This window comes from Puma concolor, chromosome C1 (genome assembly GCF_028749965.1).
Source record: "Puma concolor isolate L17-30 chromosome C1, mPumCon1.1.hap2, whole genome shotgun sequence".
In the NCBI taxonomy this organism is placed as follows: domain Eukaryota; kingdom Metazoa; phylum Chordata; class Mammalia; order Carnivora; family Felidae; genus Puma; species Puma concolor.
This window is the reverse complement of record NC_141674.1, coordinates 33527477-33670041: the sequence shown is the minus strand read 5'-3', so window position 1 is coordinate 33670041 and position 142565 is coordinate 33527477. Positions and strand designations below refer to the sequence as shown.

Genomic DNA, 142565 nt, shown 5'->3' with positions numbered 1-142565 from the left:
TTCCTCTGAAGTCAGAGACACTCACCAAGGGAGGGAGCTGCAGAGGGTGCCCATTCCAGGCCCAGCACCTCTGAGCTATCTGCCACAGCCCCTGCCAGCTTATATACCTATTTCTGGGGAGTGAGTATAAGGTTTTCATCCTATTTTTGAAGAGGTCTCTTACCATCCCCTGAAAGGTAGGAAACCCTGGCTTATTCCTCTTAACCAACATTTCTTCTTAGCTCTGCACTGGGCTCACTGACTTCATCCCTTCCCTACATTCCCAGACACCTGCCCTCTGGTGACACCGTGGGTCAGGATCCATTTTCCTCCAAAGAGAAGAAGACTTTGGCTACCTTTCTCACAGCGTTTGCTCGGTGCCTACAAAGGTCTACACAGACAAAACTCCATCCACTTGGGATCTCACACTCAGAAGTGCCAGGTGGCTTAAATGGGCAGTGTTTGCACCTGGAAAAGATGGACACACCTTGAGTAGCCACTGGGAATAGTTTCAAGAAGCCAGAAGGAAGCCCCTGTGCCCTGAGTTCCCACTATCCACCAGGCTTGGTACAGTTCTTTCCTCTCTGTAATGTCGTTGTTATTGGCCCCATTTTGCAAGTCAGAAGTCATGGGAAAGTCAGAAGTCATTAAGTCAGAGAGAAGGGAGTGGACCAAGGCCACCCAACTACAGAGTGGTGAGGTTGGACCTAACCCAGATCTCCTGCTTCCTACCTCGATAGTATACCGCCTTCTCTGGAATCATCCATATGTAGACAAAGATGGAACTCTGCAGTGATTCACCTCCCACTTTGATTCAAATAGAACCAAGTCTTTAATGACCTTCTTTGGATGTATTTGCCAAATTTATTTTTCTGGTGTCAGGAAAAATTGTGAGAAAGGCATTGACGTGGCATAAAAGATGACTAGGTGCCCTGTCTAGAGTTCTCTTCCAGGCCAACTTCACATCTTATTACCCTTAAGATATTTTACAACTCTCTACATTGGGTGAAATTGATAATAATGCAAATTCTTCTTTTCCACAGAAATCAAATGAATTGGAAGCTGTGCAACACAATTGATCATTGCCCCATGGATAGACCAGTTTTGTAAATATTTTTTAATACAACAGCATTCTTATAACCTGTAAATGTGAGTTTCTTTTAATTATCCTTTGGACCAGTTGTACCATATTACTTGTTCTCTCGTTAATGAATGAGTTAACTGACACATGCTCATTGTATATTTGTAAGTGACTGGGAAATTCGTTGTTTCGGGTGATGTTGGCTCTTAACCAAATTTGCTACTCATCGCCTACGGTGTGACAAGGTTCAAAAGATAGTACTTTGTATTACCCAGAACTAGCTTTTTAAGATCTCTTTCAGAGTCCACAAAGGGACATTCTTTTCCTCTTTGTTCTTTTCTTTATTTTTATTACTATTTCCTGTCTTAATATTTATTCTTGTGTGTGTCATAGGAAGGGCCACGAACACAAATCTACCTGTGCCCCTTAGTAGAAAGGCATGTATGCTAGCCAAGGCCACACGGGAGACATTTATTGACACTGTCACCTCCTCTGTTTACTCTCGCTCCAAGGACAGACTGTATCCCAGCAGGATGGGAAGAAGCAGGAGGTTCAGACTCCTTCTTGGACACTTGGGCTCTGATAACAGGAAGAGGCTGTTGAAGGCTCTGGTGCCGATAACCTCCTACACCAGTGAGAGCCAGACAGTCCAAGAGCTGGGGCGAGAAGGCAACTCTGACCATGCTGAGGGTCTACCAACATCTGAAAAATGATGCTGTTGGTCTCTCTTGCTCCCCTGCAGGGACCGACCTGAGCTGAGCCCTGGAGCAGGAAGGAAGTCATCCTGAAAGCCAAAGTTCAGGACAGCTCCCCCGAGATGTGGTGTCTAAGCCTCTTTGATCTCATACCATTATTGGTTAAAAACCATTTAAGCGTGCTGTTTCCAATGTGTGTGCATTTTATTTCTAAATACTGCATTTGTTTACCTCTATGTGAAATAGTAATAAAGGTTTTGTTATAAAATGCATTTAGAGTGGAGAATTGTCTTACACCCTCTCTCTGGATACGGCATTCCCTCAGAGTGAGCTGTTTTCACGCTTAAGAAGGAGTGGAGCACATGGGGAGCTTACAGCTTGGCATGACCACCGATGATTTCGGAAAAGCTGAGTCTCCTCTGCACCTAAGCTCTTCTGGCAGTGAAATTCAGGATTATGGTACCTGTCGCTGTCACGCCTCCCTTACAGTTTTAACATAAACACTAGTTTATATGAAAAATGCAAGGTACTATAATTATCTGCCATGGGGTGTCATTTCCAGGAGACTGAAGTGCTGGTGATTTGCTTTTGTTTTTTGTTTTTTGTTTTTTTTTAACAGCAGACAAAGGCTTTCTGCCAGAATGAAAGCTCAGGTCTAAACAAGGAATACCCCCCAGAGGGTCACACCTGGACGGTATAAACTCACCAGAGCAAAACCACAGTAAATTATGACAATCAGGCCTTCCAAGGGCCCATCACACTGAGGGGGAGGGAATCTTGGAGGGGACAAAGCGATGTAATCAGTGCCCCAACATAGATGCTGTGAACTTCTCTTCTTTGCCTCCAGCAATATCTAAAACTTTGTGGTGATATTATTTGCTAAAAGTGATAATGCTAACTACCACTGTTTACTGAGCTTTCAGAATTCTAAGTACATTACATGCATTATCTCATTTAGTGTTTGAAATAATGCTAGGGACAAAGCATTATTATCCTACTTTATATATATGGGGAGCCTGAGACTCAGACACATTAAATCAGTGGACCAAAGTCACCTGGCTGCTAAGTGGCAGAGCCAAGTTTCAGACCCAAGTACTCTGGCGCCAAGACCACCTTCACCACCACACTCCAGCATGCCATGCTGCCTTCCTCAAGGAATGCCTCCATTTTTGGCGAGACAACGAAGAATGCCTTTCTGTCAGTCTCTCTTCAGACTCCCTTAGAGAGAGGCTATCAGCAGCTGTGGAAAGACCCTGGGACCAAGGAAGGCCATCGGCAGCCCCAAGCTATGCCCAAGATGAAGGGAGCCGACGCTGGTACAGTGACCTTCACGGTGGCTTCAGAACTTGCAGGTGGAGAGCTTCTAAACTGGCCCACTCTCGGGGCCACTGTTTCATTGACTTCTCAAACTAAGGCTCTCAATGGAGATAGGCTCTGCTTGGGCTCCCTGTGGTGGGCTGCTTGGTTAGAGAAGGCAGAAGCTGCTGCATTTGTTAGGAGCCTTGGAGTCAGTCTGAGGTTCGAATCCCAGACCCGCCACTGTTTGCTGTGCCCTTCTTAGCAAGCAGCTTTATCTCTTAGAGTCTGTGTTTTCTTGTCAGTAAGATAACGCCCACCTCATGATGGCTTTATGGTTCATTCAGTTATTCATTCAACAAATTTTAGAATGAGCCATAGGAAATTGCTGATATTTACCACCCCCCCTTTGTTTTTAGCTCACAAAGACAGCAATTTCTTATGGCTCAACTCTAGTATTTCTTGAGTGCTGTATTAGTCAGGGGTCTCCAGAGAAACAGAACCAATAGGTTTTATAAATATATAGAGACAGAAAAAGCAAGACAGATTTTAAGGAATTGGCAAATTCACCTCATTTTAAGGAGCTGGCAAATCTGAAATCTACAGGGCAGGCTGGAAGTTCAGGTAAGTACCTGGAAATTCAGGTAAGAATTGATGTTGCAATCTAGAGTCTAAATTTAGCAGGCCAGCAGGCAAGAAACTCAGGCAGGGTTTCTATGTAGCAGTCTTGAGAAGAATTTCTTCTTCAGGAAACTTCAGTTTTTGCTCTTAAGGCCTTCAACAGATTGGATGAGGCCCACCTACACATTATGAAAGGTAATCTGCTTCACTTAGAGTTAACTAATTATAAATATGACTCATATCTACAACTACCTTCACAGAAACATCTAGGCTAGTGTTTGACTAAACAACTGGGTACCCTGACCTAGACAGTTGACATGAAGTTAACATTGCAAATGTCTAAATCATACCAGCTACTATTCTAGGTGCTTGAGGTACCTGAGTGAATAACATTGACAAAGGTGCCTGACGTAGTGGAGCTTACAATCTAGTCAAGAGAGTCAATAACCAGCATAAAGCAGGAGACAAAAAGCAGTGTGGAGAGAAAAAGTAGGCTAAGGGGTCATGATAGATGAGCAGGCTAGGGGATGCCTGCCCGGCTCAGTCGGTAAAGCATGCAATTCTTGATCGCGAGTTCAAGCCCCATGCTGGGTGTAGAGCTTACTTTAAAAAAAGAAAGAAAGACAAAAAAAAAAAAAAAAAAGGTGAGCAGGCTGGGAGGCACGTCCTGCAGAGAGTGTTCAAGATGGGCTTCCCTGAGAGCATAGGATGTGAGCCACCCTGTAAAGGAATGAAGGGTTGGCCATGCCAGAGCATTCTGGGTGATGAGAACAGCTGATGTGGAGAGAAGAGTGTGCCTGGTATGTTCTGGACTGAAAGGAGGCCAGAGTAGCTGGAGTGGAGCAAGTGAGTGGGAGAATGACAGGAGAGGAGTCCAGAGAGGCCCTATGGGGTCTTATAGTCCATTGTCAAGCGAGAAAACAAGGGTTAAATCAGCGACACATGCCTGTCAAGTGTCCTACATGGAGTCTGGCAGGAGGTAAGAGCCATCATCCATCTTGGTGACCTAGGCACTTGAGTGCAAGCCAGCGGGCTCTAGTTAGTGCTCTTTCCTCCCCACCTCTTAGATTCTGTGTCCTAGACTTCAGTTTTGCCTACTTCGCTCCTGAGCAGGGACATGGGGAGCCGGTGGACCACCATGATAGCCTGGAGTTCAATGGCCTCTTCCACATACGCGAGAGAGCCAAGACCTACCATGCGAGGGAGTCAGGCTGAGGGGTGCTGACCTGAGACATAAGGACCACTGCCCCCACTGGCATCCCAGCCTGACCTGCCTGCCCTGACCAGCCCTCAGCCCTGGCCAGCTGTGTCCCAGGCTTTGTTCCCAAGTCTCCAAGTCCCCTCTTCCTGCCAAACAAAGCCCCCAGCCCCCGCCTGCCGCCCAACAGGCACCTGGGGCCTCCGGGCCTGGGAATCAAAGCCTGTTTTGCAAAGGAGGCCCTATGTTTGGAGAAACACCCATCCCCTGCTGCCCAACCCTTCAAAGGGCCCGCATTGTTCTGTGCTGAGAAGGCGCCTCCTGACGCGAGGGCCCAGCCAGGGCTGACGCGGGTGGACCTCTGATCTCAGGCCAGGCCCCCCACACCATGCAGGGGGGAGACACAGGGGCCAAGCCAGGAGCGGTCTGTCCTCATGGCACTGTGCCCCTTTCCCGTCCTCTACCCACCTGCGCCCCCATCCCTGTGTCCTCCCTGAGACCTGAACCCGGAGTCCCAGGCCCTTGCACCTTCCCAGACAGTAAGGTGAACTTAGGGGGCTTCGGGACAAGAATCTGACGGTAGACACCATAGGAGTGCATCAGTGTCAGAGAGACCATTGGAAAGACGCCCTCGTCTCACAGATCGCAAGACCAAGCCCAAAGAGGAGATGGAACTGGACCCAGAGCCCTGCTCAAGCTGGAGGAAATTGGACTTCGCTCCACACCTTGGCAATGATAGGTCCAGACCAAAACACAGACTTTCTGATCCCACGTCCAGTGCCCTTTTTTAAAAAAATAAATAGTTCATATATTCATTTCCCCCTCCCCCAGTGTGGGGTTTTATTGCAGCTTAACTTTGGGCAGAGGTAGACTTTATTTTAGATAAATCCTCAAACAGAGAGTGGAGGCCACAGACCGGAGGTGGGGCCCAGGGGGTTGCTGATGGCTCCCTGGCGCTCAGAGGTGCTCCCCCTGCTCCTGTTTTCCTTCTCACACGGCCCAGCCGGGGCACGGGCCTCTTAGCCTCATCCTGTAGTACTGAGGTCTCTGAAGGCACAGAGAGGTACATCACAGTCATAGGGGAAGCCAGGAAGAAGCCCAACCCAGAATCGTATTTCAGGTGCTGCTTCCAGACCCCGTCTCCCCCCAAATACACTCACAAAGTGGTAGCATCCCAGGTCCCTTTGCCACAGAGTGCCCAGCACCAACACTGACTCTGCAGTCCAGGATACCGATTAAGATCAAGGGCTCTGCAATCAGACAGACTTGGGGTCCAGTCCCGGCACCTTCACTGCAGGACTTTAAGCAAAAAGTATTTGCCCATTTTGAGCCTACTTCCTCTTCTGTCACCCAGGAATGACAACAGCCACCAACCTCAGAGGTGATCGTGAAGATGGACTCAGGGATCCAACAGCACCTGCTGTATTTGTGAGAGTCCCCACCACGAAAGGAGGCCAGGAAACCCTGGGTGGGCCAGGCTGAAGAAAGGTATGAAAAGTCCTTCCTACGTGGTAAGTATTGTCGTGATAATTATTATGACTCCGACTTTCACTATTTGGAGGAGAGGGGAAAGGAGGGGTCAGGGTAAGGTGCGGCACTGTCTCTTTGTGCGAGCTGCTTCCTGAAGCTAATGGCAACAACTCCTTCCTGCCAGGGCCGATGGGAGAAGGAAGGGGCAGGCAGGGAAGGAGGGGGTTGCAGACACAGACTTCTGATCTCCAGCCTGGGATTCTTGCATTTCACCTACTTGGCCCCCTGGGCACCAAGTGTGATCTTTTGACGGTCAGGATATTGCTGTCCTGGTCATTTTCCTCCAGCATCTAATGACCATAGACGGAGGTCACCTCCAGCCCCAGATTCCTGGAAAATTCCACAGGGCTGTTTGGGGAGGTAGTATGACAAAGTAGAAACTGTGGTGACACCGTGAGCCAGCCATTTAACTTCTGAGACTCGCTTGAGAGACAGGCAGCCACCGCGTGAAGGGTTCCGATCCCAGCCCTACTATTTGCTGATTTCTGAGTTTGGGCAAAATCGCTCAACATCTGTGGGTCTCAATTTTTCTTTCACTAAGTAAGGGTAACGATATCCACACAAAAGTATGATTTAGGATATTCTATGTCCCATATTTGCTAGGTCTTAAATGGAGTAAGGTGACACTACCCAAAATTATGCCTATTGTAGAATGTGGTGTATTACAGAAACTTAACAAATTCTAGTTCCCTTTGGAGCCAGTGTTTAGATTCTCTTAAAGTTTTGTCAGTGGGCAAGTCACTTCAGCTCTTTGCTATGTGATTCCTCACTTATAAATTGGGGCTAAACATATCTTCCTTACAATATTAATAATACTAGCTGCCATTTATTGACTGCTAACCATGCACTTTTCATATAGTAAGTCATATCATCTTCTCAATGACTCCATGAGGGGAGCTTTTCTTATCCCCATTTTGCAGATGGGGAAATTAAGGAGTGGCAGAGCTGGGCATTCAGCCACAGGCATCAGACATCAGAGCCCTGCTTTTCTCCACCACATACACCGCCCACCCCTCAGCCCCTACAGGTTGGATCGATAGAGCTTACATATTAGCAACATATAATCCACGAGTGGTTAGTGCCCTTCCAGCCTTGTTAAGAACAGATCAAATACTGGGGACAGAGTTGCAGACACAAGTCTCGAGAGGGACTTTTTAATGTTTGTCTTTCAAATTACAAAAGATAGGTTTATGGAACATTCGTTCAATGGAATTATAAATACGTATAAATAATATAGTAGTAAATCTATTGTATAGCTTAATAGTAAAATCTAAAATAGCGAAGAGTAAAATCTAAAAATGTCTTAGAGGGGCGCCTGGATGGCTCAGTTGGTTAAGCATCCAAATTCAGCTCGGGTCATGATCTCACGGTTCATGAGTCTGAGCTCCGCATTGGGCTCTATGCTGACAGCTCAGAGCCTAGAGCCTGCTTCGGATTCTGTGTCTCCCTCTCTCTCTGCCCCTCCCCTGCTCATGCTTTGTTTCTGTCTCTCTCTCAAAAGCAAACGTTAAAAAAAAGAATGAAAAGGTCTTAGAAAATTTTTCAATGACATGGAGAGACATCCACAGTATTATTAAATGAAAAGAAAAATAAAACCAGTTCCCAAAACATATACCTTGACTGATATTTAGGGGGATGCCTAGAAGGATCTAATGGCAAATTGTTAACACTAGTGGTTATGGCTGGACAGGAGGATTGCATGGGATTGTTATGTTTTTTAAACAATTTCTATGCCTAATGTGCGGCTTGAACTCACAACCCCAAGATCAAGAGTCTCATGCTCTACTGAATGAGCCACCCAGGCGCCCCTTATTTTTTCTTTTCTTTTTTTATTTTTTTTTATAAATTTTTTTTTAACGTTTATTTATTTTTGAGACAGAGAGAGACAGAGCATGAACGGGGGAGGGGCAGAGAGAGAGGGAAACACAGAATCGGAAGCGGGCTCCAGGCTCTGAGCCATCAGCCCAGAGCCCGATGCGGGGCTCGAACTCACGGACCGTGAGATCGTGACCTGGGCTGAAGTCGGACGCCTAACCGACTGAGCCACCCAGGCACCCCCTTATTTTTTCTTTTTGATCAACTGTATTTTCTAATTATTTTTTCCAGAATGAAAATGTATTATTTTGTAATTAAAATATATTCATAAATGCAGGATGAATAGTGACTTAGGTCCACCAGTCAAAAAAAAAAACAACAACAACAACCTGGGTTTCATTCCATACTGTTCATTTATTCACTCAATAGTCAAGTGTTTATATGTGCAGGTGTTAGGCACCACTCTAAGTTCTGTTCAACAGCAAGTTCAGCAGGTCCAGAACAATATTACTATGAAGAAGACATCTGGAAGGGGGGGGGGGTGTCAGCACACCTGGGGACTGGCCCTGTGCAGCCCTGTGTACCTGAACTTTTTTCTCCACAGCGATGTGGCTGTGGGTCTACTCAAGAGAATCAGCCTTTCCTTCTGAATGACTCACTGAGAGGGAGACACAGGAGCTCACACTATACATGAAAGGGCAGAGAGCAAACTTCTTTTGGGGATCTGTCACCATGCTGGGGACTTTCATGCAACCCTTTCACTGAGTCTTTCCAACTGCCTTGCATCTCCATTTTTGCAGATGAGAACATGGGGGCTCAGAGAGGGAAAACCACTTGTCCAAGGTGACCCAGTGAGTCAGGAAGTCAGCTGGGATTTGAACCCAGCTCCTTCCAACAGAGACGATGTCTCCCTTCCACTGTAGGACCCACTGCCTTCCTCCATATCCTCTATTAGCATCAATGTTCTGTAGCACCATGTGCTGAGCACCCTGCTAAGGGATTTGTCTCAGGTATTGATGATCTCATTTACTCTCCACCTGAGGTGGGGACGAAAGGTAGGTGTCTCACTGATAAGGAGTCCGAGGCTCAGAGAGGTTGCCACCTACCCCAGATCACACAGCTCTGCAACGAGCAAGACTGAGATTTGCACTCTGTCCTACTGGGTTCAGAGCTCTGTTCCCTAATGCGTGCACCACCCTGCCTCTCCTATCCTAGGCAAGGAAATACTCATACTGAACATTAACAAGTGTCAGCTTTTCTTTCCCTTTTGTTTGCTTTTTACAACATTCACTGTCCTCTTGTGGGGAGTCTGTGTAACCTGGAAGGATAGAGAAGACAGAAGAGCGCAGGAAAAGGGAAGACAGAGGAGGAATTTGTGACAATTCATCAAGCTGTAAGAGCCAACACCTCATTCTTCTACAAGAATAAAAATTCAGTTTCTGGAAAAGTAGCATGACATGGTGAAGAAAGAGACTGAAGATTTGAAACCAGGTTCTTGGAGGTACAGTTAAAGGAACTGGAAATACTTAACCCAGATAGAACTAGTTTTGTTCATTCAACTAACAAATATGTATAAGGCTCCTCCTCTGGGGCAAGTGTTGTGCAAGGTGCTGGGGACACAGAAATAAACAGGACAGACATGGCCTCTGTCCCCATGGGACCTACAGTAGGTGGGATGGTCACAGTCCCTGCCTGCAAATATCTGAAGGGGTGGTGGGGAAGAGAGAATGGCCTTGTTCTGGGTGGGTCCAGAAGACAGAGCTGGGATTGTTGTATGGAAGCTGTGGTGGGCAGATTTCCTCCCCAACAACGGAAGACCTTGCCAACAGGCACAGATCTTCCAAGATGGACGGCTGCCTCAGGGAAGCAGTGAGCTCCCCATTATGAGGGGAAAGAGGTGAGCACTTTGAGAGGATATGGAAAAGGGGCTATATCTGTCAGCTTCGGCTGCCAAAACAAAACACCACAGACTGGGTGGCCTTATTTATCACAGTTCTGGAAGCTGGGAAGTCCAAGATGAAGATGGCAGCCAATGTGGTTTCTGGTGAGATCTCTCTTCCTGGCTTGCAGACAGTTGCCTTTTTCCTGTGTTCTCACATGGCCTTTCCTTGGTGCCTGCTCATGGGGAGGGGGAGAGAGAGAGAGAGAGAGAGACCCATCTGGTGTCTCTTCTTGTCAGGGCACTATCCCCATCATGAAGGCCCTGCCCTTGTGACCTCATCTAAACCTAATGACGGCACAAATACCCCATCTCCAAATACCATCACATTGTGAGGTTAGGGCTTCAACATATGAATTTGAGGGGGACAAACATTCAGTCCATAACAGGTTTTTCAGCATGAACAGGGCAGCTGAACTAGGTTCACCATGGAAAGCCCTTCTATATCTGATTCTGTACTTCTGGAGAAGCTGAGGCCCATGCAAACCCCTTGCAAAGGGTCAAATATGACACAGATAACTGAAGTTGACCAGGGTGAGTTGTGGCTCACCCATGGCTCCCCTTTGCTCTGGGACTAGAAGTACAAAGAAGAGCCAAACCACTATTTGCTTATACACCCTGGGAAAGTCCCCTGCCCTCTTAGAGTCTTCTTCATCTGGAAAAGAGGGTGTGGTGGTCCCACCTACTCAGAAAATTATTGCGAAATGGGGATGAGTGGGGGAAATGTGTGTTAAAGCTCAGCGCAGAGCCTGACATATGATAAGCACTCAGTGGATGGGAGCTGTCATTTCTGCTGACTAATAATAATTATAACAAGTGCCCGCTGTGGGGTTTCCACCCAGTCAGGGAACATTCAGGAACACAGCTGAGGTGATTAAGGTGTGGCATCTCTCCACCTCACAGGATGTTTAATTCTCACAGGGTCCCCTCTTGGGGTAAGAGTTAGGGAAGGCTTCCTTGTGGAAGGGACATTCTGAGTTGAAACATGAAGGAAGCTTGAAGAAGTCTAGAGGGAAGGGGCAAGGTTGTTGTAAACTAAAGGTTGAGAAAAAAAGAGGCTGTTGGGCTAACTGGAGAAAGAAAACAGTTCATGTGACCCCACAAATATATTCACCCACTTCATCATTCACCACCTCCCACAGCCCCACCTTGGATCCTGCCAACAACATAATGGCTCCAGCTCAAAAATCACAACTTGAACATCCAACTGACTACAGCCTCCACTCTTTCACCACATGTACCACCTTAGTCGCCTCCAACTGTCCATCACACTGGCTTCTCCAGCCACTGACCCTCTATCTTCTTCTAGTCCATCAACCCTCTTCTTTCTCTCATGTCTTTCCCCCCACCCCCACCCCCAGGCAACCCCTCTCTACTCTCTGTTTCTATGAGTTTAACAGGTTTTTGTTTTGTTTTGTTTTTAGATCCCACATATAATGTGGTATTGTCTGTATTTGTCTTTCTCTGACTTGCTTCATTAGCATAATGCCCTCGCAGTTCGTCCATGTTGTCACAAATGGCAGGATTTCCTTCTTTTTCACTATTGAATAATATTGCATTGTATACATACCAAATCTTTATCCATTCATCAATAGATGGACACTTAGGTTGTTTCCATATCTTGGCTATTGTGAATAATGCTGCAATGAACCCAGGAGTGTGCATACCTTTTTAAGATCCTGCTTTCATTTCCTTTGGCTATATACCCAGAGTGGGATTGCTGAGTCATGTGATAGTCCTATTTTTAATTTTTTGAGGAACATCCATACTGTTTTCCATAGTGGTTACACCAATCTACATTTCCCACCAACAATGATACATGTTCCCTTTTCTCCACATCCTCACTAACACTTGCTATATCTTGTCTTTTGGATGATGGCCATTCTACCAGGTGTGGGTCATGTCTTCCTTTACTGCAGCTCAGAGTGAAGGTCCAACTCTTCAATGGTAGTCTTGCCAATGCCATGAATTCCCTTGCCACCCCCCCCTTGTTTTTTTTTTTTTTTTTTTTTTTTTTTTTTTTGATAGACTGATTGGGCAAACCTCTCCCCATTTGCTTCCTGTGGCTTGCTGTGCCTGGCAGCCAAACACTGCTAAGAGCTACATGCCATGGGGCAGAGGACTTTCCCACGACTCTGGAACCCTCACCTCAACAGGGCCTTGGACACTGACCAGCAATCATCCACCCTCCAATGGCCTTGTCACACCTTCACCACAGTCCTCAAGCCAGCTTCTTCTGCCTTCATTCTCAGTGGTGATTCTATCTTCTACTTAACAGAGAAAGAAAACCCCATCCCTTATGTTCTACCCACCCCCCCCCCCCCACACACACACCTCTATACCCATCTTTTTCTTTTTTTCTTCTATTTCAACATGGAAGCTGATTTTCTCATCAAAGGTCAATTTTTCCTCCTAGGTTTTGATGCCCTCCCTTCACTCTTTCCCAGAAGCCTTGTATTTCTCATTATCCCTCCTTTCTCTTGGATTTTTGACCTCTACTGCAAGGCCTGTGAGGTCTGACTTCCCCTCTCCTCTCCAGCCCCACTGTACCTCATGCTCCCTCCATCCCTGGGCTCTTACCACACTGGCTTCTTTTGAGTCCCTTTAACTTCCTAGGATACCCCCATCACAGGACTTTGCACATGTTGTTTCTTCATCTGGAATGTTCTTCCCACTCATGCTGCAGACTTGGCTCAAGTACCACTTCCTCAGGGAAGCCCTCCTTGACTTCCCAATGTTGGTCAAATTATCTTGTTACATCTTTACTTAGCAGTCTATAGCTCTCTTTGTAGTGCCATGGTTGTGACTTGATTATCTGTACGTTTATCTGTTTCCCTTATAATATCGTTTCCCTCGATGAATTCCTAGGCAAGAGAATGGGTCTTTGCCCACCATTGTATTCCCAATGCCTGACCTAGTGGACTCAGTCTCCAGCATTACTAATAATAGTAGGTGTTCAATTAACAAGCATGTAGTGAGCATCTACAGGGTGCCACGTTCTTCTGTACATTTGGTCGCATTTAATCCTCACGACGAACTGGCAAGTAGGTATTTTGCTCTTTATAGATGAGATCATCATGGCTCAGAGACGCTAAGAAACTTACCCATGGTACACGCTGGAGATGACCGAGCTTGAGCAAAAACCTGTCCATCTGACTCCAAGCCAGAATTTTTATCAGTTTCCCCAGCTGCCAGGAAGGGGAAGGATACATTCTCATACCCACTCCCATACTCTAGGGCCCACGCATACTAGGTGCTCCATAGCATTATCTCAGTTCATCCTCAGAATCAGCCTGTGAAGTGGGTGTTCTATCCTTTTCCAAGTGTGGTAATTGAGATACAGAAAGGTTTTGTGAACAGCCCCAAATTACTCAGCAAAACAGCAGAACTGAGCTTCAACCCAGGGTATCAGGGCTATTTTCACTGCACCAGGCACGACAGAACAGGTAAATGAAAACATAGCCAGGGTGGAGGATCTTTAAACTCCCTTAAAGGACTGAACTAGCTTCTGGGCCTTTTCTTTGGCCCACACTTGACAACCTGAGTCATCTTGGCTTTGAGGAATACTCGTGCCTAGATCTGCTCTGTTGACCCAAGACCCTGGATCAGACAGACAGTTTCCAGCCAAGGGGGAGGCAAGAGTAGGAATCATGCCACATCCTTGGCTCCAACTCAAGGATCCATTGTCAAGATGGGAGGTGGCAATAAACTGTCTGGTCTTAGGGTGGCTTCCCGAAGACAGCTCCTGTTAGCCATCACCCTCCTTCCAGGGCACTGGGTAGAAGCACAGGGTTAGGTGCTAGAGGCCCACAGGCCTGGGGCAGAATCTGCAAGTTTCCAGCTGGAACAGAACCAAAGAGCCCTTGAGCACTGGAACTGCTTGTGCCTGATCCTCGTTGTCTGACCTTCTGGTAGCCAGAAGAGACATATCACCTGTAGCAGCCTATGCTAAAGGTAGGGTTCCTAGGAAGGCTTCCTTTGGCTGACAGAGTGACAAAACCACCATCTAAGTGGTGGGATGGACATTCTGCCCACCTGGGCCTCCCTATGGAGGACCCACTAGTGCCACAATGGTCTTCTTCGCTCATGCCTTTCTTCAAGAAATAACTGAATAGAGCAACGTTTCTCGAATTATCGACAACACATCTCAGAGCCATTTTTTCATATTTTGCACTTGGATGTCAAAGCAATGTCAAATTGCTGCAAAATGTTTCTAAATGCTTACTCAGAATTTTAGTATTTAACTCACTGTGGACTGGTAACAAGAGTGGCTGGTCTCTGTCCAAGAGCCTTCTGTGGCAGCAGGATCGGAGGACTGACTGGATCGGGTAGACAAATATTCCAGCTTCCTTGTCCTTCTGTGGGACACTTTCTACAGTGTGTTCCACATAGTTTATCCGAGGGTCCCCTGTGGGACTGAGCCCCAGTTACCTGAGAGGCAACTTGCTCATCTTTTATTGACTTTTCTCCCTTCTCTGTCTCTTCTCCACTCCTTCACTACGCTTTCTGAGGACACCCTGTGAAATCTAGCACCTGCACCTAAATCTTGGATTCAGTGTCTGCTTTGCAGGGTACCCAAATTAGGACACTTTCAAAGTTCAGTCCCATCGTCTCATTTCATGCACCCTTGACTAGAGCCAACTTAAACTCTAAACTAGATGCCCTGTGCATTGGCCTTCCATGCCTTTGTTCTTGCTGTGCCTGTTACCTAGAAGCCCTGCTGGCTTTTGCATTCGTCATCTCCTATCTGTTTTTCAAGAACCAGCTCAGGTTCCATTTGTTTCATGATAAGAACAAAGAGTGGTGTTGGCTCAAGGCTTTGAACTCCCAGAGCAGTCGATCAGTTATGGTATGATCTTTGTCTCCCAGGTTCCTTGACCAAGTGGAGTCGACTGACAATCTCCCTGCCCACACCCCTCCTGTCCCCCCTGCCGCCCCACTGATGTTTGATCACTTACTCCCATGGCCACAACTAGACCTATCATGTCTCAGAACTGCGCGGGCTCAGGGATCTTAAAAGCCAGAGTCCCCAGGGGGGGCCACAGACGAGGCTCTTGCTCTGTTGCTCCAGGGGCTTATGCTCTCTGAGGTCACCAAGACCTCCCATCTCCTCCTCCTTCCGCCTGACTTACTCTCCTAGCCCCAGTCTTTCCCCCAAACTCACCGGCCGCTTGGCCACTTCCAGCCCTGCAATTGCAATACCCAGCCCTGGGCCACTCGGCCCATCGGCCTCGTGGGATCTCTCTCTACCAGCAGCCTGGGAAGTGCAAAGCAGTTAAAGGCACCCACAGGAGTTACCAGGGCTGGAATCCTGGCTCCACTACATACTCATTGTGTAACCTTGGGCAATTACCTAAGTTTTGGGTCTACAGGCTCCTCACGCATAAAAGAGAAAAATAATGAAACATGCCGCTCAGGTGGATGGTTCAATTTTCAAATGCCAAAGACATGAAAAACCCTCAATAAAAACAAAACAAAACAAAACCCAAACCTGCTTTTGTTGACATTGCTTGTATATGTCCACTTCATTGGGTTGGTGGTAGGAATTAAATGAAACAATGCATGTAAACCGTGCATTACATGAAATAATGCATGTAAAACTTAGAACCGTGCCAGGCACAGGGTAGGCACTCCATAAATGTTGGCTGCTGGTATTATTACTGAACTAGTCTCTTGGACAGCAGTAATAAATCACAGCAAACTTGTGGCTTAAATTAATAGAAATGCATCATCTCACAGTTCTAGAGGCCCAGAAGTCTGAAATAAAAATATCAGCGGGTTGGATTCTTCTGGGCCTCTCTCCTTGCTTCAGGGGGATCCTGGAATCCTCAGTGTTTCTTGGCTGTGGCTGCATTACTATGGCCCCTGCCTCTGCGTCTCAGAGCCATCATCCTCTCTTTGCGTCAGTCTCAGATCCCCCTGGCTTTCTCTTGTAAACACACCTGCCACCCTCCCTAAATCGAGGCTGATCTCATCTTGAGATTCTTAACTTAATTACATCTGCAAAGACCCTTTCTCCAAATATGTTCACCTTCAAAGGTTCCAGGGGTTAGGATTTGGACATATCCTGTGGGGGCTAGCACTTAACCCAAAAGCGATCATGACAAGAATTTCAGTGGATAGGCGGGAACAGAGGCCTGACTGCAAAGAATGAAGAGACAAAGAGGGAAAACAAAGAGAGAGAGAAAGAAGATTAAAAAAAAAAAAAGGACAAAAGGGAGATGAAAAAAGGTAGATAATTACTGGAGAGGCTTGGTTAGGAAGGAATGCAAAAGGACAGGGAGCTGGAGAAGTAGTAGGGAGAAGAGGAATTTTTGTTCCCCTTTGAAATTATGGTAGAAACTTGGGTCTCTTGGGGGAAAAGATGATAGAGAAGAAGACCTTCAAGAGGCAGGAGAGTGAAGGGAGGAGCCGTGGGGCAAAGAGCAGGCCCCAGGGCAGAGTCACCCTCAATAAATCAGGGCCGAATGGCTGACAGCAACTCTTGGGATGGGCCAGCTGCCGACTCACAGCAGGCTATGAAGCAAGTCAGAACAGAGATGTGGTCGGAGAAGAAAAGGGTGAGCCAAGCAGCCACCAAAGACAAGAGAAAACATTACCAACTAGCCTCGGAATAGCCTGAGACTTAAAAAGCCTGAGTCAGAGATTATACATTGGACAGTTTGTAAAGCACTGTCTCTGGTCTCTCATCTGAAGCTCCAAATACTGCCCGAGGGCAAGCAGAATGACGATGCCCCTCAGGTGGGGGAGGGGAGGCCTTGGGGTTACCAAAGAACACACGGAAGCCCCAGGCAAGGAGGCAGGGAGCCCAGGGAGGTGCTGGGGGATCCTCTACCTGGGTGCAGGCAGAGACACCACAAGGCCCCACGTAGAAGCGTGCACTCTTGTACTATTCCTCACATTCCCTTTTTCACTCTCCTCCCTGGGCTTCTTTGAGATGGGTCATCCCGGGGTTTCTGCCTCTTGGATCCTCTCCAGACCCTTTCCAGAGCACCTTTTCTTCCTCCGACCCTCACACGAATCAAAACCAGATTTACCTTATCCTGCAACAGGCTCCGGCCAGGTCTCCCTACCTCTCGGCTTCTCCAGTCCCTCATCCAAACCGCTACACCATGATCTTCCTCAACCACCTAGATGATTTTCTTGTTCACCTGTTGCTCACCTGTTTAAAGTTCTCTGCTGACCTCCCACCTCTGTTGGGTAAAGCACAAACCAGCTTTCCGATCTGGGTTAATTTCCTCGCAGTTTTTTTTCCCATGCAGTTAGTAGAATCTCCCTCTGCGAGGTTGCTGGGAAGGTTGAATGGAAGACTGAGTGAAGTCCTTAGCACACGGTAGAGCACCCAGCCCAGCACTACACGTGGCAGCTATTATGCATATTTATATACACATCGTATAAAATTGGAGTCATGCTGTTTTATAACTTCCCCTTTTCACTTACCAGCATATCTTGAGGTTTCCTCATCTCTTTAATATTCTTCAAGAGTGTGATATTTAATTTCCCCACAGCCTTCCTTCTACGAATGCTGCACAGTCTATCTACCCAGGTCCCTGTCATTGAAAATTTAGAAGACTTCCAATTTACCCCAATTACAAATAAGGCTGGGATAAATCAGCTTTGATTTTAGGGCACATCCTGGAAGCAGAATTGCTAACTCAAAGGATTACTCTTCTAAAAGTTTTCATACGTACTGTCAAATTATCCTGCAGAATACTACAATTTACCTCCTCGGCAGAGAAAAAGGCCCTGGCTTCCCCCACATCGTACCAGCATCTGGTGTTTTCATTATTTTTATCTTGACCAATTCTATAGATAAGAAAAGCCGGAATCTCCTTTTCATTTGTACTTTGGGATTTCTGACATTTTCATAAGGTTTTTGTATTTCCTCGGTGAATTACGTTAATCATCCTTTGCCCCTGGTGTCCACAGGTCAGTTCCTCTCATTGTTACGGGTTTAGCAGGACTTGAAAGGGCCGCTGCGGATGGAAGCCCTTGGGCAGCTTCCTCCCCGCCCTTCTGAGCCTCTTCCTCCCACATTCCCACCCTCCCGAGCCTTCCTCTGCTCCCCAGGGAACCTTTGTCATTCAAAGTAGCCCTTGCTTCCCAGGGCCTTTTCCCAGGAAAGCCCACTCGCACCGCCCTCTCCACCTTTTGCTGGCCTTCCCTCTGGGAGCCCCACATTCTTGCAGCTCCCACCTCACCCCTCTCCACACCCTGCACATTCACCCCTGAAATTCCTCAAGGAGGCCCAAAGCCACAGAGGACCCAGACTGACCTAGCCCTGGAGCAAGAATCCCAGCCCTGCCCTGTTCTGGCCTGAGAGGGGGGAGGATTGAGGGGAGGTGGGGAGCAGTTCAGAGGAACAGTTGTCCCCAGAGGACGGCCTGGGAGAGCAAGGCCACAGTGTGAGGTGGGAGAAAGAGCTTATTTTTGATGTCTTTTTGATGTTTGATGTCTTTCTAGCACAGAGCTCACACCCCAGGTCAGTCACTCCAAGGCTGTCACCTCACTATCTGGCAGGGTCATAAAAAGGGGGAAATGCAACATTATGCGTAAACAGCTGGCACGGAAGTCAGGTGCACAGATCACCACAAGGCCCCACGGATCAGGCATGGCTTCCCCAGGAGCGATCCCCAGGACCCAGTGTGCACCTGTGGCTGAAGAGAGAGTGTATCAGGCAGAAGGAACAGCTTGAGCAAAGGCTAGGGGGTCCTGGCTGAGTTCACGTAAATGAAGCACCCAAGGCGTCCCTAGGGTCGGTGGTGCCGGGACTGACAGGGAAGCTCCCACATCGGCTCGAGCTGTGGCCCCCGCCCGGCTTTCCTTTAGGCCCCTCTCTGCCTTCGCCCATTCACTCCCGCTCCGAGGACAGACGGCAGTGTGGCGGTGGGGCCGGTGCCGGGCACTGCGGGCCCGCCCTGCATGTTGAGGGGAAGCAAGCCTCGACCCGAGTGATCAGAGCCGGAGGGCGCCCCGAGGACAGTGACTAAAACCGGGAGTCAGAGGCGGCTTCCCAGAAGCAGCCTTCGAACTGGGCCTTGGGGTGCAAGGTGGTCAGGTGGCGGGGGCGGGGAAGGCGGGCCCTGCACTTGGCGGGGGGGGGGGGGGGGGGGGGGGAGGGGTCGCCCGAACCCCGACCGGGAAGCTCGGCGGGGCGCGCTCGGGAAGGGGCAGGACTAAGGGGGCGAGGGCCGCCTCCGTCAGCCCCCGACCGGGCAGCTCCCGCGCCCCCCGCCCCCGCCCTGCCCGCGGCCCGCGCACGTAGCGCTCGTCTACTGGCGCGCCCAGGCAGGTGACCCTGCGCCCTGTCGTCGGGCGGGGCGGCGCCTGCCCGCTACCTGCCCGGCCGCCAGCGCCTCCGGGGCCCCGCGGACCGAAAGGGGGCGGGGCAGTCTCTTGCACCCGAGGCAGGCGGCGGGGTCGGGGTGCTACGGGCAGCCTGTCTGGACCCAGACAAAGAGAGGGGCTGCCCCGGGGCCCGCAGAAACGAGGCCGGCGGCCGGGCGGGGGTCGGGCAGGTGGTGAAATATACAGTCCCGGGATTTGCAGGAAAGGCGCGGGCAGGGCTCCCCTGTACTCACGCGTGCCCAAACCACACCCCCACCCCGCGTGTGAGGACGAGGACTCCGCCTCGGGCCTCTAAGTGGAATTCGATGTACAAGGACATCCGGGTACACAAGTCTGCGCTCCGGAATGTCTTATCTAGGAGCCAACCTAGATGGACCGGTCTCCAAGGGGCCCTTTATGACAGATTGTCCAGTCCTGTCCGCATCAAAGGGAGGGGGAGAGGTGGCGCCGATGGAGGTCAGTGGGGAGACCAACGCCTTCTCAAGCCAGCCGCAGCACCACCACTGCGGGCACTCGTGCCTACAGGCTACCCTCGTGCTTGCTCACAGTCCCGCAAACACACGGGTACCCACGTATGCGCGTGCACGTGTGTGTAGTCCCACAGACCCTTGTCCACACCTGATCTCACACATGCACGCGTCGGTTCGTGCCCCTCACCAGCCACTCAAGAGATACCCGACTAGTCGAGAAGGGTTAGAGAATGAACTCCAGAACGATCCTTTGCATTATCTCTTCAATTCACCCTCCTCGCACTCGCCTCCACTCCTCCACCACTTTGTCCTCGGCGCAGGGCAATCCAGGGGCAGATAGGGAGAAAGAATGGGGCCTGGCTCACAGGAGATCAAAAGCACTGAGAGGGAATGTTTTCTGGACCGGGAGCGGCTGCCCTCCCCCACCACACCCACCGGCCAAGCCTCTGAGAAGGGACCTCCCATCCCCCATCTAAACAGCTACATGCAAAGCCTGGGGACCACCCAGGATAGATTTGTAGGCAGCGGGAGAACTGGGAACTGAAAGGCTGGGCCCCTACCGTTTGTGGGGAGGCGCAGTGGTTGCCTCTGCTTTATCAGTACAGTGGCGAACAGGGCCGAGTTCTGTGATCTGCCCCCTCCAGTTCTGCCCTTCTGCTTTGGACCTGATCTGCAGATTTAGGGAGTGGAGCCCTTATGCTCACAAATACCTCCCCCTTGCAACCTGGCCTAGAGTCCCCATGCCTTGGAGAGGGAGCTCTGGGAGCAGCAGAGAGAAGCTTCAGAGAGGTCAACTAGCCTGGTTCAATCTCCCCTAGGTCAACCAGAGAGGCAGGAGACCAGGCCCGTGCCCTCCCCCCTCCAGGCACTGAGCAACAAGTTACACAAATGCAGACTTGAAACTGTAGCCCAGGGGCACAGGCCTGGGGATTGGTGTCCAAAGAGGGAGGGCAGGCTCCCCAAACAGATATATAGGTGGCTCTCAGTACCATGCGGTGACCGAAAGAAAGGAATAATGAGTAGGTGAATAAGTGGATGAATAAATGAATGTCCGAGGCCATAAATTTCTTTGGGTTGAAAACCCTCAGCAGGCCTAGGCTGAGACTTTTTGTGGATTGTCACCGCTCTGACCCTGGAATGTGTCATCGCCCCAGCAGGCTACAGCTCCCCAAGGGCCTGGAAACACTTTGATTCAGTCCCTCTGCTCCTGGGTCCAAGGCCTGACATCCACAAGGTGGCCAAGCTGTGCTTTCTGAAAATCTAGAGCTGCGTGTTGATTGTCCATCTCCCCAGACTGAGAACTTTTCACATGCATCTTCAGTGTCTGGGTCAGATTCCTTTCTGTCCCCGTCCCAGTGTCACCTATAGTGTAGGGCAAACTGTGCCAAAAGACAAGGACCCGAAATGGAGGCAGGCCTGACCACTTCCCAGCTGTGTGGCTTAGCAGCCATTTCTCTCTCGGAGCTTTTAGTTTCCTTAACTGTAAAATGGAGACAACAATGCCTTCATTGCTTTACTGAATGTGGGGTCTCTCGCAGCTCTACTCTGCCCTCTGAGCCCCTCCCCCTCAGCAACCTCCTCAGCACCAGGGCCCTGTGCACACTATATACCTTCTTACCCTCCCCTCCCTTTATATCTGCCTTTCTACCTGCACTAATATTCTCCAAGGCCAGGAATTGGGTCTCCCCTCCCTCTGCATGCCCTCTATTGTTCAGCATTGCCCAACACATGGGCAAGCACATGGCAATGGAAGTAAATGTTCACTGAATGGTAGTGATGAGCGACAGCATTCTGTTCACCGGACGGCTTTGGTCCTGATGACAGTATTTTAAGTCACAGAGGTTCAGGACTTGAACATATCTTATAAATGAACTGAATCCCTCATTTGGAAGATGAAGAAATTGAGGTCCAGAATGTGAAAGAGACTGCCAGAGATCACCCATGGAGTGGGTGCTTTGTCATGCTTGGACCTCAACTAAAGTCTCTGCACTCCCAGGGGAGGAGGGCTTTCTCCCTGGCCCCTCCCCAGGTTGTTCTCATCTAGACCCCACCCCCACAGGGCTCAAGCAAGCCAAGACACAGGGAAGCCCAGCCCACGGACCCTTGTCTTCCTCCTTCAGTGATCACCTTCCTCAAGACACCTGAGAGCTATGAGCTTATTGGTTTCTTGAAGGCTGAAGATGCTACACTAAGGAACCTGTGAACTCTTGAGTTTGTACTTCAGGTAAAAGCAGAGTGTTAGAAATAAGTCCATCGACCCAATCAAAGGAGGGACCCCAATCAAAAGAGGGACGTGGAGACTCGGAGCACAGTAAAGCAAGGCCTTAATCAACCTTCTTGTAAGAGCAGATGTCTGACGAACAGGCACACTTGAGGCAGTTACAGCAGACAATTTTTTTTTTTTTCTTTTTCAACGTTTTTATTTATTTTTGGGACAGAGAGAGACAGAGCATGAATGGGGGAGGGGCAGAGAGAGAGGGAGACACAGAATCGGAAACAGGCTCCAGGCTCCGAGCCATCAGCCCAGAGCCTGACGCGGGGCTTGAACTCACGGACCGCGAGATCGTGACCTGGCTGAAGTCGGACGCTTAACCGACTGCGCCACCCAGGCGGCCCAGACAATTTATCTCCGAGTATGCAAGTCCCTCCCCTGGTTCCTCATTGGCTAAGTACTACAGAGGTTACAGCCTAGCGCCCCACCCCCAACATCGCCTATGCCCATATAAGGCAAAAAGTAGTCTGATTGGAAGAAATGTATATTCCCTGATGTGATGCAGAGACTTTCAGTCCCTCCTCCCTTTGTTCTTTGGCACACACTCCTTACAAAGCCCTCGAAAATAAGCCCGGGAAACGGAGAGTGGAAGAAGAACCAGGAAGTGAAGTGTATAAGGGTTTGGGACTCCACTGTGGAGGGGCGGGGGGTGTTATACATATTTCCAGTAGGTTGTAAACCTAGTGTTAACTAGACAGCACAGCTTTTATTTGGTGTTTCTGAAAATGAATCATCTCCCTTACTATTCACAAGAGGCAGTGATGCTGTGAGTGCAGGCAGAGCTGAAGCCTTAACTGTGGAGTTCCAGCCGAGCCCAGGGCAATGGAATCAGCGTGGCTTGGCTTGGAATCTCGGCTCTGACACTCATTAGCTGGGTGAGTGACTCGGACAAGTTACTTCATCTGTGAGCCTCAGTTTCCTCATCTGTCCAATAGAATACTAATTCCCTGTTAAGATGATTCAATAAAAACATAAACATAAGGGTCTATTCTTGTCTGACTGTTTGTATCCCTTCCTACAAATTCATACGTTGAAGCTTAACCCCCTGTATGGCTATATTTAGGGATGGGGCCTTGAAGGAATTCATTAAGGTTGAATGAGGTCATGAGGGGTCTATCCTGATCGGACAGAATTAGCGTCCTTATAAGAAAAGACACCAGAGAGATTGAGCTCACCCTCTCTCTCTCTCCCTCTCCTTCCCTTACCCCTATGTACGTGTGGAAGAAAGGCTTTGTGGGGACACAGCAAGAAGGCGGCTGTCTACAAGCCAAGAACAGGGCTCTCCCCAGAGACCAACTACACTGGCACCCTAATCTCAGACTCCCAGCCTCCAGGACTGTGAGAAAATAAATGTCTGTTGTTTAAGTTACCCAGTCTGTGGTATTTTATCACGGCAGCCCAAGCTAATGTAGTGTCTAATAAGTAGGAGGGCCATAACTATTCTCTCTCTTGGCTACCTCCAGTTTCCCCTCAACTCCCAGGAGGAATAAGGAAGGCTGCCACTCCATCCCCCGGCTCAGAGGCCATTGGAAGGAGGATAATGAGGTCTGTGGTGAGCTGAAAAAGGTGCCCCAAATGATATCCACATCAAATCCTTGGAACTTATGAGTGTTACCTTATTTATATGGCAAAAGACATGATTAAGCTAAGGATTTTGAGAAGAAGAGCTCCTCCTGAATTGTCCAGGGGGCCCTAAAAGTCATCACAAGTGTCCTTATAAGAAAGAGTCAGAGGGACACAGAGAGGTGAAGACCTGCATTCACGGAAAGGAGAAGGAGATGTGAAGATGGGGGCAGAGCCTGAAGTGATGTGTCCACAAGCCCAGGAACATCTGCAGCCACCAGAAGCTGGAAAGGCAAGGAACAGAGTCTCTGGGGGCAGGGGAGCCCTGCTAATGACTTGCTTTCAGATTTCTGGCCTCCGGAGCCATGAACGAATGCGTTTCTACTGTTTCAAGCTCCCCAGTTTGTGGTAATTATACGACCAGCAGGAAACCAACACAGGTCTATTGGTTCTAGCTCCAACTCAGCCAGCCCCCTGCCTCTGTACTTCTCATCTCCTAGCCAAACCTGGACCTAGACCCCCAGGCACTCACTCACTAAGATCTAGAGCCTGATCCTGGGTAGGGTGGGACACCTAATACCCACAACATAAGCTGAGTCCTAACTGCCACCTGCTCCTTGGCCCTGCCTGCCTCCATTAGACTGTAGTACCAGTTTCTTGCCCCATCAGACCCCAGAGGGAGTGGGAGGAGGTGGGCATGTCTGAAGGAGTCAAGTACTGGTTAGTGGGGGAGAGGGGATCTTGGGAAAATCAGGAGGCCTATACTTTCATTTTGCCTCTATATAAATTTGGGCAAGTTCGCTTTAGCTCTCCGGGCCACAGTTCTCTCACCTGTCAGATTCATGGATTGGAGTGCATGCTTTTTCTGGGACTTTTTAGTTCTGATTGTGAATGAGCAAGGAAAGGGGTGGGAGGGTTTGGGAGAGAGGATGAAGATAATGCATGTTAAGCATAAGAATGTTCAGGGGTGCCTGGGTGGCTCAGTTAGTTGGGCATCTGACTTCAGCTCGGGTCATGACCTCCCGGTTTGTGAGTTCAAGCCCCGCATCAGGTGCTGTGCTGACAGAGCACAGCCTGCTTCAGATCCTCTGTCCCCCTTTCTCTGCCCCTCCCCACCCCCACACACATACACACTCTTTCTCTCAAAAAGAAATAAACGTTTAAAAAAGCATTTAAAAAAAGAATGTTCAATCCTATAAATGGGATTTGCATTTCTTTCACGGATTGGGTGACAAGCAGTGTTAAGGTCACTCGAGGTTTAGGAGGAGGTAGGGCCTAGGGTTGGAGGTCTGTATGAGAGGTTTCATTGCATCACAGGACCCACCACGTCACACTCCTTTCAAGGGATCACTCTGTTCCCAGTCCTAACGCCCAAATGGATACACTTGCACCATGGAATTTTGACCCCTTGGACAGAAACAACTGGAAGGAAGAAGGGGACCTGACTAGAGGGCTGCCAGGCAACCAATGACATGGAGGGAAAAGTTGAGACAGGCCAAACCAGATCGTCACACTTGGGAACTTGAAGTGAGGAACACTGGGAAACATAGTAGGAAAATGGAGGCAAAGGAATTATGGTAGGGAGAAGTCCAGAGATCTGAACCTGTTTAAGCCAGTGGCTAAAAAAGGAAAGGAAAGGAAAGGAGTTAATAGCAGGCAGAATGAAGTGAAGCAAAGTTGGATAATAATTGAGTTGTGGAGTTAGTATTGAGATGTGAATGTAAAAGTCCATTTCCTATTTTTGCTGCTGGTGGTCCTCAAGGTCCCCAGTGTCAGAGGGTGAGATCAGAGACTCGAAATTAGTAAGAACTTGGTTTATTAAAAGTGTACTGCTGGAAAGAGAGAGCAGCATGCTCACCAACCGGGAATTGAGGATTATCACATCAGTTTATGAACACATCAAAATTATAGACTTCTAAGCTACTAACACTGAGTATAGCAAGGTCACAGGATACAAAGCCAATGTTCTCAATTCAATCAAATTTCTATATACTAGCAATAAGCCACTGGAAACTGAAAGTTTTAAAATGTCTTTTATGGGTGCCTGGGTGGCTCAGTAGGTTAAGTGTCCAACTCTTGGTTTCAGCTCAGGTCACGATCTCACAGTTTCTTGAGTTTGAGCCCTGCGTCAGGCACTGTGGTGACAGCATGGATCCTGCTTGGGATTCTCTCTCTCCCTCTCTCTGCTCCTCCCCAACTCACACTGTCTCTGTCTCTCTCAAAATAAATAATTAAACTTAAAAAATTAAAATAAAACATCTTTTAAAATTGCATCAAGGGGTGCCTGGGTGGTTCAGTCGGTAGAGTGACTCTTGATCTCGAGGTTGCGAAATCACGCCCCACACTGGGTATAGAGACACTTAAAAATAAAATCTTAGGGGCTCCTGGGCGGCTCAGTTGATTAAGCACCTAACTTTGGCTCAGGTCATGTCTCACAGTTTGTGAGTTTGAGCCCTGCTGTCAGTGCAGAGCCTGTTTTGTATCCTCTGTCTTTCTCTTTCTGCCCCTCCCCTGCTTGTGCTCTGTCTGTCTCTCTCTCTGTGTCTCTCAAAAATAAATAAATATTTAAAAAACTAAAATAAAGAAATAAACAAAATCTTAAAAATACATAAAACTAAAAAATAAAATTGCATCAAAAAATCAAATAGCGATACATTTAACAGAATAAATGCAAGATGTATGTATTAGTTATCTACTGCTGTGTAACAAATTATCCCAAACTTAGTAGCTTAAAACAGGAAACATTTGCTACTGCAGTTTCCATGGATCAGGAATTCAAGAGCAGTTTACCTGCATGGCTCTGGCTCAGTGTCTCTTGTAGGTTGCAACCCAGATGTTGGCCAGAGCTGTGGTCATCTGAAGGCTTGATGTGGCTGTTAGCAGGAAACCTCTGTTGCTTATCACATGGAACTCTCCATAGGGCTGCTTACAACATACCAGCTGGCTTCTCCCAGTGTGAATGATCTAAGAGAGAAAGGGCAATCCAATTGGAAAGCCACAGTGTTTTTTTATGACCTAGTCTCCAGAGCCCCACACTGTCACTTCTGCCTTATTGTATCATTTGAACAAGTCAAGCCATCACATCTAGCCCTTACTCAAGGGGAGAATTAGTCTCCAATTTTGAAACGGAGGTATATCAAATAATTTCTGAACATATTTTCAATTTTAATTTTTTATTTTTTTAAGTTTATTTATTTATTTTGAAAGAGAGTGCGCAAGAGTACAGGAGAGGGTCAGAGAGAGAGGAAGAGAGAATCCCAAGTAGGCTTCGCACTGTCAATGCAGAGCCCAATGCAGGGCTCAAACCGATGAACCGTGAGATCATGACCTGAGCTGAAGTCAAGAGTCGGACACTTAACTGACTGAGCCCCCCAGGTGCCCCTGAGCATATTTTTAAAACCACTGCAACCAGTACATTGAAAACAACAAAACGCTGTGAATAAAACTTGGCAAAGATAAAGTATGTTTGTAGATGAGAATACCTGTATTGTATTGTATAGATCTTAGACTGATCTATAGATTCAATACAATCTCAATCAAAACACCAGCAAGATGTTTTTGTAGAAATTAACAAGTTGATTCCAAAGTTACAAAAATGTGAAGGTCTTAAGACAACCAAAACAATTTTGTAAAGTAAGAACAAAGTTTCAGTATTATACTACCTGACTTCAAGACTTAATATAAAGCTACAGTAATCAAGACAGTGCAGTATTGATGTAAGGATAGACATAAAAATCAGTGGAATAAACAGAGAGTCCAGAAATAGACCTACAGTTAACGTAGTCAATCAATTTTTTATAAAGGGGCCAAGATAATTCAATGGGGGAAGGATAGATGGCCTTTTCAACAAATGGGGCTAAAACAATTAAGTATCTGCATGCAACAAAATGAATCTCAACCATCACATCAAATGCAAGAATCAACTCAAAATATGTCATAGAAATTGTAAGAATTTATGCTATACAGCTTCTAGAAGAGAATGTAGAAGAAAATAATTTTTTTTGTTGGTTTAGGTCAGTGTTTCTTAACCTGGGAAAGCCTCCCCTCCCCCCACCCCCGAAACATTTGGCAATGTCTGAAGACATTTTTGGTTGTCACAACTGGAGGGGTGATGCTACTAAGTTAGTGGGTAAAGGGCAGGAAAGCTACTAAATATTCTGTGATACACAGACAGCCACCCCCTACAAAGAATTATCTGACCCAGAATAACAATTGTACTGGAATTAAGAAACCCTGAGCTAAGCAAAAGTTTCTTAGATAGGACACAAAAATCAGAAACCATAAAAGAAAATGAAAAACTTCTGCTCTTTAAAAGACATCATTAAAAAGGCAAAGGCAAGGCACAAATGGGTGAAAGCATTTGCAAAACACGTATCAGATAAGGGACTTTTAGCCGGAATACATAAAGAGTTCTGACACTCAAAGTAGGAAGGCAACCAACTATTTTAATGGAAAAAAGATTTGATTAGATACTTCACCAAAGAAGACACATAAACAGCCAAAACGCACACAACGAGATACTCGTATCTTGACATCATTAGTCATCAGAGAAACCCAAACTTAAATCACAATGAAATGCCACTCCATATCCACTAGAATGACTAAAAATTAAAAAATAAAATAGAAAAATTGACCACACCAATGTTAACGAGGATGTGGACAACTATAACTCCCCTATAATGCTGGTGGGAATGAAAAATGGTCCAACTTTGGAAAACAGTCTGGCAGTTCCTTGTAAAATAAATATGCACTTACATTAGACCCATGCCATCCCATTCCTACATGTTTGCCCAAGAGATATTTACCGAGAGATATTTATTGAGGGACATATAAGTGAATGTCCATGGCAACTCTGTTCACCATAGCCAAAAGCTGAAGAGAACCCAAATGCCAATTAGCTGGTAAATGGGTTAACCGTCTGTCATATATCCACAGAATGGAATTTACTCAGCATACTACTGCTATTGTGATATATACACAATAATATGGATGAATCTCAAAATCATTATGCTGGCTGATGGAAGCCAGACACAAGAGAATGCATATTAGATGATTCCGTTTATAAGAAATCCTGGAAATTCGCAATTATGATGACAGAAAGCAGATCAGTAGTTGCCAGAGGCTGAGAGGAGTGGGAAGGGATTGACTTCAAAGGGTACAGGGAACTTTTAGGGTGATAGAAATGCTTTCTATCTCAATACATATATCGAGGTATAGATATATGTGTATCTATATATATGGGGGCTATGCAACTATACATTTGTCAATCATATTTTACACTAGAAACTGGAGAATTTTATTGCATGTAATTTGTGTCTAAATAAAACCTATTTTTGGGGCGCCTGGGTGGCGCAGTCGGTTAAGCGTCCGACTTCAGCCAGGTCACTATCTCGCGGTCCGTGAGTTCGAGCCCCGCGTCAGGCTCTGGGCTGATGGCTCGGAGCCTGGAGCCTGTTTCCGATTCTGTGTCTCCCTCTCTCTCTGCCCCTCCCCCATTCATGCTCTGTCTCTCTCTGTCCCCAAAAAAAAAATAAATAAAAAACGTTGAAAAAAAAATTAAAAAAACAAAAAACCTATTTTTTAAAAATACAGGCTTCTTTTTAGACACAAAGCCACCTCCAAGATTGGCCTTGTGGTCAGCAGTGTAGGAGGGGCCTCAGAGCACCAAGGTAGGACAAATGAAATCTTAGAAGTTTAGCCAAAGGGGAAAGGCACTGAGCACTTTCATGAGCAAAATTTTTTAATTTGAAAGGAGTTCTAATATTATACATTTGAAAGGATTTACTATTTTTGTCCAGTATCATATATAGGAGTTACAGTATTTGTCCGGTGGAGATTGCTACTAGAGATCTATAAAGGGGGCGCCTGGGTGGCTCAGGTGGTTAAGCATCTGACTTCGGCTCAGGTCATGATCTCATGGTTCATGAGTTTGAGTCCCGCTTTGGGTGAGCTTGAGCCCCAGGTGAGCCCCACTTCTCTCCCTCTCTCTCTTTCTGTCCCTTGCTCACTTGCGCCCTCTCTCTTTCAAAAAAAAAAAAAATCTATAAAGGGATCACTGTCCAGAGAACAAATCATTTCAGGATCTCTGTTAGTGAGTGGAGATGATTGATATTTAGACCCTGACATGAAGTTCCGCTGATTAGACAGAGGCTGCATCCCTCATCTTTAGGGACCTACCTCCATCTGGACCTCCTGAGGCCCAGCACTGTAGGATCTTTGTAAGAATATTCATTGGGGGCACCTGAGTGTTTCAGTCGGTTAAGCATCCAACTTCAGCTCAGGTCATGATCTTGCAGTTTGTGGGTCCGATCCCCACATCGGATTCTGCACTGCTGGTGTGGAGCCTGCTTGGGATTCTCTCTCTCTTTCTCCCTTTCTCTCTGCCCAATCCCCACTTGCACACACTCTCTCTCTCAAAATAAATAAATTAACTTAAAAATTAAAAAAGAATATTCCTGGGATTTCGCTTAGCGCACCATACATACTCTCATACTAATGCCCCTTCATCCTTTGTTTCTTGCCATTAAAAGCTCTTCGCTAGAAAAGGATCAGAGTTGTAGTTTATGACTAAGGATTGGGTTAAGATTATATTTAGGGTTCTGGTCATGGAAAACCTAACTCCTATTGCTCCTACAAGTGTATCTAACACATAGGGAGAGATTAGTATATGTTGTTTAAACCAGAATGAAAACTGGTTTAAACAGAAGGAATCTGTTAGTTGGCTTCCGGTGGCTCAAACATCAGCGAGAATGGGGAAGGGGGTGCTCTCTATCTCTCTGCCCTGACCTCTGTCTGCAGTGCCATTCGAAAACTTCCCACCACCCACCACCAGTCTGCCAAGAGCCTCCTTGTGCCTCCCTGCAGTGTTCCATAAAAGGAGGGTCTCCTGGTAGCACCCATGGAGAAGAGAGGCCGCTTCTCCTTCTCAGGAGTAACAGAAGAAATCTTGCTTTTCACTGGCTCTGATGTGCTTTAGGGCCAAACCTGGACAATGGCTGTGGATATATGGACTGGCTAAAACCAATCAGAACCTGTTCTTGGTGCTGGGGAGTGAGCAACTTCCTGCAAAGAGGGAGAATGGGTGTTTGAACTGTCACAAGGATGTCTAGATTAGAGCTCCCAAAAGGCTCCAGCTTAGACTGAGCAGGAAAAAGGTTGAGTTGTGTTTTTTTAGACCCAGATAAGGAGGAACAAGCATAACACTTTGTGTCTTGCATTCCACTTTTCAGGACTTTCCCTGAGAACCCAAAATTACCTACCTAAAAACTGTTTTTCTTGGTGTTCTTTGCTCAGAGGAGTATAAGACCACATGTAAATATGCAGAGTTGGGGGAGGGGGAACAAATGTTTATGCACATATTGAATTACGGTAGTAAAAACACTGTCTTCATATGGATAAAAATATGGAAAAACTAAATATTATGAGATGTGCTAGGATACTTAATGATATACAAGAGATGGAAAACAATTTAAATGTTTCAACGCTGTTCTCCACAAATATCACAATGTTTGCATAATCATAAGAACAAATCAAACAGAGTTTGGATTAGGTTAGGAGCAAACGCTGGGGCTGGGATTCAGTGAGATGACATTTCCTTGGAGAAGTGATTTAACCTCTCTGAGCTTCAGTTTCCTCAGATGTAAAACAGAGATCATAGTAACAGCGCCACCTCACAAGGCTGTTGTGAGGCTTAAGCGAAAACTCCATTCATATATTTTTTAAGTGTTTATTTATTTATTTTGAGAGAGATAGTGTGAGTGGGGGAGGGGTAAAAAGAGAGGGAGACAGAGAATCCCAAGCAGACTGCGTACCATTAGTGCAGAGCCTGACATGGGGTTCGATCCCACAAACCATGAAATCATGACCTGAGCTGAAATCAAGAGCCATACGCTTAAACGACTGAGCCACCCAGGCGCCCCAAACTGCATATATTTAGTGGAAGTATTTAGGACACGGAGTTTGGTGCACAGCAACCTTTCGCTGTGCCCTGGTGGTTGGGAGGAAGACACGGTGACGGATGCTGTGTTAGGACCAGCCTGGCTATGACCGCGCATAACTAGCATCAGAGTTTTCAAACAGCTTTATTGAGGTATAACCGACGTACAAGAAACAGCACATGCTTAAATGATACAATCTGACAAGTTTTGACACATGTATACGCACTTGAAACTCTCGCCACCACCAAGATAATGCACATTATCTATCACCTCCGAAAGGTCTTCATCCCCTTGGTCATCCTCCTTGTCATCCCTCTGCCACCCTCCATCCCAGATAACCATGGGTCTGCTTTCTGTCAACGCAGATTAGTTTGCATTTCCGAGAATTTCATAAAAATGGAATCACATGCATTATGTATGCTCTCTCTCTTTTCTGGCTTCTTTCATTCAACTGGCTTTGACATTTGTCCATGTTGCTGCATGCATTACTAGCTCACGCTTTTTCGTTGCTGAGTAGTGCCCCATTGTATAATTTGTTTCTTTAGTCACCTGTCAGTGAGTATGTAGATCGTTTCCAGTCTTCGGCTATTACAAATAGAGCTGTTATGGCCTTTTACCTACAAGTCTTTGGGTGAACATACTCTCTCCTCCATGTTGGGTAAATACTTACCAGTGGGACTGCTGGATTGTAACGTAAGTGTATATATCTTTACAAGAAACTTCCTGGCGGTCAATGTGGCATTCCAACTGCACGCTTTGCGGGTGGAGCCATGCCCGAGTCCATCCTCACCAGAGCTTGGAGCCAGGGGCAGGTCAGACCCCATGCAGACTTCGGTTCCCCAGGATGGGGGCAGATGGTCATTGGACTCAAGATGAGTCTGAGGGGAGCCTCATCTGAAGACGGACGAAGCATGAGCAAGAAAGTAGCCCCAGGTGCCTCCGCAGCCCATCTTCACAGGTAGCCATAGAAGGGAAGTGGTTCATGACATAAAGGAACTGGAGGCAGGAGTCCTCTGCTCTTTGCCTTGTAGCCTCTTCCTTCAGGACCAGGGCTCTGACACCCTGCCTGGCTCCTGGGAACTCTTTTCCGGGGCTGGACTTTGCCCTGATTTCTGCATGCAGGCTAGAGTCCTGCTGTGGACCTCCCAAGTCTCTAGACCCAGACCCAGCTGCATCTGCTGACCTTGAGCCTACCCCAGCCCAAAGGCCAAGAGTTCCTAGAGCTCCTGCCTGCCTCAGCCTGTCTTTGACCTCAAGCCCTGAAAACACCCAGTCGCCCTGATGGGGCCAGCTCTGCAGCCTGTCTGCCCCACGCTGACCTCGGTTCTTATGCCCAGAGGTGCTCACACCTGCTGAGCCACCCACCTGTCCTGCCCTAGTTAGGTCTTGGCTTCTCCCACCTGGACTATGTCTCGTCCTCTCCTGGCTGCTCTGCCTGGCCTTTCCTGCTCCAGCCCATTCCCCCCAAACCAGCTGCCACACGTTGTCATTCTAAGACACAAATCTGACCATGTCCCTCCCCAGCTCACAATCCTCCAATGGCTCCCCATTGCCTATGGTGGAAAGTTCTAGTTCCTTAGCCCAGCATTCAAGGCCCTCCATGGACCACCCCTCTGACCTCTCCAGGCTCCACTCCCTCTGTCCCTTGAGCCTTCCTTGTGCTCTAGCCATTGCAAACCATCTTTCACTGCCTTGATGCTCGCTGTTCCCACCGTATGCTACACTCTCTTTAAGTTCCTGTTCCTTCACCAAGAATCAGCCTTCCTTTGGTTCCTCCCTGGGTTTTTGGCACCCTGAACAAAACTCCATGTGGCAATAGTCACATTGTATTACCGTTGTCCCATTGTTGTTTGTTTACCCACTCAGCTGGCAATTCCACGAGAGGCTCTCATCTGCCTACAGCTTCATCCTGTGTCTGGCACGTGGCACCTATATGTTGAATGAATGAGGGAAGAAATGAATGAATGGCAGAGTGAGTGAGTGGGACAGTGACATCGTAGCACCCACACTGGTGACAGCTTGGGTGGGGTTGGAGCAGGCAAGGGATTGTGATGAACCAGAAGGACTGAATAAAGGCACGAAGACGCAAGGAGATGGCTCTGGCGGGGGGCAAGGAAGTTGTTGCAACAAGGTTCTCCCCCGATCTCTCTGCGTGGGTCCATCCTGTACCCAGGCTGCGTGCTCTGAAATCCTCAGAATCCCTGTCATTTCCTCGTGTTTGTTATTTCTGCTACCCCTGTGAGGAAATGCTCCTTGACCCTGCCCTTGAGAAGAGTTGCTCAGGACTTACCGAAGGCTGTTGGCTTCTTTGTGGGCTGGGGGGGTGAGGTGGAGGCTGCACAGCTCACCCCTCCCCTGGGCACCAGGAACTGCCTGGCAGAGGCACCATGGGGAGAGTCTGAGAGCTGGGCAGGCAAGGCCTGAGCCATCTGGGAGAGGAGGTGGGGCCTGTGGGAGAGAAGAATCAGGAAGCCACTGAGTCTGCAGGCTGGGCCACTGGGCGCTGCTGCTGTCTCTGTCTGAGCCCCCCGGGTGGGTTTCCTGTCCCAGTTCTCTTGTACTTAGCCACATTCCTGATGACGAAGCACACCATGCTCCGCCAGCTAAGGGAGCCGGGGCTGATGGAAAGTTCTGTAGGGGGAACGCAGAGTGTCTGCTTTATTCACCACTGTACCTCCAGGACCCAAACCTTGCCTGGCACATGTGAGGGAGCTCAAGAACTGTGTCTGGTGAACGGACAGATGGATGAATGGACAGAGGGAAGGAAAGTTGTCCTGCTTGGAGCCAGGGAGTAGCATCTCCGGGGTCTATCCCTGGTGGCAAATGTGGCCATCAGAATGTGGGACTCTCTTGGAGAGGGGGAGGGGGTGAGGAGTCTAAGTCAGGGATTGTTTGTATTACCTCCCCACCTTCTCAAGATCTCTGCTCAGATCTTAGAGGTCTGGGATTGGTATTTCAGTGAGGCCTATCCCTGCTTAGAGATAGCCTCCTCCGCAGAGCAGGGGGTTCTCATACCTGGTTGGGCACCAGAATTTCCTAGGGAGCCTTAACCACAGTGATTCCTAGGTCCTACCTGACACCTACTACTCAGCACATTGCTGGGTGGAACCACCAAAATCTGTGTTTTTCTAAAGTATTCTGGGTGATTCTGCCACATGGACGACAGGCATAGGAACTAATGAAACGGCTCTGTGGTTCCCAGACACGCTCAGGCTCTCTCACCGCTGAGCCCTTCCTCAAATTCATCTCTCTACCTGCCCCCTCCTCTACCTGGGGAACTTCTGTACATCCTTTCACGCCCAGAAAGCGCCACTTCCCCAGTAAGCCTTCCACACCCTTCTCCTACCCAGCCAGGCAGAACTTTTATCTCCTTCCTGTGAATTTCACAACACCTGTCACTCTGCTCGGTAATTATCTAATAAAGGCTGCGCCAGTTTGCACCAGCAGCCTTGGTAAATCCTTCCAAACATCCTTGGAGGTAAATGATGATCATGATGATGATGACAGTGGAAGCAAAGACTGATTAGGGGAAAAGCCTGCTTGAAGCCATTAAATCCTCACAACAGCCAGGTGAGGGGGGTACTATTACTAGCAGGCCCATCATACAGATGAGGAAACTGAGACCCAGAGAGGCAAACGCCCTTGCCCTGGGTCACCCTGGAAGTGGCAGAGCCGGGATCTACCCCAGGCACTGCTCCAGATCGTGCCAGATTGCACAGTCTTACCCACCACACTTCAGCCCTTTTACAAATAAGGACTGAGGCTCAGGGAAATATTGCCCCCAAACTCACCACTTTATATATATATATATATATATATATATATATATAATAATTTTTTTCCAAACTCCCCATTTCCATAAGTAGCACACACATTATTTACACCCAGGAGCCCTGATTCCCGAGCTCCACACTCCCACATGGCCCCTTTTTAAACATGTTGGTAAGGAATCCATAGGCCAAGCCCCATTCTAGGCTCCCTTTCTCATCCCATGACCCCCCCAGAGACCAGCCCTCTCCTCTTTCTGGCCTGGCCTGCCCTCTAAGCTCATTCCCATTCATCCTGCCCCACCTTAAGTTCCCTGGAAGGAACACCCAGCCCTGGCTGAGTCCACTTCAGCTGGCAGGCTGAAGTCCGTTCATTGCTGGCAAGTTTTTCTCCATTACTTCCCCATACAGCAATCTGGACTGAGTAGGCTGAGTCTGTAGAGGAAACAAGCCTCCTCCTCTCCCTGGGCCTCAGTTTCTCCATCTGTAAGGCAAACAGTGGTTGCCTTCCAGGGCTGAGAAGAGGCTCTGGTGATCAGAAGACAAGATGCTTTGCAAATACTGGTGGTGGTCCAGCCCCGAGTACCTCACTCCAGTGAGCATGCAACTCGGCACTGTTGCCCTGGCAGGTCATCGACCTTCCCTGTGCCCCAGCACCCCATCCACTGAATGGGATCACAAGAAGACCTTTGCACAGAATCACCATGGGAATTGAACGCGGAAAGGCAGTAGGTACATATAAAGGGCGCCTAACACAGGCATAATACCTCCCTAGGTAAATGGTAGCAGTTACTAAGTGAAGGGCCCTGCCTCCTTCTGAGGGAAGAGTGGAACAAAGTAGAATCATAGCTGTGAAGTCAAGCACCCTTTTGGAGAACTCCAGCAGTAAACTTGGCTCTCCGTGGTGGGTCCCCAGCCCAGCCATCCCACCCACTGAGAATGCTCTACTGGTCCAGCTGGGTGACAGCAGGGTTTTAAAATCACACTCATGGGGGCGGCCTGGGTGGCGCAGTCGGTTGAGCGTCCGACTTCAGCCAGGTCACGATCTCGCGGTCCGCGAGTTCGAGCCCCGCGTCAGGCTCTGGGCTGATGGCTCGGAGCCTGGAGCCTGTTTCCGATTCTGTGTCTCCCTCTCTCTCTGCCCCTCCCCCGTTCATGCTTTGTCTCTGTCTGTCCCATAAATAAATAAAAACGTGGAAAAAAAAATGAAAAAAAAAAAAATCACACTCATGTTTCCAGTTCTGCTATTTATTAGCTGCATGATTGGGGGCAAGTTATTTCCCTTCTCTGGGCCTCATTTTGCCACATCTGTAAAGTGGGCAGGACACTCCCAACCTTGGAGGATCCCGTGAAAGTTACAGGTAACAGTCAAGAGAAAGAACATAATCCTTAAAGCTCTATTACCCCCACATTCTAGATGAAGATTCTAGATGAAGAAACTGAGGCTCAGAAAGCCTCCATTGCTTGCTGGCTCAAGTCCAGGACACTTGCTACCACACAGGAAGGTGTCCCCCAGTTCATGAGTTTTTGAGGCCATGAGGAATGGCTCTGGCTGTTCAAGGCCAAGGACGCAGGGTCCCGCTTTATATGCCTCTCCTTACAACTCTCATTAGTCATAGCCAGCCAGGTCTAGACCTAACTATCAGGCCCTCCAGAGTGGGTCAGAGGGGAAAGAGCCAGACCCAAGATGGGTGTGGCAGCATGGCAGGTGAGGCCATGTGCCCTGTGACTACCGGAAGACCCGCAGACACCAGACCGGAAAGCAGAGCACTTGTCCCGATCGACCGCACAGCGGGGACACAGTGACCTCATCTCCACTGTCAGGAGCTCAGCTGTCAGCACTGTGTTCCTTTTTACAGCCTGAGTCAGCGGACAGAAACACATTGCATCGCACTGGCTTTGTGTCCACTGATTTTAGACACAAAAGGGCCTAAAGGGCCACTTCTGAGTAAATGACAAGAACTCTCCTTAAGCCTCTGGGTGAGGCAACTTTTAATTTTCTCTCTTCTGAAGACGATGAGATACTATTTTTCACCGATCCAATGGACAAAGACAAAAAAGACAGACCACACCCAGTATTGGCAGAGGACTGTGAGAAGGGCAGGTCCCTTTACACTGGTAGAAGTGCAATGCATACCATGTTTCTGATGGGTGACTTGGCAACGCTTTAAAAATTCCTGTCCTTTGACCTCATAATCCCTCTCTTGAAAGGATTCATACCTAGTTCTTGGTACAAAGTTGGTCTTCATAGAGTTGTTTACAACTGCCCTCAAATGAAAGCCACCTGAACATTTATCAATGGGAGATTGGTTAAACCAATGATAGTCTATCAGTCAACCATTAAAAGTCAAGCTGGGAAGAATATTCACTTACTGAGAAAGTGCTCCTTATAGATTAGACAACAAAGCAAATTATATTCAGAACAATTTGCATTGATACGAGCAGGCTTGATACGTTTTCCCACATTGGGGTTTGCCCACTTGGAATACTCCCTGTTAGCTCCAGACACAAGGTTGTAAGGAAGCCCAGGCTACTGGAGACAGAGGAGAGTGTGACACCACGTGCAGAGACCGGCCCGCACCAAGTATCCCGCTGAATGCACCTGCATGAGGAAATTCAGCTGCACCACAGGGAGCAGAATTGCTGAATCCACAAAATCAGGAGAAATCACATATCATTGCCGTTTAAAGCCACTCAGCTTGGAGTGGCTTAGATAGTGGAAGCACCCCAGTGTTTTCATTTCCTAGATTTTTGAAATGTATGTAGACCCGTAGAACAGAGCACCTGTGACCGAGCACCCAGCTCCCGTGTGTGCCACCTGACAGAAGAGCCTTGGCTGAGCCCAGTTATTGAGTATCTACCACTGGCCCATCACTGCGTGGCTTTCACAAACACCATCATGTACAAGATGGTTAGTAAATATTTATGGAATAAGTGAATAAATGTCTTAGCACACACTGCAGCCCCGTGAAGTAAGAGCACCTTCATTATGACTCAACTGATATTCATTCTTTAGGGGAAAAAATCAGAAAAATGCAGATATTACAAAAGAAGAAAATAAAAATTACCCCTAAGTCTACTACTCATCATTTCAATTAATATTTAGCCTACATTTGTGTATAGAGATTCATTTACATTACATATGATATTTACTTTTTTTTTTTATTTTTTTTTTTAAATTTTTTTTTTCAACGTTTATTTATTTTTGGGACAGAGAGAGACAGAGCATGAATGGGGGAGGGGCAGAGAGAGAGGGAGACACAGAATCGGAAACAGGCTCCAGGCTCTGAGCCATCAGCCCAGAGCCCGACGCGGGGCTCGAACCCACGGACCGCGAGATCGTGACCTGGCTGAAGTCGGATGCTCAACCGACTGCGCCACCCAGGTGCCCCTATGCCATTTTTAAAAGTAAATATCAGGGGCGCCTGGGTGGCGCAGTCGGTTAAGCGTCCGACTTCAGCCAGGTCACGATCTCGCGGTCCGTGGGTTCGAGCCCCGCGTCGGCTCATAGGGGCGCCTGGGTGGCGCAGTCGGTTAAGCGTCCGACTTCAGCCAGGTCACGATCTCGCGGTCCGTGAGTTCGAGCCCCGCGTCGGGCTCTGGGCTGATGGCTCAGAGCCTGGAGCCTGTTTCCGATTCTGTGTCTCCCTCTCTCTCTGCCCCTCCCCCATTCATGCTCTGTCTCTCTCTGTCCCAAAAATAAATAAACGTTGAAAAAAAAAAAAATTTAAAAATGGCATAAACATGCTTGTTCTGTAACCTGTTTTGTTCATCAAAAAAAAACCCTCTTGACTTTCTTTCCATGTCAATGACGGTATATGTCCATTAAACAACATTTTTAAAAAAATTTTTTTAACGTTTATTTATTTTTTTGAGACAGAGAGAGACAGAGCATGAACAGGGGAGGGGCAGAGAGAGAGGGAGACACAGAATCTGAAACGGGCTCCAGGCTCTGAGCTGTCAGCACAGAGCCCGACGCGGGGCTCGAACCCACGGACCGTGAGACCGTGACCTGAGCCGAAGTCGGACGCTTAACCGACTGAGCCACCCAGGCGCCCCTAAACAACATTTTTAATGGGTGCACATATTTGCCTGGGTGCCTCCATCAGGAATCACACATCTTCCTCCGCCCCACCCCCACACAGAGGTGAGCCCTGCCAGCCTGGTATGTGCTCTATGACCCCATCACCTGACTATAGCCAATCGGACCCAAGATAAACATCTCACCCAAACTGGGCTGATATGCTTCTCTTGTCTACAAACTTAGAATCCGGACCAGGAGACAGTCAAATCAGCCTGAGGGTCGTTGAAATGGTCCCACGCATATTCTGGCATAATCTGCCTTGTGGAGACATGCCTGTCTGCGCAGAGAAAGAAGAATAAAGCAGGGATGAGTGACACAGACCATCCCTGTGGCAGCCTCCTCGCTGATGGCACAGCTTTGTCAGCATCCAACTGCCTTTCTGCCCCTGGTTTGTGAGGCACCTCTGTATCTTTTAATAAATTCTCCTTTGTTGGCTGAAGTTGGCTTAAATATATTGATACTTGCACCCAAAAAATCCTAACAATGATTACTCTAAGGGTATAAGAAAGATGGGACTCTCAGGCACAGAGGACCTCCTAGGCCTCTGGGAACCAGTGAAAAGAAGAACAAGCCAAGATAGAAGAATATCGCCCCAGCACCTGCTATAAGCAAGGCTCTACCAGCCACCTTCCAATACCAGGTACACAGGATGGAATGCAAGCTGCCTGAGGGCAGGCTCCATAGCTGAGCAGTCAAGGCCCTCTCTTTATGCCATGGCCTGCACCTTCCAGCCTCAGCAGCAAACATCTATTGGGCACCTGCCATCTGCAGGTCACAGCGTTCAGGGCATAGATGCCCACAGATGCGTGGAGTTCTGTGCACTACTCTGGACAAGTCATTTCTACCTCTCTGGGCCTCAGTCTTCTCATCTGTACATAGGTTGACATGTGCAACCTGAACATCTTTCCAGCTCTTATACCCCTAAATCTAAGCCAGGGTCCCGGTCCCAGTGCTCCAGGAAGAAGGTACATATAACAAGCCCTAGCAGTGGCATCGCACCCTCCGAACACCTTCACTCATGGTCTCCTGGAATCCTTCTAACAGCCCCACAAGTCAGGGCTCATTAGGCCAATTTTAGGGTTGTGGAAACGGGAGACTCAGAGAGAGAGAGAGAGAGAGATGAAGCAACCTGCCTGAGGGCACACAGCTGTTGAATGGAAGAGCTGGAGCCAAGTGCTCCCCTGGGAGAAGGAACAAATTACCCGAACTTTTATTATCATAATTTTAAAGATGAGAAAAATTTATATGAGGTACCCGGACCAGTCAGATTCATAGAGACCCAAAGTAATATGGTGGTTGCCAGGGGCTGGGGGTAAGGTGATGGGGGTGACTGTTCAATGGGTAAGGAGTTTCACTTCGGGAGGATGAAAAAGTTCTGGGGATGGATGGTGGTGATGGTTGCACAACAGTGTGAATGCACTTAATGCCACTGGACTGTACCCTTAAAAGCGGCTAAAATGGTAAATTTCATGTTGTGTATATTTTACCACGATTTTTTTTTTTTTAACGAGAAAAATGAGGTCTAGCAAGATCAACAGAATGGGTGTAGAGCAGTTTATGAGAGTTCTAGGAACAGACTGGGTTCAGTTCTCAGATCTGCCACTTGTTTACTTTCTTGACCTGGGGCACATTACTCGAGAAATGCGCCTTGGTTAACTTCTTTGTGAAATGGAGTGGGTCTGGGATTGGTTATAAGAATTAAAGAAGATAATTCCACGCTGAGCACTTAGCCATGCGCCTGGCACACAGCAAATTGTCATTACACATGACTTCTTTTTTTTTAAGTTTATTTATTTTGAGAGAAAGATAGAAAGCAAGTGGGGGGAGGGTCAGAGAGAGAGAGAGAGAGAGAGAGAGAATCCCAAGCAGGCTCCACACTGTCAGCACAGAGCCGGATGCAGGGGTCGAATCCACAAACCATGAGATCATGACCTGAGCCAAAATCAAGAGTTGGACCCTTAACCGACTGAGCCACCCAGGCGCCCCACGCATGACTTTTTCTTATGACAAGGCCTCTCAACCCAGAGTCAGGAGGGCCTTGGAGGGTACCTGTTACAAGCTCCTCGTTACAAAATGGAAGAGACTGCGGCTTAGAAAGGGACAGTGACTGGCCTGAAGTCACCCAGCAGACCCGTAACACAGCCCAGCATGGCGGAACCACCAACCCTCTCTGAGTCCTCTGTCTCCAGCCAGCCCACGACACTTTTCCTTTTTTTAGAACTAAACTTCCATGGATTTGGGGCATTCATTTCAAGCCTCATGGAGGAAGGGAGGGTTTCTCTGGGCGCCCAACTGGTTTTCACTCTCCCCCTTCTAAAGCATGAGTCAGCTCTGGTATAAACGGTGTGAGTCAGCCAGCAACTCCTGATGAATGTGCGTGTGACTGCCAGGTGGCATCCAGGTGGGGGCTGGGGGAGGGGGGTGAGCACAGCGTGACACCTGCTGGGTCGAGGCTGCTTGCTTGGGGAATGAGCTGTCTGGATCCCAATCGCCGCACGGTGGTATCTGGCCATTAAGAAGCCCAGGTTTCATACCTTCGATTTGCTACCATATCCCGCCTCTGGTGTGGCGTCTGACTGCTGCGCGTCTCGGTCTCCTCAACCGCACTGCGGAAATCTGAATAAATCTAGTCTTGCCCTCAGCACAAGGTGTGAGGAGGACGCAAGGAATGATGCGTGGGAAGGTATCTTACACACTTAAAAAAAAGTTGCATCAGCATAAAGGGCAATGTTATTTTTCAGGAGAAACAAGTCTCTAAGAACAAAAGAGACCCCGGTCGGGCTGTTTGTTTTTCCCATCAGTCCTTGGGCTTCTCAGGGTCGCTGAGACGCTCCAGTCTTCTTGCTGGTCCTACCTCAGGGTGCCAGATTAATTCCTCAGACGCAACCTTAACAGAGAGTCTACTGGGCACGAGGCCCAGGGACAAGCTGATGAACCCTCCTCAGTGGCCCCCATAGGGTCAAGACTGTTCTGAGCTCCATTTTACAGAGACAAAACTGAGGCTCACAGAGAGAACACAACATGTCAAAGATGGGACCACTGGCCGCATGGAGCTGAGCCATAAGGCCAACTTCAGGACTGTTCCAGTACTCTCCCTGTCTGTGGGCTTGAGGAGGAAAGCCCTCATGGCTGCATCAGGTCCCCTCCTTCTAACTCCAGAGACCCCCCAGAAAACAATACGTGGAAATCCAAAGAGGTAGATTCCTGCCACCCTGACGTAAATCCGGCTTTGAGAATGTAAAACACAGTTATCATTTTTCAAGTATTGATTATATGCCAGTCACCCGACAATCATTTTCTCACTTCCTATTCTCAATCGGTCTTTGAGGTACGTACTAATATTCCTCTCATTTTACAGTTGGGGAAATCGAGACTCAGAAAGCCTAAGTAATATGCCCAAAGACAGACAGCTAGCAGATCTGTCTCCAATACCTGTGCTCTCCATACCACATATCACTGACAGACTCCTCACTCATTCATTCATTCTTTGCTTCATTTATTTATTAAACATTTACAGCCTCTTCCTTGTGCTAAGCAACCAGCTGGACAGAGAGAAGACAGAAGCCTGAGCCCCTGCCCCAAAGAGGTCATTACCTGGGGAAAGATAAGGTTCAAATCATTGTAATCTAATTGATAAGAGCCAGACCCAGGTACATGCTTGTGCTGGTGTTGGGCCAAGTACCTGAACAAGTGCTGCTTGTCAGAGTTTTTATTTTTTTCACCAAGGTGCTAGAACTCACACTTACTACCTGATCTCGGTCAAATTACTTCACTTCCCTGAACCTCGGTTGTCTCTTTTACAAATGGGAGAGGGGCACCTGGGTGTCTCAGTCGGTTAAGCCTCTGACTTCGGCTCAGGTCATGATCTCCCGGTTCATGAGTTCGAGCCCTGTGTTGGGCTCTGTGCTGACAGCTCAGAGCCTGGAGCCTGCTTTGGATTCTGTGTCTCCCTCTCTCTCTCTGCCCCTCTCCTGCTCTCTCTGTCTCAAAAATGAACATGAAAAAAATTTAAAAAAGAAAATGGGAGAGAAAAATATTTATCTCATCAAGGTCTTGCGGGAATTAAGTTAACTGGAATAATATTGTATCCATTCTTTCAACAACTATGTACTGAGTCCCAGCATGTGCCAGGTACTGTTCTTGGTGCTACAGATGCTAGGGCAAGTGGACTTACTTCGTTAAGTAAAACAAGGAAAAAAATTAATCGAAGCATGATGTACATACAGAAAAGTGCAAAAATTGAAAGTGTATACAGCTCAGTGAATTTCTACAAACTGGACACACCCTGTAACTAACACCCTGATTACAAAACATTCCCAGCCGGGTCAGGGCTAGGATATAGCAAGTGAGGCGCTCACCTCCACAGTAAAATTTAAGGCAGGGTGGGGGGAGGGGTCAAAAAGTTCAGTCATCAAGATAAACAATGTTTCAATGTGGTATTTTTCAAAAACTCAAAGGTAATGCAAAAAAAATCCATGATGACAAAATATCTAAATTTTATATGAAGACGGGATTAGTAATGGTACCGTGTTGAGTCATATGAAAGCTCAGGGCAAAAGGAAAATGTCGGTAATGTTGATCCTGCCTTATACCAACCAGTCCCAGCGCTCATATCAGCTCCCCTCATAGTCACTGCCTTCCCTCCAAGGGTAACTATTATCCAGACTTCTAATCCCTCAGGTAAATTTTGCCTGTTTCTGAATTTTGTATACATGAAATCACACTCTTTTGCATATGGCTTCTTTCACTCCACATTATGTCTGCGAGATGTAGCCATGTGTGGCATGCCTGGGAAAGATGTTTAAACAAGGGAAGGATGCAGTGGCTGGGCGTTTTAGAGAGACCACTATGGTGGCAAGTGGGAGCATGGATACACGGGGGTTCTAGACTGTGCTGGCTCAGGGCCAGCGGGGACGAAGAGGAGGGGGTGGAGTCCAGTGATATTTTGGAAGGACAGGGTTCTTAGGACAGGATATTAGGAATGAGAGAGAAAGAGGAGTCAAGGAAGATGCTAGGTCTCTGGCTTAGGCAATCTGGTGGATAGAGGAGCCATCTCTGAGGTGGGGACCGTGGGGGGTGGGTGGCGGGGGAAGATGGATTTAGAGTTAAACAAAGTGAGTGCCAGGTAGGTACCTGTAGGACATTTAAAGGGCTCTCATGGAGGCAGCTGTACAGACAAGCCTGGCGCTCGGGAGAGAATGGAGAAGGAATATATTCCCTCTTTGTCCTCCAGCATTAGCGAGCAGGTGGTTGCCCCGATGAGAACGCTTGCAGAGATCCGGGGAAGGGTGCACGAAAGGATAAAGAAGGCAAACTGAAAAGTTCTCGGACAGCGGGTGGTTTGAACAGGTGTGCAAATTAGAATGAAAATATTAAAGAGAAAACTGTCCTGCTTGGCCCATCAGGCCTTCCTGGAGTCCAACACCGTGTTTACCTGCAGCCTGGGAGGATTTGAGTTGCAAAACATACTAAGGATTAGGGGCGTCCCGGTCACAGCCAGGGCCAGCCCCCCTTGCATCAGCGGAGGCTTACTCAGCAACGGTTTTTCGCCTTTTCTCCGGGACGCTTGCCTTTAAAGGCAAAAGGAAAAAAAAAAAAAAAAAACCAAAAAAAAAAACCCCCTTCCCGGGCCTCCTTACTCTCTCGAGGCTAGGGAGCCGCTAGGACCGCCCTGCACAGCTCCGCCCGAGCCCACGTGCGTGCTCTGAAGCACGCACCCCGGCGCCAGCAGCCGCTGGGCCACCTGGCACCGCCCCTTCAGTCCCAGAGAGCCCTTCCTCCGACTGGCTAGGGCTGGAACTGCTTGGAATCAGACCCAGAAAAAGTCGAGTTCCTTCCAGAGCTAAAGGCAGCCTCCAGGGAACAAAGCTGCCAGTGTGAGCACAGCTTGGGGTTGAGGGGGAGTGGAGGGGGCCCTAAGTCCCTCCAAGCTGAGCACCAGGACTCCACAGCCTCCTTTCCAGCCTTCTTTAAAGCCTTGGGGTAGGGGAGGCTTGAGGGGAAGCTGAGATTTCCTTCGGTCCTTCCCCTGCTCAAAAACCCTCCATGGCTCCCCAACGCTCACTGAATAAAGTCTTAACTCCTATACCCTGGCATTTGAGGGGCTTTATGACCCCAGCTCTTCCATAGCTCCAGTTCTCCCTAACTTGATCTCCTCTCTCTCCCAAGTCCCTACGTGGCAGCCACAGGGGCTGCCTAGGAGGGGTCTGTGGTTTAGGCTGCACCTTCATGACTCCTTCCTGGCATTTGCTCATGCTCTCTCTTCCCTCACATCCCAAACTTGCAGGCTCAGATGCCATTTAGGCTTTTTCTCTGGTGTTACCTCTCTGGTTGGAGTTAAATCCTGTTTTCCAGGACTCAGCCACCCCCCAAATAAACTAGCCCACCTGAGAATCTAACCTCTGATTCAGTTAATAGCTTCTCATGAATTTACCTCTAAAAGGCAGCCTCTAGGGGGGGTCATAAAACTTTTACAGAGAGAGAACACCCAGAAATGGAATTTCTTTTTTTTTTTTTTTTTAATTTTTTTTTCAACGTTTATTTATTTTTGGGACAGAGAGAGACAGAGCATGAACGGGGGAGGGGCAGAGAGAGAGGGAGACACAGAATCGGAAACAGGCTCCAGGCTCTGAGCCATCAGCCCAGAGCCCGACGCGGGGCTCGAACTCACGGACCGCGAGATCGTGACCTGGCTGAAGTCGGACGCTTAACCGACTGCGCCACCCAGGCGCCCCCAGAAATGGAATTTCAAGCAGATAACGGGGGTCTCTTTGGGCAGGTATGATGAAGTGGGGTGAAGGTAAAGCTGTTTTTCTGGCCACTCTGCTTTGTCTTCTAATGCTACCCTGACCACGGGAAGAGGATTTGATTTGACATTATTAATTAGTACTGTTTATTTGGATAAACTTTTACACATATCCATTTTTCCTCAGGCCGATCCAGGAGGAAATTGTTATACCTATTTTACAGATATGAGTCTTGAGGCTCAGAGAGAAGGGATTTGCTCAGTGATGTTTGGCAAATAAATTGCAGAACTGGGACTCAGGAGTCTGAATCCAGGGGTCCACCATCAGTCTCTGAGTATGGTCTAGAGATTCTTTCTTCCTTTTAGCAATTACTCTCTCTCTACCTGCTGTCTTTGCACATGTTCTTCCCTCTTGCAAGAATGGCCTTCCCTATGATCCACCTGGTGAACTCATGTTCAGCCTTCTAAACCCTGCTCAGCATGCCCCCTCCCTTCCCTGAAGCTCTCTACTCCTTCTCCTTCTTCTGGGGTACAAGTTCTGCTCCTATGCACATTCTTATCCCTGTACACTCAACTTGGTATTATTGCTGTCCATTTTTCCTCTTCCATCCTTTCCAGTTTAGGGGCTCCATAAAGCTAGCAACAGACACATATGCGTCTATCCCTGGGGAAGTGACCAACACAGGGCTGGTCTAGAGAAGGAAAGGAAGCCTGATGGTGAGTGTGACCCATGGGCTGAGTGAGACATACTCACAGCTGGGAAGAGGCATGAACAATAGACTGAATGTGCTTGGAAACAAGGAGCTATGGAGAATTTGAGCAGGGAAGTGGCAAAACCAAAACGGTACTTAAGGAAATACTAGAAGCGTTGGCAGGAAACAGGCAGACTAGCTACTCATATGATCGTTCATTATCACCTGCCTTCACTCCTTCACCATGTGTCTCCACCACAGAAGCCGTCCTCAGGGTGCTCCATCTAGGGGAGGATAGGAAGGACCAGCAGCACACTAAGAAACACCAAAGGTATGGGGTGCCTGGGTGGCTCAGTCAGTTGAGCGACCTACTCCTGATTTTGGCTCGGGTCATGGTCTCATGATTCATGAGTTTGAGCCCCATGAACTCTCTCCCTCTCTCTCAAAATAAATAAACTTAAAGAAAGAAAGAAGGAAAGAAGGAGGAAGAAAAAGAAAGAAAGAAAGAAAGAAAGAAAGAAAGAAAGAAAGAAAGAAAGAAAGAACGAAAGAAAGAAAGAAGGAAAGAAAGAAAGACGGGCCCAAGGGTAAAGAAGATAAAGATTCTCTCTTGGGGGACTCTGGGACACTTTCCAGAAGCCCCATTCCAGAGGTACTTTGTGCAGTCTGAAGCATTCTGGCACACTGAGGGGGGAAGTGGAGGGAATCGGGCAGAGGGAACAACCCGAGCAAGAGTAGAGATGTAGAAAATGCCGGTGTGGAGGTGAGGCAGAGCTGGTAAACTAAGCAGGCTGGGCCTTGCTCCCTCTCTGGCAGCATTAGTCACAAAGGGCATGACAGTGAAGGTCAGGAATGGAGGTGAGACCAGAGGAGCAGAGGCCCTGCAGACAGCAGGGAGGGAAGGAGGATGGGGTGGTACAGAAATTGAAATCAACAGGACTTGGTGGCCGCTGGTACCTGAAAAAGAGGTACCCCCAAGCTTTCCAGGCTGAGCAGCTGGTTGACCACAGAAATAGAAGCCGCCGGCAGGTGTGTGTCCAGAAGGGGCCTGCTCCCCCTTCCAGAGCTCCGGACCCAGCCAGGGTGCCCCCTCTGCAGCAGTGGACATACAGCCCAGAGAAACGAGTCATGTGGTCAGCTCAGCCTGCTCCTTTCCAGCTGAAAGTAACTTCTCTCTGTCCCTCTCCACAGGAAAAGGGACGCTCTGCCCAACCTTGGGACTTTGGACTGGGGGTCTTTGCCTTCACTGTGTCTCAAGTAAGACACAGTTTAGAAGAGGAAAGAAGGTGAAGTAATACCACTACCCCTAAGGAGGACTTGCTGTGTGTCAGCAAGCGCTGAGTACTTCATGGACTTATCTGGAAATTATAACTCTCACGACAGCACATGAGGTTGAAGGTGGTATTAATTCCGTTTTACCCGTAAGAAAACCGAGGCTCAAAGGCCAGCACGTTGCCTGGGATCATGCTAGGGCTGGTATACAATAGAGCTGGCTTAAACCCAAGGCCTCCTGTGCTCTTAGCGTTCGTATTTTTCACACTTACCTGTTGCCATAGACTCACATGTCCTGTCAGGAGTAGAGAAGACTTCACAAAGGAATGATGCGAAAGCCCAGAGAAGAGGTGGGTATGGATTTTCAGGCAGAGGGCCCAGCCCGTGCTAAAGCAAGGCTTGGCTGGCAAACAGGAATGTTGGGGGTGGACGGGGGTTAGGAGAAAATCTCGGAGCGAGACCTCCTGTAGTTAGTCTAACAAATACTTAAATAGCACTTAGCACGAAACAGACACTGTTCTAAACACTTTATAAATATTAACTCACTTAATCTTAACAAACCTATGAGGTGGCACTATTATTATCCTTAGTTTACGGAAGTTATCTGGCGGCGGAGTAAGGACTCCACAGAGTCCTCGCTCTTAAGCGCTACCCTACGCCGCTCCCAATTTGCCGTACAGCCGGGTACCAGCTCCACCATTTTGCTCGAAGTCCCTGAGGCTCAGAGAGGTGTGCACACTTATTTAGCGTCACACAGCGAGGGCGCTTCCTGGGACCCAGGGCACGGGCAGCGGGAGAGATCCGCCGCCAGAGCGAGGTGCGGACAGGGCGCCTTCCAGCCCTCATCCCCCGACCCCTCCCCCACCCTTGGCCCCCTCCCCGCGAGCCCCGCCCCGGACGTGCCCCAGGCCCCGCCCCCAGGCTCTGCCCACACACCCCACACACACCGGCAGCGCCAGCCAATGGCTGGGGTCCTATAAACTCTACCGTCCGCGCGCTCGAGGCAAGAAGCTAGAGGTAGCCCCGGCTAGCGCGGAGATCGTGGGCCGAGGGTCTTGGGAACGAGCTCGCCAGGGAGCAGGAGGCCAAACGACCGGAATCACAGTCGGAGTCTCGGAACCGGAGCAGAAGCCTGAACCGGAGAGCGCCGCCCGTCCGCCCGTCACCGCCCGCGCACCCAGCGCTGCCAGAGCCTCCGGCGCAGCGAGGCCATGGAGCCTAGCAGCAAGGTGAGTCGCGCGCTCGCGGCGCGGGCCCTCCCCTCCCGGAACAAAGGCGCAGACCCCTCCGACCCTCCGCCTGCCCGAACCTCCCCCGCCGCCCCTCCGTGCTGTGCGCCCGAGGAGGGCGGCGCGCCTCTCTGAGCCTTCCTCGGCGCTGGCCTGCAGCGCCGCGCTCTGCCGGGGCAGGGGACGCGGGTGCGGATGGGTTCGGGATGTGGCGGGCGCGAGGGCGCCGCGTGCGTAGTTGGCGCCCGCATTGAGTATCTGGCTTCCTTCCGGGGGCGCCGCGCCGTCCACGCGGCCCGGCGGGGCCAAGGCACCCAGGGCCCTGGCGCGGCACGTCGCTCACGATCTCCCCGGCGGAGGCCCCGCGCCGACTCCTCCCGAGGCGGGGGAGGGGGCTCGAGCGCGGCGCCCATTGGCTGAGCGAGCCGAGCCCCCGGCCCGGCCCCGGCCCCGGCGCGCGGAGGCGGCGGGACCCGCCCCCACTCGGCAAGCCCCGAGCCGATGCTCCCCTTTCCCGGGGGGCCACACTCCGCGCGGCCTGCTGCTTGGCGCTAGACACGGCCTCGCGCGGTCCCGGAGCCAGTCCTCCGAGGTTCCGAGGCGGAGGGCACTTTTCTCAGGCCGGGGCTTCAACTCCAGGATGCCCGGCTGCAGGGCGGAGAAGGAAAGCCGGCCTCCGAGGCCCTTCTTTCCGCGTAGTGCAGGCCCCAAAGCTTTGCCAAGTACCGGAGAAAGGAGCTCCAAGGTGGCACGTTTCCCTGCTCGGGCGGGGCTGGCGAGGGCCGGGTCGAGAGAGCACCCGGGAGAGTGCGAGCCCCTGGGGACCGGCCCGGGAAGGGGTCCTTAGCCGCCACGGAGAGAGAGGAGCGCACGCCAGGAGCCCGGGGTCCGGCGGGCATTCCGTACTCTGAAGAGATGTGGTCTCTTTCTCGGGGGGCGAACAACAGCCTAGATAAGATCTCTTTTTTCGTCTGTAAAGAGGCTTGTCCTGCAGGGGATCTTGTGACTTTCCCAGAACGGTTCCTTTTCAACAAATATTTGTTGATCTCCTCCTGTGTGCAGGGCATTGTTTCTTCCCTCCCTTCCCCCTTGTATAGAGTATTTTCAAGTGACTTTTTAATTTGAAAAGCTCCCTCTTGAATTTTCCCAGCTTCTTGGCAGGGGGAGGCACGAGGGTGTCCCCCCCCGCCCCCCCACACCCCTTTTTTTTTAAAGTCTGAAAGGCGGGGAGAGGACTGAACTCTACACTGCCCTTCCTATGGGCTGTGGAGGTGTGAGCGGGACCCAGCGGGTCTTGCCTGGGCAGAGTGGCGCCTGACTGACGCTGGGCTGTCCTCTCAAGGGGTACAGACGATCTCCTTCATACCTGTTGAATCCAGACAGCTTGTGTCACCCCACCCTGGCCCTTGGGCTTGTGTTGAGACCCTGAGTCGGGAACCCCACATTCATGGGTGAGCCATTATGCTCGGATATGAATGTAACAACATAAAAATAAAACAAGAATTGAGTTTTAGCTGGTGGTGAGGGCTTGAGACCTTCAAGTCCAGATACTTGCTGTTTTATCTCAGGGCTCTGATAGGCCACTTAACCCCTCTGGGCCTCAGTTTGTTTTCTGTAAAAGAGAATGGCTTTTTTTTTTTTTTTTTTACTTCCTCAACAGTAAGAACTGTCCTGTTCAGCAGGACCTGGGTGTTTATTTGTGAAGTGGATAAATGAACATTCTGAGCAGAGACAGAAAAGTGCAGGAGAAAATCAATAGCCACTTACAGTTTACTAGGCTCTTGGCTAAAATACCATGGTGTCACTGACCCTCCATATAGCCCTGCTGGTTCACAGGTCTGGAGCTCAGAGAAGGGAGGTAATTTTCCTGAAGTCACACAGTTAGTAAATGGCGGGGCTGGATCTCAACCCAGGCTGGTCAGAAAGGGCTTTCAGTCTCCACTGCTCCCTTTCACCACAGCCTTTCTTGAATTTTGGGCTGAAGGGAGTTTGCCTAAACTCTCAAAGGCTGCCTTGTATGAACTGGTTCTCAATGCTGTAGCTGGTAGGTGTTTTTCATGCAATACGCTCCAAACTTGACTGTCTGCCCATCAGTAAATAATTTTGGAGCACCTCCTTCTCGGTGGTTTATTTAAAAATTCGTGTATATAGCCCTGTTACAATAGTAGAATATATGACTACATAAAATAGAAATTTAAAAAGACACAGGTGACAATTATGGTAAAAAACCACACTTTTTCCCCCCTCCTAAACCCCGTATAGGTCATTTGTGTACATTCTGGAATAAAACTTTTTTTCTTTGGAGACTGCTGATTTGGTCAGCAAGCACAGCCCTTTTTTGTGCAGGATGTTAAGACTGAGGCGTAGAAGGGTTATGGCCCTTACCCGAGGTCTTTTAAACCAGGCGTGTCTGACTCTGAAGTTTTTGGTGTTTTTTTGTTTTTTAATTTTTTAATTTTTTAAAAATTTTTAAATAGCCTCTTCACCCACCGTGGGGCTCAGACTCACAACCCCAAGGTCAAGAGTTCAGGCTCCACCGACTGAGCCAGCCAGGCGCCCCTGAGGTTCTTTCTGCTGTGTTCCCCTTCATCTCCTAGGCACTGAGAATAGATTCAACTGACTTCCCTGTGTTCTGTCGTGTCCTCTGCGCATGGGGCTGAATTTAACTGAATGGGGGGACAGGTTGAATGCCTCCCCTCCCAGCCAAGGGTTCACTCATGCCCCCCCTTGGGCAGCAAGTGAGCCCTCCCCTGGGACATTTCATGCAGCCCTTTGTGAAGAATTCCTGGCTAGTTCTCTGTGGTGCCCTGGGTCTCTGCGGGATCTCTGCTATCTTGCCTTCCAGATGAAGGAGAAATCAGACATCTGCAGGGCTCCTCAGCTCCTCAGTGGTATGAAGAGCTTAGACTTTAGAAGTCCCGTGGATGTGGTTTTGAATTCCAGTTTAGCTCAGTTCCCTCATCTGCAGAGTGATGTAATGTTTTATTAGAGTGTCTGTAAGAATTCAGAAAAAAATGTGTCTGTCCCCATAAATGCTCCATAAATGTTCCTTGCTTCTTTGGACTCCTATGATGCATTAGACTTACCTTGGTCCCAGGTGACCTGTACCTGGGTGGTGGCCTCTGTCCAGAAGCCTGGCGTTCTGACAATGTGAGCTTTTGGGGAGCCCCAGAATCCCCAGGCCACGAGTGTTGGTTGGTTGGGTAAATCATTAAAGATCCCACTGACCAATTCTTCTGCAGCAGGGTTTGTTGGGAAGCCAGGTTGCAGAGGTAGCACCTGGCTAGGAGTGCCGGGCCCAGACATGGGTCAGCTAATGTGGCTGCGTTGTCTCGTCTGTCTCATCTGTGAGGGAGATATGAGCCACAGTTGACACCACCGTCCAATGAAAAGTGACTTTCCCAAGGTCACACACTGAGCCTCCCACTGCAAAACATGCTGCCAGCCTTTCTAGGAAGACATGAGAGGATAAAGGAAAATTGGAGCAGGAAGGGACTTTCAGGTGCATGACCCAGCCCTCCATTTGACAGATGGGGAAAATGAGGCCTGAGAAGGAAAAACTTGTCCAAGATAAGGGTGTCACAAAAAACTTGTGACGTTCCACAGTATTAAAAAAACAGATGCTTTTTCCACACCCTTGTGTTCTGTGCCAACCCTCCATTCATCCCAGATGAACAAGAATTCCCACACTCCAGGACTTGCCAAGCTCCTTCTGGGTGCAGTAGGAGTTTCAAAGGTGGATTAGATAGGGGCACCTGGGTGGCTCAGTCAGTTAAGCATCTGACTCTTGATTTTGGCTCAGGTCATGATCTCATGGTTTGTGAGTTCGAGCCCCTCATCAGGCTCTGTGCTGACAGTGGGGAGCCTGCTTGGGATTCTCTGTCTCCCTCTCTCTGCCCCTCCCCCATGCTCATGCATGCTCTCTCTCTCAAAATAAATTTAAAAACATTAAAAAAAATTTTTTTAAGAAGAGTTTTTTGGGTGCCTGGGTGGCTCAGTCATTTAATCATCCAACTTTGACTCAGGTAATGATCTCATGGTTTGCATCGAGCTCTCTGCTGTCAGCAGGGAACTTGCTTTGGATCCTCTGTCCCCGTCTCTCTCTACCCCTCCCCAGCTTGTTCTCTCTAACCGTGCGCTAAGTAAATAAACTTAGAAAAAAAAAAGTCTTTTTTTTTAATGCTTATGTTTTTATTTATGTAAAACCGACTAGCCAGCAGGCACTCCCCCCCAATTTTTTTTAAACAAACAAATAAATAAATAAATAAGAGTTGGATTAGACATAACTTGACAGCTGAAACCCTTCTGTGAATGGAAATAAAACATGTCCTCACAAAAACACGACCTTGGGGAAGTGACTTTCCTCAGAGCCTTGATTTCCTTCCCTGAAGATGGAGCCTGCTACCCTGTGGCAGGTATGGTGAAACTGGTCAAGTGCCCTACCTCAAGGGGGAGGCTGTTGAGGTGGGAAGACCTTTTGTTGGGTCATTTTGGGTGCACGGACAGTATAAACATATCCATGATGATCCTTGTCCCATGCTGAGCCATTTGGGGACCCAACTCTACTTGCCCCAGAGCTGGGTCAGTCCCAAATCCTCCGTAATCAGCTTGTGACTTCTGGGAGCTCAGCTTTACCCAGTGCCTCCTGGTCACGAGGTGTAGGGCCTAGAGCTCTTCTCTGGCTCCAAGGGTACAGGCATTCAGTTCCCCCTCCCCCAGGGCTGGCAGAGCTGGGGAGGCCTGGAACAAAGGGAGAAGTGTGCAGTATTGGCTTGGGACCTGCAGCCTCACCCTTCCCCCGCCTCACTCCTGGGCACGCAGGTGACAGAGCCACTCAGTTGGGTAACTGGCATCCCGGGGATGGTGGAGACTGAGAAGGCTCCTGGTTGGCCTCGTGGGCTCCCAGAGGCTGTGACCAGGCCGGCAGGCCCAAGCCTGGCCACCAAAACAAACCTCTGATTGTTACCTCCCTCCGTGGGAGGGGTGGAGTGGAGCCCAAGGCTCTGCCATCCGGCCACCAAGCCAGGGAGGCAGTAGCTAATGCATAAATGTTGGGGTTTTATAGTAACTGAGCAGGGCTCCCAGGCCTTGAACTCAGGGCAGAATGAGGGCAGAGTTCACCCTCTCTAAGACCTCGGCACCAATACCTTGCTGGCTTTCGCCTCCCTGGGGGGGGCGTCAGCATCCTGAAAGGGGAGAGACCTCTTGCCACACCCAGCTTATGGAACCTTTGGCTACTGAGGCCTCAGCTGGACAGGACATCTGCCCAAATTTCCTAGCCCAGGGCTGGCCCACCACTGTCATTTGGGAGTCGGGCTGGGGGCAGAGGAAGGCATCCATCAGAAACAGCTCTATCATTTAACCTCAAGCAAGCTACACACCTCCTGTTGGAGCTTGTTTTCTCAAGTGCAGTGGGGGTCATACCCACCTCTCTGGGTCAGGTTGAGGATTTTAAAAAATTACAGAACTGGTGGAGTCAGTCATAAAAAGCAAAAGAGTGAATGTTGTCTCCCAGTTGTAATGGTTTGGTGTTTACCCTCACAGACCTCTTTCTGGGCATGTGTATATATGTGCCTATAAATGTGACTTTTATGTGATTGAATTGCACTCTCTACATAGTTCTGAGCAGCCCATCCTGTTCACCCACCACCCCTCAGAGGTAAATATTTACAGGTGTATTTGCTCTGCCCCTACAAGCCAAGTGCCATTGTACAAGTTCATTTTCTTCTCCTTCCTTACACAAAATGTATATCCTACACATTATTTTTCACCTTGCTTTTTCCCTTAACAGTCTGCCCTGACACTCCCTTCATCAACAGCTGCATAATATTCCATTACAGGCATATCCCACTGTGATTAAGCCATAGCACTCCCGTCACTTTCTTTCTTCATACCACTCACCGCCTGATGTATTTTAGGTATTTATTTTCTGCCTGCCCGCCCCCAACTAAAATATCAAGTTCCGTGCAGGCAGGGGTTTGGTGTAGTTTATTGCCGAATCCCCATCAACTAGAATAGTGTTGGGAACGTGCATACAGGTATGATCTTCCCTTAGTAGTGTATTATTAGGAAACCTTTCTTGTGGAGAAAAAGAGGTCTGAAGGGAAGGGGCTTTTTCAAGGTCATGCGAGTGCGGGGGGCGGGGGGGGGGGCTGGGGGCTGGGACTTGAACTTGTCTGCTGCCAGGGACCTCTGCATATTCCCGTGGTTTTACCAAATTAATTTCATCAAGGTCGAATTGGTGCCCGTCTCACTACTGAATGGGTACCTGTCAGGGGTGTCGGTTTCTGCAGATGTCCAGGGCCTGACCAAGGCCCATGCACACAACCCTGCTTGTTTGCTTTTAACATCCCATTTTAGGACAAACACCTTTTTGGTTTTTTAGATAGAATGATTCGGTTTTACCTGGAAGCCTTTGAAAATCCTGTGCAGTTCATGTGTTAGGTTTGCACATAGCCGTTCAGAGGACGTAGGGCTTCAGGCAGAGATTGATGAACTTTTTCTGCTCTGTGGGCCATATGGTCCCTGTGTGCCATTGTAGTGCAAAAGCAGCTATAAACAATATATAAATCAATGAGTGTGACTGTGTTCCAATAATATGTTCTTAGTGGTCACTGAAATTTGAATTTGGTATCATTTTCATGTACCACAAAATATTAGCCTTTTTTTTCCCAGCCACTTAAAAATGTAAACTTCGTTCTTAGCTGGCAAGCTAGATTTAGCCAACAGACCATAGTTTGCCAACCTTGGCTTAGAGCAAAATCTACCCAAGTGGCCAAAGGTTTCTGAACTCTGGCCTGGGCTGTCCTGGCTCAGACTGGCCAAGGCCCAAAAGTTTGTAGAATAGAATTTGACCTACATAGAAAGCACCAGGTAGAAACCTTGTTTCCTTCAGGGAGAGTACCGGGAAGCAAGGTGTGGGGGAGGACATGAGCAGGAAGGGCATAGGATTTGGCATCAGAGACCTCCTGCTGGAAGCTTCACAGAAGCCGAGGACCTTCTGATTATCCACTTTTTCCTCTCAGAGCCTCCCGTTTTCTCATCTGTGAAGTCAGAGTAATCTCTCCCCCAGCGTGTGTTCACGGTGATTTAAATCAGTACCCGTGAGCCCCTGGCATGGCGCCTAGGGCCTCACTGGTGCTGCCGGTACTGATAAATGCAGCAGCTCCCTCCTCTCCCCTCTGCTTTAAAGATTGATGAGTACCTTCTGTCCCCAGGGCCACCGTGGGGTGCATTGAAGGAAATGGCAAGAGGAGTAAATGCCTGAGGTCACCTGAAGGTTAGGCTTTGGAGGGGGTAACCCATCACTCTTCTTTGTGAAAAGACTTGGCAGGATGGAAGAGGTCAGAGAGTAAACTGCCAGTCAAGGAATCCAAAGAACTCAAGTCCCAGCCCTGGCTTTTGTTTTCTGACTATCCTGGGCCTTTGCCCTCTGACCTTAGGCTCCCCATCTGTCGCATAAGAGTGTTACAGGAATTCTGCAATTTCTTGGGCTTCTTTTTTTTTTTTTTTTTTAATTTTTTTTTTTTTAACGTTTATTTATTTTTGAGACAGAGAGAGACAGAGCATGAACAGGGGAGGGGCAGAGAGAGAGGGAGACACAGAATCTGAAACAGGTTCCAGGCTCCGAGCTGTCAGCACAGAGCCCGATGCGGGGCTCGAACTCACGGACCGTGAGATCATGACCTGAGCCGAAGTCGGACACTTAACCGACCAAGCCACCCAGGCACCCCTCTTGGGCTTCTTTTTTAATGCCCAGAATTAAAAACAAACAGAACCATACACAAAATAAATAAAAAAGGAGCTGTTACAGATTCCATAATCCCCTCCCTCACCAACCCCTCCCGCCCTCCTTAGAACTGGGGACCAAGCCGTTACAAGCTCCCCATGTCCTAGGCTTCAGTGCACCTCCGAAAACCATGGGGAAGCTGTGGGAGGAGGCCAGGATGAGAGCAATGTCTGGATCGTGCCAGCACTGTGACCCTCCTCCTGCAGAGAAGGCCCTGCCTCTGAATGGCAGTAGCCACATGCCCTCCCTCTGCCAATATTGACCAAGGGCCAAGCCCAAGGCTGGAGCACTGTGCTGAGGAAGGGCACACAGGCATGGGTCAAAAGGCCACAATGCTTAGCAAGTGATGCGACACAGCCGGTGCCATTTGGCATCCCGGCATGTAGGAGGAGAGGTCCTGAGGCTGACACCCTGGGAGGGGGAGAACCCTCAGTGGGCCCTGGGACCCTCACACTGGGATAGGGCTGGTCGGGGTGAGGGGGTAAGGACCTACCTCCTCTGTGCTAGACTCTGAGCCTGGGCATTTGCTGACCTGAGAGGTCTATGGCGCTCCTAGGAGAGTCAGGATTTGTACTCTGCCTAATTTCAGAGATCTTTCCTCTCTGGTCCCGGGAGTTGTGAGTTACTGTTAGCCTGTTTCTCTGCCTCTCAGAGCTGATGTTCCAGTACTCATCAGAGGTTCGATAATGGCCGGGTTAAAATCTGTTAGGATGAGTACTGTTCTGGCAAAGTGGATACACGTAGAGCCTGTTTTGCCTGAGAGCTAAATTCCAAAGTGGTCTGTTTTACAAATGTTCTGTGCCATGCCCGACCCTGGGCACTCTGGCTACAGAGCTGGGTAAGACCCAGGTCCCATTTTTAGGGAGTTCCCAGACTGGTGGGTGAACAGCAAATGGGTATTCCCAACTGCTAGAAGCCACAGCTAGAGACTGCAGAGGACATAAGGGCAAAAACCCTGGAAGAGTGTGGGATGTTCTAGAAGGTAGCCTCAGCCCCAGGGTGGTGATGGGCTGCTGGGGGTCACAGATCCCAAATATGTTGCTCCTCCACTCCTAAAGAAGGCCTCACAAGAAAGCCACAGCTGTGGGCTTTGTTCCCCTTCTATTAAGTTTTCACCAAGCAGTTCATCAGCTTGGTACATAAATAAATATCTGTGGAATCACATGGAATGAATGATTCCATGACGGCATTTCAGTTGCGGCCACAGAGCTGGTGGGGACAGATGGTGCCCTGGTGGCCCAATTGAGGGTGGCTTCCCATTCTTCCCTGATTCAGCAAGCAAATGCTTGTCAGGTGAACCCTGTCAGGCTCCATGATGGCCACTGATACAGAACTTGACAGCAACTCCTGAGGGAAAGAACTCCGATCCCCATTTCCTATGTGAGGAAACCGAGGCCCAGAGGCCTCCACATATTCCAACTCCCAAGTGAAGGGAAGCAGTTCTTGGACTTTCAGCCCAGGTCTCCTGATTCTCAGTACAGCCGTGATCAAGCTGGATGTGGTGGGGGCAGCCTACCCAGGAGCGGGTGATGCTCCTCCCCCTGTATCTTGCACCCAGCTGCACCCAGCTACACGGAGCGCTCCCTGTTTAATCCGGTGGAATCAGGCCCCTCTTCTTTCCCCTGCACATACTGTTCTGTCTACCTGGAATGCAGTCTTGCCACTGCTTCCCCACTTGGCAGACTGTCTGCGTGTCCTTCACGGCCCAACTCCAATGTCACCTCCTGGGAACCTATCTTTCGATTGTCCCCAGGCAAAATTAGAAGTCTCTCCCTCCAGGGCTCCCACAATGCCTTCCCCCACCCCCCTGTTGAAACTCAGACCACTCTGGCCTCTGCACTTGCTGGGGTACCTCTTCCTTGATGTCAGGACAGGGGCCTCTTTCATCCAGGGCCTGGAGCATGGGCCACTGAGCATTCGTCCTAGTACAGCAGCCTGCCTGGGTGGCTGTGGATATAACCCAGGGCGTGGGTAGGCTGGTTTTCTAAAGTAGAGTTTGACCTTGACCTGCCCATGCAATTCCATCCCAGGGGTTTGTCTTTGGCTCCCAGTAGCCCCTACTGCCAGAGGCCACAGCTGCCCAACAGGGCCCTAAGAGCAACAACTTCAGAGGCCCAGACACCCCTGGAACATCAGAGCCAGACTGAAAACGGGGTCTGTAATACGAGGACTTAGCTCTCACGGAGCCCCTGCTGCAGCGTCATTCATTCCTGTGCTACCAGCATGGCTCTTACAGATCCACGTTATCATCACGTTATTATTTTTCACTTATATTTTTATCTAAATGCTTTGTTCTAAGTAATATGAAACCACGGGGCTTATACAAAAAATTCTTCTGAGTAGGTGACACATTCACATGGTTCAAAATTCAAAAACACACAAAAGGGGGTAAAATGAAAAGTCTCTCTTCCACCCAGCCTCTGCCATGAGGAAAGCTCCAGCATAGGAGGGATGTCCAGAGTTGGGCCAGGAAGGGGCCAGGTGGGCCAGTGGGAATGTGGTCTCAGCACTCATCTGATGAAGAATGGACGCAGCCTGTGCACTCGTGCTAGCCAAAGCCTCTTTCTCTTTCTCCGCATCTGATGTGAGAACCTTGGCTTTTGCGATCGTTGGCCTGAAAGCTTCTAGGGAATGAAAAGACCATACTAGAAACCTGTCTGATTAACCATAAGCCCAGTGCTCTCTGTGAGGATCTTGAAGTCAGGGCTGCTTCGGGATTCTGTGGGGAAACTGAGGCCAAAGGCCATGGCCAAGCAGCTCTCCCCTCCACATGTGTGGCTCAGTGCTTCCCAACCTTCCCCCCTAGCGCCCAGCCCCCAGCCCTGTGTGGTGCCCACAGTGAATGCCAGTTGCTTTGGTGCCCCTCCCCCAGTTCATTCTTTCACAACCAATTAAGGACCTGCCTCACGTCACATTTTGGCTTCTTTATTTTATTTTATTATTTTATTTTATTTTATTTTATTTTATTTTATTTTATTTTATTTTATTTTATTTATTTTATTTTATCTTATTTTATTTTTATTTTTTGATAGAGAGCACACATGTGCACAGGGAAGGGGCAGAGAGAGGGGGAGAGAATGAATCTCAAGCAGGCTCCATGCTCAGCATGGAGCCTGACATGGGGCTCAATCCCACACGACCCTGAGATCATGACCTAAGCCAAAGTCAACAGTCAGATGCTCAACCAACTGAGCCACCCAGGTGTCCCTTGGCTTTTTCATTTTATAAGCCAGAAAAGAAGAGTCCTCTCCCTTTCTCCAGCAAGGGCATCTTGCTCACCTAGGGCTGTCCTGCCTGCCGGCCTCTTCCCTGCCTGTGGCCTTCATGCCCCAGGCTGCCATGGGACAAAAACCCACCACCCTTTTTCTCTCCCAGACCTTTGCCCGTTGAAACACCTTGGCCACGGGCGCCTGGGTGGTTCAGTCAGTTAAATGTTTGACTCTTGATTTGGGCTCAGGTCATGACCTCAGGGTCATGGGATCAAGCCCAGTGTCCGGCTCCATCCACACTGAGTGTGAAGCCTGCTTGGGATTCTCTCTCTCTCTCTCTCTCTCTCTCTCTCTCTCTCTCTCTCTCCCTCTCTCTCTCTCTCTCTCCCTCTCCCCCCCCCGCTCCTCTCTCACACACTGTCTCTGTCTCTCTCTAAATAAATAAATATGAAAGAAAGAAAAGAAAGAAAAAGAAAGAAAGAAAGAGAAAGAAAGAAAGAAAGAAAGAAAGAAAGAAAGAAAAAGACAGACCTTGGTCCAATACTCTTACTTGCCTGGTGTCCTGTACTTTTCCAAAGCACATTCCTTGCTGTTGTCATCTATGTCCAAATAACCCTGGGAAGCTCATGGTCTGCAGATGGTTGCCATGAAAGGCACGAGATAGGGAGTCAGGAGCCCTGAGCTCCAGTCTGGCTCTTTGCAGTCTCCTGAGTAATTTGGGACTTACTCTGCCTCTCAGGATTCAGTTTCCTGCCCCGTCAATGGAGGGAGGAGAGGAGAGGAAAGGGCAAGACCCCACCTCCAATGCTGACTGGCATGACTGTTCCCGTCTTGCACAGAAACAAACGAGGGTCCAGGGAGGAGTGAGGATGGGCGACAGCCTGCTGGAATTCACAGAACAAGTAGCAGGGGGGGCTAGAATCAGAAGCCAGCACTCTCTGGTCCAAATCTAGGGTGCTTCCCCCTACCTATGCAGCTCCTCCCACATAATTTGGCCCCCATGGTTTAGGAGAGTTGATTCCTGGGCTTCCCAAACAGTCTAGAGCCACCTGGACCCAGGGCATGGCTCCACCAGAGGAATGAGACTCCGGAGTGCCAAGACCTGGCTGCAAAGAAAGAAGACCCTAATTCCCCTCTCTCCCCAGGAATGAGTCTGGCCGGCCCAGTGTCTAGAAGTCAGCGGAGCTGGTTCAGGCATCTGAGATCAGGAAGTGGCCGAGTTTCCTGGGAGAAGGGCTGGTGTGGTGCCAGGAGTCAGGCCAGATATCTGAACGAGGGAACAAGCCCATGTCCTGCCCTGTAGTAACCTGGGCCCAGACATGCCTGTCACAGTATGGTTTTTTTTCTCTGCAGAAGCTGACCGGCCGCCTCATGCTGGCCGTGGGAGGGGCAGTGCTCGGCTCCCTGCAGTTCGGCTACAACACTGGAGTCATCAATGCCCCCCAGAAGGTGAGTGCTGTGCCTTCCTTGGATTATCAACACCAGCTTGCTCTGCTGCACACTGCACACCCCACATCCCACATGCTCACCCTGCCTGTTGGGTGTCAGTCGTTCACATCAATTCACCATCTGCTCCCACCAGCCAATTATTCTGGCCCCGAAAAGGTCAAAAACCCTTGGCTTTGGCCTTGGAATCTCAGGGCTGCAGAATCATGGGGTCTTTATAAGTCATTTTGACCAACCTCGCACCCACACGGACATTTCTAATAATCAAAACAATGCTTGGTGTGATGATGCTCCATTTACATAACACTCTGGGATTACATAGGGCTTTGTGGTGCTTACCTCACTTGCTGCTCACAGTGCTCTATAAGGCAGGCAGGCAACAATCGGCTAGCGCTCCCCTCCTGCAGGTGGGAAGAGTGGCCAGAGAAAGGAAACCTGCCTAGTATCCCCCCAACTAGGCAGGGATGGAGCTGGTATCCAACCCTAGTCTGCCATGGAGCCCTCCAGACCAGGTGCTCCTACCACCCTCCCTCGTAAAGCATCCTGTTCCACGTGGAAACAGCCTCCTTCCCCTGGAGGCCCAGCGCCAGTCACATCAAAAATGGTGTCTTATCCTAGGGAACCAGAGGGATTAGGGGTCTGCTGGAAGGAAGGCTTGCTTCCTTCTTCTCGCAGCACATCCCAGATCCGTCCTCACTTGTTCCTTGAATGTCAGGACTGGGAGGGTCCCCCGTGATCACCCCCAGCTCAGCCCACCTGCTTTAGGAAGGAGAGAAGATGAAAGGGGTCAAGGGGCAGGACAGGATACTGTAAGGAGTCCCTTCTCTATACCAGCCCTTTTGCATATGTTTATGAGGTTGGGTGGTGAGTCCCCATTTCATAGACCCAAAGACTGAGGCCCTGGACAGATGAAATGACCAACAGGCTCAAGGTCACATAGCTAGTGAATGGTGGCTCCGGAAGCCAGACTCGGTTTCCACCACCACAGGCTATCTTCTTGATCAGTTGCCACGTCAGTTGGAAAATCTGTACCTTCCTGGGGAGGACGAAATGAGAGTGGACAGTCCTGTCGGGACCACATTCATTGTGCAGAAGGGGAGGCTAGAGAGTGAGTGTGGCTGGGTCCCGAGGCCCAGTGGCCTGTCTGGGGGAACTGGGAGTGTTGGGAGTCAGAGCTGTCCTCCTCCAAATAGGCAGAGGGTGGCTGTGAGGGGCCACGCCTGATGCCCAGGAGCAGGTCACCAGGAAGGCCTGGCCTGCTGAGTCATGCTCAGCTGCAGCGGAGGTGACGGGACTTTTCCAAACTCGTCTGAAATGGCTCCCATGCTTGGAACAGCACCAAGCCCTGCTTTAGCTAAGTGCTCTGAGCAACTCTTGCCAAGGTGCGTGCCTCGACACTGACTCCCTTTGGGAATCTACAGATGGAAATCCTGCAGTCTTAGAGGGAGGTTGAGTTGTGCACTTGGGGTGTCCTGGACGCTCCTGACACTCCCGATTCTGATGTAATTGATCTGGGATGCTGTTTGGGTATGGAATGTTTAATGCTCCCCTGCTGATCCTAATGTGTGTCCAAAGTCCAGAGCTCCTGGATTAAGTGATGTCTCGACCTATCACCTAGTGAATTAATGAGAGAACGAGGACTCTAAGATCAGGATAGAAGAAGTGTTTTCCAGAAACAGAACAGGGATTGGTATGCAGAGGAGAGAGGCTCATGTGTCTGTAGGGTGAGTGGGAGGAGAAAGAAGGCTGGGGAGACCAACAGGTAAGCCCAGGCCTGACTACAAAGGGCGTCGTGGGTAGATTTCATCTACAAAATCTCAGCCACTGGCATGGCAGGGCACCATCAGGACGGGCACATAGGCACCAAAGAGTCGGCCAAGCTAGGAGTAGGGACTTCAGAGTGAGGACAATAGGGACTCATTGAAGAGGACAGATATGATCAGATATGCATTTTAGGGAAAGGATTCGGGCATCTGGGCGGTGGGAGGGATCTGAGAATGGGAAATGAGAGACCAGGAAATAGCAAGAAAGTTGCTTTGGAATAGGGATAGGAAAACAAACACCATGCAGGAAGAATGGGCAGGGTTTGGTCATCAGTTCAGTGTGAGGATAAGAGTGGGGTTTAAAAAGGGCTTCTGGGGCGCCTGGGTGGCTCAGTCGGTTGACCGGCCGACTTCAGCTCAGGTCATGATCTCGCGGTCCATGAGTTCGAGCCCCGCGTCGGGCTCTGTGCTGACAGCTCAGAGCCTGGAGCCTGTTGCAGATTCTGTGTCTCCCTCTCTCTGACCCTCCCCCGTTCATGCTCTGTCCCTCTCTGCCTCAAAAATAAATAAAACGTTAAAAAAAAAAAAAAGGGCTTCTAGGGGCACCTGGGTGACTCTCAGTTAAATGCCTGACTCTTGATTTTAGCTCAGGTCATGATCTCACAGTTCGTGAGATCAAGCCCCACATCAGGCTCCACACTGATGGTGCGAAGCCTGCTTGGGATTCTCTCCCTCTGTCTCTGCCCCTCTCCCCCTTCCATGCTCTCTCAATAAAAAAACATTTAAAAAAAAAAATGGCTTCTAGGTTTCTGGCTTGGGCAATATGGGATCTGGAGGAGCAGGTATGGGAGGAATAATTGATAGGTGCCTGTGGGACATGTCAGAACTGAGGTGACACATTTGGAGATGTACAGGAAGCACTTGGACATGGGGGTCTGTTTCTCGGGCGTGTGGTCAGCTGGAGAAAACCTGAGCGCTGGTCACTGGTATCCAAATAGCAGGAGAGGAAGATGTCCTGGAGAGACTGGAATGAAAAGAGAAGGAAGAGTCAAGTAGGAGGTGATGGATGAGGTGAAGAAGGAGTGCTGTCAGGTGCCCCAGAGGTTAACCTGGACAAGTCATCCCTATATTGCTGAATGCCAAAGACTGGATGGTGACCCTGTGGTGACCAAAGTTTGACTGGGTGAAGCCATGTGGGTAGAAACCTCCCTCCAGCAGGTTGAGGAGGGAGGAGGGCATGGGAAAGATTAGAGATGGCTCTTCCAAGAGACTTAGTGGAGAAAGAAGGAAAGGGGGTGGTGGTTGCAGGGGTCATCTGGCTGGGATGCTTTTTCCCATGCGAAGACTTCATTTTTAAATGCGCTGCGCTGTAAGGAATCACCAGAGGGGGTGAGGGTGAGCTGGGGAGAGGTCTCAGGACTCAGGGGCTGCTGGAGCAGAGGCACCAGGGTGGCACTGGGCGGGGAGGGCCCGAGATTCTTCTGAGGCTGTAGATGCGGACAAACCCATAGTGAAGTTCTCGGGTTCTCGGTGCCTCCCGCCTAATCAGAGACAGACGGAAGGGGAGAACAGCTGAGAAGGATGGGAGGGGCAGCTGGCCGGGGCGTCTAGCAGGCCTGGTGGGCGGCACAGAGGGCATTTCTGGGAGCATTTGTGAACACCTGTCCAGAGATCACTTCAGGAGCCAGGCAGCGAGGCCCGGAGTGGCCACAGTTGATTGTGCACACACTGAAATGGAGTGGTGTTTCCAGGGTGTGCGCTCGGGCTCCCCATGTTGCAGACACTTCTCGAAAGCCTGGTCATAGTCCTTCCAGGCAGGGGCGGGTTCAATGTGATAAACTTAAGCTGCGAAGAGGGGATAGGATGACACAAGGGTAAGGGTGACGAGCACAGTGACTCAGCCCTGCCTCAGCCCTGTGGACACTTTCGCTCCACAAGGTCTACAGGCTCTATCCCAGACAGTAGGAGGTGGGGCAGGGGTGGAGCTGTGCCAAGGTCTGTGCACTAGGGGAGACCCCTGGGAAGATCCAGAACATAGTTAATGGAGAGCTTCTGGGTGCCACTGGAGAAAGAGGAAGGCAGGCTTATGCAGAGGGGGAGGGGGCAGCCTTTCAAGGGGCAGGTGGCCCAGGCACTGGGGACATGCAGTGGCAGAAGTGTTGGGCCCACACACCGACAGCCCCTGTCTGTTTAGGACTGTTAGGAAGCTGCCCTGGGCTGGCCGGGTCGGCCTGCTTTCCTGAGGAGCCTGCACCTCACTAATGGTGAGGATGCCAGAAGCTGGGGCTCCTCCATAAAAAAAGGCCCCAAAGGGCTTCCTCCTGGAAGTGGTTAATTAATCATAACATTATCTTAAATGTTTACAGAGCACCTCCCCATAAATCGTCTCCTCATGGCCACCCCACAAGGTGGGTGGGGCTGGGTTATCTTGCCTTCTTACAAAGGAGGAAACTAGGCTGATGAGGTCACCTGGAAAGTGAGAGGCTGAGCTACGGCTGGCCTCCAGGCTTTACCAGGGAGTGATGACCACATCCCTGTGACGCCCCTGCCAGGCCTCCTGCCTTCTGGGGAGGAAGGAGGAGGGAAGCCCAGCCACAGAGACAGCAAATAAATGAACAAGGCATCCTGACCACCATACTGGGTGGAGAGAACGGCCTCTCCCTTCCCCAAATGGCCGAGTTGCCAATAGAGATGACTAAAGGCCATTTAGAAACCATGAGTTCCTGGCCAAGGGACAGTGTCAGGCATGTCTCAGAATGAAGCATCCTCAGAAGCCAGAGTTAGAGCTGGAAGAGGCCTGATGGTCCACTGGTTTAGCATTCCTTATTTGACAAAGGAGGAACTTGGCCTGGAAAGCAGGCGGAGTCTGCCTGAGATGACCCGGCTTGTGAGCGAAAGTACTAGAGGCCCACTTCTCAGCCCAGACTTCTGCCCACTGGGGCTGCACTGGGCTCCAGGCTCCGGGTAGCGTCTCCTTATCTCTGTCAAGATCCAGAGAGTTCTGTGTTCCCTCTGGCCTTCACCCATCTCCACTGATACAGACCCTTACAGCTTACTGTGTAAGTGCACAGAAATCAGAATTCGATTGTTTCTTATAATCACCTCGTTAGGTACGCACTATAATCCCTGTTTTATAAGAAACTGGGACAAAAAGATGTTAAGCGACTAACTAAACCAAGGACACACAGCCAGGAAGTGGCAGAGCTGGGATTGGAATCCAGGGAGTCTGGCTCCAGTCTGCATCCTTGACCACCGTAGAAGGAATGGCAATTATACTACAGTCAGATGGGCACTGAAACACCCTTTCACACACCTATAACTGCTACCCAGCTGCCCCCTCTTACTCTGACTTCAGGCCGAGTCAAGCTCAGTCACGTACAGACATCTCAACGGTTTCCCACACATGGTTGCACAATTTTCTTACACCATTACAGCCCTGTCATAGCTACATCATCGCTTAAGCCCCTCAAATTCATGGCTTGTTAATTAATGACAACTCTTTCTACCCCTAGCCCTGTGCTGGGACCTAGTGACACAGATGAATCGGATGTCTCCCATGTTGAAATGTAGTCTAGAGGGAGCACATGTTTCCCTGTAGTTAGCTCTTGGGGCAACAACGGACAGAAGCATGGATGGAAGCGTGGGCAGGCTCTGGGAGTGGAGAAGGGAGAGGGAGAAGGTACCTGGCCCACAGAGCAGGGCTCTTCTCAACATTCACCTTTGGGGCCAGATAGTTCTTTGGTGCTGTGGGAGGCTGTCCCATGCATTGTAGGATGTTTAGCAGCATCCTTGCCAGCGCGACAACCAAAAATGTCCCGACGTAGCCAGATGTCCTCTGCGAAGCCACACTGCCCATGTTTGAGAGCCACTGCAAGTGAGAAGGAGGGGTACTTTCAGTAAGGCTCTCCAGAGGAGTGTTTGTGTATTCTCTGAAACTCGCCAGGGAGAAGGCAGAGGAGCGGCACAAGCGAAATTGCAGCAATGTGGGGTGCCTGGGTGGTATGGGGGAGTCACTGTGTGGGGGTGGGAGGGGGCAGTGGGGAGCCAAGAAGGGCTGGGAGCAGGGCTCCTGCAGGGACATGAAGATCTCTCTGCCGGCAGGGGAGACTCTGGAGATCAGGGACCAGTGAGGAGGCCAGGGTGAAGGCCTGGCCTGGGTTTAGAGAGAAACCATGCCAAGGCTGTTCTGGAGAAGCAGCATGGGTGGTAGGAACCTCTCCTGTGGGCTTGGGGCCCAGCTTCCAGTTCCGTCTGGCTGCCTGGGCCTCTTCCCCAGGCTCCAAGGAGGGGCCCCAGGGGACCCAGCAGGTGGAGCTATCTGTCTAACACCACCTGTAGCATCTGCTCTGAACTCTCAGCTGACCCTGGGGTGTGGCTGAAAGTTGCTATGGAGACATAAACTCTGGGCTGAGGGAGGGTAGCTGTGGGGGAGGGGATAGCAGGGAATAGGAAATCGTGGTCAAGGCCGGGCTGAGGGACTGAACTGGACAAGCTGGCCCTTTCCTCTTTCTAACTGGAGCTCAGAGCTTAGGTGGCTCTTTAACCCTTTCGCCCCCCAGTAACATCTGGGAGAGAGAAGAGAAGCTGAGGTGGGAGCTCTAACTCTCCCTCACAGGATGATCTAGAAGACCCTGGGTTGGAGGAGTCTACACAGAAGGATGTTGAGACCGGCCGGGGGTTCTGAAGCATACCCCTTCTCTTGGCAGTAATCTAGAATTCTAGATCAAGGGTTGGCAGGGAGGCCAGGTCCAGCTAGCAGCTGATTTTGTATGGCTCATGTGCTAAGAATGGCTTTTACGTTTTTAAAGGGGGGAGAAAATTACCTTACACTGAGACGGGGGAAGAAAAATAAGCAACTGTGGCCATATGTGGTCAGCAGACCCTAATATTTTCTGTCAAGCCTTTTACATAAAATGTTTAGCAATCTTTGCCCTAAACTTTGACTTGTATGCTCCCTGCTGACAGGGAACTCACTACCTGTAAGGTAGACAGTCTCCTCCTCTGAAGCCTAGAAAGCTTTTCTTCCCCGAGGTGAAGCCTGTGCCCTGTGGCTCTGCAGACCTGCTGGGTTTCTCTATGAGTGGGGCAGCCAGGCAGGGTCTGAAGAAAGACTCCTTGAGGCAGGGCCCTAGATCCTTCAGGTCTTTCTTGCACTATAAATTCCTTAGGATAATGCTATATCTTCGGGCACTTTAAAAATGGAAAACTCTGTCTGTCCTTAATGCTCCTCTGAAGATGGCAGCTTCTCTCCTTGAAAGAACAACAGTGACTTAAGTAACCGCTTATTCTGTATGCTGGGCAGCAGACTGTGCCTCATGCCCAGGCCCTCACTACAGACACTGCCCAGACACAGAGGAAGTCAGAACTTCCTCTGCAGACAGGCAGACGTGTGGTCCTTCTCCCACAGTTGCCCGAGTGGGGAGAGGGAGGAGGGGGGATTCCCAAGGAGTCAGATGTGATGCAAGCCTCCCGCCACTGCCACCCTCTCGAGAACTGCTGGGATGAGGAATAGGTTTTACTGGGAACCATCCAGTCTAAGGGATCTCAGCAGCCCAGAGGAGGTCGCTTCACCACGCTGGCTCCTACAGTGTCACTAAGCAGGCATCTGCCCTCTAGGGTCAATGTGGGGTGATTGGACAGAGATCCTTCATAGCCCTCAACTCCTGAGAGTCTGATGCCATGGCGGTCCCCCCTCAAGCTGACTAGGAGCACCCCCCACTTCTGCCCAGCAAGCATGCACTCACACAGACCCTCGGTGGGTAGAGAGGTTGGGAATAGGTTGGGAAGGGAGCAGAGATACAGACAGATCTGGCTAAACCTGATGCATTTGCTGTGCAGGGCTCCATGGAGAGTAATTAATCACGGGAGGCAGAATCAGTTGGGTGGATGGGAGGAGTCAGGAGGAGAATCCGGGTGAGACCTAGGGCAGGTGCTGTACAGGCAGAGAATAGGATAGATGAAGAGGGCGAACTGACCGGGACCTAGTGACTGATTGGATGTGGGGCGGTGGCAGGATCAAGGGTCTTCCAGCCTCGTGAAAAGCATGTGAGGTGGGAGGGAGCACGGGAGTGGGAGCTTTCAGAAGCACCAGCCAGGCCTCAAACATGAGCCAGGGTTGCGGAGGCTGCCGGTGACTGTATAGTGGAGACTGGGTCTGTGGGATCCTTCGGAGGAAGAAGGCTCTTCTTTGCTTAGGGGCACTCAGCCAGTGCTAGGGTGGATGTTGAGGGCAGGGACTGGGTGGATGGTGACCCCAGAACTTGTCCCCACGTAGGGTTCTTCCCGTTCTCCAGGGACTCCCTGCCTTTCCTGGGCCAAGGGCCAGTTCAGCCCCACGTGGGGCATAGACCCCCAGATCAGAAGGCAGGAACTCACTGCGCAGCCTCAGCTTGGCCAGGAAGTGCTGCTGGGGGTGGAAAGGATGAGCCTGAGACCAAGGTGAAGGTGAAGGGGGCTGGCTGTTCCCCGTTATGCATGCCCATAAAGAGGTCTGATCTGAGTAGCAGGGGAGCTCATGAGCCATTGAGGAGCTACCTCTCGACAAGGTTTGGTCCCTCTCACTTGTTACCACAAGCAGCACACTTCGCTGGGGGAAGGGAGCCTCTGGGGTTGTGGTCCTCTTACTGGCTGCCTCAACATCTCCAGCCAGCCCCAAGAAGAGGGTTAAAGACCCAAGCAGCCAGAACAGAAACCTCAGCCTCACATCTTTAAGCTCCTTTAGGTAGAAAGCCCTTACTCAGCCCTTGTTGACTCTGCACACAATTCAGGCAATTCCATTAGCTGACTTCTTTTTTTTTTTTTTTAATTTTTTTTTAATGTTTATTTATTTTTGATAGAGAGAGAGACAGAGCGTGAGCAGGGGAGGGGCAGAGAGAGAGGGAGACACGGATTCCAAAGCAGGCTACAGGCTCTGAGCTGTTAGTGCTGAGCCCAATGTGGGGCTCGAACTCACAGTCTGCGAGATCATGACCTGAGCCAAGGTCGGATGCTCAACCTACTGAGCCACCCAGGCGCCCCACCATTAGCTGACTTCTTGGCAAAATTTAAACTGGATGTGGAGACTTCTCTTGAGACAGCATCTGAACCACAGGGGTGTGGAGGAAGACCCTGAGAACTACAGAATGCATCAATTAAAGGCCATCTGGGGCAAACACCTCTTCCTGCCCCCGTGGAGAGCCCCAAGGGCAGCAGAGCAAGAGTGACGAAGGGAGAAAGATTTCCACCCTGATGATGGGTCCTTAGTGGGGCAAGCATCATTTATCTGGACAGTCCCCTTATCCAGGACAGCTTGTTCTCTGCAGGGCCTGATAAATGGACCATTACTGCTCCCAACCAGTCCTCCTCTGGGGTTGGTTTTATCCCTTGAAGAACACAGGACTTTGTTTTGTTTTGTTAAAATCTGCCTTCTTTCTGCCCCAGCAGAAGCAGGGGCTCCCAGGAGGAGAGCCTAAGGCCCTCTCTTCATTCACTCACCAGGCATCCCTGGCACCAGCTCTGGGACAGGTCCCAGTGTGAATCCACTAGGGTCCCTGCGCTCAGGGAGGACACACTCCTGGGAGCCTTTGAGCTGGATCTCAAAAGGTTTCAGCATGGTAAGGCAGGATGGGCCTTCAAGACAGAGTAACCATGAAGAGCATGAAAATGAGGCCGAGAGCAAAGGTAGAGATGGTGTTAGGTGGGGAGGTCAGACTGATACCTGGCAGGAGCCTTGATTTTGAATGATGGGATGCAGGGTTGGTTGTACTTTGTCAGTGGTCTGACTGCCCTTGGGTCAGTACCAGAACATGGTGGGGTCCCTTGGCTCAGTGAACGTGCCAGGAACCATGTAAGCACTCTACGTTTCATTACTCCCCTGCAGCATGATGAAATAGATATTGCTGATGTCGCCATTTGAGATGAAATAATTTGCCCTCGGTCCCAGTTGAGATAAATGGTGGAGCTGGGATCTGAACTCAATTGTTATCCAGGTTCCTAACCCCTACACTCTGTCTGGCTTCCTTGGGACATAAGATCTTTAGGTCTGCCTTCCTCCTCTCCCCATTCCTGTGTCAATCTGTCCTCACCCCCTAGAGCCTGGCCTCTGTCAGGTGTCTCCAGACTTGGGACAGATCATGGCAGCAGGGCAGGAAAAAGGTAGAGGCCAAGGACCCGTTGTAACTGTGCGGCCAGGCCCAGCATACTCGATGAGCATTCCTGGGACCAAGAGCCTCGTTCTCCCCTTGGCAATTATGGCTTACCCACCGCATCCTTTCTGCTAGACCCCTGGGGCTTGGGAGGATTAGAGAGGTTCAAGGGCAGTGGCATGCAGGTTGTGTAAGAGGCTGCATACTGCTGCGTGCACATGAACTTGCAGCATGCATGTGCAGAGGGGTGCCAGGATGGGCTAGCTACGCAAGTTTGAGCTGCAGGTGGTTGAAGGGAAAGAGGGACATCCAGGTTTGTGACTGGCTGAAGCCAGGAATATTCAGATCGTGTGAGCACTAGTATGTGTGTGTGATGGTGCATGTACACAGGAAGCTGTTTCTGGGTATGTTGGGCCTGTGCCCAGCTACGCATGTGGCTGGGTGGGTCTGGCCAGTCCCGTGGCACTGGGTGTGTGTCTGTGTTGCCTTAGAGTAGGGTGAACGTGCTCAGGCAGAACCGGTGGATCAGGTAAGGCCCTCCGTTGGGCGGGGGCGGGGGTAGTGGGCAGGCCTCTAGGACAGGTGTTTCCAGTTCCTGGAACTGCTTCCTTGTCCTTAGCTTTCCCCATGCCTCCCAGCTCGGCACCCTGGAGAGGGGAGGAGGCCATGGGTCCTTCAGGGTGTAACTCCCACAAATAGCTGGGCCTGGGGGTCAGAAAGCAATTTGCACAAGTCTCTGGAGCATGTCTTATGTGCAGGTTGGTCACAACAGGCCCTGAGCGTGAAGTCCATGAGCCTTCCCTTCATTCCATAGAGCGTCTGGAACGTGGAACCATCTGTCCAGCTGTATTTCCTTCCCAGCAGGGGTTTGGGGACAGGGACCAGGTGGCCAGAGCCTAGCACCTTAGGCACTTTGAAGAGAAAAGGGGCAAGTGGGAAGAAGCACTTTCTCCCTGAACCTGCCTCTGCTCTGCGCCTGAAGTTCCACCATTGGTCATTTGCTGTCCACTCCAGCAAGTTCTGTGGAACATATGAAACCATAGAGCACTGGAAACCACACCTGGGGGAAGCAGGAGAGCTGGTGCCACTCTGGAGATGGAGCCCATCCCCTTGTTTCTCACCTGGGGAAACTAAGGCCCACAAAAGGGAGGGACTTGGCTCAATGACATGCAGTGAGTTTGGGGTCTGGCCGGGTGCTGGGCCCTCTTTGAGGGGGCAGTGCAGTGCAAGGGGAAAAGGAGGCTGGGTCCCGGCTGACTCAACAGGCTGCTTTCCCCATTGCAGGTGATTGAAGAGTTCTACAACCAGACTTGGATCCACCGCTATGGGGAGAGCATCTTGCCTACCACGCTCACCACGCTGTGGTCCCTCTCCGTGGCCATCTTCTCTGTAGGAGGCATGATTGGCTCCTTCTCTGTGGGCCTTTTTGTTAACCGCTTTGGCCGGTGAGCAGAAGGGGTCCTGGCCCTGGTCAGGGCATCCCAGATGGGAGTGGGGGAGACTTCCCTGCCTGTTCAGGGTGTTGCCTATGACCTAGCCCCTGGGAATCTGGGGAGATCCAGGCACCCACCTGACCTGTGACCCCACCCCCAGACGGAACTCAATGCTGATAATAAACCTGCTGGCCGTCCTGTCCTCTATGCTCATGGGCTTCTCGAAACTGGCCAAGTCCTTTGAGATGCTGATCCTGGGCCGCTTCATCATCGGTGTGTACTGTGGCCTGACCACAGGCTTCGTCCCCATGTATGTGGGGGAGGTGTCCCCTACAGCCCTCCGTGGGGCCCTGGGCACCCTGCACCAGCTGGGCATCGTTGTTGGCATCCTCATCGCCCAGGTAAGCTGGGGCTGGGTCTCCTTGCCCAGCACTGCCCCCACCCCACAGCTTTGGTGGCTCTCCTGTGTCCAGATGACACCCTGATCAGAGTTGTCACCCAGCCTTCCACAGCCCCGCAGCAAGGGATAGCCTCGTGCACACACCCTAGTAGGCACAGGCCCCAGAGAGCACTCTTGTCACTCACAGTTCCGCCAAGGCCTCCCTGGTGTGAGTGCAAGTCCCAGATGACTTGGCCCTTCTGGTCCCAGCCTCGTGACCTGTCCTTCCCCTGGGGAGCCAGCCACAGGGAAGCCCCCTGGGACCTCCACATGCCAGGTTCTCTGCTGCCTGCAGGCCTTGAGGCCTTCCTTGTATACACTACCCTCTCTCTAGAAGGCTTTCCCTTTCCCCTCCCCAAAGTTGTCCCGCCGCAGAGTGACAGCCCCTATGCCATGTGCCATTGGTCCTCCCACTTATGCTGTGAGGTCGGTCCTCCTTTCTTCATGTGACAAATGAGGACACTGGGGTAAAGCGGCCGCTGACACCACGGAGGCCACTGGGTGGGGCGGGGCCGTGTGGGGGCGGGGCTAGGGCGCTCAGGGCGGCTTTCCCCACCCCTGCTGCCCGCAGGTGTTTGGCCTGGACTCCATCATGGGCAGCGAGGAGCTGTGGCCCCTGCTGCTGAGCGTCATCTTCGTCCCGGCGCTGCTGCAGTGCGTCCTGCTGCCCTTCTGCCCCGAGAGCCCCCGCTTCCTGCTCATCAACCGCAACGAGGAGAACCGGGCCAAGAGCGGTACGGGCGGGGCTCTGCCCTCTCCCCAGCCCCCCTCCCGCCCCGGCCTCCTTCCTGCTCTGAGCCACCCCCACCTTCCCTCCGGTCCCCCCAGTGCTGAAGAAGCTGCGCGGGACGGCTGACGTGACCCGCGACCTGCAGGAGATGAAGGAGGAGAGTCGGCAGATGATGCGGGAGAAGAAGGTCACCATCCTGGAGCTGTTCCGCTCGCCCGCCTACCGCCAGCCCATCCTCATCGCTGTGGTCCTGCAGCTGTCCCAGCAGCTGTCGGGCATCAACGCTGTGAGTGCCCCTCACCCACCCTTTCCTTTGGGCCCAGCCAAACCCCGTGGTCAAGTGTGTGCTGTGAACAGATCCCAAACTTAAAACAGACAAGCCCCTTCCAATGGAGCAGCTTTCCTTCAGAACCAAAACCCAGACATGTCCCCTTCATTCTACACTCACCCGTGTCCCATACCCACAGCGACGGAGGTGGGGAAAGAGCCACGGCACCTGGCCAAGTCCCAACAAATTCTCTGTCCCTTAGGTTTTCTATTACTCCACAAGTATCTTCGAGAAGGCGGGGGTGCAGCAGCCTGTATATGCCACCATTGGCTCCGGCATCGTCAACACAGCCTTCACTGTCGTGTCGGTGAGTCTGCGTCATTGCCCACCGCCGGTCAGCTGCCAGGGTCCAGCTCAGGGTGGCCCCAGGGCCTAGTGACCGAACGGCATCATTTACTGCAAACCAAGCAGTGTGTCAGGTTCTTCCTGAGTGCTGTGTCGTCTCATCCTCACAAACCTGTCAAGTTCATTACTCCTATCAAACAGCCCATGACACTGATGCTCAGAGAAGGGCAGCGGCTTGCCCAAAGTCACAGCCAGGATGCTCCGCTGTCTGGCTCTCTGGGGCTGGCTCTCACCCCCTGTCCTGCTGCCTGGAGTCAGCTCTCTGCCCCTCAGATCCTATGTGGTCCTTAAGCTGAGCCCCACGGAGGAGGCAGTGCTGTTTGGCTTTCTCAACACTTGGGACGAGCCTCTAGATGGGGGGCGGGCGTGGTCAGAGAGGCACTAGGAGGGGGTGGCACTGACTCTGTCTCTGCCCACAGCTGTTTGTGGTGGAACGAGCCGGCCGGCGGACCCTGCACCTCATAGGCCTGGCTGGCATGGCAGGCTGTGCTGTGCTCATGACCATCGCGCTGGCACTGCTGGTGAGTTGCTCCGCTCTGGGAGACAGCAGGGGTTGGGGGGAAAGCTCACGACAGCTTCTGATCCGAGTGACTGTGTCAGCCCCAGTCTGGCCAGAGGCATCCAGAGACCAGGTAGGGGCTGCCTTCTCCCTAGTTCTGCCCACTTCTCCCCAGCCCCATGGGCCTGGGTATGGCCTTCTGGCTCCCTAGATTGTCTCCTACCCACTCACATCCTGTCTTGAACTGGCTCCTCCCTGTTCCGTGCTTTCTTACCACAGCACCTCTGGCCCCAGGACCTAAGGCCCCTTTCCCCAGGAATTGCTCTGCCCAGTACTAAGTCTTCCAAAGTCTTCAACTGTGACCTTAGTTCATCTTCAGAACAGCCCTAGAAAGTATTCCCCTCCTTACCACCAAGACATGGAAACATGCCTTTTCTCAGTTCTCACCCCTGCCAGGTGTAGTTAGTATTCCCATTTCACAAGTGAGGAATTCTAGTCCTGCTGAGGTTCGTAACTCAGCAGATAAAGGACAAAGCCAGGAATCGACCCCAGGTCTGCTGGCCCCAAGCCTGTGACTGTAACCACTGTGGTAACCCTGTGCCAGGCATTTCACATGCACGAACCCTCCTTTGTCTACCCTCTGGGCAAGGAAGCAACAGTATGCTCATTTTACAACTTAACCAGAGCGTAGAAAGTCTGGTGATAGCTGAGAGGTCCAGCACGCAGCAGGTGATGTGTAGCAGATCTGGGATCCGACCCAAAGCCTATACCTTTTCTACTGTGGCCTCCTCGAAGAGAATGAGGATATAGGACCACATGCTTTGGGCCTACTCTGCTGGCCCTGAGCTGGGCACCTTACAAACTCTTTAACACTTAGCCCTAGGAATGCTCTTCCACAGCATTCTGCTTCAGGCGGACTGCTCTGCATCTAGAGCCAGGGGACCACAGGGACCTCTTCTTAGCACCTTCCATGTGCACACCGCATTACCATTCCCAGAGGGTAGGCTTGAGCTCACAGCCATCCTGCAGGACTTAGATCATTTTCTTCAGATGAGGAAGCAGAGACCCAGTGGAGGGAACCTAAGCTATGTGGCAAATCCAGGATCAGCCCCCAGGACTGCCTCCCAGCCTAGGACTCTTAGCCCTGCCCTGGGCTACCTCTGCAGTTTTGGTTTCCTCTGAGGATCCATAACAACCTAATCTAACTTTTCACCCTTCTGTTGTCCTCAACAGGAACAGCTGCCCTGGATGTCCTATCTCAGCATCGTGGCCATCTTTGGCTTCGTGGCCTTCTTTGAAGTGGGCCCTGGCCCTATCCCATGGTTCATTGTGGCTGAACTCTTCAGCCAGGGTCCTCGCCCAGCTGCTATTGCTGTTGCTGGCTTCTCCAACTGGACCTCCAATTTCATTGTGGGCATGTGCTTCCAGTATGTAGAGGTGAGAACCCTGCACTGTCCCTGCTCACCATTGCTCTCCTGCATGCAGGACCCTGTGCTGCTCTGCAAAATGCTCTCCCAGCTGTTCTCATTGGAATCCTGCTGAGGAGGAAATTGAGGCTCAGAAGCCCAGGTCACACAGCTAAAAACACTGACCTCAATTCCAGGGTTCTTTCCTTAGCTTTGAATTGTCTCTATTCTTCTCTGTGGTGAGACCCTGTTCCCTGGAGCCCATCACATGCCAGGTGCAGGCAGTCTCATTTAATCATCCCAGCATGCCTGGGCCGTGAGTAGCTGTTCCCTTTTTCAGATCAAAGATCAAGTCCTATAAGCCAAGGTCCTACAGTCAGGATGTAGGATCAGTACTCCAACCAAGTGTATGTGTGTGTCTTTCAGCAACTGTGTGGTCCATATGTCTTCATCATCTTCACCGTACTCCTGGTTCTGTTCTTCATCTTCACCTACTTCAAAGTTCCCGAGACGAAAGGCCGGACCTTCGATGAGATTGCTTCCGGCTTCCGGCAGGGAGGAGCCGGTCAAAGTGACAAGACACCCGAGGAGCTGTTTCACCCCCTGGGGGCCGATTCCCAAGTGTGAGGTGCCCCACACCACCAGCCCGGCCTGTTCCCAGCAGCCCCAAGGATCTCTCGGAGCACAGGCAGCTGGATGAGACTTTCAAACTGATGGATTTCAGCAGAGCCGGGCCTGGGGCTCCTTTCTTCAGCCAACAGTGATGTCCAGAAGAATATTAGGACTTTAATGGCTCCAGGATTTTAACAAAAACAAGACTGTTGCTCAGATCTATTCAGACAAGCAACAGGTTTTATAATTTTTTTTATTACTGATTTTGTTATTATTTTTTTATCAGCCAGAGTCTCCTGTACCTACACCCAGACTTCACTCTGAATGGCTCAGTACCTGAAGGTGGGGACCAAGTCCTGCCTAGACACTTGCCTTCTTTGCCACGCTAATCTGTAGGGCTGGACCTATGACCAAGGACATACTAATCAAACAACGAACTATGAGGCTTCTACCCCAAGAGGTAGCTGTGGCTGCTCTCTTCTGAGGCCTGGATCTCCCTACCCTAATGGTTAGGCTCCACTAGGGAGCCATCCCTTCCTGCCCAACCACTCAAAGTAATCTTGCCTTGCCTGAGACCAGTTGGGAGCACTGGAGTGCAGGGAGGAGAGGGGACGGGCCAGACTGGGCTGCCAGCTTCTAGTCTCCTTTGCACTGAGGGCCAGACGATCACCATGAGAGGAGGGCCGTAGGAGACTGAGAACTCACTGCTCAAGAAGACATGGACACTCCTGCCCTGCTGTGTATAGATGGAAGATATTTATATATATTTTTTGGTTGTCAATATTAAATACAGACACTAAGTTATAGTATATCTGGACAAACCAACTTGTAAATACACCACCTTACTTCCTCTGTAACTTACCTAAACAGATATAAATGGCTGGTTTTTAGAAACATGGTTTTGAAATGCTTGTGCGTTAAGGGTAGGGAGAATGAGATGGAATGGGAGCGAAATAATGGCTATAGTGACTTTGAACTTTGTGACTTGAAACCCAGTCCCTTCCCAGGAATGAACACCCACTATTGCTTAGTCTAGGGTCATACTACCTTGACGGCATCTGAGCTCCTCTGATCTCCAGAAGCTAAGCAGAGTCGGGCCTGGTTAGTACTTGGATGGGAGACCGTCCATTGCTTAAAAATCTGTCTAATCCCTATTCCCCAGAGAAAATCTAAATATCTTGGCATCCAAGACATTACTATTTTCCTTCACATGATAGTTGGTATTCAAAAAATGACAGCTATGTGCTAACCTTGATGCCCAGGCCTTGATACACATTATCTTGAATGTGAGGTAGGTACCATATCTGCCTTTGAAAGGCTCAGAGGTTATGTGCCTGAAACCTCCAAGTAAGTCATGCTAGAACCCCTACTTTTAACAATTACACTACACAACCCCTACCCCATAGCTGATTACCTCTAACCTTTAAACTAGGAAATGACCCCTCTGATCCAGCTTACATGCTACTGGGGCCTCTCAAAAGACTTCTCACCCCCTTTCCCACCCAGGAATTTCAAGGGCCTCCTCTGTTCCTTTCCTATGGCACTGTACTCTTGCACCCTTTATCTACAACTCCTAATCTTCCCCTTGTATCAATGTCATAGAAAGTCAAATTTGGTTCATCTGTGTCTTCAGCATTTAAGGCAGGCTTGGCACACAGCAGGCGCTTGGAAAATAGTTGATGAAATAAAGCACTAAGGGTATTTGTCCCTAGAGACTCAGAGGAGAAAATCGGGGGAATCTGCCTGTAGAAGCCTTTATAACTGCAGTCAGGCAAAACTATAAAATTTCCTTGGCACCAAGAGTGATTGATTGTAAGGAGGGAGTGAGAAGGGAAATGGAACTTAGTAAATGGAAATGTCTATGTATGTTATTAGTTACAAAGAATCTGAGGCGTTATCTATCCATCCCCATCTCACAAATGAGGGGTGCGATTCAGAGTAATGCCCTGCCTGAGCCTGAAGGCTTAAAGCGCGAAGGGTTGAGGCCACGTGAGGGGTTGCGTGGGATGGAGAAAGCCTTGTGTGTCTCCAAAAATCTAACGCTGAAAGCAAGATATCGTTGTAAACTTCGAGGAGGCACCCGAAGGGGCAGTGTAAAGAGAGTTAGGGGTCCAGAATGCCAGGAGTGAGTTCCATCCAGGCTCTTAAAAGCTCATGGCGGCACTCGGCGGCTGCTGCTCTGGATGCAAGTTAACAGACCAGGGCTGGGTTGGGGCGGAAGGGGCGTACCCAGGGCCGGAGCTCGAGGATGCAAAGACCATGGCGTGCAGAGACCGCGCCGCTCCTTGGCGCCCACGAGCCCCGGGCTCCGAAGCGGGTCATAGCACACAGCACCCCAGCCCCGCCCCGGCCCAGGGCTCCAGACCCGGGTGTGAAAAGGCCCAAGAACCCCCTCCCCCGTTCCCTGCCCGCACTAGGTTGCCCCTATATGCCTGGCGCCGGCCATTTCCCAAAGTGCGCAGTGCGCGCAGGCGCCCGGAGCCCAGTCCCGCCCCAGCCGTGGCCCACAATGCTGTGGGAGGCACAGCTTCCGTTCCCTCGACGCCTTTTCTCCTGGCGTCCACCACGGCCGGGGCGACAGGCCATCCTCCCCAGACCCCACCAGCGGTGCTCCAGGACCTGCTCTGGCGGTCGCTCCCTTGGTCTCCTCGCGGGAGGGGTGGGGCTACGCAGTACCTCCGCCAATCAGGCCGCACTGTTGGCTGGCGGGGAGGCGGCCCCAGGCCACCACCAATCACAGCCTGGCTTCTCCGGCGGCGAGCCTGTAGCGTCTTGTAGGTCTGCCTTCTGGGAGGTGCCTTTGCGCTGAACCTTAGCGCCGGCACCTGGAGAACCTAGGCCACCTGGGATTCCTATCGCCCATAAGGGGACGGCTACACATTCTGACGAAAAGGAGTAAATAGGTAACGAGAGTGCTCCCGGCCACCTTCTTTTCCAGGGCTTAGCTAAATTCGCTGACAGTTTGTGAGCTCCTTCGTCAGATATCCTCTGCTCAACAGCCTCCTCCCCCTGGACACTTGGTTCAGGTTACCCCGCTGGACCCCGCAGCATCCTGTATTTCCTCCATCAGCTACATGGGAGTTGGCTTTCCCAACACCAGACTGGGGAGGCAACTGCTGAGCCATTCCTTTGGCCTCAGATCTCACCACACAATTTGGTCAGGCGACCAAATGAACTAGAATTTAGATTCAGTGACGTTCCACAATCTGATTTTTTTTCCAGGGCAGTTTTAGGCAGAAAATCCAACAATTCACCGTATGTATAAGGGGGAAAGAATGTTCATTCTCTCCTGTCAAAACAGTATGTTTAGTGCCCCCTTTCTCATCCTATGATTTTGATTTCCTAAGTCACCTACAGATCTGACCCATTCTGTTTATTGCAGGCTGCGGGCTACTCATCTCTCTCCAGGGATCACTGCAGCACTTCCTCACTGTTCTCTCTGCTTTCTGCCTTCCCTTATTCTCAAATCTTTCTTTCTTTCTTTCTTTCTTTCTTTCTTTCTTTCTTTCTTTCTTTCTTTCTTTCTTTCTTTCCTTCCTTCCTTCCTTCCTTCCTTCCTTCCTTCCTTCCTTCCTTTCTTTCTTTCTTTCTTTCTTTCTTTCTTTCTTTCTTTCTTTCTTTCCTCTTTTCTGATTTTATTTTTAAGTAATCTCTACACCCAATGTGGGGCTTGAACTCACAGCCCCAAGATCAAGAGTTTCACGCTCTACTGACTGAGCCAGCCAGGCACCCTTGCAAATCTTTATAAAATGCACATCTGGTCATGTCTCTCTCCTACTTAAAACCTTCCCTGGGTCCTCAATTCCCTTTGGATAATGCCCAGCTTCCTTAGTCCAGAAATTCAAGACCATTCAGGATCAGTTTCTAGCACTCACACGCAGCCTCATCTTTCACCACTGCCTCCTCCCCACCACCTCACCTGAACCATCCTCTAGGCATTGATTACTCTGTCCTTTGACCTTTACATACTCCTTGCCTTAGGGGCTTTGAGTTCCCTCCAGGCAGATGGCCTTCCCACCTACTCCTGTTGTCCACCAGGTGGTTTATCCCATCACAGCCTCGGGAGAAGCTGCTCCTTGGGACACTGCTGCCAACTAGTGGCTGTTGTGTGAACACTTGGGGCAGGTTTTAACCTCAACCTCTCAGGGGTTCGGAGAGAATAGATTGCTTTGGAGATAATCCTTCACTGGGACTATTACAACAAATCTGTTTGGTTACCCTGTCACTGGCATCCCAGAATGACCTTCCTAAAGCAGTGTCTGACTACATTATCCTAGGGTTTAATGCTCCCCACTATCTCATGATAAAGCCCAAATTCCTTAACTTAGTAGTGAAGATCTTTCACATTCTGGTCTTTGGAGCCCTTATCTCCCAACACACTCCTTCAGCACTCTAGGATCCAGCCACAGTGATGTGCTCAGTGTTCCCTGGACAGCTCCTCACCTAACCCAAAACTTTTTGTTCAATCTCCTTTCTCCTGGTCTGCCGTTGCTCTCTCTATAAGGCCGTTTAACTGTCACTTTCTCTACAAAGCATCCATTCATTCCTTCAACTGTTACTTAACTGAGCATACACTCTTTGCCAAGCTTTTTCTTAAGCTGTGTGGTGTCTTGGAAAGAACATGTTACTTGGTGGAATAACCCTGGAGAAATCACTTCCCTTTTCTGATCTTCAGTTTCCTCGCCTGTAGTGATATTAACATGAAATAAGATATGTATAAAGCTGTCATCAGTTAGAATTAGTCCATATTCTCCCTTCCACTCTATTCAGAAAGTCTGGTACTTACCCCTGAGATTTCTGTGATTTCCCAGGGGTCGCTTCCATTCTCAAGGTCATCTCTGGCTCTGACGGTCAGCATCTCGTAAACCACCTGGTGATGGATTCCCAGTGCAAGCTGTTTCCTGTCTTGGGACTCAGATTTTTTCTTTCATTTTGCTTCATTCATTTACTGGCCAACTACTGGGTGTCCGGCATTATTCCAGTGCTGGGGATAAGAAAGATAGTCTTTCAAGGAGCTTACATTCTGGGGCTGGAATGGGGGGCGGGGGGCAGGAGTGTGAGCAATCAATAAAAATGTATCAGATGGTGATTTGTGTTGTGGGGTAAAAGGCAATCTGGGAGAGAGGCTGATGGATTGTGAGGGCATGTGCAGATAGGTCAGTTTTAGACGAGATAACCTGAAGTCTTCCCCGAGGGAGCAATATTTCAGTACAGACTGGAGTGAAGCAAGGAAGCAAATCATACACATGTCTGAGGGAAAAAAACCTTGTCAGTCAAGGGTACAGTAAGCTCTAAGGTGCAAAGGTGAGACCATGCTCATGTGTTGGAGGACCTAGCAAGGAGGCTGGGGCAACTGGGACCAGGGTAACAAGTACATGAGGTCAGAAATGTGAAAGGGTGTTTATATCACACAGGGCCTTTAGACCATATGAAAACTTTTTTATTTTGTTTTTAAATGTAAGAAGAGACTTCACAATTTTCATATTTTCTGTTATTTATGATCAGTGGTTATGGTCAGCATGTTAGTTATCACAGGGTTGGTGAGCAAATCCAAACTCCTGTGGCATATTTTACAACTCTAAGGGGACCAATACAATTAATTCTCCACATTTCTACATATGTAGTTTTCTATAATAAAAATAGAGTTGTAGGGTTACAACAACCCATGAAAGATAATTATGAAAACAAACCTCTGACCGTTACAAGAATTTCATTGCCTTTCCTAGTAAAGAGGCTTCAGAATTCAATTGCTGTCTCTGGTAGAAATAAGTATAAAGAATAAGGATAGATTTGGGGCGCCTGGGTGGCGCAGTCGGTTAAGCGTCCGACTTCAGCCAGGTCACGATCTCGCACTCCGTGAGTTCGAGCCCCGCGTCAGTCTCTGGGCTGATGGCTCGGAGCCTGGAGCCTGTTTCCGATTCTGTGTCTCCCTCTCTCTCTGCCCCTCCCCCGTTCGTGCTCTGTCTCTCTCTGTCCCAAAAATAAATAAACGTTGAAAAAAAAAAGAATAAGGATAGATTTAATTAAACTTTATAAAAACTTATAGGTAAATATTCTCTTACCTCTCCTCTTCCTTCCTTCCTTCCTCCCTCCTCCCTCCCTCCCTTCCTCTTCCTTCCTTCCTTCCTTTCTTTCTTAAGCTTTATTTATTTATTTTGAGAGACAGAGCGTGCACATGTGCACAAGTTGGGGAGGAGAAGAGAAAGGATCCCAAGCAGACTTATAGAGCCTGACATGGGGCTAGAACTCACAAATCACAAGATCATGATCTAAGCCAAAATCAAGAGTCAGATGCTTAACCAACTGAGCCACCCAGGCGCCGCCCCCCCCCCCCCCCCCCCCCCCCCCCGCCTTTCTTTCTAAGCAGAGGATAGAAGGTCTTTTAGTGTTTTGCATTTCAAAAGTGCTTGTGCCAATAGGCTGCCCTCAAAGTTTCTCAGGAAGTATCATTGATACTTGTAGCCTAGGGTTTAAACTCTAATTTTAAACAAGGCATATCAAAGTATTTTGAGCTTATCGTTTATTTCCACATGCTTTAGTGCAGATTGTGATGTAATCTACAGTGTGCCCCAGTCCCCCCACACCATAGCTTTGTTGACACCTGGCCTTGACATCTGGTTCTTAGTGGCAGATCCTCAAGAAGCATGAAGATAGGGGCCAGGAGTACAGGCTCATGGGGCATATTGCCCAGACACAACTCCTCATCACTTTTTATTGTCTTTTTACAGAGGTGGGAGTTGGAAGCTAAGACAAAGGACACAGGTAAGAATACTGACCTTGGAGATCTGTGAGGATTAGACAAGACCCAGTGGTATGTTCCTCATGTAGTGCTTGACCAGAGAAATGATAAAAAATAGGAACTAGGTTTTCAACACTTTCTGTCTCCATCCATGTCATGTCTTTGTGTTCCTCTTTCTATTAGCCAAGATTATAGCTAGCTAATCCTCCAAGCTAAATGCCAACTGAGAGGCAGCCAAAGTGAGTGTGGGCTTCTCTGTCTGCTTGGAGGTTACATATATTTACAGCCACAAGGATCCCTGGTGGCCTAGTTTCTATCTTTAATACCAATAGCAGCTGGTGTCTAGATAATGAGTACTATTTCTCAAGCACTGTTCTAAATCTATGACCTCTATTAATACATTGGATCTTTATAACCCCCTAGGGGGTAGATATTACTATTATTATGCCCATTGTCTAGATGAGGTGACTGCAGTTGGGTGCCAGTGTAACTACACCCTCTTAACTGGCCTCCTATTTCCATCTGCTTCCTCTAAAATCCAATCAAGAGGGAAAACTGGTCTTATCTTCCATCACCCTGCTCAATAGAGAAGCAGTTTTTATTTCCATTTATTGCTGAACAAATTGAGGCCTAAAGAAGTCAAGCAGTTCTTGGGTCTCTTGGGTGGCTCAGTCAGTTGAGCATCCGACTTTGGCTCAGGTCATGATCTCACCGTTCATGAGTTCAAGCCCCACATGGGCTCACTGTTTCAGATCTTTTGTCCCCTTCTCTCTCTACCCCTCCCCCCCTCAAAAATAAATAAAACATTAAAAAAGAAAAGTCAAGCAGTTCTTTTGTGAGCCCATAATCCCGGGGGCAGTGCCATATGCTGTTCGCCAAGTGCAACTGCTTATGTATGTGAAGTGTGGTGGCTGAGAACATGATTTTGAAATAGGAAGCACAGAACTTTAAGTAATGCTGCATATCAATTCTGTGGCTGCTCTTAGACTCAGTTTTTTCATGTATGAAAAGAGGATAACTGAACGTATATCATCACAGGGTCATTGTGAGTATTGGATGAGAAGAGACTTACAGTACCTGGCTCACAGCAAGTGTTCATTAAATGGTTACTATAATAACTATTATTATATAGCCAACTTATGCTGGATTTCTTAAAAACCACATAGATCCAAAGCAACTGGGCCAAAAATCTATAAAATTGTTCTTTTATTCTTTGGGCGATAGGTGCTGGAGCTTAGGCAGGCTTTAGTCTTTCATTTTATACTTTCAAAAATCACATCTGACTCTTTGGGATGTATCTTCAGAGGCTAGCTCTATAAGGGATATTTCAAGCCAAGTCATTTATGGGAAAACATTTATTGTTCTCTGAGTAAACTGAAATACCTCCTCAACCAAGTTCACTTCCTCCATACTCTTCACTGTTTCAGTTCTTCTCACTCAGATCTGGGATTATCAGTCCTTAGTCCTGGATAGCCTTGTTGACTGCACATTGCAGAGAGAATACCCAACCTGTCATTTAAGGCTCTGTACTCTATGGCCTGCTTTTTCTAACATGCTTACCTCCTGCTCATGCCCCTAGTAATCTGTAAACTTTTTTGTTTTAAAGTCTATTTTGCTGATATTAGGAGAGCTATCTTTACTCCCCTTTGGTTACTATTTGTATGGACTACATACTTGTATCTTTTCACTTTCAATCTTTCTGTCTTTGGATCTAAAGTGAGTCTTTGGGGGAACCTGGGTGGCTCAGTCAGCTAAGTATCCAGCTCTTGATTTCGGATCAGGTCATGATCTCATGTCGTGAGATTGAGCCCTGCACCGGACTCTGTGCTGACAGTGTAGAGCCTGCTTAGGATTTTCTCTCTCTCTTTCTCTCTCTCTGTCCCTTCCCTACTCATGCATGTATGTGCATGCTCTCTGTCTCTCTCTCAAAATAAATAAACTTAATAAAATGTCTATTTATTTATTTTGAGAGAGAGACAGAGAGAAAGAGCTCCTGGAAGTGAGCGGGGGTGGGGCAGAGAGAGAGAGAGAGAGAGAGAGAGAGAGAGAGAGAGAGAGAATCCCAAGCAGACTCTGTGCTGTCAGCACAGACCCTGCCCCGGGGCTCAATCTCACAAACTGTGAGATCATGACCTGAACCGAAATCAAGACCCATTGCTTAACCAACTGAGCCACCCAGGTGCCCCAATAAATAACCCCCCCCCCCAAAAAATAAATAAATAAAGTGAGTCTTTGGTAGACAGCATCTAGTTGGATCCATCCTGCCAGTCTGTCTTTTGATTGGAGAATTTAACCCATTTACATGTAATTAGTAATAAAAACGGATTTACTTGTGTCATTTTGCTATTTATTTTCTATATACCCCATAGCTTTTTTTGTCTTATGTTTTCTGCATTACTGTCTTCTTTTGTGTTCAGTTTTTTGTTTTGTTTTTGTTTTTGTTTTTGTTTTGTAGTAAAATGTTTAAATTCCTTTCTCTTTTCCTTTTGTTTGTGATTTTTCTGTGGCTGTTTTTTTTTTTTTGTGATTACCATGGGGATTGCACTTAACATCCTAAAGTTATACCACTCTAATTTGAATTTATAAGAATTTAACTTCAATAAGATACAAAAAATCTGTTCCTTGGGGAGCCTGGGTGGCTCAGTTGGGTAAGTGTCCAACTCTTGATTTTGGCTCAGGTCATGACCTCATGCTTTGTGAGTTTGAGTCCCATATCAGGCTCTGTGCTGACAGTGCAGAGCCTGCTTGGGATTCTCTCTCTCCCTCCCTCTCTGCCCCTCCCCTGCTCAAGCTCTCTGTCTCTCAAAGTAAATAAATACACATTCTTAAAAAACAAAACAAAACAAAACAAAACCTATTCCTTTTCAGTTCTGTCCCACCCTTTTGGTTGTTGATGCTGCAAAACTACATCTTTATACATCGTGTGCCTCAAAACATAAACTAATAATTCTTTTAAATTCACTAGTTTCCTGGGGCACCTGGGTGGCTCAGTTGGTTAAGCGTCCGACTTCAGCTCAGGTCATGATCTTGCAGTTGGTGAGTTCAAGCCCCGCATCAGGCTCTGTGCTGACAGCTCAGAGCCTGGAGCCTCTTCACATTCTGTGTCTCCCTCTCCCTCTCTCTGCCCCTCCCCCACTCACACACTCTCTCTCTCTCTCTCTCTCTCTCTCTCAGAAATAAACATTAAAAAAATTAAATTAATTAGTCTCTTAAATTATGTCAAAAACCAAATTTGGAGTTATAAACCAAAGTTATGATAACACATAACACATTTTAAACCAATAATTAGAGGTTTTTTTTCTTTAAAATATTATTCCCTTTACTCAAGTAGAAAACACCAAGTGCAGAAAAGTTACAAACCACTGTTACAATAATACTAGCTTTTGTAGTTACCATGTATTTACTTCTATTGAGATTTCTATTTCTGTATATAGCTTCAAGTCACTGTCTAGTGTCCTTTAATTTCACCTCTCCAGACTCCCTTGAGCATTTCTTGCAGATCAGATCGAGTGGCCACAAATTCCTTCAGCTTTTGTTTATCAGAGAATGCCTTAATTTCTCCTTCCCTTTTGAAGACATTTTTGTCACATATAGATTCTAGCTGGCAGTTTTTGTTCTTTGAACACTGAATATGTTGGTTCGCTGCCTTCCAGCCTCCAAAGTTTCTGATGAGAAATTTGCTTATGATCTTATTGAGGATCCCTTGTGTTTGATGATTTGTTTCTCTCTTGCTGCTTTTATGATTCTCTCTTTGTCTTTCTTTTCAAAGTTTGATCATAATGTGTCTCAATGTGGGTCTTTTTGAGTTCATCTTACTTGGAGTTCATGGAGCTTCTTAGGTGTTTATATTCATATCTTTCATCAGATTTGAGAAGTTTTCAGCATTGTTTCTTCAGATATTCTCTCTGTCCCTTTCTTTTTCTCTCCCCCTTCTGGAATGTCCACAATGCATATGTTGGTCCATCTGATATTGTCCCACACACACTGCACAATCCCTACTTCAAACCTGTATGTTTGTGATGGAGTTGACTCTACCTCAAATTCTGGGGTCAATCACAGGCATGGCCAATTAAAGCATCACATTTCCCAGACACAGTGATTGGTTCGTGAATAGACCCATAAGCTACCCAGAGTTAATGAGATGCAATGACTCCTTGAGGGGAACATTTGGGAGAGGCAGTCACATGTGTTTTAGCTGTACTTGAGCCCAGAGGAAAGGTCCAGTCATCTTGCACCAAAAGGGGAAAGAAAGCCTGTCTCTAAATGGAGCTAACATAGATAGATGGGCAGAAAGAAGCAGGATTGGAGTCTCTAGCAACCCTGTCAGAAGCTGGACTTTTCAGTTATATAAGCCAATAAATTCTCTTTCCTTGAGCTAAAATTGCCTGCTTTGCTATAAAGTCAATCTATAATGCATGTAAGCAAACATTAAGTCACTTCAAAAGATTTTATTTAATTGATCCAAAGTCACCTGACTTTTTAGGGGATTGGCCAGTCATGGAAGCCACATGTAAACTGGTTAAGAAACACAGGCTTTAGGGGCGGCTGGGGGGCTCACTCGGTTAAGCGTCCAACTTAGGCTCAGGTAATGATCTCATGGTCTGTGAGTTCGAGCCCTGCATCGGGCTCTGTGCTGACAGCTCGGAGCCTGGAGCCTGCTTTGGATTCTGTGTGTGTGTGTGTCTCTCTCTCTCTACCCCTCCCCCACTTGCTCTCTCTCTCTCAAAAATAGACATTTAAAAAATTAAAAAAATTAAAAAAAAAAAAAAAAAAAAGAAGCCCAGGCTTTAGAGCAGACATGCATAGAGTTGATTGCTGTCTTAACCTTTCTGAGCTTCAGCTTCTTCACTGGTTAAGTCCAGATAATAATAGCATCAGTGTGGTTTTTTTTTTTCATGTCTGAGGACAGATTTTTGTGAACAGAAAAGACTGTTTATAGCATCTTTGGTTTTATGTTAATATTAACTTTATTCATTTACAAATTCAAAACTTTGGTCTTATTTAAGCTTTAAATGTTTAGTTTACAGCTATACTATTCTATTTGTAAGTTTTGTATGCTTATATACAAATATTAATTAGGCTTAAGGGGATCTTTTAAAATTGTTCAAGTAACAGGCAGAAAAATCTAAACTCTCAAAAAATTAATCCCATTTTTAAAACTTATAAAATGTAATTCCTTTAACATTTTTTTTACAGATTTTATTTTTAAATATTCTCTACACCCAATTTGGGGCTCAAATCCACAACCCCGAGATCAAGAGTCACATGCTCTACCAACTGAGCTAGCCAGGTGCCCCCAATTAAGCATTTTAAACTAAATTTATAGATCTCATATATTCTATTTTCATTTAGTTACCATCCCTAATGAGCAAATCTTTCCCAAGTAGTTGACAAAAATTTGTTTTATATATGTACATGTAACACAAATCTAGTAGATCTAATTGTGAGGTATTCCAATACTATTTCCAAACTTAATTACCTTTTCTTACACCTCACAGACTAATCTACCAGATTCGTCAATATGACGAATTATATTATTATTATTCAAAATTATAACACAGACATATATTTTAAACACAAAAGTATGAATATGATAGATTTGATTTATCATCTCTATATTTTTATTATTTTTTTAATGTTTATTTTGAGAGAGAGAGAGTGCATACAGGTATGTGAGCAGGGGAAGGGCAGAAAGGGAGATGGAGAATTCCAAGCAGGCTCCATACTGTCACTGGGGAGCCAACGCAGGGCTTGAACTCACAAAACAGTGAGATCATGACCTGAGCCGAAATCAACAGTCAGGCACTTAACCAACTGAACCACCCAGGTGCCTCTATCATCACTATATTTAAATTTAAGCCTTTTCAGGTTTGAAAGCTACTTAATCACTAAGAAAGAAGGTCTAGCATCTCCAGGGAGATCACATTACTGGGTCTACAATTCACAGCCATGATAGAGTTACCATCTAGGGGAGGCCACCTTGAGGTGACCAGCTCAACAGTTCATAGCTCTGATATAGTTACCTTCTCAGGAAGGCTGAAGTTGACATCTTAAACAAGCAGAGGCTATTGGGTTGACAATTTATTAACACAGTGAGGTCATTATCAGCAAGAGATTCAACACTGGGAAGCAGGACCTGAGCTCTGCAGGCTTCCAAGGTGATTCTACCTGAGCCACCTGTGGATGCAGTGACCCCTTCTTATAGTCACTGTAACTACGGGGGACTTCTTGTCTACACCCTTCTCCTGGGTTCAAATTACACTCTTCTGTAATTCATCTGACTGAAGTTTGCAACTTCACCCAGGTTGCAAGAAAGGAAACTTCTATCACAATTTGAGTGAACTCTTGAGTGCTCTTAAGAGCACTTTTAATTATGTTATTCTTTAGAAACTGAGGCCTTTCCACCCTTCTTCCAGGATTGCAATGTAATCGGTCTGGAGCAGTGTGGGCATTTGGGTTTTTCAGAAAGCTTCCCAAGTGATTCTAATATGCAAAGTTGAGAACCATTCTTATGCCTTCTCCAGCTCTAAAGACACATTAATTTCCTTACATCAGATCTTCTCACTCCTCTCTTTGCTGAAGCAAGTTGCATCAATGACAGTAAAGTTATAATATAGAATGTGGTTAAAACTTAAGGCCCTAGGATTAGACTGCTTAGTTGTCTTAAGTCAATTTCTTACCTTCTCTGCCCTAGTGTCACCAGCTGTAAGATGGGGACAATAACTGTGACCACCTCCTAGGGTTTTTTAAAGAGTAGGATTAAATGGCATTATACATGTAATGCTTACTGAACAGAACCTGCACATATTTAGTGCTCAGTAAATGTTAGCTATTCTTATTTTTTATGCAAATGGTGAGATAATCTGCAGTTAAATCTCTTCCTTTCCAATCCTTATACATCTGCCTTCATTTTCTGGTCTTACTGTATTGGTCAGCACCTCCATTATCATATTGAGCATTAATGGTGATAGAAGTACCCCATCTTATTGGCCTGCTTAGTTACCAATGTTAAAGAAAATGCTTCTAAAGTTTAGAAGCATAATGATATTTCCGAGTATGAGTTTTGATAGAGATGTTGCTATAGATGCTTTTTTTTGTTGTTTTAAAAAGGAAGTTTTCTCATTTTTTAGGAGGCACTGAATTTTATTGCATGTTTTCCCTGCATCAAGGGAGATGATCATATGGTTTTCCTCCTTTAATCTATTAAGGTGAATTCCATTTGTTGAAAGGACAGCATTGATCAAAGGAGGGGAAATTAGGAAGGGAAATTGTTATGAGGTGGAAGAGAGTCAGTTAAGTATTTAAACTGAAAAAGCACTTTGAGATGGAAAAAACAATGCAAACCACTCCCTACTGTTTATACAGAGTTTTATCCAGGGTAACTTACTGACAAGGAAATCAGGAGAACAGACAATCCAAACATCATGCAGCTATTTCCCCCCTAATCTGGATCTTAACCCACAGCTCTTCTAGAACAAGGGGCATTGTGGTGGGGTCAAAAGGCGGTGCTATCTAAAGTGGCACCATCTGTGCGCCCCAAAATCTTTACGAGTTATCTAACGTGGCGCCTCCTGTCCACCACTTTAGGGAAGATCAGGGCATACATTAACCTCCATGGGGCCTGGAACGCCTAGCCTCCAGGGAGGTCATTGCGCAAGCATGAACAAGATGGAGGGCCAAAGATGGAGTCAGTGTTGTCAGCACTCCTGCAGGCATTTACATAATGTACAGGAGGAGAGAAAGACATACGGTTAACTAGAAAAAATAAAACTAAGGCAGTAAATTCAGGAGAAACTGTTCAGATCAGTCAGACCTTATGAAGAGAGAGAAGAGAAACAAGCAAAAATTAAGGAATGTTTCCATTTGGGGGACGACAAAAGTTAGGGTTTCAAGAACACAGTGGGTGATTAACCAATTAGAATTAAAGCTTTAGTAATGGATGTACTGCATTTCCTTTATCCTTTGCTGCTCTTGCTTCTGTAAAACACATTAGGTGCATTTTCTAGATTTTTGTTTTTACTTTCCTGCAAAATTTTTATTTTGAAAAATAATCCCCAGGAAAGGTAAAATTATAGCATAATGAATTAATCCAACACCTAATTTATCCAACACCTAGATTCACCAACTATCACCATTTGGCCACATTTTACTTATCTAAGTATCCATCTATGTAATTTTTCTTTTTTGCTGGACCATTTGAAAGTTCCAGACATTGAGACATTTTATGCCTCAATATTTCAGCATATAACTCTTTAAGAAAATGAACATTCTTCTAAATATCTGCAACACCACTATCACATCCAAAAATGTAACATGAATATAATATCTCATATACAATAACATTAAAATTTCATCAGTTGTCCTCCATGTTTCCTTTATAACATTTTTGTTATTTGATCTAAACTCCAAGTAAGGATTCCATATTGCACTGAGTTGTCAAGCCTTTTTTTGTTTATTTATTTTTGTTTGTTTATTTTATTTTTGAGAGAGAGAAAGAGAGCATAAGCAGAGGAGGGACAGAGAGAGAGGGAGACAGAATCCCACGCAGGCTCCACGCTGTCAGTGCAGAGTCCAATGCAGAGCTCAATTCCACGAACTGTGAGATCATGACCTGAGCCAAGGTCAAGAGCCAGTCACTCAACTGAGTGAGCCACCCAGGTACCCCTCAAGCCTTTTTTAGTATCCTTTCATCTTTATATTGAATCACACACACACACACACACACACACATACACATGTGGTACACATGCACACGTGCATATGGATAGTCCTTCTTGACTCTACTATTTTGAAGAGTCCAGGGAAGTAGTTTTTTCGAATGTCCCACAATCTGGATTTGGTCCCTTTCCCACCACTATTAGATTCAGATTAATCATTCTTGGCAAAAAAAATACTACATACGTGATGTGTACTTCCCGTTACATCATGTTAGGAAGCATGTAATGTCATTTTGTCTCTAATTGGTGATAGTAAGTTTGATCATTTGGTTCAGGTGATGTTCGTCAGATCTCCATTTTAAGGGTACTTTTATCTCTTTGTAGTTAATCAAGTAACCTATGGAGTTATACTTTGCAACTGTTTAAATAACCTATTGTGCAGCAATCTTTCACCCAATGGTTTTAGCGATCATTGATGATCCTCACCTGAATCCATCCATTACACTGATGACTGTAAAGTAGTGATCTACTGAGGCAATAATACCATGTGCAAAGGAAGTAAATGGAAATTAGAGAAGTTAGCTCTACCTCACGGGGGGAAGGTCTGGGGAGGCACAAGGGATTTGCGCAGAAGACACGTGATGTCATGAAAGAAAATATTATCTTGAGCCTTTATACTCGAGAGCTTCTGGGTTCTGGATCCATGAAACAGCCACTTCTACTGGTGACTTCAGTCTAGTCAGTGTAAGTTAGTAAATCTTGCACTTGCATATCTGTTTTATCTGTGTGTTGGAATTTCTAGCCTTTCTGTATGAATGAGCCCCAGACATTCACTCCCTGGTCCCAATTACTCCCAGAGTAATTGTAGTGGCTGACTGCCTGGATGGTTCTCCTCGCCCGTGCCATTGCATCAGAAGTAGTGGGACTAGGTTAGGAGGCCAAAAGCAGAGATGGTTTCTAATATTCAAAAAAATCCTTACATTCCTGGAATAAGCTGTACTTTGGTTGTAATGCCTTATGTTAAAATTTGCTGTTGGATTAGAATTTTTGCATCCATATTTATAAATGAGATTATCCATTCTACTGCCCTTAAATGGTTATCAGGAATACATTAACCTCTTAAAAATAAGTTGGATAATTTCTCCCCTTTGGAATAATATGCATATGGAGAAGAATTATCTGTACCCTTGAAAGTTTAGCAAGACAGTCTGGCTTTAGTGCTTTATAAGAAGAGAATAGATTAAACAAGTCATAGCATTTCCCTAATACAGTAGTATTCACACAAGAGAGCAGTAAAAATCAAAGAATACAGCTTCTTGTAATGACATAGGTAAATCTCAAAACCATAAAAACAGTCACTTTTGTTATTTTTGTTTGTTTTGTTTTGTTCTTATGGACAATGCCACTATAAACATTTTTCTACATGTCTCTTGGTGTGCACGTGCAAGTTTTCCTAGGATATATACCTAGTAGAATTGCTAGCTTGTAGGGTACATGCATGATCAACTTTTTAAGGTAGTGGGACTTTTCCAATTTATACTACTGTCAGCAACAATATAAAATCTCCCACTGCTGTATATATTCTAGCTGATATTTGGTATTATTCAACTGTTACATTTGGTGGTTGTGAAATTGGATTTTATTGTGATTTCAACTTACATATCCCAGATTTCAAGTGAACCTGGCATTTCATTCATATGTTTATGGATTACTTATGCTTTCTCTGGAGTGAAAACGCTGTTCATTTCTTTGTCCATTTTGTTAATTGAGTTGTCTTGTTGATTTATAGACATATATTGTAGATATTAAATTATACTTACTTTATGTGTTGCAATTATTCTCTCAGTTTGTAGCTTATCTTTTCACTCTCTTTATGTGACTATAAATGTCTAATGTTCATATAGTTAAATTTGTTAATTTTCTTTTTCTTTTTAAAAAAGTTTTTTAATGTTTATTTATTTTTGAGAGAGAGAGACAGAGTGTGAGCAGGGGAGGGGCAGAGAGAGGAAGACACAGAATCTTGAAGCAGACTCCACAGGCCTGACATGGGGCTCGAACTCACAAACTATGAGATCATTACCTGAGCCGAAGTCAGATCCTCAATCGACGGAGTCACCCAGGTGCCCCTTCTTTCTCTTTTTTGAACGAATTAAGAAATATTTTCCTATCAAACCACAAAAGACCCCGAATAGCCAAAGTAATATTGAAAAAGAAAAACAAAGCTGGAGGCATCAGAATCCCAGACTTTAACCTGAACTACAAAGCTGTAATCATCAAGACAGTATGACATTAGCACAAAAACAGACACATAGATCGATGGAATAGAATCCAGAGTCCAGAAATGGGCCCACAAATGTACGGCCAACTAATCTTTGACAAGGCAGGGAGGGGTATCCAATGGAAAAAAGACAGTCTCTTAAGCAAATGGTGTTGAGAGAACTGGACAGCAACATGCAGAAGAACGAAACTGGACCACTTTCTTACACCGTACACAAAAATAAATTCAAAATGGATGAAAGGCCTATATGTGAGACAGGAAACCATCAAAATCCTAGAGGAGAAAACAGGCAGCAACCTCTTTGACCTAGGCTGCAGCAACTTTTTACTGAACGTGTCTCTGGAGGCAAGAGGAACAAAAGCAAAAATGAACTATTGGGACTTCATCAAGATAAAAAGCTTCAGCATAGCGAAGGAAACCGCAAAACTAAAAGGCAACTGGCAGAATGGGAGAAGATATTTGCAAATGACATATCAGATAAAGGTTAGTATCCGAAATCTATAAAGAACTTATCAAACTCAACACCCAAAAAACAAATAATGCAGTGAAGAAATGGGCAAAAGACATTGATAGACACTTTTCCAAAGAAGACATCTAGATGGCTAACAGGCACATGAAAAGATGCTCAACATCACTCATCATCAGGAAAATACAAATCAAAACCATGATGAGGTACCACCTTACACCTGTCAGAATGGCTGAAATTAACACAGGAAACTACAGATGTTGGCAAGGATGCAGAGAAAGGAGATCTCTTTTGCACTGCTAGTGGGAACAAACTGGTCCACTCTGGAAAACATTATGGATGTTCCTCAAAAAATTAAAAATAGACCTACCCAGCAAATTGCACTATGAGGAATTTATCCAAAGGATTCAAAAATGCTGATTTGAAGGGGCACATGCACCACAATGTTTACAGCAGCGCTATTAACAATAGCCAAAGTGTGGAAAGAGCCCAAATGTCCATCAACTGATGAATGGATTAAGAAGATGTGGAATACACAATGGAATACTACTCAGCAATGAAAAATAATGAAATCTTGCCATTTGAAACAACATGGATGGAACTGGAGGGTATTATGCTAAGCGAAATAAGACAGAGAAAGACATATCATATGATTTAACTCATACGTGTAATTTGAGAAACTCAGTAGATGAACATAGGGGAAGGGAAGGAAAAATAAGATAAAAACAGAGAGGGAGGCAAACCATAAGAGACTCTTAAATGCAGAAAACAAACTGAGGGTTGCTGGAGGGCTGGGTTAAATGGGTGACAGGCATTAAGGAGGGCACTTTTGGGGATGAACACTGTCATATGTATGAGATGAATCACTGGCTTCTACTTCTAAAGCCGACACTACACTGTATGTTAACTAACTTGGAAATAAATTTTAAAAAAAGAGAAAGAAATATCTTGTAGTCACAAAGTCAGTCCTGTATGTTCTCTAATAATTTTCTGTTTGTATCAAGGTCTTTAAAACTCTAGGAATTGATTTTATGTATATTGTAAGATAGGGATCCGATTTTACTTTCTCCCTAATGGATAAATGGATAAAACACCATTTATTTTAGAATGTCTGTTTGTCTTTTACTTTTTAGTTTTTTGTTTTGAAATAATTTTACATTCACGGGTATTTTCAAAGATAGTACAGAGAGACCTTATATCAGCTCCACCCAGTTTCCCTCAATGGTTACTGAGTTGGAAACCTGCATTTCCCCATTAATCTCACACCACCACCATATCCACAACACTTCTGGCACCAGATGTGGGGGGGGGGGGGATTCCCGACAAGAAGCCATTATTCATGACACCAGCGAGGTGACCCACAATTTAACTCAATTCTAACATTATCTACCTATAGATAGCACATTCCACAGGTTAGGGGTTCAGTCCCACAAGACTGCCCCCTACTTTAGATGCCAATTGCAAGTAGTAATAAGTCCCCAAGTTACCCACAACTTGTGTCTGACTTCACTATAAATCAGAGGTTCCCATGACCTCCTCTCCCTCAGATTAAATTATTTACCAGAACAGAACACTCAGGGAAACACTTATATTTACCAGTTTATTAAAGGATGTGATAAGGGATACAGATGAACAGCCAGAAAAGATATATAGGGCAAGGGCTGAGAGAATACTGAGCACAGGGTCTTCTGTCCTCGTGGAGTAGGGGTACATCACCCCCTTCCCCGCATATACGGATATGTTCACCAACCTGGATGCTCTCTGAACCCCATACTATCAGGATTCTTATACAGGCTTTCTCACGTAGGCACGATCAATTATTAAGCCCATTTCCAGCCCCTCTCTCCTCTCTAGAAAATGGGGGTGGGTGGTGCTGAAAATTCCAAGCTTCCAGTCATGGCTTGGTCTTTCTGGTGACCAGCCCTCATCCAAGGGCCCATCAAGAGTCACCTAGAACAAAGAAATTCCCAGAGACTTAGGAACTCTGTGTCAGAAACCAGGGCCAAAGAACAAATATTAGAACAAAAGATGTTCCTAGTGCTCTTATCACTTAGGGAATTACAAGAGTTTTAGGAGTTCTGTGCCAAGAACTGGGGCAGACTAATATATATGTTTTCTACTACCTCACAAACATAGCTTACATTATTATTACACACTATCGAAACCAGGAACATAACATTAGTATGATGTAGGTGTATAGACGTGTTATTTTATCACATGTGCATATTTGTGTAACCACCACCACAATCAAGACACAGAACTATTCCTTTGCCACAAAAATCTTGTGCTACTGTTTCTAATCACATCCCAGCCCCAGCCCCTGCTCATCATTTCATTCTTTAACAGTATCTTTCAAAGACCATAAGTTTCCAGTTGAAAAAGAAAACAAACAACCCAATAAAAAAAAATAGGGAAATGTTTGAACAGACACTTCACCAAAGATGAGATATGGATGCCAAATAAGCACATAAAAAGGTTTTCAATATTATTAGTCTTTGGCATTTTAATTATTATGTGTGGTGGCATGGATCTCCTTGGGTTCATCTTGTTTGGAATTTTCTGTGCTTCCTGATCTTGGATGTCTGTTTTCTTCCCCGGGTTATGGAAGTTTTCAGCTATTTTTTCTTCAAATAAGTTTTCTGCCACATTCTCTCTGTCTTCTCTTTCTGGAACCCCTATAATGTGAACATTTATTGGCTTGATGTTGTCCAAGACCTCCCTTAACCTATCCTCATTTTTTTTTCTTTCTTTTCTTTTCTTTTTTTTTCTGTTCATCTTGGGTGCTCTGCAATACCATCTTCCAGATCACTAACCCGTTCTTCTGCACCTCCCATCTACTATTGATTCCCTGTCATGTAGCCTTAAGTTATTGTACTTTCAACTCTGATGGGTTCTTTTTAATATTTTCTATCTTTTTGTTGAAGTTCTCACTAAGTTCTACTCTTCTCTCCAATCTGGTGAACATCTTTATGATGATTGCCTTCAGCTCTTTATCAGGTGGATTGCTTATCTCCATTTCATTTCATTCTTTTTCTGAGGTTTGTCTTGTTCTTTTGTTTGGAACATATTCCTGTCTCTTCATCTTGTTTGACTTTCTGTGTTTGTTTCTATGAATTAGGTGGAACAGCTACTTCCTTAACTGAAAGGAATGATCTTATGTATGGTCATCCCCTATGTAGAATGTGTGGAACTGATGACTTTGGCTGGCTGGAGATGTGGCTGTTGTGGGTTGGGGGTCCCAGAGCACTCTATGCTGGGGCCAACCTGGTGGGATAGCCAGAACTGAAGTGAGTGTGGGCTGAGGATATCCCAGGGCTCCTCTGCGTTGTGGGCACACTGGGAGGACAGCTGAAGCTAAAGTGGGTGCAAACTGGGGGTGTCTCAGGATGCTCTGCACAGGGGGCCCCTGACAGGGAGGCTGGAACTGAGACAGGTGTAGGCCTGGGGCACTGTGCTCCAGGGGTGCCCTGTCAAGTCATTTGGAACTAAAGTGGTACAGGCTTGGAGTGTCCCAGGGTGCTTTACACCTTTGTCACCTCAGCAAGGCAGCTGGAACCACAGTGAGTGCTGACCAGGGGTGTCCCAGTGTGCACTGTGCTAGGGTTGCCTTGGTTGGACATCTGGGGCTGGTGTGGACTAGGGGCCCAGTGCTTGCTGAGATGGTAGGCTGCCTAAGGTGCCTGGACCCTACTCCCATCCCCACCAGCAAGGTAGAAGGGGAAGATAAACCATAGCACTCACCACTCGACACAGAGAGAGTTCCAGCAGCTCTCCTGCTGCCTGGTAAGGTTCTAAGCCTGGATCTTTTATATTCTAGTTACTATCTTAAACCCACAGCTTTTTTTTTTTTTTCTGTGCCCTAGGGGTCCAGGATTGGTGTGGGCAAGCAGGCCAGCAAGGCACCCAGATCCAGCTCACTGCCCACAACCTGGAGAGTTCCAGCAGCTCCTCCTGCCATTTGGCGCAGTTCTAGGGCTGAATCTTTCAGATTCTAGTAGTTGGGAGTGGGGATTTCCTTTGTTACTATGTCTGTCTTTCTTGCCTTTCTCAGTGTGGTCTCTCTACCCTTTGCTGTGCAGACACTGTTTGGTCAGCTCTCAGTTCTTCCTTGAGGAGGGATTGCTCTGTAAATAGGTGTAGATTTGGTGTGTTGTGGGAGAGGTGAGTTCAGGGTCTTCCTATGTAGCCATCTTGGACTGGAACTCATATGTTCATTATCTTGATTGTGGTGGTGGCTCTCTAGGTATATGCCTATGTCAAAATTGATCAGACTGGACCCTTTAAATATGTTTAATTCATTGTGTGTCGACTATAGCTCAATAAGGCTGTCAAAAACAACTTACTAAAGATTTATTTTTTGCTCATGCTCCATGTCCATCATGAATTGGCTAAAAGTATTATCATCATCCTCATGCTGGGACCCAGGCTAATGGAGAAGGCACTATCTAGGACAGTCCTAATTGCTATGGCAGAGGGAAAAGAGAGCACATAGCAACACATACAGACTTTTAGAACTTTCACCTAGAAGTAACAAGGTCACTTCTAACTTTTGAAGTTTTATTGGGTGTCCATAGCTTCAGAATTATTATATATTTTGGATAAATTGTAACTCATCATTATGTGACCCTTTTTTAAATGTTTATTTTGACAGAGAAGCAGAGGAGGGGCAGAGAGAGAGCAGGAGACTCAGAATCTGCAGGAGGCTTCAGGCTCTGAGACATCAGCACAGAGCCTGACGCAGGGCTTGAACCCACAAACCACAAGATCATGACCTGAGCCGAAGTTGAACACTCAACCAACTGAGCCACCCAGGTGCCCCAAGGTAGTTCTATTTTTAATTTTTTGAGGAACCTCCATACTGTTTTCCAGAGTGGCTGCACCAGTTTGCATTCCCACCAGCTGTACAAAAGTGTTCCTCTTTCTCGCATCCTTGCTGACATCTCTTGTTTCCTGTGTTGTTAATTTTAGCCATCTTGACAGGTGTGATGTGGTATTTCATTGTGGTTTTGGTTTCTATTTCCCTGATGATGAGTGATGTTGAGCATCTTTTCATGTGTCTGTTAGTCATCTGAATGTCTTCTTTGGGAAAGTGTCCATTCATGTCTTCTGCCCATTTCTTCACTGGGTTATTTGTTTTTTGGGTATTGAGTTTGATAAGTTCTTTATAGATTTCGGATACTAACCTTTATCTGATACATCATTTGCAAATATCTTCTCCCATTCCATTAGTTGCCTTTTAGTTTTGTTGATTGTTTCCTTTGCTGTACAGAAGCTTTTTATCTTGATGAGGTCCCAATAGTTCATTAAAAAGATTTTTTAAAGTTTATTTATTTATTTTTGAGAGAGAGAGAGACAGCATGAGTGGGGGAGGGGCAAAGAAAGAGGGAGGGAGAGAGAGGAGAGAGAGAGAGAATCCCCAAGCAGGCCCCACACTATCAGCACAGAGCCTGATGTGGGACTTGAACTCACGAAACCATGAGATCATGACCTGAACCAAAACCAAGAGTCAGATGCTTATCTGACTGAGCCACCCACATGACCCCCAATAGTTCATTTTTGCTTTTGTTTTCCTTGCCTCTGGAGGCATGTTTAGTAAGAAATTCCTGTGGGCAAGGTCAGAAAGTTTGCTGCCTGTTTTCTCCTCTAGGATTTTGATGGTTTCCGGTCTCATATTTAGGTCTTCCATCCATTTTGATTTTATTTTTGTGTATGGTGTAAGAAAGTGGTCCAGGTTCATTCTTCTGCATGTCGCTGTCCAGTTTTCCCAGCACCATATGCTGAAGAGACTGTCTTATTTACATCAGATGCTCTTTCCTGCTTTGTCGAAGATCAGTTGGCCATACATTTATGGGCTCATTTCTGGGTTCTCTATTCTGTTCCATTGATCTATGTGTCTGTTTTTGTGCCAGTACCATACCGTCTTGATGATTACAGCTTTGTAATACAGTTCAGAATTGTGATGCCTCCAGTTTTGATTTTCTTTTTTAACATTATTTTGGCTATCTGGGATCTTTTCTGGTTCCATAAAAATTTTAGAATTGTTTGTTCTAGCTCTGTGAAGAATGCTGGTGCTATTTTGATATGGATTGCATTGAATGTGTAGATTGCTTTGGGTAGTATAGACATTTTAACAATATTTGTATTTCTAATCCATGAGCATGGAATATTTTTCCATTTCTTCATGTCTTCTTCAGTTTCTTTCATAAGCTTTCTATAGTTTTCAACATACAAATCTTTTACTTCTTTGGTTAGGTTTATTCCTACGTATCTTATGGGTTTTGATGCAGTTGTAAATGGGATCAATTTCTCTTTCTGCTGCTTCATTACTGATGTATAGAAATGTAACTGATTTCTGTACATTGATTTTATATCCCTGTGACTTTGCTGAATTCATGTATCAGTTCTAGCAGTTTTTTTGGTGGAGTCTTTCAGGTTTTCCACAAAGAGTATCATGTCACCTGAGAAGAGTGAAAGTTTGACTTCTTCCTTGCCAATTTATATGCCTTTTATTTCTTTTTGTTGTCTGATTGCTGAGGCTAGGACTTCCAGTACTATGTTGAACAACAGTGGTAAGGGTGGACATCCCTGTCATATTCCTGAACTTAGGGGGAAAGCTCTCAGTTTTTCCCCATTGAGGATGATATTAGCTGTGGGTCTTTCATATACGGCCTTTATGATATTGAGGTATATGCCTTCTATCCCTGCTTTCTTGAGGGTTTTATCATGAAAGGATGCTGTATTTGGTCAAATGCTTTTTCTGCAATTATTGAGAGGATCATCATATGGTTCTTATCCTTTCTTTTATTAATGCAGTGTATCATGTTGATTTATAAATATTGAACCAGCCCTGCAGCCCAGGAATAAATCCCACTTGATCATGGTAAATAATTCTTTTAATGTACAGTTGAATTAGATTTGCTAGTATCTTGTTGAGAATTTTTGCCTCCGGGTTCATCAGGGATATTGGTAATTCTCCTTTTTAGTGAGGTCTTTGGTTTTGGAATCATGGTAATGCTGGCTTCATAGAATGAGTTTGGAAGCTTTCCTTCCATTTCCATTTTTTTGGAACAATTTGAGAAGAATAGGTATTAACTCTTCTTTAAATCTCTGCTAGAATTCCCCTTAGAAAGTCATGGCCCAGGACTCTTGTTTGTTGGGAGATTTTTGATTATTGATTCAATGTCTTTGCTGGTTATGAAATTTTCTATTTTTTCTGTTTTAGTTTAGGACTTCCTTATTTTTAAAGGCTGATTAATATTCCATTGTATGCATATGCCATATTTTCCTTATCAATTCTATCTTGATGCACATTTAGGTGGTTTCCACATCTTGGCTATTGGGAATAATGCTGCAATGAAATGGGAATGTGGATATCTCTTTGAGACCCTTCTTTCAATTCTTTTAGATAGATACCCAGAAATGGGATTGCTGAATCATATGGTAGTTCAATTTTTAATTTTTTGAGGCATCTACATATTATTTTCCATAGTAGCTGTGCCATTTTATATTTCCACCAACGTGTACAAGGGTTCCAGTTTCTCCACAACCTCACCAACACTTGTTTTCTTTTTTGTGAGTGACCATCCTAACAGATGTGAGGTAGCATCTCATGGTGGTTTTGATTTACATTTCCCTGAGGATTGGTGATGTTGAGCACCTTTTCATATACTTGTCCATTTGTATGTCTTCTTTGGAGAAATGCCTATTCAATTCCTTACTCATTTTTAAAATCAGGTTATTTGGTTTTTTGCAATTGAGTTGTAGGAGTTCCTTATACATTTTTGATATTAACCCCTTATATCAGATATAGGATTTGTAATATTTTCTTCCATTCTGTAGGTTACCTTTCATTTTGTTGGTAGTGTCCTTGCTGTTCAGAATTTTTTTTACTTTGATGTTGACTAACTTGTCTATTTGTGCTTTGGTATCATATCCAAGAAATGACCAAGACCAATATCAAGAAGATTTTCCTTGTGTTTTATTCTAGGAGTTTTACGGTTTTGGGTCTTACATTTAAGTCTTTTTTTAAAAAAAATTTTTTTAACATTTATTTATTTTTGAGACAGAGAGAGACAGAGCATGAACAGGGGAAGGTCAGAGAGAGAGGGAGACACAGAATCTGAAACAGGCTCCAGGCTCTCAGCTGTCAGCACAGAGCCCGACGCGGGGCTCGAACTCACGGACCGTGAGATCATGACCTGAGCCGAAGTCGGACGCTTAACCAACTGAGCCACCCAGGCGCCCCTTAAGTCTTTAATCCATTTTCAGTTGAATTTTATGTATGGTCTAAGATAAGGATCCAATTTCATTCTTTTGCATATGGATACCCAGTTTTCCCAACACCATTTGTTGAGGAAACTACCCTTTCTCATTGTGAATTCTTGGTTCTCTAATGAAAATCATCTGGCCGTGTGTACATGGGTTTATTTCTGGGCCCTGTTCTGTTCCATTGTTCTATATGTCTGTCTTTATACCAGTACCATCCTATTTTGATTATTGTAGCTTTGTAATATATTTTGAAATCAAAGTATGATGTTCCAGTTTTGTCAGTCTTTCTCAAGATTGCTTTGGCTATTTTTTCTTTTGTGGTTCCATGTTACTTTCAGGATTGTTTTTTCTATTTCTGTAAAAAATGCCGGGATATTGATGGGGTAACATTGAACCTGTATGTTGCTTTGTGTACTATGGACATCTTAACAATATTATCTTTCAATCCACTTATTTGTGTCTCATTTCAATTTATTTGTGTCTAATTTCTTTCGGCAATGTTTTGTTATTTTCAATGTATGAGTCTTCTGCCTTGTTGCTCAAGTTTATTCCTAAGAATTTTATTATCTTTGATGCTGTTGTAAATGGGATTGTTTCCTTAATTTCCTTTTCTGTTAGTTTGTTATCAGTGTATAGAAATGCAACTAATTTTTGTATGTTCATCTTCTATGCTGCAATTTAACTGAATTCACTTATTGGTTCTAACAGTTTTTTATGGTGTCTTCAGGGTTTTCTGCATGTAAGATCAGGTCATCTGTGAAAGAGATAATTTTACTTCTTTTCCAATTTGGATGCCTTTTATTTATTTGTCTATTTACCTATCTATTTCTCTGGATAAATTTCAAGTACTATGACTAAAAGTGGTGAGAAAGGACATCCTTACCTTGTTCCTAACCTTAGAGGTTTCAGTCTTTCACCATTGATTATGATGTTCCCTGTGGATTCTTCATATATGGCCTTTATTTTGTTGCAGTATACCTAGGTTGCTGAGTGTTTTTATCAAGATAGGGTGTTGAGTTTTGTCAGATGCTTTTTCTGCATCAGTTGAGACTATGATGTGATCATGATACGTCATGGTCATGATCGTGATGTATAATTGTTTCAATATGCTATTGAATTCACTTTGCTAGTATTTTAGTCAGGATTTTTGCCTCGTATTCTTCAGGGATATTGGTTTGTAGTTTTTTTGTAGTGTCTATCTGGCTTTGATATTAGGGTAATGCTGGTCTTAGAAAATGAGTTTAGATATGTTCCTTCCTCTTCTTTTTTTTTTTTTGGAAGAATTTGAGAGGGATTGGTGTTAATTCTTCTTTAGATATTTGGTAGAATTGTCCCTTGAAGCCATCTGGTTTTGGACTTTTCTTTGTTGAGAGCATTTTGATTACTGATTCAATCTCCTTAATAGTTATTGGTATGTTCAGATTCTCTATTTTTTCATGATTCAATCTGTGTAGGTTGTATGTTTCCAAGAATTTATTTATTTCTTCTAGGTAATTGTTCATAGTAGTCTCTTTTGATCTTTTTTTTACTTGCATTTGATTTTCATTATTTGAGTCTTCCCTTCTTTGTCCTACTTAGTCTAGATAAGGGTTTGTCAATTTTGTTGATCTTAAAAGCCAACTGAGTACTTTGTTGATTTTCTATTGTTTTTCTAATCTCTATTTCATTTATTTCTGCCTTTATCTTTATTATTTCCTTCCTTCTGATAACTTTGGGTTTAGTTTAGTTTTGTTTTTTTCTAGTTCCTTGAAGCATAAAGTCAGTTTGTTGGTTTGAGAACTTTCTTCTTTTTCAATGTAGGCATGTTCTGCTATCAACTTCCCTCTTAATACTGCTTTTCTGCATCCCATAAATTTTGGTATGCTGTATTTTCATTCTCATTTGTCTCAAGATATTTTCTGATTTCCCTTGTGAAGAAATATTTGAACACCTTGGTTCTTCAAGAGTGTGTGATTTAATTTCCATATATATTTTTAATTTTCCAATTTTTCTTCTGTTACTGATTTCTAGTTTCATTCCATTGTAGTCAGAAAAGATACTTGGTATGATGTAAGTCTTATTAAATTAGGTAAGACTTGTTTTGTGGCCTAACAAGTTATCTATCCTGGGGAATGTTTCATGTACACTTGAGAATAATGTGTATTCTGCTGATGTTGGGTGGAATTTTCTGTATATATGTGTTAAATCCATTTGGTGCATTGTGTCGTTCAGGCCCTCTGTTTCCTTATTGATCTTCTCTCTGGTTGTTCTACCCATTATTGAAAGTAGGGTATTGAAATATCCTACTATTATTATATTACAGTCTGTTTTTCCTCTTCCATTCTGACAATGTTTGCTTCATATATTTGGGTGCTCTAATGTTGAGGCCGTGTATATTTGTAATTGTATCTTTCTGATGAATTGACCCTTTTACCATTTTATAATGTCTTTCTTTTTTCTTTCAATTTTGTTTTAACATTTACTCATTTTTGAGAGACAGAGAGAAACAGAGCACAAGCAGGGGAGTGGCACAGAGAGAAAGGGAGACACAGGATCCGAAGCAGGCTCCAGGCTCTGAGCTGTCAGCACAGAGCCCCACTCAGGGCTTGAACTCACCAACCGTGAGATTATGACCTGAGCCAAAGTCGGACACTTAACCCACTGAGCCACCCAACTGCCCCTTATAATGTCCATCTTTATCTCTTGTAACAGTTTTTCCTTAAAGTCTGTTTTATCTGATATAAATATGGCCATTTCTGTTCTCTTTTGGTTACTATTTGCCTGGGATCTTTTCTCTTTTGTTCATTTTCATTCTATGTGTGTTTTTATGTGTGAAGAGGATCTCCTGCAGACAGACAGCATATAGTTGGGTATGGTTTTTTTGTTTTTGTTTTTGTTTTATAATCCATTCAGCCATTCAAAGTCTTTTGATTGGGGAGCTTATCCAGTTACATTTAAAATACTTACTGGGACATCTGGGTGGCTCAGTCAGTTAAGCGTCTGACTCTTGGTTTCGGCTCAGGTCATAATTTCACAGTTTGTGAGTTCAAGCCCCGCATTGGGCTCCACACAGACAGTGCAGAGCCTGCGTGGGATTCTCTCTCTCCCTCTCTCTCTCTCTGCCCCTCCCCCACTTGTGCTCTCTCTTAAAATAAATAAAAATTTAAAAATAAGAAGGTTTAAAATAATTACTAAAGGGGACAGACCTGCTATCGGCATTTTGTTCATTTTTTTTCTGTCTGTCTGGTAGCTATTTTTTCCCTGGTTTCCTCTCTTTCTGCCTTCCTTGTGTGTTGTTGACTTTTTGTATTCACAAGCTTTGATTCCGTTCTCATTTTCTTTTGTATATATTCTATAGGTATTTGTGTGTGTGTGGTTACCATAGGGCTAATAATCTGTTTTAAGTTGATAACAACTTTAATCATATACAAAACCCAACTCTTGGGGCACCTGGGTGGCTCAGTAGGTTGAGCATCCGACTTCGGCTCAGGTCATGATCTCATGGCTCGTGAGTTCAAGCCCCGCGTTGGGCTCTGTGCTGACAGCTCAGAGCCTGGATCCTGCTTCCGATTCTGTGTCTCCCTCTCCCTCTGCCCCTAACCCACTCGCATTCTGTCTCTGTCTCTCTCAAAAATAAATAAACATAAAAAAAAACAGAACCCAACTCTTTTGCATCTCTCCACCCCTAACTTTGTTATTGATGTCACAAATTATATCTTTATATAAATTGTATTCATAGTTTTATAGCCATAGTTTTTTGTTTTTATGCTTTTGTCTTTTAAATTCTATACCAGCGTTAAGTGTTTTTTGCGATACCATTACAGTAATAAAGTATTCTCTATCTTTTTTTTACATTTATCAACAAGCTATATATTTTTATATTTCATGTTTCTGTCTAGCATCCTTTTGTTTCAACTTGTGAACTCCCTTTAGGATTTATTGTAAGGAAGGTCTAGTGGGTAAAGTCCTTCAGCTTTTGTTTTCTGGAAAGTGTTTATTTCCCCTTCATTTAAAAAAAATTTTTTAATATTTTTTAATATTTATTTATTTCTGAGAGAGAGAGAGAAAGAGAGCAGGAGTGGAGGAAAAGCAGAGAGAGACGGAGACACAGAATCCAAAGCGGGCTCCAGGCTCTGAGCTGTCAGCACAGAGCCCGACACGGGGCTTGAACCCACAAGCCATGAGATCATGACCTGAGCCAAAGTCGGACACTTAACCCACTGAGCCACCCAGGCGCCCCTCTTTCTTCTTCATTTTTGAAGGACAGTTTTTTCAGATATAATAATCTTGACTGGCAGGTTTTTCTTCTCTCAACACCTTGAATACATTGTCTCGCTCACCTTGAACATATTATCTCAGGTTTCTGCTGAGAAAACAGTGATAATCTTATGGGAGCTCCCTTGTATATAGTGAGTTGCTTTTCTCTTGTTGTTTTCAAGATTCTTTGTCTTTGACTTTTGACAGTTTAATTATAATTTGTCTTGCTGTGAGCCTCTTTGGATTCATCACACTTAGAGACTACTGAGTGTCTCATACTTGAAATGGTATGTCTTGGTCATTATTTCTTTAATTAGCCACTCCACCCCTTTCTCTCTCTTTTCTCCTTCTGGAACTCCCATAATGTATACATTGGGTAGCTTTATGATATCCTGTAAATCCCTTAGGCTTTCTTCACTTTTCTTCATTCTTGTTTGTTTCTGTTCCTCTGACTCAATAATATCAAATAACTTGTCCTTGAGTTCACGGATTCTTCCTTGTTTGGTCAAGTGTGTCGTTGAACCCCTCTAATGAGTTTTTCAGTTCAGCTATTAAATATTCTTCAACTCTGGAATTTCTGTTTGGTTCTTTTTTTATAGTTTTTATCCCTTTCTTGATATTCTCATTTTGTCCATGCATTATTTTCCTGATTTTTCTATAGTCTGGCTTTAGGCAGGGGGAAACCTTCAATAATCAACCTGGCTTGAGATTCTAGGACTTCTGAAAACCTTTTCGGTGGATGCAATTTCTCGGAGTTTGTGAGCTAATTTCCCAGTTAGAGGTTTGGTGGTTTTTTTCTCAGGGCCTCATATATCTCTTGCTCCCTCTGGTGTCTATCTGTGGTATTGCAGGTTCTCTCGTGGTGTAGCATAAAGCCACCCCACTCAGTAGCATCCAAAAGTATGTTGTGCTCAGTGACATCCAAAGTATTTTGTACTTAGCGGCATCAAAAGTATTTTGGATCCCCATCAGTCATGTAAGACATAAACCAGTTCCTTGGGCAGCCCTCTGAAAATCCAGAATGTTTGATACATGTTCCAGTCTTTTCCCTGCCTTCCCCCTACCCCCCACAGAAAACCTGATCTGAGCTGTGCTCATTTCTGGAGTTCCTATAAAGGTATTTTGGTCCATACTTTGTTGTTCAGTCACTGTCTCTGTTGGGGAGTAAAGACTGGGACTTCTTATTCCACCATCTTGTTGACATCACTGCCTCATCTCTTTCATGTAATGTGATATTTCATCAAATCTAAGCTAGTATCAATTATTAGACATATTCCAATTTTGGAGATGTTAAAATGGGGGAGAATAACCAATGGCAACAGTAAGATACCATCTGTAGTAAGATGTGCTACAGTCTTGTTATGGCAGAAACTCACTTCAGTAAGTCAATCAGAGAAAGACAAATATCATAGGATTTCACTCATATGTGGAATTTAAGAAACTAAACAAATGAACGTAGGGGAACAGAAAGAAAGATAAAATAAGATAAAAACAGAGGGAGGCAAACCATAGGAGACTCTTAAATATAGAGAACAAACTAGGGTTGCTGGAGGGGAAGTAGGTGAGGGGGATGGGCTAAATGCATGATGATGATGCACATTAAGGATGGTACTTGCTGGGATGAACACTGGGTGTTATATGTAAGTGATGAACCACTAAATTCTACTCATGAAACCAATACTACACTATATGTTAACTAACATGAATTTAAATAATAAGAATAAATCACACTCCCAAACTACCCCATAAGAAGGAAAGGAAGAAAGAAAGAAAGAAAGAAAGAAAGAAAGAAAGAAAGAAAGAAAGAAAGAAAGAAAGAAAGGAAAAGAAAAAGAAAGGAAAAGGAAAAAGGAAAAGGAAAAGAAAGAAGAAATTAACTCACTTCTAAGTATTAGGATGAAAAGTTAAGTGCTATAAAAAAGAGACTCAACAAAGCAGTGGCTTAGAGTACAAAAAAATCTGTTTCTCTCTCACTAATAGTTGTGAAGCATCTAGGCAGGTGAGTGGGATAGCACTGCTACATGCTAAGTTCAAAAACCCACTTCCTTTTATCCTGTTGTTCTGCCACCCACTAGGATGCAATATCTAGGACATAATTATACTAAAAATTATTCATTGTTTATCTGAAATTCAAATTTATTGGGGTGTCCTGTGTTTTATCTGGCAAATCAATACTAGCAAACTATATAGTCTGCAACTATCAAAGCTGGGTTCCCACAGGTTACAAAAAGTGAAAAGGGGGAAGAAAATGAACTGAAGGCATGCCTGCTCTTTCCTGAGGTCTAAGCCCAGAAGTGTCATGTACCATTTCTGCTCATTTTCCAATGATAAGAAGTTAAGTCATATGACTTATACCTAACTACAAAGGAGGCTGGGAAACGTTGGTTAGTTAAGTGCTCCAAAAACAAAAAAGGGTGAACAGATTTTGGAGGACAACTAGCAGTCTTCATCATAAGAACTTCCAGGATTGATCTTCTAGGTGCTTTATTTCTTCTTTCCTTATCTTTGTATTTTTGCTCTACATTGTAGGGGCTTTTCTTGATTTTATCTTCCAAGTGGTCTCTTGAATATCTTAATTTAGCTGTCATATGTTTAATTTTCCAAAGGTATTTCCTATTTTCCAACTGGTCCTTGCCACTAATGACCTTTCTTGTTTTATGGAGGCAGTAACTTCCCAGATCTTCCTGAAGATATAACTAGAATTTTTAAAGATTTTACTGTTACATTATAACTTTCTATTGTCTGGAGTCACTTACTCTGTTTCCCCTTCTCTCTTTCATGCTTCTAGCTGTCTTCATAACTCTGGTCCTCCTGGTTGCCTGTTTATGGAATGACAGATCTAGTTGGTTAATCTCAGTAATTGAGTTGGCTCCCTCAGTTGCTGTGTATTTCCTCTGTTGCTCTATGCTTCCCTGAGAGGTCACCCCCTTGAACAGGAAAGCTGAGTGGGGTCTTCTGGGAGGTTTTTCTGTAGTGTGAGTGGATGGGTTGTTGGGGGATGAGGTAGGGAGAGGGTTTGTAAATGTCACAATGACAAAAGTTTTATTCTGGGGTATCAACACTATATGAAACACCAGATTTGATTTCTATAGAATGAGCCTTCTGGGGTCTTGCCATGTACGTTTTATTTTTGTCTGGAGGTAAGTGCTAGTTACTCTCCATTCTAGACGTAAGAGGGAGGTGACTGGTGCAGCTGCACAGACTTTCTATGGAGAGTATAGTTTCTAGACCCACTCCTCCTGTCTGTCATCAGTACCTGCCAACCATGAACTCAGAGCCTCTCTGTGGTTTTGCCGGGAAGACTGGCTCTCATTTCCATGCCTGAGTTCTGGGCCATGGCTTCCTCCCACTCTGCTGAGCCATCAGTGTGTGTCATCTACTTTTAGAAACTGTTGGAGGTCTGCACCTGCCACTCCTCTTCCCTGCCATTCTCTTTGCTGTTATGTGTTTCTAGTCCTCTTCAGTTATCTTAGCCAGGTCTCAGAAGGAAGGAGAAACAATCACTTGAGCTCAGACCAGAGTCTTGAACCTTTAATATGCTTACCTACTTTGTGAATCTCCAAGGGTATTTGTTGGTTTATTTTTGCAACTACTTTATGGGTTAGGCATATGCTGTTAAATGGTGAGGCCTTTGTTCTGCTGAGCTCCTTGATGTGTTTGTGTACACAGATTGGCATCAGGGGCTGAGAAAAGCCAAACAGCTTTTTATTATGGAGTAAAACAATCTGCAGTTTCCAGAGCAGTTGGGAGAGAGAGGATAAGGACAGCGATGGGAGGAAAGAGGAGAGGAAGCTAGTGACATGCCATGATGGGAACCCCTCCCCAAGACTGCCAATCTCTCAAAGGGATTCTAAACTTACAGAATGCTTGTTGTGGTGGAATTTCCTGGGGAAGCCAGTGAAGATGCTCAGTTCTGTGACAGGGGCTGATGGGGACAAAATAGAGACTTGCACAGACCATAGGAACCTCAGGCAAGAGGCCGTGAGAGCATGAGTTCCAGGAATCTGCAGGAATTGGGTGGAGGGTTTGGACTTTCCATCCTGTGGAATTGGCAAGACTCTGAGGTAATCGTACAGAATTCTCTGTGGGTCAGGAGTGCCCCCAACTGGCACCTGGCATGTTTCCGACGTACCTGACCCCTTTAGTTCACCCTCCACACTAGCTTGAATGATCACACCGTTCGCCTGCTTGAAAATCCCGTTGTCTACAGCCCACAACTTTTTATCCTGGCATCCAACAGCCTTCACCATCTAGTCCCTCCCTTACCATCATCTCCTCCTCACACAGGCCGCTCTGATTACGTTAAACATTTCACTGTTCCTTAAAACACTGCCATTTCCCTTCCATCTGAAATAACCTTCCTCTTCTTTGCCTGAGTAAACATCTATTCATTCTTTAAGACCAGACTCAATCATTGTCTCACCTTTTCCTTCCCTCCAAAGAGCTAGCCATTCCCACCTGTGTTCCCCCAATACCTTGTTCTGAGCAGAGTTTCTCTTCCTCTGAGTTCCCTGCAGGAAGGACTGTCTTATTCAATTTTGGACTCCAATGTCCAGTTCAGGCCAGCGTAAGGCCCTCCCCTGTGCTCCTACTGCACCCTGGGTACAACCATAATGACCCATATCATCCTGCACTGTAACTCTAGGTTTTTGTGCCCATCTCCTGCACTCAGAGAATGAAGGAGAAAATTAGGGAAGTTAACAAAAAAGGAAGTCACAGAGTGAATAAATGGACTAGTCGGGATTCAAAAGTCTGGGCCAGTGCAGAAACCATAACCTATGCACTTGGTCAAAAAGGGGCAAATGAGATTGGCAAGTCATGTCCCAACATCAAAGCAAGTGCCTCGAGCACTGGTCCTGGGTTTTACTGGCAGCAGAGATTCCCAGAAAGTCACAGCAACTGTTACTAAGGCTCTATGTTAAGTCTGGAAGGATACCAAGCTCCCCAGACAGGGGACCAGTAGACCTAGCTTGGTAGTGAGTATAATGAAGAGCTTGGCCTTGGAATCATAAATACCTGATTTGAATCCCAGCATAGCCATTAAGTCAGGTCATTTAACATCTCAGAATTTTCTCATCTTAAAAATAGGGAGAGGTGCCTGGGTGGCTCAGTGGGTTAAGCATCCTACTCTTAATTTCGGCTGTCATGATCTCATGGCTGTGGGCTCGAGCCTCATGTTGGGCTCCACACTGAGTGAGGACCCTGCTTAAGATTCTCTCTCTCCTTCCCCCTGCTCATGAGCTCTCTCTCTAAATTAAAAAAATAATAACAGTAAGTTAAATAAATAAAAATGTTTTTAAAAAATAGGGATACTACTACCTTACAGGATAGTTGTGGAGATCAGAGGTAACAGGTGCCCAAGAACGGGTGCTCGGTGGTGTTTGATGGCAACTTTAATTACTAGGGAGTGTGCCAATTCATACATACAAGTTTGGGTGACTATATGTTTAAAATATTTTGTACGCAGATTTTGAAGAAGCAGAAAGATGTATATGAAATAAAAGTGCTTTGTCAAATATAAACACATTATTCCAAAGGGATACATGCCCCTCTATGTTTATAGCAGCACTGTTTGCAATAGCCAAGATATGGAAGCAGCACAAGTGTGTATCAGCTGATGAGTGGATAAAGAAGGTGTGGTATATACAGTGGAATATTATTCAGCCATGAAAAAGAATGAAATCTTGGGGCGCCTGGGTGGCTCAGTCAGTTGGGCGTCACGACTTCGGCTCAGGTCATGATCTCGCGGTTTGTGAGTTCAAGCTCCACATTGGGCTGTGCTGTCAGCACAGAGCTTGTTTCAGATCCTCTGCCCCGTCTCTGCCTTGCCCCTGCTTGTGCTCTCTCAAAATTAAATAAAAAACATTAAAAAAATAAAATAAAATCTTGCCATCTGCAATGACATGCATGAAGCCAGAGAGTATAATTCTAAGTGAAATAAATCAGAGAAAGACAAATACCGTATGATCTCACTCATATGTGAAATTCAAGAAATTGAAAACAAACAAGCAAAAGGAAAAAAGAGAGAGAGACAAACCAAGAAACAGATTGTTAACTGTAGAGAACAAACTGAAGGTCACACAAGGGGAGGTGCGTGGGAGGATGGGTGAAACAAGTGATGAGGATTAAGGAGTGTCCTTGTCGTGACGAGCACCAGGTGATTAAAATAAAAACTTTTTAAAAAGTACTTTGGAAACTGTAGTGTCCTACAAATGTCAGGGAATCATTTGGAAAGTCTTCTTTTATAGTTGGAATACAGGCTTTGGGTTTAGGCAGAAGTAGGTGGAGTCCTGCCCCTGCGATTTACTTGCCATGTGATCTTGGGCAAGTCACTTTCTGGCAGCCTGTTTCTCCTTCTGTCAAATGTGGGTACTTCTTACTTCCCAGGGTTACGTGAGAATTCAACATAATGAGTACAAAGCTGCTAGCACATCCGTCTCTGGCTGGGTGGCAGGATCCCATGTGATAGGTCAGGTCACAGACGGTGCCAGTTTTAAGCCTGGTACCAGAATCACATTCTGGCAATTGGCTACAAATGAAGAGGGCCTCTCAGTCTGGAAGAGCAGGACCTGATCGGCAAGAGATGTAGAGAAGGGTCTTCTTTATGTGTTGGAGGAAATCTGGGTGAATGTTCAACTGCCGTCAGAAAACATGGAAATCTGGCATGTGGAGCCAGGCCGAAACCAGGAGGGCAGGAAGCTGGGCAGGATCCCCACCAAGCTGTCCCAGCCTTGGGAACTAAACCATTGCTACAAAAGGCAAAGACCCTCATCATGGGTTCATCCCAGCCCTCACCCCTACTCCCCAACACTTATCACTTTTCCTAGACACAAATAAATGTCAATCAAGAATCTAAGGGAGGAAAGGTTCTCATACTTGGCACTGACTTCCCACAGAGCAAATGAACCAGGGCCACACCAGAAGGCCCCACTAGCTCCCATTTCCAGGGACTCACTTGGTCCCAGGCCGGCCCCCTAAGTGGATCCTCCTTCAGAAGCCAGTAGGTGCATGTAATGAAAAGAGCGTCAGTTCAGAATCAAGGGAGGCCCAAGTGTGAACTCTGGCTCCACCACATACCTGCTGTGTAACTTCACAGCAATTGACTTCACTTCTCCTCACTTGTTTCCTCATCTTATTCCCTTGAGCAAATGTCAATGACACAAAGATGTAATGTGACCTATAGAATCTACAGCATATGTGGGTTCCTCCTGCCTTCCTGCTCAAAGGCCCCAGAGACTCAGCCTGCTTTCCTCTGCTTTTCAGAGCAGCCACCCATTCTGTCTTTCCTGGAATTCAACCCCCTTCCAGAGAGACTGCAGCATGGCCGCCTCCCCAGCTCCCACTTCCTTGATGCCCCAAATAAGTACACAGGTCCTTTTCATTGAAGAGTTTTACTGCTAATCACTCCGGGAACAGATGGAGGTGGGGTGGGGGGAACAAGTCACAAACATGGGGGACTGTGAAGGTCCCTAGATCAAGGCTCCCTGAGGGCTTCCCTTTCATGCCTAAGGCAGGGCCAGACCTCTTCTCCAGGCCAAGGAGGCCCCTTCCATTGGGAAGGCTGCTCCCCCCAACACAGGTGGGGCCCAGCAGATGGGAACTGGCAGCCACTGCAATGTGCCCCGAGCATTTCATACACAATTCCAAGGACCTTCAGACAGTGATGCCACCTCACAGGGACTTCCTCAAAGGCCAGGGGATGATTGCCCTAATGATACGAGCATGTGCCAAGCCTATCCTACTTCTCTTTCATCCCAAGGAGATGAAGCCAAGACTGGATCCTCCCACTTTCCAAGGCAAGAAATTGGCCTGGAAAGGGGCAGGGATTTTTACTCAAGGGTCCCTTCTCAGGACTTCCTGGAGATCCTGGCTTCAGAGGCAACAGGAAACCATTCTCCAAAGTGGGAGGAGGGGCTTGAGGTCAAGGGGGCAGCAGCAGATCCTACAGATCTTCCTACACTACGCTGGGGTCTGTCTCTCTCTCTCTCTCTCTTTCTCCCTCATTGTTCTTCAGCTGGTGTCTTTCCCAGCCTGCTCTCCCATGTGCGTTTTCTGGTGGCGGATAAGGTTGGAGCTCCGGGAGAAGTGTTTCCCACACAGAGTGCACCAGTAGGGCTTCTCCCCTCTGTGGGTCCTCTGGTGTGCTCCAAAGTTGGAGATGTCGCTGAAGGTCCGCCCACACTCGGTGCACTCATAGGGCCTCTCGCCCGTGTGCGTGCGGTGGTGCACGCCGAAGCTGGAGCTGTTGCTGAAGCTCTTGCCACACTCACAGCAGATGTAGGGCGCTGGCTCCAGGTGCGTCCGGTGATGCACCGCCAGCGTGGCACTCTGGCTGAAGCTCTTGCCACAGAGGTCACAGCGGTACGGCCGCTTGCCCAGGTGATCTTGTTGGTGCGTGGTAAGGTCTGAGCGTCGCCGAAAGCTCTCCTGACACTTGGGACATTTGTAGTGCTTCTCTTCCAGGTGGATCCGCTCGTGCCTGATGCGATTGGAGCTTCTCGAGAAGCTCTTGCCACATTCAGAACACTTGTAAGGTTTCTCGCCGGTGTGGATCCGCTGGTGTGTTCTCAGGTTGGAGGTATTATTGAAGGTTTTGCCACACTGGGCACATATAAAGGGCTTCTCGTCGATCTCGGGCCTTGGGTGAGCCATGGGGCCCCCGGGCTCTCTGGCGGGGTCGGTGACTTTCTGCAACGGTTTTTTTGGGTGGATCTCTTGTGGACCTTCTGACAGGCTCTCTTGCTCATGCTCCTTCTCTCCATCTGGGATCCGAAAACCCTCCGAGTCCTCCACTCTCCAAGGCTTACCCCATTCCCCTTCCTCAGGCAGGTGCTGTTCTGGATTCTGCTCCTTCTCCTTCTCACTGCCCATTTCTGAACCCTGAGAATGAACACAAATGGCCAACACCTTTATTCCTTGGTGTTGGGTCAGGCTAGACCACAGGGAATCTTGTTCTAGTAAAGGGGTGTACACCTTCCCCAGGGAACCATCCATTAGAAATAACCTCAATTAACTGGAATACTTGGATGCAATGCCTTTACTTACTAACTTTCAAGTTACAAACTTCCACAGATGTTTAAAGCTGCCCATCAGAGTAAAGAGGCATCAGCTTTGTCTATGCCCAACAGATACCTGTGCAACGCGAATGTCACTTTTCTCAATATCATTGAAAAATGACAGTCTAGACTATAATTCATGTACAAATAAAGGAGCTCCCATTTGGGTAAAATTCCATTTTCCTGCCTAACTCTAAGCTAACTAAAACTACTTTTATGGTGATCTCTTTTGAAAACACTTCCTGAAAAGTTTCCATTTCCCTGCTTTCAGAATGAACAGAATAAAACCTCTCATTCTTGAGGCTCTCCTAACTGTGTACAAGGCCCAGCATGATTCCTCTTAAACATTCCGCCACCCTTCCCCTCCCCGGAATTCACCCTAACCTAGCAACTAACGGTTAACGTCTGGGCCCTCCAAGACCTACTGCAGGGTCTGGGCCGTGTGCTCTGATTGGTCAATGCCCACTTCCTCTCTCCAACACCATATACAACCACATACACAGGCCACATACACACACAGCCATACTCACATACCAGACACACTCAACCACATTCTCACACCATATACACATACCACACACAGCCACATACACAGACATGCATACCACATATAGCCACATACAGCCACACACATCCCATGTACATACATAGCCCTCCCAAGCATGTAGCCACATACATGGCTACACAATCACAAATACAGCTCTACTGTCACACCACACAAAATCACACACACTCACATGCTATGTACAAAGACACACCGACACTGGGGTGCCTGGGTGGCACAGTCTGTCAAGCGTCTTGATCTCAGCTCAGGTCATGATCTCACAGTTCGTGAGTTCAAGCCCCACATCAGGTTCAACGCTGATGGTGCAGAGCCTGCTTGGGATTCTGTTTCTCCTTCTCTTTGCTCCTCCCCCGCTTGTGCTCTCTCTGTCTCTCTCAAAATAAATAAATAAACTTTGAAAATAATAAAAATTTTTAAAAGTTAAAACAAAACAAAACTAAACAAAAAAACAAGACAAACAGACACAAACCACATTCCTCACACACACACAGCGCCAACTTATGCAAACATCGGTAAATGCATGCTCAGCTGAGCAGACTCCTCTGCATTCCTATAGCCCAGAACAGGGGACGAGGGATGAAGTACTTCTGCTGGGCGTGGGGTTTCCTCTGGGCCCCAAAGCAATAGCAGCACTTCAGAAGGTGCAGTGGGCCGGCGGAGATACTGCGGGCGGACACGAGCAAGGGATGAGGGTGGGAGCGAGACTGAAAGGACAGCGATGGTAGAAAATGACAGACCGAGGATTCCTTCAAGTCAGCAAGTACTTCTGGAACACACAACAGCCGTAATGGAAGGGGCGCTGACTGTATTTAGGGTCGTATCCCGATGGTGGCACACAGTACAGAACTGGGCAAATCACTCGAGCACCGGGAGCCTCAACTCCCACATCACTAACCCTGTGACACCCGCCTATCCTGCATGGCTACGGCGTGCTCAGCATGCTGTGTGGCAGCAAATGACAGCTACCGTTACCACGGTTGAGGACAATGGGTTCCAGAGACAGGCCCGGCCTTTACTCAACCCATTCAACAAATAGATCTTAAGGACCTACTAGATAGGACTGCTGCTACTTTAGGAATTTGGGTTACATTAGAAGAACAAAGACCTTGTCCCTCATGGGACTTAGGAGGACACCGTGTCCTGGCCCTGCAGAGAACACAAGAATGAAAAAGATCCCTTATGTGATCTTGTTAGGAAAGAAAAAAAAAATGTTTCTAATTAAAAAAATGGTACACGACTATACATTCTAAAATGTACAATATGGACAGAGCCTCAAATCTTTGAGTGGAGGCCAGCAAATTTTTCTGGAAGGGGCCAGACAGTAAATATTTGGGGCCATAGGATCTCTGTGGCAACTACTCAACTCTGCTGTTGTATCGTAAAAGCAGCCACAGACAATACAAAAATGAATGAGTGTGGCTGTGTTCCAATAAAACTTTAAGACAAAAGGAGCTGAACTATAGTTTCCCAGTCCTTGTTTGAGAGTGTTTCTTGGAGAATCTAGATAAGGGAGGTGAAGGAGGCTTGCTTCGCTTTCAAAAATGCAAGTAAACATCAAAAACAATTTATTCCTTGACACTTATTTAGTTTTGACAATCCTTTTAAAAATTACAACCCCGTTCCCACATTCCCATCCCCCTACCCCACAGAACTTCTCACCTGCGAACATTCTATTTATTTATTATGTCAATTATTTAGTGTCTGCCTCCCCTTGCTAAAACAGAAGTCCTATGAGGGATGGGGTCTTTGTTCCTAAAGCACTGACAGTCATATCTAGTAGGTCCTTAATAAATATTTGTTGAAAGAGTTGAGTAAAGGCCAGGCCTGTCTCCAGAACCCATTTCAGGCTCGCTTGTGTCTGTTTCTGTTCCTCAGGAATCTCTTGATTCCTGCCCACTTCCACCTTTATGCAAACACAGACTCCTGTTTGTCTGTACTTGCTTTTACAGTGATTTGCAATTATCTTTTAACATTATCTGGCTTCACTAGAAATTTATAAGTCATTGGAAAGGAGGGACTAGGTCACTTTGGAAATCTCTCTTCAGCACAAGGCAGTGCTCAAATGTTTTTTGAATGTATGAGTGAAAGGATGTGATCTGAATTCAAGCCCCAGCCCTGCCCACCCCACCTAGGGCTCTAGTACCTCTGTCTATGCAGGAGGCGACATGGCCCCCTCTCACTTCCAATCCTGCTCTTCTGAGCACCTATAATGTACCAAGCTCTGACTCGCCTCAGGACTGAATGCTGGATCAAAAGAAGAGCAAAAAGATTTAGGATTATGGTCACTACCCTCAGTTTATGGCACAGTTCAGGGAAACAGGCCATGAACTCCAGAAACTGTCATATGGTATAGAAGGTTAAGTTCTAAGGGGACAGGAACTGTGCCTCAGTCACCTTTGTACCGTTCCTCAATGCCTCGCACAGCACCTGGCACATTATACAGGAACCGATAATAGAAGTCCACATTTTTCTAAGCTGATACTAAATGCTAGGCCCTGGGCTGAACACTATATACAAATCATGGCATTTCATTTACACAACTTATTTTAGAGATGAGGAAACTGAGGCTCAGAGAAAGTATAACTTGCCCAAGGGCACACAGCAAGTGAGTAGCAAAACTGGGACTTATGCCCATCACTCCAAAGCCAGTGCTTTTAAGCCTGACACTAGTATTGGAGAGAAATGAGGGAGAGTGGGAGGTGGGCAGGGAAGGGAAGGAGGAAGGAGTAAGAACAGTGCCACAGGAGTTCGGGAGTTCAGGTGACACCCGCATGGCTCCCTGAAGAGATCAAGGACGAGCTGCTAAATGGAAAAGGAGGCATCTGAGCTAGGACTTACAGGATAGGTGAGCAAGATTGGGACTTACAGAGAGATGGGGAGACCACCATCTACTAAGAACACAGTGACAAGTAAGGTACAGATACACTTTCAGGTCACATTTCAAAGATTTGGGGGAGAGAAGGGCCCATCAGTCTTGGCTTCCCAGGAGGCCCAGGGGTACAGGGAGGATCTGAGGTGGGAGACACTGGGGGCAGTGGTGAAGCGACCAGGACTAAGAAATAAGAGCCAAGCAGATGGGGCTGGTGATCACAGATGCTGAAGGTCAAGGGCTTGGGTTAGAGGGAAGGGGCTAAGCTGGAAAGTGGTCTGAAGGGTCAAAGTTCGGGGTCTTTAGAGTCAAGTCAAGGGGTAGGGGGTGGGAGGTAATGGGGAGAGAAGAGCTTGGAAAGACCAGGGACAAGGTGTTGAACAACAGGGAAATGTATCGGGGAGCTGCATAACGGGTCAGTTAGAGGAGGCCATAGGGGTCCGAGGGTCCGAGGAGATGACCTGGGGAGAGGAGGCACAGGCTGCAATCAGAGGTGTCAGGGGGCGGGAGCCAGGAGGCTGGGTTGTAAGTAGCGGGGAGAAGCCGATGGCGGAGTCGAGGATACGCGCCTCCCAGAGGACAGGAGCTGGGTTCTGAGTAGCGGACTGGCTTGGGCGAGAGGCTAGGGAGATGGGGAGGGGCTGGCCCCAAAAGTATGGCCAGTGCCAGGGGGGGCTGGACTGAAAGGCCAACAGGAGGGCCTGAAATAAGGGCTGAGGCCAGCCGCCTGGCCGCGCGGGCCAGGGGCGGGGGCCAGGGGTCGGGGAGGGGGGGACCACCGGGTCCCATTTGCTCCCCACTGGGTCCAGGGAGCAAAGCCACAGCCTCTAATTCCCGGGAGAGAGGGAAGGGGCCATGCTCAGAGTTTCCCACAAAGCCGTATCCGCCTCCCCCGCGACCTCGGGCCCACCCAGGACCCACCTCGCTCCCGCCGCTCGATCAGGGACAGCGCTGCCTCTGTCGGCCGGGGGAGGAGCCGGAGCCGGAACACAGAGAGGACCCGCCCTACACCTCCAGGATTGGGTCCTGAGGAGGATCCTTCATTCCCACTGGCTGTATTGGCTGCCACAAGGCAAGAAACCCAGGCGGGGTCGCCAATAAGCTTTGGTCTCAAACAAAGCCTGCTGGGAGTTGTAGTCCTGAGGAAGAGCGTAGACTCCGAGAAGAAATTTGCGAAGTTTAGAACTGAGCAAGTGCAGACCGTGTTCCCTTCCAAGGTCGTCGGATCTCCTTCTACGCTCACACGAGAAAAACCCAACGTAGTTTTAACCACGCGTCTGGGAAGTAATTGAAAACCTAGAGCTAACCTACATGACCTCCACGTGTCATGAACTCAGTTTTTTCTTTACTTTGAATTGGTGACCCTTGGTCCTGTAGACATCCGTGAAGCCTTGAATTCCGCGCTTCACGCGAGGTTTATCCTTAAAATCAAAGGATTGTAGAACTAGAAGGGATTTTAAAGATCCACTAACCCAATCCGCTTGTGAGAAGTTAGACGTTTCCTGTGCAAGGAGCTGCCTCTGGGTCTCCCAACGCTCCTGCACAGGGATTTTTTTTTTCTCGGTCCTACATAGATAAACCTGGCATTCCTCAATCCGACACAATACAACTTCTAAGGTATCCAGGATTAGGATTTTTTTTTCCAAGTTTTACTTAAAAAACAAAAAAGCCTAATCCAATATTCTCATATCTGCACGGTATTTCTTGTCTTCAGAGCTAGATAATCTACATTTATAATACCAGTTCTACTGCCTAGCCATTTGGAGCACCATTTTCCTCCCCCATAAAATCCCTGGCAGAATTGTTCTAAGGATTAAATGAGTTAAAGCTTCTGCTTCCACAATGTCAGTTCTCTTCCGGCTGGTAAATTCTCTTGGGTGCAGCCAGTGTGAACAATGGGAATTAGATTAGGATATTCAGGAAAGTATGTTTGAAACTGAATATGAGTGAGTGAAATATAAATCCTACACACACACTATTGCTTATAAATTGATATAAATAAAATAGTGAGAAGGCAGATCAGAAATAAAACTGTGGCTTTATTTCTAACTGTGGTTAAAGCTTGCTTAGGTGAATTCAAGGTTGTTCAAAAACCAATCCCATAATGTGCTTGTCTGTTACCAGTCCAAAGCCTTTCCCCACAACTTCTCGTTCATGTACAAAAGCAAACAGAAAATTTCACCCATGCACTGTGATAGTTAACTTTATATATCAACTTGACCAGGCTACAGGGTGCCCATATATTTGGTCAAACATTATTCTGTTTCTGTAAGGGGGGTTTCGGATGAGATTAACATTTAAATTGGTAGAGTGAGTGAAGCAGAGTGCTGTCCCTAATGTGGGCCTGCCCCATCCAATCAGTTGAAGGCCTGAATAGAACCAAAAAGCTGACCCTCTCCTAGTAAGAGAGAATTCTTCTGGCCTGACAGTCTTCAGCCTGGAACATCCACTTTTTTCCTACTTTCGGACTCAAATGGAAATATTGGTTCTTCCTGGGTCTCAGGCCTGTCAGCCTTGAAACTGGAACTACACCATTGGCTCCCCTGGGTCTCTGACTTGCTGACTAACCCTGCAGATAGATCTTGGGAAGTGCCAGCCTCCATAATCATATGAGGCAATTCCTTGGAATAAATCTCTTTATACATGTAGATATAACACAAATACATTTTTCTCTGGAGGACCCTAACTATTATAAGCACCAACAGAGAGAACTTCTGACAGAAAGATCTAGTTTCTGTTGGGTAGAACTGTGTGCTCATCTGCAAACTGATAGCCAGTACCTCCACAAAGAGACCAGATCACCTTTGTGGAGTGACTTGAAAGTGAATAGGCTTCTTTCTGCAATCCACACCAAAAAATGAGGCTCATTATTTTATCCTCACACATGGTCTACCGACTTCCTATTTGAAATCAATACTCTCTGACCTAAGAAGCTGTTTGCCACACAAGTAGTCAAGTCTACCAGAATGATGGTCTTATAGGAAAAAAAAATGCCTCTACCTTTGTAGTTAAAACTACCGTTTTTCTGGCTGGGCCTCTCTAAATCCCGGGAGGAGATTCAAAAGGGCCAGGGTAACAGACGAACTCATCCATGGCTGTTTTTTCAAGGTCACACGCACAGCTGGGCTGCTGTGTTTGAAGCTGTGTGTCCCAGCTCCATGATTGTACTCTGCAGTCTTTTGGGGATTATAGCTACCTCATTTAAAATTCTTATACCTGGTTATCATCAATAGGTAAGTTAGCTTTGAAAACATGTACATTAGCTCTGGATGTCAGGACACTATGCTGCAAAAAAGCATCAAGGAAATAGAAAAGAAAGGATGGCCTGTTTTACCCCTCTAGCTGACCTACCCCCTGTTCCAGAAGAAAGAAGGAAGAGTGTGTGACCCAAAAAATGTTTACTTTTAAAAAGCTGACTTTGGGAGCTAGAGGCCTGCCCTGAGAAAAGAAGAAACGCCATTCTGGAGGGGATCAGAGAAAAGTCAGGGACTGGGCACCATAACTTCATGACTAAGAGGTCAAGAGCAAGCTGAAGTAGAGTGAAGTTCCTCTATAAATAGCCCCTCGAGTAGAGAACACCTGTATCTTGGTGACACACATTCACCATCACCACCTAAACTTAATGTGATTGTTCGTCTGGTTTTCAAGAATTCTTCCAGGGCAGTGGGAACTTTAAGTCCCCAGAAGGATGACAGAGTTTAGAACTGAGCCCTGGGAGGAAGGTGATTTGAACAGAAATCACAAGGTTTAGATTTGGGGAAAGGAGATGAGATGTTTCAGAATCAGGTGTTGGGCCAGGAGCCTAAAATGCAGGGCCCGGTGCCGGACCTTCAGGGGGGCAGATAATGAGGCACAGCCCTAAAAAGAAGGAACTTTGAGCCCCTGAAGGGCAGGGCCAATGTCAGAAGGCCAGGGCAGGATCATATCCCTGAGTGGGGAAGGCTCCGGTGCTTGAGGGGGGAGTAAGGAAGGGTCCACCTTCATGGCCACGTCTCCATTAGCCTGGCCTTTTTCTTCTGCCTTGGGGACAGTTGATGGCTCTGATTTCTGGAGTTCCGAGCAAATGATTAGAGGCGCTGTATTTTTCCCTCCATCATGAAGGCAAGGCTCGAAGAAAGGGCGAAGGGGGCCAGAGAAACTGTGGGTGAAAGTAAAAATGTGGGATCTGCTGGTCACATTGTAGAAGGAAATGACTCCAGCTTCATAGTCTAGGAAAACCCCCACACACCGTGGCGGCTCTTTCAGGCGCAGGATGGTCTGTGGGGATGTGAGAGCTTCATACTTCTTCTCACTACTCTGTCTTACAAGCCAGTGTCCATTGGCCGGCGTGGCGGTGACCTTGCCCTTCCTGCCCACGGACTCGCTACACACCCCCAGGGCCCATTTGGTCTTGTCTCCCACGAACACCTCCCAGTAGTGACAGCCCGCCGTGAAGTACTCAGCTCCCAGGACGCTGACGACAAAGTCAAATCTCTGGGGGCCGTCGGGCACAGGCTGCTTTCTTTCTCCAAGTTTCACACGTCTCCGGTCCTCAGACAGCATGAGTTTGGGATGTGCTGTGTCCGGGTCCAGGGTCACTGCCACTGCAGAGAGTCACCAACAGGTGAGGCTGGGGAAGACAAGGTCTCAGATCCCCTGAGATCTTTGGGATCTTTGGGTAGCTTTGGAGGGAAAGATAATCCCTAGGCTGTGACCACTGTCATTGGTCTATTTGAGTCCATGGTTCTCCCTCCCCTATAAGTACTAAAACCAAAGAAAACTGTCTTCCAGTCCCCCAGGTCTGTTGGCGGTGTATTACGTAAAAGAGGAAAAAGTATTTCATCATCTGTGAAGCTGCCTTAATCCTTAGGAAATACTGCCTTTGTCTTCGATGTTCCAAAGGAATCTAATGTATGATAATAAACATGGGCTTTGATGTTAGATCCAGTAGCCAGCTAGGATGTCCCAGCTCTGCCACTCGCTGGTTATGTGATCTTGGGCTTGTTGTTTATCTCCCAACTTTAGTTGCTTCCTCTGTAAAATGGGAATAGGGCTGTTGTACAGATTTGAGGAACTAATGCAGGAGATAGTGCCGAGTTCACACAGTGAGGGTGTGATGCTCATTTTGGTAGCTAAAATGGGGCACCTGGGTGGCTCTGTCGGTTAAGCATCTGACTTCGTCTCAGGTCATGATCTCACAGTTCGTGGGTTCAAGCCCCACATCGGGCTCTGTGCTGCCAGCTCAGAGCCCAGAGCCTGCTTCAGATTCTGTGTCTCCCTCTCTCTCTTCCCCTCCCCTGCTCATCATCTGTCTCCCTCTGTCTCTCAAAAATAAGTAAACATTAAAAAAAATAAAATTATTGCTTATAATTACTATAGCTAAATGTTAGTATAGAGAAAAGGATTCAAAAGGATTCTTCCTTAAAATTGTGGATTATAAGGGTCACAGTGAGCCTCTCTCCTTCACCAAGTACAGAAAACAGGCTCTTCTTGGAGAGTAAATCCGTGAAATCTGTACTCAGTCAAGGTGGTGGGAGGAAGCCGGACCTCGAATGTCAGAAGAGTTTGTGAGCTCCTGGAGTGCCAACCAAGGTGACCTGATGTTCTCTTAAGTGCCAACTCACCGATTCTATTAGACCTGCCTGAAGGAAGACATGTGGATAGAAGGGGGATGAGCAGCTGGAAAACTGATACGGACTACAAAGCAGTGAAAATAACAGGTCTCGTTAAAACAGCAGCAACAGATCGCAAGCTATTTCGGAATAAAATGAAAAGAGATGTGCAAATCTTTTAGGATGAGCCTGCGAAACTTTTGTGTAGTCCGCGTTGTTGGAGCTGCTGCGTCACCCATTCACTTCTCTGAGAGTCTCAATCACCACGCCCCAAGAAAACTGGTCATCAGAGAAAGAAGGATGTGGTAGGGGTGTGGAAAGAGACAAGAGCACTGGCTGTTGGCCCAGCTGTGGGATAGGAAGGACCTCCCCAACTTGAAAGCATGGAAGAGACAATACAGGAAAAGATGAATAAATTTGACTCCATAAAAAACAAAATGTTCATACATAAAAAAATAATATTATAGGGAAAGTAAAATGAAAATGTCAGAAAAATAGAAAATGTCAGAAAAATAAAAGTCAGAAAGTCTGACATAGAAAATGTCAGAAAAATAAAAGAAAAATAATTTGTGAAAAACATGACAAAGAACTAGTATGCTTTATATAGAAATAATATCCTCACAAATCAAAAAGTAGGCAGAACAGGGGCGCCTGGGGGGCTCATTCGGTTAAGCGTCCGACTTCGGCTCAGGTCACGATCTCATGGTTCATGAGTTCGAGCCCCATTCTGGGATCTGTGCTGAAAGCTCAGAGCCTGGAGCCTGCTTCGGATTCTGTGTCTCCCTCTCTCTCTGCCCCTTCCCCACTGGCACTCTGTCTCTCTTTCTCAAAATAAATAAGCATTAAAAAAAAAAAAAAAAAAAGTAGCCAGAACAGGACAGGAGCAGACAAGTCACAAAGATGAAATGTGAATAACCAACAAACCTAAGATAAATCTCAAAACTCATAGAGAACTCATAGGAAGATCAAAACAAAGAGGGGAGACTTCCTAACTCTAAATGTGAACCCCAAAATCACAAAGATTTTTCAAAACTGATAAGCAGATAATCAGATTTGATTTTTACAAAGTTCTAAATGACAGTCTGAATTCCTCAGGACCAGAGCAATGGGCTCTGAAATGTGGATGATTTGGCTGGTGTGACTTACCAAAGTGCAGCCGGGCCCTCCTCCAGCCTGGAAGACGTAAAGGGGATGCCTGAGTTTAAGGACAGAGAAACGGGGAAGTCTTGGGGCTTGGGGGTCAAATGCAGGGAAAGTGTACCTCACCTGAGTTCGCTGCAGCTCTCTTCAACTCTAATAAAAGAAGAAACCAGGGGGTGAGCTATCACTGGAAACACAGAATCCACAGGAGACAAGGTGATACAGGAGTTATAAGCACATGGGACACTTACTCAGTTCATTCCGGAGGGTCTCTAAAGAAGAAACACAGTTGGACCAATCAGAACAAGGGCGTCGACCTGCCCAGAATGCTGCGGTCCCATCCCAACCACACCCCCACATGAGATCCTGGGGAGCAATGCCCTGAGCTTCCCCGGTGACAGGGCCGGCAAGAGCAGCGGGCCCCCAGCCGTGGGCCAGCGCGCCCCAGAGACACCGCAGAGGGTCACCAAATTCCTGCGGCCCCCACAACTTCCCGGCAGACCAAGTAATAACACATCTTCTACACACAGGTCACGACAACATCAACATTTGTAGATGTTGCGGGAGAAGCCTAAAATTTCAGTTCACTTGAAACTACCACCGAATTTCCACTAGATTTTCTTCTGTATGTTTCCTCAGTGTAAAATAAAATAGACATGTCATGTGCCTGAAGACTTTTTTGTTATAAAGAGGTTCTCGTTTGTGAAGTGGGGGAGACCCACTTCTCCACACGTTCACTTTAAAGAGGACGCACATGCTTTGGATCACACCTAAAGGAATGTCCCCCCTAGGTGATCAAAGGGGGTCTTCCAGGCGGCTTCCCCTTTGGGAGGTACAGCTCTTCCCGGTAAAACGGTTCCCGCATAGAGACCAGATAACAGTTATGCGGGAAAGAGGAACAGGGAATAGTTGAGAAAAGAGGGCTGTGGGAGCCAGTATATCCCCAGCCCCCAGGGTCTCAAGTATCCTTGCCCCCCTCTTCTGCCCCAACGAGTGAAACTGAGACACTCATCCTAGAGCAAAGATGTCAGCAGAAGGAGGTTTGCGCCACAGGTGAGGAGCGGAACTTACTGAGCACTTTATGGAGCCTTCCTAAAACAAACAAACAGAAAAAGGCACAAGTGAACACATGTGGCCACTTTATCCCTGGGACGCACGCGGGAAGGCTCATGGCTCCGTCCCCTACAGTGAAGGGGGCGATGACCATCCTGTCGGCCCCTAATCCAGTCACATCTCTCAAAGCTCAGACCCGTGAACCTGGCAGCGCCACTTTCCCCAGTGACCCAGGCTGCCCAGAACTTCGGTTTCTCCCTTCTCTTCCCTTTTTGCCCGGCTCCTTTTCTCTTTCTGTCTGTTTCTGTACGTTTGTGACTGTGTGTACACGGGTGTGTCCCTTGCTCTCCTTCTATAACCTACTGTTTATAATAGCTATGGTGTCCAGTGGGAGGCCTATAGCATTGGCTTGTTGGCTCGTATTGTTCTCGACAGTAACTCCGCTGAAGAACTGCAGAGAGATTGGTAAATTTGGAGATCCCAGGTCTCGGGACATAAACTGTAAGCTCCTGAGACTACTGTGCTTGTGGCTTTTCTGGAGGCGCCATCCAGCCCACATTTTCTCCTAGCACTGGCCTTGCCAGACAACTAAAGTTACACGTTCGAGTTCACTGCCAGGCCCTGTGCTAAGGGCGGGGCATGTGTTAGGCATTAGGCACTTGGGCAGTGAAACCGAATACGATACAGCCCCCAAGGAGCTTATGGTTGATTTTTACTATTCCCACTACTAACAGTCTCCATTTATTGTGTCCTGTTCTCATAACGAGGTGGGCACTGAACCCCCTCCACCATGTGAGGTGCATACAATTAGTATCCCCATTTTATAGAGTAGTTGTCTGAGGCTCAGAGGGAGGTGGAAATTTGCCCAGGTGACCAGGCTAGTAAGTGGCCGAGGAGGCAGGATTCCAACCCACATCTGTCTGGCTCCCAGTCAGAGGTCAGCCCCACTACACCACCGTTCCTTCCGCTCTTGAACAGAGCAGCCATAGCATCCCTGAGTTGTGCACGCACCCACACTTCCATCACCTTGGAGGAGATGTAAGCAGGGAGGAGAGGAGATGCTGAAATCGGTGCACCCAGAGCCATTTCTGGTCCAGTGACTTGTCTTCCCAGCAAGACCTCAAGGGCATAGCCCCTGTTTGTTTGTGTCCTGAGTGTCTAGCTTTTATGCTCAGTGGCTTACAGCAGACACTCGATTAATGAAGATGAAATGGCAGGAAGAAGAAGGAGTACCAGGCTTTGTAATAAGAAGTTTTGTCTAGTTGAGTCCTGAAAACAATCAGGTGAGGGGACTTGCTGTCCCCATTTTACAGACGAGAAAACTGAAGCTCAGAGCAGTTAAGTGCCTTGTCTAAGGCCGGTAAGCGGCAGAGCAGAGATCTGAGCCAGGTATCACTGACCCAGTCGCTGACTCCAGAGCCCGTGGCCCTCCCATCGTATGATACCGCCTCTCTCGGTGCAAAAGTTGTATGGATTCCTCAGATTTTTCATACACCCCACATGACCATAACAACACCTTTCTAAATAGTAAACAGACCTTCTTTTTCAGTGATTGACAGAAAGGCTGGTGAAGGGACCTCAGGCCAATCCAGACCCGTGAATGCTGATCAAGTGCACCCCCTCACCATGGCCACCGGCCCTATAAGCCCTTGATACTGGAAAGTGAATTCCAATAATATTAATGGAAAATGTGTGTGTGTGTGTGTGTGTATAAAGTATGTATCATAGACTGTCAGCATTCATGTAGCAATAGAAAGAATATATACTTTGTTATTTGTTCCCTACTCTTTATTCTACACATATAATTACCTTTTTCTTTTGCGTGGTCTGAGAGAAGATTTTCTAGAGAAAGAAAAGTAAATGAGATTCTGTGCTGTTACTCTGAAGGTCCCCGATGCCTATTGAGTTCACCTGCTCTTGAACCTCCCTATCTCCACCTCCACCTCCCTGACCCAGGCCCTCACCATCTCTCATCTGGATGACAGAAGTGGTGCCCCCCAACCTGCCCCCACATCTTGTCCCATTGCTCCCTCTGGTCCTTTCTCAACACTGCAGCCGGAGAGAGCTTCTCGAAGCACAATTCTGGCCAAGATTGCCCGGTTCACTGCTTTACCACTGCTCTGATAGGAAAGACCAAAACCCTTCACGTGATCTACAGGGCGTCACCTGGGCTGACCCCTGCCAAGTCCACAGCCTCATCCGCTGTCATCTTTGGCCTCGTTTCCACACTGTGTTTCTTTCACATGCTGTTCCTTCTGCTGCACATGGTTTTCTATTCCCTCTTCCCTCCAGACCGCCTGTCTTCCAGATCACGCATCACTTCCTCAGGGCCCCCCTCTCCTGTCCCTGAAGCTTGGTTGGTTCCTCCTGGTTACAGTCTTTACAACCCTTAGAACTCCCTCTTGTGGCATCTGTGCACAATTTGTTTGTATAATCATTTCATTCATATATGCTTCCTTGATTAGACTGAACGCCCCAAGAAGGCACAGACTGTGTGTGTTTTTACTCGCCATTGTGTCCCCAGCCTCCAGTATGGTCTGGGGTGCTTCGGAGACAATTACTAATTGTTGAACGAATAAAAGCTTCCCCCACATTAGATCTACATGACTCCCACAGGAGTGGAGAGCAAGACCAAGGAATGAGTTCACATACAAAAACCACCAAACATACTGGAAGGCAAGCTGTGACAACTAAGAGTCTGCAAAAACTGGAAATGGCAGGTATAGACCCCCCACCACCCCTGCCACCAGGACATCAGATGTTGGGACTTTCAGGTGCACAATTTAAACCAGTGGTCATTGGGAGCACAAAACCAATAAAACACAGTAACATCCCCACCAAGCTCAAGACACTTACCTACCTCCACCACCTGTTCATAGAGAAGATTCTCTGGAAGAAAGAAAGATGTGTCAGCTCAGTTAAAGGAAGGACTTTTTCTAGTAGGCAGGGTTGTCCAAAGATGGCCCACGCAAGGTGCCTGAGTAGGACTTTGCTCCTCGTCCCTGTGGGTGTGAGACTATTTGAAAGGATTAGAGGATCTTCAAACCATCAGATGGGGAAAGGAGTGTTGGCTTATACGACTTTCAGGATCCTTTGTGACCCCGAGATCCTATGAAATTCAACCACATTCACAGGGGTTTTATCTAATGGATAGCACTGCATTTCTTCATTAATTAGAAGACTGGCATGATCAGTATTTTCCTAATTTATCAGAAGATGAGAATTCACAGCTCTGCCCAGGAGTTTTCTGCAGTTTCTTTGACCCTCTCTGCAATGTGAGTCCCCCAGCATGGCTCTACCAGTTTGCTCTCAGCCAGCTTGCAGGGTCTGCAACCTAGGGAAAACTCATGTCCACATCTACTTCCTCCCGGCCATTTCCTAGAGAAGCCTCAGTCCCACTTCTCAGTCTCGGCTGAGACTCCCTTACCACTTAGTTACCTTTGGATCTTTTTTGCTTCCAAATGAGGCAAACGCCTGCCATGATGAGAAGCCCCAGGAAAGGCAGGATCACAGCAAGAGCCATTGCTGAGGAGGAGATCTTCCCTGGAGATGGGGCTGAAACAGAAACCGCCAATGACCACCCTCAAAGGGCCCCACTTCAGATGGCAGGCGGCTCAGGCACATCCCAACCATCTCCATCAAGTTTAGGGAGAGACCTCCGGCCAAGACAGGTGAGTGTCTTTGCTTCTCTCAGTAACTCCAACCCTGGATGACCTGGGGACAACTTTAAAGTGAGATGCTCGACTCTTAGGAGTGGTGTTGATGCTTCCGCCCAAAGACAGTGGGTTAAACTCAGCTTTTCAACCACAACCTCGTGCTGCCTTATATGAAACCATTATCTGGGGACTTTGGAGGATAGGAGGTACTTCCTCAGGGGCCACCTCCACTCTTCTCATGAGTACCCACCTGCCTCCTTGTCAAGTGAAACAACAGTCAGTGACATCTTTGCCCTGAGCCCTAGCAGCAGGGGCAGAACAGATTCTGGGGTGCTACAGCAGTAGACTACAGCCTAGCCAGGAAGAAAGGAGAAAGGAAAGAAGAAAAAAAGAGCAGAAGAGGCTCCGTGACAAGTGGTGGAGAGCCTAGGCTGGATGCGAGAACTCACTCAACATTATGTGACCCTGAGCGAGAGACTGAGCCTCCCCAAGCCTGGCTTACCATCTGTAAAATAGAGATGATAATAATCCTTGTTCCACTGGGTTGTTGGGAGATTTAAAAGGATCATGGGGCACCTGGGTGGCTCAGTCAGTTAAGCATTTGACTCTTGGTTTTGGCTCAGGTCATGATCTCACGGTTCCTGAGTTCCAGCTCTGCATCGAGCTCTGTGCTGACAGGGCAGAGCCTGCTTGGGATTATTTCTCTCCCTCTCTCTCTGCCCCTCCCCTGCTCTCTCTCTCTCTCTCTCTCTCTCTCTCTCAAAATAAATAAACTTAAAAAAATTAAACAATAAATAAATAGGGGCATCTGGGTGGCTCAGTCGGTTAAGCCTCCAACTTCGGCTCAGGTCATGATCTTGCAGTTTGTGAGTTTGAGCCCTGCACTGGGCTCTGTGCTGACAACTCAGCCTGGAGCCTGCTTCAGATTCTGTGTCTCCCTCTCTTTCTGCCCCTCCCCAGATCCCTCTCTCTCTCTCTCATTCTCTCAAAAATAAATAAACATTAAAAATTTTTGTTTAAATAAAGAAAGGGATAGGCAGGTAAAGCACTTAGCACTCAGTGAGAGGCAGTAGCAGTAGTAAGAGAAGGGAGGGGGCAGAGGTCATGACCCTTGCTTACTCGGGACCCCAGGCCACAGTCTATCTTTCTGGGCTCTAAAACCACTCTGCTCTGCCACATGGCCTCCATGTCTCAAGGATCTTTAAAAGGTTCATACCCCTTTAACCCCTTAATTCTACTTCTAGAAACACATTCTAAGAAAATAATCAAAGTCACTTGCCAAAATTTGTGCAAAGGTGTCCACTGCACCTCTCATTATAATAGGAGAAAAAATTAGAAACCATCCAGATGTCCAGAAATAGGGCTTCGATTAATTTTATTCAGCTATAACCACACAATGAAGTACTATGTAGCCCTTAAAGATCACGTTGCAGAGAACTACTGAAGGACATGGGTGGAAAATGCTCATGACATTAGAAGTGGAAAGGAAGAAGACACCAGGTAGAAAATTACATACGTGCAAAGACATAGGCACTCAGAGATACACGCACACAAGACAGTCTTGAAAGAAATGCCCCAGGGCCCCTGGGGTGGCTCAGTCTCTTAAGCGTTGGGCTCTTGATTTCTGCTCAGGTCATGATCTCATGGTTCCTGGGATCCAGCCCCACATCGGGCTCTGTGCTGACAGCATGGAGCCTGCTTGGGTTTCTCTCTCTCCTCTCCCTCACCCCCTCCCCCTGCTTGTGCTCTCTCTCTCTCTCAAAATATATAATTGTTTTTAATGTTAGCAGCAGTTCTCTCTAATTTATGACATTATAGGCCATTTGTTGGTTTCTTTAAAATGTTCCTCGTTTTTTTTTCAAGTTTTCTACTGCAAACATGTGTTACTCTTAGAATTTAAAAAAATGTGAAAATTCTTTATAAGGTTTCCACTAAGGTAGGAGTTTTCACCAGGGGCTTCAAGCCCATTTACGGCCCCAGCCTTTACCTGCTATGACCATGGCTGCCGTCTTCTCTTGGCCAAGGGCCAAGTTGCGGAAGGTGCAGGACACGTTCCCCAGCGTGCTGTCCCTGACTCTGCTGGACACCGCTGTCCGGAAGAGCCCAGCTTCCAGGGAATGGGCCTCCGACAGCGATAGAAGCACCCTGCCCTGAGGGTCTCTCCACTCGGCCCAAGGCTTTGGGAACCATCCCGCCGACCTGCACACCAGCTGGATCCATCCAGCGTCGTAGCCCTTCACGTGGATGTAAGGGTCGGAGCCTACAACTGCGAGGGGGACAGGGAACAGAGACGCCTGGCCGTCGGGGCGCGGTCCCCGCGGGAGCCCTCCCCCCCTCCCACGGTCTCCGGGGTGGGGGGCAGCAGGGGCTGCTCACGGCACGTGCATGCCCACCCTCTCCCCACCTTCATCCTCCTCCCCACGGGGTGAGACAGTCTCTGGCTTCATCCTCATACCTTCTCCAATCCGCCCCTAGGGTAACTGCACCCCACGATTCAGATCTTGGGGGCACCTCGGTCCCCCTTGGACAATGACTAACCAGCCACCTGCAGGGTCACGGTGCCCTCTCGAGTCAGGTTTCCGATCTGGACCTGGCATCGGTACTGCCCTCGGTCCTCCAGCCGGACCTGGCGGATCTCCAGGCTGACGCTCCCCTCTCGGGCGTCCCTCCGCATGGCCGTTCGCCCCTTGTACTCCGGCATCACGCCTTCCTCCCGGTCTTTCCCGTCCCGGAACACGTGCACCGCCTGGGAGCGGTCCGGGTGTGGGGACCGCAGCCACGTCACCGCGGTGGGCACGGTGACCGGCCACAGGGCGAGCGGGCAGGGCAGCTCGGCTGTGCCCCCTAGCGGGGCCAGGTGGAAGTTGCCGGTGTCCCCTGTGCGGTGCGGACAAAAAAGGGACAAGGGCGTCTGGGAGGGATGGGAGCGCAGGAGCTGTGCCATGGACGAAGGGGACGTCTTGGGGAAGGGCAGGGCCTGGGAAGGGCCTGGGAGAGGACTGGGGGGGGCGAGGGGGGGGGGGGGGGAGAAGTGAACGCGAGAAGAAATAAGGCCCCCTTGCGCTTGGGTCTCCTTCGCAGACGTCCCGGACACGGGAAGAGGTTCACAAACTCCTACCTGACACACGCGTGGGCAGGCAGAGGAACACGAGTGCCACGAGACAGCCGGAGAGCCAGGCGCCCGAGAAGCCTGCCATCTCCATCCGAACTAGGAGGACAGACACAGGGAGACACCAGAAATGGCTGGTGAGCTTGATGAGGGAACGGGGACAATGGAGGAGGTGGGGGCGCAGGCACGAGACGCACAGCAAGCACTCTGGAATCCCACAGCCCAGCTTGGCTACTTACCTCCGTGGAAACTCGTGACTTAACTTCTCTGAATAACCTTGTGACTGAGGCTCTGCTTCTCCATCTTTAAAATGGGTATAATAACTGTGCCTCCTTGCAGGATTATTGTGAGGATTGGAGGAGGTAAGTGCTCAACATGGAAGCCGTGACTGAGGGCCATGGTGACAGGGAGGCTAAGACACTGAGTGTGATTTCGAAGGCATAGGCAGGGGTCTGGAGAAACAAGAACTTACACCCGGAACTAACCAGGTGCACACCAGAATATAGGCTTCTTCTAGCATTTAGTGTCTCAAGCCAGGCTTGGCAAGGGCCTGTTGCTGGCCCTTCCACAGTTGCTCTTCCATGCACAGTGGATTCAAGTCTTAGCTCCATTCATGTACTAGCTCCGTGTCCCTGGGAATATTGTTTAACGTTTTTTTGTTGTTGTTGTTTTTTTTTTTTTTTTTTTTTTTTTTTGGGACAGAGAGAGACAGAGCATGAACGGGGGAGGGGCAGAGAGAGAGGGAGACACAGAATCGGAAACAGGCTCCAGGCTCCGAGCCATCAGCCCAGAGCCCGACGCGGGGCTCGAACTCACGGACCGCGAGATCGTGACCTGGCTGAAGTCGGACGCTTAACCGACTGCGACACCCAGGCGCCCCCTGGGAATATTGTTTAAAATCTGTGGGCCTCCAGTGCTTAATCTATAAAGGGGGGAGCTTCTTCCCAGATGCAAGGAGATAATGCATGGAAAGCACTTGCCGCAAATGCCCAGCAGAAAAAGTGCTCAATAAAAGTGCTGTAGTTGTTATTACTAAATCACCTTGTGCATTAACCACAGTTTAGTTATTACTAAATGCACCTTGCGCATTAACCAAAAGGACACCCTAGAGGATTCCCTGCTATAAAACTCTCCCCACCTACTTGCGACTGCCTGAAATTCCTTTAGCGGGAACCAAACCTTTTCATGCCACAACCGGGGATGAAGTTTAAAGGTAAAAAAACACTCCAGGGAAGAGATAATGTCTCTTGAATTCTCCCCAAGATTTCAAATCCTTTCTAAAGAGGAGGGTTTTTGTAGAAGTCCTCAGGTCAGGTCCCGGAAGGTCTTGGAATAGAGCAAAAAGAGACTTGGCGGAGGGGGGGCCATCAAAGGGAGGAGGAAAAACGGAGGATGGACTTAAGCTTTGAGCGAATTTCCAGTTCTGTTTCTCTCATGGCAAACAGCACACTGCTTTAGGGTTGTTTTTGTTTCTTTGTTTTTGTTTTTCAGTCATGACGCATGTAATATCCATCTCTAATCCCCTAGGGTTGCAAATGGCAACACAGCACTAGGACACACTGAGGTTAGGATGACAATTAGGACATTCCCCCCCCCCCCCCATCCCACCCACTTTCCCACAGGTTACCAGCTACTCAGAAACTGAATAGAGAAGTTAGGCAAAGGAGACACATATTTCATGTGTCTTTTTTTTTAAGTGTGTATTCTGTTGTTGGGTAGAGGGTGACAAGTGTAATGTGAGGTCTTAGCTTTTTTTATTAAAGATGTGACTTTCATGCATAATCTCATCTGAGAAGAGCAAAGAGTAAGCCAATGGGAAAATTCCCAAGAATCTAAGGCTAAATAAAGCCAAATGGTAAAAGAAAAGCTAGTAGACCTAGCGAACTGAGGGCTGGAGTCAGATGCCTTGGTTTCTGTCTTGTCTTGGTCCCTAACTGACTACGTGACTCTATAACTTTGAGCAAATCACTTAAACTCTTAGGCCCTGAGTCTCCTGTCTTGAAAATAGGAGATTCACTTACATTTGCTGAATTCATTGTAAGTTGGGAAGGAACAAGAGGTAAAGAAACGTTACTTGGGGGCGCCTGGATAGCTCAGTCGGTTAAGCATCCACCTTCAGCTCAGGTCATGATCTTGCAGTTCGTGAGTTCGAGCCCCACATTGGGCTCTGTGCTGACAGCTCAGAACCTGGAGCTTGCTTCCGATTCTGTGTCTCCCTCTCTCTCTGCCCCTCCCCCACTCACACTCTATCTCTCTCTGTCTCTCAAAAATAAATAAAACATTAAAAAACAGAAATGTATTTGCCTTTGATTCAGTAAGAAATATTCTGGAAATCTACTCTAAGAAAAGAATCTTAAATATAAAAGGTCACATGATCTCAGCAGTATGTTTATAAAAGTGAAAAATTGGACTATCTATAGGTACATCAATAAGGAAATGACTAAGCAAATTATGGTTCATCAAGCCTGTGTTTCAAATGATTAGCTTCAAACTAATAATGATGTGTTAAAATCAAAATACAAAATAACATATTTACAATGATTATAACTAAAGAGTGTGTAAGAAAGGAGTTGACAGGAAGTCCTATAAAATATGAATATTGATAATTAAGGTGTTGGTGGGGCACGTGCGTGGCTCAGTCAGTTAAGCATCCAACTTTGGCACAGGTCATGATCTCACAGTTCGTGAGTTCAAACCCTGTGTTGACAGCTCAGAGCCTGGAGCCTGCTTCAGATTCTGTGTCTCCCTCTCTCTCTGACCCTTCCCCACTTACACTCTGTCTCTCTCAAAAATAAATAAACATTAAAAACATTAAAATTAATTAAGGTGTTGGAAATATAGACAATTTTTTCTCATCTCTATTTCCTAACTTATTAATAAAGCATAATAAAATAATAAAAAGACATAACACAAGACTAAATTTAGCAAAAAATAAATTCACTTATTAAGGGATTTTGATTAGATGGAGCTTTTCTTAACCGACTGAGCCACCCAGGTGCCCATAGATGGAGCTTTTCTAACTCCAGTATACTATAAAAAGGAAAAATTATATATCGAGTGTTTGTCTTGCAATTCTTTGCTAGAAATAACTTAATTTGGAAACTTGATGCCTACATTTACAAAATTACGAAGAGCAGGATTAGTCAGATTGTAATTTTGAGAGCCTTCAGAGGGCAGAGCAGTGCTGAAGGAGAACCAGGGTATTCAATGTACGTTTCCAAGTCAGATGGGGAGAAGAAACCTAAGTAAGATCGGGAGGAGAAACAAAAGATGGTAGAAGGGGGACAGGGTAGAAGAAAAAGACTGAAAGTATAAAAGGGTGAACAGACAGTATGTGGGAATCTTCCATCACTGGCTCTCTGGGTACTACCTCTGCTATGAGTCCCCCCATAGTACAGCAGGTCCCCCAAACACATTGTTAATCTAATCAGGTATTTTTTCATTCCTATACCTGAACTTTAACTTTTGCTTTGTACTTATCCAACTTCAAGGAACTAAAAGCCATCTTTCCTATCTTCCCTGGTCGTGGCTATAAATTCTCTTAGACTCTGTGAGCCCCTCACACTTGCCCTCTGGGATGAGTGTTTCCTGCCCTGCCAGTCACCTGCCAGTCAGCCAGCTCCAGCTCACATCCAGAAGAGCCCCATGGCATTTCAGCCATTTTTAAAAAGTTTTTATTAAATAAAATATATTGCTTTTTCTATCCCGTAGAAAATCTGGAAATTATCAAAAAAATAGGTAAAATTTTTAAATTTATTTTTTAAGTGTACATTTTTTTTTAATGTTATTTTCAAGAGAGAGAGAGAGAGCAAGGGCGAATGTGGGAGGGGCAGAGAGGGGGACAGAGGATCCGAAGCAGACCCTGCACCGACAGCAGAGAGCCCAATGTGGGGCTTGAACTCACAAACCATGAGATCATGACTTGAGCCAAAGTCGATGCTCAACCGATTGAGCCACTTAGGTGCCCCTAAAACTTTTAAATCATCTGAAATCTCTCCACCCAGAGGTATGTTTCGTCAAATTTTTTCCCATGCATGTATATAACTTTTTTTTAAAAATTGGACCATACCATATATGCTGCTGATATCTGTCATGTTCCCTAACCACTACATTATGCGCATTTTCCCATACCATCAAATATTCTTTTAATGACTTATGTGCCACGGATATCATGGATATTCGAGAATTTTTAAAGTAAATCTATATTGTAGGATATTTAGGTTGTTTTCCAACACATTGCTGTATTAAGCATCGCTACCAGATAAGACCTGGAGGGCCAGAGTTAGAAGTCTGAGCCCTAATCTTGGTTTAGTCCCTAACTGTTGACTTTGTAACTTTAAGCAAGTCACTTAAATTCTTAGGCCTCGAGGTTCCCATCTTTAAAATAGAGACTTTTGGGGCGCCTGGGTGGCGCAGTCGGTTAAGCGTCCGACTTCAGCCAGGTCACGATCTCGCAGTCCGTGAGTTCGAGCCCCGCGTCAGGCTCTGGGCTGATGGCTCGGAGCCTGGAGCCTGTTTCCGATTCTGTGTCTCCCTCTCTCTCTGCCCCTCCCCCGTTCATGCTCTGTCTCTCTCTGTCCCAAAAATAAATAAACGTTGAAAAAAAAATTAAAAAAAAAATAAAAAATAAAAAAAATAAAATAGAGACTTTTAATTTGCACTGCCAAATTGCCTTCTAGAAAGGTCATATCAATTTACCTAAGTGAGGAAATTGCTTGTTTCCCCACAAGATTGCCATCACATGGCTTCATGTTTTTAACAGAATCTTTGTTATTTTAATGAGTAGCAAAATGTTATCTCTTTTATTTTTTATTTATGTAAAAGATTTGTTAATGTTTTTATTCATACTTTGAGAGACAGAGAGACAGGGTGTGAGTGCGTGAGGGGCAGAGAGAGAGAGAGGGAGACACAGAATCTGAAACGGGCTTCAGGCTCTGAGCTGTCAGCACAGCGCCCCACACGGGGCCCAAACCCATGAACCGTGAGCTGAAGTCGGGCACTGAACTGACTGAGCCATCCAAGTACCCCAAATGGTATCTCTTTTAAAAGAATTAATGGTGTTTTGTTTTAATTTATTTTTTTTTGATTACTTATTATTTGGACTTTGTCAGTTATCTAAATACTTTGCCCACTTTTTTATGTGGGCATCTGTCTCTTTAACGGTTTGCAAAATTCTTCACATAGCAACAATTTTCTTTCTACTACACATGTTGGAAATATGTTGTCCCCGGGCACCCATTTACGTTTAAGTTTTATTTATTTCTTTATTTATTTTACGTTTAAGTTTTAAAGAGTTTAATTTCAAAACCTTCTAAATCAGAAAAAACAAAACAAACAAACACAAAAAACCACGCACTGGAAGTTCCCTTGACAACCCCAAGCAGGCTAAGAAGACTCCTCAAATCTACAAATGATTGGTCTAGATGCACAGAGCATAGGACCTGGCTAATAAGAAGGACTAAATACATGACAGCTGTAATAATAATGATAACACTATTACTTCAGTGAGAGTCTTTTTTTTTTTTTTTTCAGTGAGAATCTTTAGACAAAACCCATCCAGCCCCCTTGTCCCTCATCCTTTTATACTTATCTCCACTTGCCCCATTTTGTCTTCTAAAATGTACTTGTGAGTAAGGAGAAAGGGGACAGTTTCTCCAACAAACTTGAGGATCCCGAAAAAGTCAAAGGACTAAGGAGAATGAAGAGGAGAGAGAGGGAGGACTCACCACCTTTGGAAGCAGGGGCCCTTTGTCCCTCACCAGCAGACCTGGAGTCTCCAAGCTGGGAACGCTCCCTCCGTCCATCCACGGAGATCAGGCTTCAGGCAGGAGCATCAGGTAGGGCTGAGGTGAGCCTGGGAAGAGTTCATCTTTTATTCTCAGCCCTCAGCCCTCGGGCCTCAGGCCTCAGGCCTCAACCCTCAGCCCTCAGCCCTCAGCCCTCAGCCAGGGGCTTCTCCTGCCCCACACACTCCCCTCTAGCTGCCTCCTTCCTATACACCAACCAGCCACACCCTGCCTGTCCGCCCCTGATAAAGGAACAGAGCAGAAAGGAGGCTCCCTAAAAGGGAGGGAACCTCCCAGTGCTACCCGCTGCGAGGGAACTTTGCCCCAAAGCCTCCTTCCCCTCCCAGGCGGAGTGATTCCCTTCCATATATTTCCATCCTGTCGCGTTCTTTCTCACAAGCTCGCTGCCCTTTGCTTTCCATATTAGAGTAAAATTGAAGATTGGTTTCAAAGACACCCACCAATGAACCACCTTCCTTACCCCACTACCTTTATCTCCAGCTGCACCCTGACATGTGCTTTCTGGCAAACAGACTTGCTGACTGTCTCCCAACATGTGATAAACCCTTTCCTGCCTGTCTTGCTTTCATAACATCCATAACTGCATATGCACAATATCCATAATTGTATCCTTAATAATGCAGTATATATCTTTATTTATCTTTGAACTTTGTAAAAATGTAATACATTGTACGTAATTCCCTGTGACTTCCTTTTTTTCACTCAACCTTAGTTTCTGAGTCTAGCAGACATGGGTGGTGGACACCATATCCCCTCAGCAACCCCCCTCCCCGGATCCTGGGGTAGCTGAAACTTGCAGGCAAGCTGCCAGCATGCCACCTCAAAGACCACAAGGTCTCTTTGCTTGTCTGACTCGGCTCTACACAAAGGGAAGGCTGTTCGACCTGTGTGCCGCCCAGAAGTTCAGGAACCTTAATGCCCTGAAGGGATCAACCGGGCAGTGACAGGCATCAGTGGAAAAGGCTCCAGCCTCACACCCTGAGGGACAGTTCTGAGCTGTATTCTACGCGACACCTCAGAGAGTTGCCAAAGGAAATGAGCACAGTAGCGCACAGATGTCATTAGCTCAATAATGCACATTTTATTGGTTTTTTCTTCCTTTTCTTCTCACCCATTCCTGATTCCTGGGATCACCTCCTAACTCTTGCACTGAAGGACTCGGTTCACACTCTGCTTTTTGGTGGAGTACAGATTAAAATACTGAAATTCATCCAGATTGATTCAGAGAGCTCTGGTACGTTCCTTCACCACTGGGTGGTAGACATTGTATGACTACACCAACAGTGTGTCTAGTCCCTCATTGATAAAAATGTGGGTTGTGCCTGGGCCTTTGCTTTTACAAACAGTGCTGCTGTGAACATTCTTTCCTGGCTCACATGTGCAAGAGTTTCTCTAGGAGAGCAATGTGCGGGGTCCATGG

The 142565-nt window shown here is 47.2% G+C and overlaps 3 protein-coding genes and 1 long non-coding RNA gene across 7 annotated transcripts; 1 reads left to right on the top strand and 3 right to left on the bottom strand.

Moving 5' to 3' along the window:
* Positions 1–31865: 31865 nt before the first annotated feature.
* On the bottom strand, positions 31866–49152 carry LOC147577963 (uncharacterized). Its single transcript, XR_015254645.1, has 2 exons — positions 48577–49152; positions 31866–33673 (listed from the first exon to the last, which is right to left on the bottom strand). It is a non-coding gene; the product is annotated as an uncharacterized LOC147577963 (long non-coding RNA).
* Positions 49153–49245: 93 nt separating this feature from the next.
* SLC2A1 (solute carrier family 2 member 1) lies at positions 49246–78549 on the top strand. Its single transcript, XM_086716686.1, has 10 exons — positions 49246–49533; positions 61885–61980; positions 73148–73308; positions 73457–73697; positions 74307–74469; positions 74564–74751; positions 74996–75100; positions 75558–75659; positions 76871–77074; positions 77470–78549. The coding sequence occupies exons 1-10, from the start codon at positions 49516–49518 to the stop codon at positions 77668–77670; spliced, it is 1479 nt and encodes a 492-aa protein (XP_086572812.1). The 5' UTR covers positions 49246–49515; the 3' UTR covers positions 77671–78549.
* A 35629-nt stretch (positions 78550–114178) lies between these two features.
* On the bottom strand, positions 114179–121791 carry ZNF691 (zinc finger protein 691). Its single transcript, XM_086716685.1, has 2 exons — positions 121711–121791; positions 114179–117179 (listed from the first exon to the last, which is right to left on the bottom strand). Exon 2 carries the CDS (start codon positions 117168–117170, stop codon positions 116310–116312), a length of 861 nt encoding a protein of 286 aa, XP_086572811.1. The 5' UTR covers positions 117171–117179; positions 121711–121791; the 3' UTR covers positions 114179–116309.
* A 1017-nt stretch (positions 121792–122808) lies between these two features.
* ERMAP (erythroblast membrane associated protein (Scianna blood group)) lies at positions 122809–141335 on the bottom strand. 4 transcript variants are annotated; one of them, XM_025912148.2, is made up of 12 exons: positions 141065–141335; positions 135348–135437; positions 134768–135106; positions 134217–134495; positions 132012–132128; positions 131430–131462; positions 130383–130415; positions 128592–128612; positions 127772–127792; positions 127647–127673; positions 127527–127553; positions 122809–125372 (listed from the first exon to the last, which is right to left on the bottom strand). In XM_025912148.2, the coding sequence occupies exons 2-12, from the start codon at positions 135430–135432 to the stop codon at positions 124648–124650; spliced, it is 1707 nt and encodes a 568-aa protein (XP_025767933.2). In that variant the 5' UTR covers positions 135433–135437; positions 141065–141335; the 3' UTR covers positions 122809–124647. The 4 variants fall into 4 exon arrangements, with proteins under 4 accessions (XP_025767933.2, XP_086572808.1, XP_086572809.1 ...); XM_086716682.1 differs by having other exon boundaries at positions 141098–141335; XM_086716683.1 differs by lacking the exon at positions 127527–127553.
* Positions 141336–142565: the final 1230 nt, after the last annotated feature.

What these genes read in the sequence shown, in the direction of transcription:
- SLC2A1 (XM_086716686.1), top strand. An exon ending in TTGGCATCCTCATCGCCCAG is followed by an intron (nt 73,698 to 74,306) that starts GTAAGCTGGGGC and finishes TGCTGCCCGCAG; the next exon opens with GTGTTTGGCCTGGACTCCAT. An exon ending in AGCTGTCGGGCATCAACGCT is followed by an intron (nt 74,752 to 74,995) that starts GTGAGTGCCCCT and finishes TCTGTCCCTTAG; the next exon opens with GTTTTCTATTACTCCACAAG.
- ZNF691 (XM_086716685.1), bottom strand. Translation starts at nt 117,170, where the DNA reads ATGGGCAGTGAGAAGGAGAAGGAGCAGAATCCAGAACAGCACCTGCCT.
- ERMAP (XM_025912148.2), bottom strand. Translation starts at nt 135,432, where the DNA reads ATGGAGATGGCAGGCTTCTCGGGCGCCTGGCTCTCCGGCTGTCTCGTG. An exon ending in GGCAGCCATGGTCATAGCAG is followed by an intron (nt 132,129 to 134,216) that starts GTAAAGGCTGGG and finishes TTTCTGTTTCAG; the next exon opens with CCCCATCTCCAGGGAAGATC. An exon ending in GACCCTCCGGAATGAACTGA is followed by an intron (nt 127,674 to 127,771) that starts GTAAGTGTCCCA and finishes TTCTTTTATTAG; the next exon opens with AGTTGAAGAGAGCTGCAGCG.